The sequence below is a fragment of the Schistocerca nitens genome, chromosome 2 (assembly GCF_023898315.1).
Source record: "Schistocerca nitens isolate TAMUIC-IGC-003100 chromosome 2, iqSchNite1.1, whole genome shotgun sequence".
Taxonomy (NCBI): domain Eukaryota; kingdom Metazoa; phylum Arthropoda; class Insecta; order Orthoptera; family Acrididae; genus Schistocerca; species Schistocerca nitens.
Genome location: NC_064615.1, coordinates 779,131,778 through 779,275,956, shown reverse-complemented (window position 1 = coordinate 779,275,956; position 144,179 = coordinate 779,131,778). Strand labels below are relative to the sequence as shown.

The following is a 144,179-nucleotide window of genomic DNA, read 5'->3' as shown; positions in this document are numbered from 1 at the left end:
TGAGAAGAGTGGGAGGGAAATGACAGTTACTAGATGTAATAAAGAGTAGAAAAAGAAATTGGATTGGGAATATGTTAACAAAGAATGACGGACTGATAAAAACAGTTTTAGAAGGTTATGTAGAAGGGAAAAGGAAGCGAGGAAGGAAGAGATTCCAGATACTGGATGACATGATGGACTGTACAACATACAGCAGCCTTACGAAGGAAGCAATGGATCGAAGAAAATGGAGAGGCAAAGGACCTGCTAATATGGCAGATAACTGATGATGATGATAACCAAGAATGGAGACATATGCCCACAAACACGCAAAACATTTATTAAGTAACTTTGATTTTTCGAGGTGATAATTAAAGCTTTATGATTACCTAAATAGAAATCTCGTAGATTTGAGGCTTTTCCTTTGTATAGCGTGAATATTTCGTCAGTAGTAGGCGCATTGCTCATTCCTCTCTAACAGCGCCAATGGAGCTGGTGAGTCTTGCAACTACATCCGACACCTGGGTCAAAACAAAAACATGCTTCTAGACACAGCGGAGGGGCTTGAGATTATAGCCAACTTATTGGCACTAGGAAAGTGTTTGGCACCATATCTCTTCATCTCGTAGATGAAATATTGGTGATGTAAAGTAGGTTCGAGCCGGTTATCTCTTTATCGAATTCCATCGCACTAGCGTCCTTAAACGACGTCAGCTACAGAGACTATTTGAAAATACTGTAATACGCGGTTTGTCTCCTTTATGTTTCAGTTTTGTTTCACACATGAGCAAGGGACAGTTTGTATCGTCGTGGTAGACCAACGGCTCATTGTTCCCAATTTTCTACCTGATCTGTCTAGTAGCGATAAAAATATTACAATAGACGACTAAAAGTCTGCCGGCCGGAGTGGCCGAGCGGTTCTAGGCGCTACAGTTTGGAACCGCGCGACCACTACGGTCGCAGGTTCGAATCCTGCCGTGGGCATGGATGTGTGTAATGTCCTTAGGTTAGTTAGGTTGAAGTAGTTCTAAGTTCTAGGGGACTGATGACCACAGAAGTTAAGTCCCATAGTGGTCAGAGCCATTTTTGAACTAAAAGTCTGAATAGTAATCCCAGTCGCGGTCATAGTAGGAAAATAAATGAAAGGTGTACGATCTGAGAGAAGCGTGTAAATGTAACCTTTGACAGAAGCAGTTGCGTCCGTTCTTAACATTCGAGTACTGTGTATGTGCAATTCCGAGGCAGAGAACAGTTTCAAAACAGCGTGCTTTGTACACTGAGAGCTGCCTTTCTGCTCGTCACTGGCGATGAGAACGTCTGCATTCGTGCTTTGGTTGATTTTCATTCATTAGGAATGCTGCATTCTCGGCAGAATATTGGATACGCAAGTTGACATGAACTGAAAGAACACACCTCCACTAGGAAATCGTGCTACCTGCTGTCAGAGCCGGAATACTTCGTCTCAAATTACACAGTCAAGCCGGCAGTATCGTCCTGCATTGCATTATTCGCGAACAAAGGGACAGAGTTGTGTGAGCCATCTAATTTGTATTCCCGCTGATGTATAGCGCGCTTGACAAGTTGCTTGGGGAGACTCTTGACGTGGCGTCAGTTGCTACGAACGTGACACCGTACAAGGAAGTTATTTATTGAAATGAGACCGTGAAAAAGCATGAAACCTATAAGTGCCGTTTGAGCAACTTGCGTAAACTGTGAGAAGACGGCAGACGCAGAGAAAGTTGCGATAGTTAAGTTTCTTTAGTTCCTACCGCTCATGTACTATTGGAATTTAACTCTCTATCAAGAAAGTATAGTGTACCTTTTCCAAGCGACTTTCACAGAAAAAACGATCAGTGAGAGGGGCTGGTCTTTCTGCACAAGGAAAGCCGGCCGGAGTGGCCGAGCGGTTCTAGGCGCTCCACTCTGGAGCCGCGCGTCCGCTACGGTCTCAGGTTCGAATCCTGCCTCGGGCATGGATGTGTGTGATGTCCTTAGGTTAGTTAGGTTTAAGTAGTTCTAAGTTCTAGGGGGCTGATGACCACAGCAGTTAAGTCCCACAGTGCTCAGAGCCATTTGAACCATTTGCACAAGGAAATAGGAAATAGGAAAAAATGCCTTTTAGGCTGTGACAAATGCTTGTATAATCTCACTGTTCTTTGAAATACTTTTACGAATTTAGCTCCAAATTTTTTTAAAATTTCGAATTTTGATTCAGCTTTGTATCCGCATTAGCAAGAAGACACTGTACAGGTAAAAGCTTCAGTTTTTAGCAAATATATATGTCGTTAAGTGATATGTGTTATTTATAATCTGGAAATAGCTTGGGAAGAGATAAAGTCAAAATTCCATACAAACGCTGCTAGAAATGTGTAGAAATATGTGTTGGCCCCTCTGTTTTGAGACTGATCCAGGCAGACAGTGCGGCAATCATGTTTAGTCAGTTTTATTCACACTGTGATCGTAGTAGTAATGAAAAGAATCAAGGAACTCAACAAGAACTCTGAGTTTAAGGCTGAAGAAGCCCTTTAATGAGATCTCTCTTTAGGCCTGGCAGAACTGGTTTCGTCGTCTTAAAATAATGGTTCTACAATGAAAAGAAAGTGTAGTTTGAGAGACACATCAAATATAAGTGACTACGAGTACGGCCGAAGAAGAGATGGATCGATCTAGCTGTGCAAAATGGTTTTTCACCGCAACCATCTAACTGGAGTTGCTTCATTATGATGATGATGACGACGGTAATGACAACGTGTTGCACTTCATATGAATGTAGGGCATATGGTTTCATCGAATCGAACGTACGAGTTTGTGTTCATTATGTTCTGTTAGAAAATGAAATTTCAGATAAAAAATGATACAGGAGCTTCCAATATTGGCACAGTGGGATTCTTAACACCGTATCAATGTGCAGCTTCGAAAATATCTTCATGTAGTGAATAGTTATCATGTGTAACCAGACAATATACCAGTAATAACAACACGAAATCCGCATTTCTTCAGTTCATGTGGTTTCTTTCTTTGAATATTTCGCCCTTAGGAGGCTCTTGCAGGAGAACTTGGTTACATGTTGCAGTTGAAAACACACCATGAACACGACTCACGTAGCGTACACACCACTGGCAACTACTGATGTGTTCAGATCAACAGCTCCGTTCTCGGAGCTACTCACCCATTCGACATTTGTAGATGGAAGCAGTATGTGAAGTATCACGTCATCGGCTAACACCCACCTTGCGTGTAACATGCGCGCTGCCGCCATCCATGATTCTCCAGCTGGCTTCTCGAAAGAAATCACAACATGCAAACGGCTTTGTACGTTGTTCACCTGGAAAGTTCTGAAAATGTGTAAAAAGCTAAAAAATGTTACCTTTCACAGCCATGTTGGTGCTTCTTTCCTGTATAACCTTAGATATGGCACTAATCTTCTCAGAAAGTGAGTGCAAAATTGCCGGTTCGATTTCGATCATAAAAATCACCAAGTTTCTACTGTTGCGTAATAAGCATTGCACTAAGGGCAGCAATCAAATCACACACCTTAAAGTACACGTCCGTCCTCCAACAGCGAATAAAAATCAAAACTGCAGCTTCGCGACAATTAACCATGAAGATTTTTTTGTTCTCAATGGAAGAGGACTACTACGCTTCGAATTTTTTGCGTTTTGACGACACTGTCAATGAGATACATGATACAGAAGCTAAATCGGTCTGTTTGAAACAAACGACGAGAAGTGTTGTGTATCGTGGCCAAACACAGCGTGAGACTAGGGCCACAACTGTGCATTCTGAATTACTCTAGACGCCCCATGCGCAGACATCTTTGTTTATTATGTTGGTATTTTTTGTTTATGAATATGAGGAATTGCAGAAACGTTTGATTCTGTTGCTTCTATTTGCTGTGAGCAGGAGGCGAAGAGAATATCCTGCGTCCAACATAACTGGACCGCGCTGGTGGGAAGGAACCTCGGTCAAGAGTGGACGACTGGAATTCAGAAACCCATCCACACACCTTGCTTTATGTTTTCCGTGCCCTTCTGAATTCTCTAAATGCGAACGCCGGAGTCAATAAGGCCACGAACGCTTTCCTTCCTCGTCCTCGATCAATTCAAGCCTGTCTCAAATAGATAGAAATGGGTGCACATTCAACTCGACTAGTCCTTCTAAACGGAACATTATACTTCCAACCTAGAAAGGTTGAAACGGATTTCTAGAGGAAACAGGTACGTCATTCATGTAGAGAGGGCGACACAGTTTTTTGGGTGTAAGTAATGGATTGACCTAGAATTCCAACATAACTCTTTTTTACTCGTAATACTCCAAACTCAATGCAGCTAAAGAATCACAGCGTTAAATAGGAATGCTATGATTGCCACTTCGCTACATTGTTGTTTGATTTTCAAGAGACTGAACAAATATACTTCGACTAGAGATGGAATAGCAATACAAAGGTGTGTGTCATAAGAACCACACCCAAGATCCTCCCATTGCGTTGGAATGTAGCCTCAAATATGCAGTTGGATCGGGAAATATAAACGAATAACGGACGTAGTGTCAGGGTGCGTATGTGCTTGTGTTGTTTGCGTTCATACCAGGCAGCACAGTGGACAGCTGCGCTGAATTTGTGGCGAATATTCATGATGCTCCCAACATGTATCAGTGAAGAGAGGCATGCCAATCACTCTCAACGAAACAGAAATGGCAGAATTGGCGGAGGAAAAAATTAGGCTGCATTTTACGCCAAGTCATCTACTTGCGGTCGAGGAAGCGGGGATTTCATGCAGAGAGACTCTCATATTTTGCCCTTGCTGTTCCAGCTAACTTGTGGATGATACCTATAAACGTTCCTCGCCACAGGAGTGTACGCTACAGTACTAATAATTTTACCGAAACTAGGTTTCACTTTATTACATCAGGCTGTTCTGGTGCGAACAGAATCTCTACAACTTGAACTCTCAACGATAGAAGAGTTTTATACTCTGAAAATGCATTGTAACGTCATTGAAGAAACGCTGCCAAACTGAGATAAGGCTGTAACAACTATTTGAATAATGCTCATTTTCATTCGTGCTTAACATCGCTACTTACTGGTTATAAACACCTACTGTACATTTCAGTCTATCTGTATACGCTTGCTTCGAATTCTGACAGTATTTTGTTACGTAAGAGATGATTTCAGGATTGACATTCACCATAGGTGTGCGCACACGACACGACATGACATTCGCATTTTTCACTGCAGTGTTACTCATCTGCAGTTTTATTCCGATCTTGATGAAATTTTGTACACTTTACCTTCAAGAAGATTATTTTCTACATAACATTTCGAAATCTAACTTGAAACACGTATTTATGTAATACAGTATATAGAGGGGAAATGTTACGTATGTATGTAATACAGTATATAGATGGGAAAGTTTGTTACCAAAAATCCCGAGAAATACTTGACCAGTTAACTTCAAAGTTCTTGGCCGATTTACTTCAGATTTCTACATTCAGATGAAACAACGAAGAAAATTAATGAGAAATTAAATGCCTAAGAAACCAAATGATCGTGGTAAAGTGACTGTAATTCCTATCGCGAGAATAATTTACAGCGCCAATATCCGTCTTGAAGATAGGACCATCAGAAGTCACTAGATCACGGTAATAGCGAAAGCTCGAGAAGGTGACAGAAACGTGATTGCAAATTCGTATTTACTGAGTAGTTGCCGTGGTTACATACGCAGTGGAAGAAGGCTGGCCATCAAGATCCTGTTGCCCAACGTAATAGAGGCCACCATCATCCCGGGGTATGCCGCAGGTGAAGACGTATTCATCTCGCATTCCGTTGACACCCAGTGATTTAAATATGAACTTCGATTTAAAGCGATCGCTGTTTCGCATGCGTCTTGCATTCGCTATGAGTATCAACAAGGCACAGGGCCAATTATGTGGCAGATGATACACATCCCGGGAAACACTATGCACTGTGCCTATATAAATTTCACTTTTTTCGTGCTGTTTCTATACCACGCCCTTCATATCCCGTCATAATAGCCAGAGTTAGGCTATGAGATGGCACAGTGGTTTCTTCCGTGGTTTCCCTAAATGGCTCCAGGTAAATACCGGGATAGTTCCTCTGAAAGGCTACGGCCGGGTTCTTTCCCCATCCTTTCCGGATTCGAGCTTATACTTCGCCTTTAATGATCTCATAATCGACTGGATGGTAAACTCTAAATTGCTTCCTTCTTCCTTTTGATTTACGTTTCCATAAGTTTCCAGCAGTCGCGTTATCTAAAGGAGATGGTTGCTCTGAAGTGGCGAGGGTCGAGCATACATGCTCCACACTTAGTGACCTCGTCCGTCATGGGATGTTAGACTCTGGTCTGCCTATCGATGAGGTGCTGCGGTGGTAAGACATTGGACTCGTATTCGGGAGGGCGACGATTTCAATCCCCGTCCGACTAACAACATTCAGCTTTCCGGTAGTCATACATAATATTTCTAAAGTGAACATCCATCGTTTCGACACATACTAATTGTACAGGGAAGAATGAGGTATCGTTAAATAATTTTAATCGGCTTCTGACATTGCTCACTGATTTTGCACTGTAACTTACTGTTTGTGGATAACTTACTGTCTGTGGAAAACTTACTGTCTGTGGAAAACTTACTGTCTGTGGAAAACTTACTGTCTGTAGAAAACTTACTGTCTGTGGAAAACTTACTGTCTGTGGAAAACTTACTGTTTGTGAAAAACTTACTATTTGTGGAAAAACACAAGACAGACCTTTAACTATCTTAGGCAAAAGGACATTCATATTATTTTATTACGAATACCATTTATATGTTTTAAAGTACTTATTAACTGGATAATTTGTATACAGCATTGTCATAGATAATAACCATAGCAACTGCGGTAGTCCATTATCTCTGCGCGTCGTACAAGTTGAGTTTTGTTAACGAATATACTTTCGGAAACGAGAAGCATCCTGTAGAATTCTCACGTTCATTAGATCTTTCAGGATTTCCGCCACATAAACTTATACTAAAGAAAAACACTATTGTCATATTAATAAGAAACCTGAACGCTAAACAGGGCTTAGTCAATGGAGTACGCATGGTTGTTGCAAAACTCACTGAGCTTACAATTAATGCTCAGCTGATGGACGCCGGAAGAACTGTCGTAATACCACGGATAAAAGTAACAACATCTGATCCAAGCGTGTCTTTTCAGTCGAAAAGAAGACAGTTGCCTTTTAAAATTGCATTTGCGACCATTATAAACAATCCGCAGGGACAGACGCTTCAAAGAGCAGGGTTGTATTGACCACATGCCGTCCTTACTCAAGGACAATTGTACGTAACCTTTTCAAAAATGGTTCAAATGGTTCTGAGCTCTATGGGACTCAACTGCTGAGGTCATAAGTCCCCTAGAACTTAGAACTACTTAAACCTAACTAACCTAAGGACAACACACACATCCATGCCCGAGGCAGGATTCGAACCTGCGACCGTAGCGGTCGCGCGGTTCCAGACTGTAGCGCCAGAAACGCTCGGCCACCAGCGGCCGGCCCTTTTCAAGGGTACCTAAATCAACTAACAATCTTGTATCCCTTAAAGAAAATGAAAGGCGAAAAGTACACGAAGATTACAGTCTTACGTCAAATACCGTTTACAGCGTGGTATTGTAATGTTCTGTAAAGAATTTTGTTCAGAATTATGGAAATGTACACTCCTGGAAATTGAAATAAGAACACCGTGAATTCATTGTCCCAGGAAGGGGAAACTTGATTGACACATTCCTGGGGTCAGATACATCACATGATCACACTGACAGAACCACAGGCACATAGACACAGGCAACAGAGCATGCACAATGTCGGCACTAGTACAGTGTATATCCACCTTTCGCAGCAATGCAGGCTGCTATTCTCCCATGGAGACGATCGTAGAGATGCTGGATGTAGTCCTGTGGAACGGCTTGCCATGCCATTTCCACCTGGCGCCTCAGTTGGACCAGCGTTCGTGCTGGACGTGCAGACCGCGTGAGACGACGCTTCATCCAGTCCCAAACATGCTCAATGGGGGACAGATCCGGAGATCTTGCTGGCCAGGGTAGTTGACTTACACCTTCTAGAGCACGTTGGGTGGCACGGGATACATGCGGACGTGCATTGTCCTGTTGGAACAGCAAGTTCCCTTGCCGGTCTAGGAATGGTAGACCGATGGGTTCGATGACGGTTTGGATGTACCGTGCACTATTCAGTGTCCCCTCGACGATCACCAGTGGTGTACGGCCAGTGTAGGAGATCGCTCCCCACACCATGATGCCGGGTGTTGGCCCTGTGTGCCTCGGTCGTATGCAGTCCTGATTGTGGCGCTCACCTGCACGGCGCCAAACACGCATACGACCATCATTGGCACCAAGGCAGAAGCGACTCTCATCGCTGAAGACGACACGTCTCCATTCGTCCCTCCATTCACGCCTGTCGCGACACCACTGGAGGCGGGCTGCACGATGTTGGGGCGTGAGCGGAAGACGGCCTAACGGTGTGCGGGACCGTAGCCCAGCTTCATGGAGACGGTTGCGAATGGTCCTCGCCGATACCCCAGGAGCAACAGTGTCCCTAATTTGCTGGGAAGTGGCGGTGCGGTCCCCTACGGCACTGCGTAGGATCCTACGGTCTTGGCGTGCATCCGTGCGTCGCTGCGGTCCGGTCCCAGGTCGACGGGCACGTGCACCTTCCGCCGACCACTGGCGACAACATCGATGTACTGTGGAGACCTCACGCCCCACGTGTTGAGCAATTCGGCGGTACGTCCACCCGGCCTCCCGCATGCCCACTATACGCCCTCGCTCAAAGTCCGTCAACTGCACATACGGTTCACGTCCACGCTGTCGCGGCATGCTACCAGTGTTAAAGACTGCGATGGAGCTCCGTATGCCACGGCAAACTGGCTGACACTGACGGCGGCGGTGCACAAATGCTGCGCAGCTAGCGCCATTCGACGGCCAACACCGCGGTTCCTGGTGTGTCCGCTGTGCCGTGCGTGTGATCATTGCTTGTACAGCCCTCTCGCAGTGTCCGGAGCAAGTATGGTGGGTCTGACACACCGGTGTCAATGTGTTCTTTTTTCCATTTCCAGGAGTGTATATACAAAGATGTATCATAAATTCGTGAACATTGTTTCACGTCGTTGGGTTCAATTTTGAAGACGTTGTTTCTTCATTCCCACAAGCACCCGTATTTCATCGACTACACTTTTTCCAAATACTGTCATTATTTGAAACTATAAAAGTGCGGAAGTTTCGCACGGGTCCCCTGGTTTCCTTACATCGCTACCGCGAATGTCGAAATAGTTCCTCCGAAGGGGGTCAGCCGATATCCTAACGCCGTCCTCTCCCAGTCCGAGCATTGCTCCGCCTATTTTGACTTCGTGGACCAATATCGTCCTTTCTTGGAAATCTGCTCCCTTCGCAGAAGATTATGATTCAATGGTTATGATGATTACGGACCAATGTGAAATTGTAGTTTAGAGACGTCATGGGCGGCGGTATAGAATATAACTCGTAGAAAAAAACTGCTCCATTGTGATGTCTACGAACGTCAGATCACGTAGATGTAACAGTGGCCAAAAAAGTCCACCAGTTCTTTCGTAACGCTGCAGGTGCGGTGAACGGAAGGACACTGCATTAACTCTTCAGGGAGCTTTCTGGCTTTGGAGTGCTGGCGTTTAAGGAGCGCCGCGAATCCCGTAATCTCTGCAGATCCCGCGACTCGTTCGCCGTGCCGTCCACTGCGAGCGAGGGATCCGCCGAGTCGTTACGGACTCTGCTCACGGGCTGTCAGAACTCGACGCCGTAAGGGGCGGTAAATCGGGCTTCCGGCGCGCGGAGCCCGGGGCGCTGCCGCGACCGGACGGCCGCTAACTTCTGGGACCAAGTTGGAATCAGTTTATTTCGACTTCGGGGGCGCGAAATCCAATACGGTGTCAGAGGCGGCGATCGGCGGCGCGGCACGGAGCGGGCGGCACGCGACCGGCCGGCGCCACGCGGGGAGGGGCGGCCGCTTAATTAAAACGTCGCTCATCAGCTGCGCCGGAAGTGGCCTAACGGATGGCCGGCGGTCCAGCCGCGGCTATCGGCCGGACAGAAATACCGCGCCGCTACCTGCCGCAATAATAGTAGCCGCAGCAGCAGCAGCAGCAGCCGATAGCGGCGTGATGTATGCGCGGCGCCGCGCATGCGCACGGGCTCAGGCGCTCCTAGTCGCCGGCGGCCGCCAACGCACCCGCCCGCCACTGCCTCGTTAGGCACGCACCGCTGCGGTTCCGCTAGCGGCACACACTGGCCGCCAGCTGGGGCCGCTGCCGTGCCTCTTCCGCCCGCTCCGTCACACCCCACAGCTGCACGATACATGTAATAATAATACTGCCTTCGTCAGAAAAGTTCGAGGACAGGTTTTTAAAAAATAGAAAATTACCAAATAATGCTCCAAGTAATGATCCTAGCTCCTATCGAAGTAGTCCTCTTGGCTATCGATACACATTTGCTAATGTTTCCGGAGATCTTGGAAGCAAGCAGGGAAATTTTCAACTGTGATGCTTGTAAGCTCATTTGTCACAGACAGTTGGAGATTGCGAAATCTTGATGAAGCTTTCCTGTCAGTCGCCTTTTTACTAGGGGAAACAAAAATAGCAAGGCGAGAGGTCGGGTGAATATGCAGATGTGCGATGGCAATAACACCAACTTTCATCCCGAGCAATATTCTTTAACACAAATGTGGGATCACGTCTGGCTCCATCCAGTACTTCAGCAGAAATTCTTCGTCGTTCCTCTTTCTGTTAGCGTGTCAGGGACGAGTTTTGCATTAATTTCCCGTTTCCCTAAATCGTCGCGTAAACACATATCGCGATTCAAATTAAGTTCGTTTGATGTAGTACGCACAGTTACATGACGGCCTTCTTGCAGTAACCGCCATACACGCTCTTCGTTTCCATCGGTAAGTGCTGTAGAAGTGCGACCAGCTCTGGGGCCGTCTTGCACTGAATCTCCGCCCTCACGACACCTTTTGTGCCACTCGGAAACATGACTTCTTGAAGGCGCCTCGCCTGCTTGCGTAATCATTGTCCACGTTTAATTAGGGGTTCCCCCGAGCTTAATGCAGAACTTAGTGTTCACTCTTTGCTCACAATCAGCATCCTCTGTGTCACCGTAACTGATGCGCCAAGAACGAAAACAGTGTGTTGCTAAGCACAGCCCTGCCACCTAGTGTGTTTGAGTGGAAGCATGGCCAAAGTCATTTCAGGGACGCACACATACTAAGTAACATAAAAACATTTGTTTCTTTTTACTACTGCTAGCTCAGAAAGTAAAGAAAAACCCTTTCCTAGAACTTTCCTGACCAAGGGAGTATGTAAAAAAGGCAATGCCCTGACTCACTAACTGACACATCATTGCCCAGCCCAAACCGATAAGGATAGCAATTCGAAATTTGAAGAGGATGTTGAGCTTATACTCTGGGCGGCGCTTAAAAATAGATTTTTCGAAATTTCACCCCGATGAGGGTGAAATAGGGGATGAAAGGTTTTTGAAAAAGTCACTATGAAAGCAACTTTGAGGCTAGATCTACGAAAATAGGTATTTGGTTGTTGCTGCGATAATGGACTCTCGAGTCCGGTATGACCAGTGAGTAAGAAGTAAGTAAGTAAGTAAGGTCAGAAATAAAGAAATACATGTTTTAGCATTTCTGAAAATTTATTTCCTGTGGAGGCGAAGTAGTTAGTGGAAGTTTTTTAGAATAAATCATTATTAAGGAATCAGTAAAGTATTTTTAAAGCCATGTCTATGAAAATTTGTATTTTGTTCCTCGGTTAGAAAAAAAAATTTCAGTGTTTTTTTGGAAATTCAAGACCTCATGGAGGTAAACAGGGAATGAAATTTGTTATAGATGTATTTCGTTATATTGAAACATTTTTAAAGCTAAATATATGAAAATTTGTATTTGGCTACTAAAGAAACAGGGATGAAAATTTCTACGGAAATATCATCACCAGAACTCAGAATTCAGGATTAACAAAGACCTCTGACTCTAGCAATCAGAATCGCTTTTTGGTCAGAAATACATTCGGAAAAGACCATGCTTCTGTAGCCTTAATTAGCGCGAAAAGTATAGACGATGTTTGCAATTTTTGTACAACGTAAAACTTCGGTTAAAGAAAAGCAAAACAGACAAATCTCTCCAGAACATACAGTATACGCACGTAATAGAGCGGGCACTTAGATAATAATAATAATAATAATAATAATAATGTGCAAAGATTTGAAGAAGACTCAGTAACTGCTGAAATGTAGAAAGTGATAAGTGATACAACAGTCAAGAAGCAAATGGAGTCTTTCACAAAGTCTAGGAAGCGGAAGCTATACCAGAAAATTGCGAAACAGCATTAATGCACCCAACACACAAAAAGGAGATAAGACCTAGCCCATTAACAATAGAGGAATTTCGCTCCTCCTAGTGATTTATAAAATTCCGCCACCGGAGTGGCCGAGCGGTTCTAGGTGCTACAGTCTGGAACCGCGCGACCACTACGGTCACAGGTTCGAATCCTGCCTTGGGCATGGATGTGTGTGATGTCCTTAGGTTAGTTAAGTTTAAGTAGTTCTAAGTTCTAGGGGACTGATGACCTCAGATGTTAAGTCCCATAGTGCTCAGAGCCATTTGAACCATTTTTTGTATAAAATTCCGTCAAAAGAATTACAAAACAGGCTGGAAATCAAATGGATCATCAGTTAGGACGGTTTTCCTGTGTATAACATTTTTTAAATCTGAAATTTATGATCAGGTACAGAAAAATGAGATACAAAAGCGTCTATATAGCAGTCAGAGACTTTTTCAGAAATTGGCACTGTAACACAGCGATCTGTATTTTTGTTACAAATTTTAATATTCTCAGTCACCGCACAATCCAGTAGTAACTAGATAACTAGTTTAGGTTGACTAACATTCATTTTCACTTTATACTTGCACTGTAGGTGGTGTACGAGGCATCAGGCGGCATTAACCTGCTCTTGGTTATATACGCCAACAGACAAGCTCTGGTCGTATTTTGGATATACTGACAAGTTGTTCACAGTAACGGTCTTCTGTTGGTTAACACTGTCTGATGCCTCAGTTGTCCTCCGCAAAAGCTGCAGGGTGAGCGCGGTAGATTTCTATCCGCAGGTGACCCGGTTCGATTCCCAGCTCGGTCGGAGATTGTGTTATCCTTCGTACCGTCATAACTGACATGAAAATCGCTTGCATGGCATCACGTGACACGTAAAAGCGTACGTAGCTTCATACCAGGATACGGCTTGACCGTAATGAATATTCTGAATTATCTTACTGCAGTATCGTATCTTTTCGCCACTGCTCAGATGGCTATATGGACACGCAAAGGCAATAAATTTTTTTAAAAATCTCGTTTGCCAGATAAAGGGGAAAGTATGCTCTGAAGATGGTCGTTGAAAAACGAAGTCTCTTACCTAATTACTATTAGACTGTATCACAATCAGGACTGTTAAAATTTATAAGCTGCCACAGAAGACAAAGGAAATTTCACTCGAATGGAACGCATAATGCATGGTTACCATATGGACATCTACAAAAACAACAAGGGTAATCGAGTGCAATTGCATTGTCAGGCGACGCTGAGCGAATTAGATTAGTAATGGGTCAGTAAAGTTAGTAATCGAGTTCTGCTGTTTTGGCTGCAAAACAACACGATAGCAGATGTCTAGAGGGTATGAAATGCTGACTGGCAATGGCAAAAAGAGCGTTCCAGGAAAAGAGAGATGTGTTAACATTTGGTAAATTTAAATGGTAATAAATATTTATTTGTAATGTAGTATTATAAGGAAGTGAGACATGAATGGTAAACAGTAGGAACAAGAAGAGAATAGGAGCTTTTGAAATTTGGTTTTACAGAAGTGTACTGAAAATCAGATAAATAGATTGAATAACAAATTGAATCGAATCAGGGAAAAAAGAGCTTAATGAAATAATTCGACTAAATGAAGGGATACTTCGATAATATATATATAAGGCATCAGGTAATAGTCGAATTGGTAATGAAGAGATGTGTGGTGGCTAAAAAGTTTGCAGGGAGAAAAAGTTCTGAACACAGTGAGAAGATTTAGTTGCGTTTAAATTTCTGAGAGTGTGCAGATATGAAAATAAGTGCACCAGATAGACCAGCAGAGTCTGAGAACTGAAGATGATGATGATTAATAATAATAATGTTAGCAGCACCTGGAGCCTATAACTTAAGGTCGTTTAAAAGTTGTGGCATTACACACGGTGCTATGGTTGTTCCAAAATATTGGTAGTTTAATTGGAAGACTGAAGTACGTGATGTTATATCACAAATTACAGCCAAATTATGCGTTTCAAGATTGTAAGTCATTATTGAATTTGTGAAATGCGCAGTTAAATACGTCTTTTGTAAGTATATTCTTTGTATACTGGATGAGGCAGAACTGTTCCAAATAGCTGGAGAGAACCGCTACAAAGATAGCCAAACGTCGGCTTTGAAACAGTTTTTAGTGTTTCATAGTGACGTAAGCTAATGTCCAAAACGATTTTATTCGAATCGACGGTGGCCCTGAAAGTCTATAGACTTGAACCGTTATTATTAGGTCGTAACGGTGCTGCTCAATCACAAACTCGTAAAATGTCAAAGAATATGCGTCAGAAACGATTTAATGTGTAACTACCACTGGAAACTAGTTCTGGGAAAGACAGATACCAGACTAACAGTCACTGGAAGAATCGGAAGCAACTGTAATTCTTCTGCGAAGGAGACCGTTCACAAAACACTCATTCGATCAGTTCTTGAGTCTTATTCATTGATCTCGTGGCCATTGCCAATGTGGGTCAACAGAGAAGATGTAAACAGCTGTGTTCGACATGGCTTCTACACGAAGAACGAGTGCACCACAAAAAATACCCAATAAATGCACTGTGTTTCTTCTCAATTCCATGATAGTACCGCAGTCGTAATATGATGTTCGATACGACAACATTGTTGGCGCATTTTTGTTGCTGATAGAAAAAATACGTGACGCGTGAATACTGATCGGTCGCGTACCCCTGCATACTCTGATCAAAAGACACAGCGAGGCTGTACACTGCACTCGACTCGCGAACTGACCTTCCACCGGTGCCATGCTGGCAACCGCTTGGGCTGCTGGCGCGGCTAAAGCAATTTCAGAAATACACTTCCACTGTTCTATCCACACTAGACCTTGGTTCACTTCCTACATCGTTGACTAATCAGAATTTGATCAGATGAAAATTAGAATTGGCGTGTACATAATGAAAAGTACGTGTACTGTAGAGCTTTGATAGAGCCAACAAAGTGATATTATTATTACATTTTTTTAGTGGGGCGGATCTTTCCTGTGGACGATGAACACTTCCAGCAACATCGATCTTCCATTTCTTCACGCCTGGTTTTTGCTGGTTTCCTTGAAAAACACCCTGTGAAAACCTTTCATCGTGAATTAAATCTCTGAAACAGGGACGATGAAATTCGCTAAAATCGCATTGCCAGAGTGATTGAATAGATAAGCCTAGGGCCGACTCCCCCCGTTCTTGTTCTCTGTGAGTCTTTCGCGTCCGTCAGATTCTTGAAATGGGATAAATGGCGAAGAAGGTGGCTGATGATAACTTTCCTTTCTGCTCTTCTCAGCACTCCTTGCTCGTGCGGCTCTCCCCGTCGGAGGTTCGAGTCTCCAATGACCATTTCAAGGGCAGTTTAACAGGCTGATGTTCGTAATAATCACCTACGTAACACGGGTTGTTATTTCATGGAATCTGTACAAACAAAAGTCAGCTTTATAATGTATTTTAATGTATTTGAAGAGTTCAGGAAACATTACACGCGAACAGTGCTGAGAGTAGGTGACTAACAATCACGTGAAATGATCTGTACGAGTTAGAACCACGTGGCAGTTGTGGAAACAGCGAAACACGCAACGCCGGACAAGCCGTTGCCGGGAGAGACGGAGTACCCTGCCAGGCCACATATCTGTCGTCCCAGTTCCACCGCTCGCCACCAACAGCGCCCGCCTTTCATTCACAACGTAAATCTCTCCGGAGCGCCGACTTAACTGCAGCTGATTCTCAGGCGCGAGCTCCCGTGTGGTCTTAATTCTCCGCAACTTGACGAAGGGGCGTACTTGTAGACACGATAAACTAATGAGCCAACTTTGCACTCGCGACGTATCGAGTAACGTGGCGACCGACTCCCAGGCCCTTACTACCAAGTTTCACTGCCGTTGTAAGCTTCCGTGTACCAGTCCCCGGTAGGTGTTTCTTGCATCAGCGACTGTCGTCCCGAGTTTTCCAGCGCCAAAGTAATAGATGGACCGGATGCCTTATCCTCGTTTGCCATCGCCCTGCGTTAGCAACTTCTGGCCCAGTTCGCTAAGTAAGCTACTTCCGCCTTCGTCTTTATATAACACGGTTTGCAACTTTGTAATCTACCGCGATGAGCTCTCTTGTGCATTCAGCGTAACGGCTTTCCCGTACCCACTCACATTTTCTTTTTCTTTTTAGTCATTCCCATTCCGTTTCAGCACATCTTGTTCACAGTCATAACGGTTCTTCGTTTCGTTTCTCATACTTCGCAGAAATGAGCGGATCCAGTTATGGACCGCCATACTTAACGCACTGTGCTCTACCGGGAGGGGTGAGGTTCAAGTCCCCCATTCTGCGGCCTTGATTTAGGTTGCCCTAATCTCTTGAGGTAAAGACGGAGCTGGTTTCTTAAACAAATCGACGGTCGATTTCCTTTCGCATATTCGCTTCGTCTCAAACGAGCGTCACTTCGTCAAATTTTAAGTTCTGATCTTCCTACTTTCAGTCCTGTGCGATTTGGAATTAAGATTTAATCGACGTATGGGGATACACTGAAAAAATATTAACGTCCTCTGGCACCACGGCCTGGTGGTAAGTCTTTCAATTGGACTTCTGCGACTTACTTGTCCTGGAAACCAATTGCACCCATTTTTTTCCGGAATGGTAACCCATCCAGGTATTAGCCGGGCCCAGAGTTATTTCACTTCGGTGGTCGGGCGGGAAAAGGTGTGACCAACGTGGCAAAAGCCGTTGGCTGGGGATACACTGAAAAAGAGGATCTGTAACTAATGTCTACCAGTTTGCGAAAATTCTTGCTGAAAGTTGAGCTACGCAAAACTATAACGGGCGATCAAAAAATTTCCGTTCGAAAGCCCTACAGGCCAGAATCGAACTGTCACTCAGGCAAAATCGCCGTGAGAATTGAGACAATCATCTCACCAGTGCACTAGGCTGAAGATACTCTTGTAAAAACCGTGTCCTGCGTGCTGCGCATCCTCGTCCGACAGAAATCGTCGAGCCTTCAAGGCATTTTTTAAGGAACCGAAGGCGTGAAAATCGCAAGAGGAGATATCAGGACTACAGCGCCTGTGCTCGAGTCTCATAATTGTCCTTAAAGGATGAAGCTGGTCTCGTAGATCGACCGGAGTCTTGTATGTAACTGCGACCAGCACGAAACTTGTCGAACCATTACACAGCGGTGGCTTCGGACAGACTTGCTGCCCCACAGATTCTCCATTTTCATATGGATGTGTACCGTTGTTCGACTTTCGCCCCCAAGAAAAGAATAACAGCAGGTTGGTCTTTAGTACGCATTTGGTAGTAACGTCACGGCAGTCCAGATTTCTGCATTTACCGTACGCTCGTCGGAAAGACACGAATGCCACACTAATCCGTTGCCTACAAGTGGGTGCTCATATACCCGCATCGGAGTTGCGCTGGGTTGCATATGCTTTGTAGCAACGCAACAAACGGAAACTTTTTGATCGCCCCTTACACATTCATAAAATTGCTGTGGCCCCATGTTATGAATAAGGCACAGGCGAAACAAATTTTCCACCAAGCGGTTTTTAAACTCTGAAGGTCTTAATAAGTGAAGTCTAGAAATCATCTGATCTTCTCAACCTGCAACGTATGAAGTATTTAGAATGAGTGTCTCCTCGTCACAGACATGTTGTTGTTGTTGTGGTCTTCAGTCCTGAGACTGGTTTGATGCAGCTCTCCATGCTACTCTATCCTGTGCAAGCTTCTTCATCTCCCAGTACCTACTGCAACCTACATCCTTCTGAATCTGCTTAGTGTATTGATCTCTTGGTCTCCCTCTACGATTTTTACCCTCCACGCTGCCCTCCAATGCTAAATTTGTGATCCCTTGATGCCTCAAAACATGTCCTACCAACCGAGCCCTTCTTCTAGCTTCTAGTCAAGTTGTGCCACAAACTTCTCTTCTCCCCAATCCTATTCAATACCTCCTCATTAGTTACGTGATCTACCCACCTTATCTTCAGCATTCTTCTGTAGCACCACATTTCGAAAGCTTCTATTCTCTTCTTGTCCAAACTGGTTATCGTCCATGTTTCACTTCCATACATGGCTACACTCCATACAAATACTTTCAGAAACGACTCCCTGACACTTAAATCTAAACTCGATGTTAACATATTTCTCTTCTTCAGAAACGATTTCCTTGCCATTGCCAGTCTACATTTTATATCCTCTCTACTTCGACCATCATCAGTTATTTTGCTCCCTAAATAGCAAAACTCCTTTACTACTTTAAGTGTCTCATTTCCTAATCTAATCCCCTCAGCATCACCCGATTTAATTTGACTACATTCCATTATCCTCGTTTTGCTTTTGTTGATGTTCATCTTATATCCTCCTTTCAAGACACTGTCCATTCCGTTCAACTGCTCTTCCAAGTCCATTGCTGTCTCTGACAAAATTACAATGTCATCAGCGAACCTAAAAGTTTTTACTTCTTCTCCATGAATTTTAATACCTACTCCGAATTTTTCTTTTGTTTCCTGTACTGCTTGCTCAATATACAGATTGAATAACATCGGGGAGAGGCTACAACCCTGTCTCACTCCTTTCCCAACCACTGCTTCCCTTTCATGCCCCTCGACTCTTATAACTGCCATCTGGTTTCTGTACAAATTGTAAATAGCCTTTCGCTCCCTGTATTTTACCCCTGCCACCTTCAGAACTTGAAAGAGACTATTCCAGTTAACGTTGTCAAAAGCTTTCTCTAAGTCTACAAATGCTAGAAACGTAGGTTTGTCTTTTCTTAATCTTTCTTCTAAGATAAGTCGTAAGGTTAGTATTGCCTCACGAGTTCCAACATTTCTACGGAATCCAAACTGATCTTCCCCGAGGTCCGCTTCTACCAGTTTTTCCATTCGTCTGTAAAGAATTCGCGTTAGTATTTTGCAGCTGTGACTAATTCGCGTTAGTATTTTGCAGCTGTGACTGATAGTTCGGTAATTTTCACATCTGTCAACACCTGCTTTCTTTGGGATTGGAATTATTATATTCTTCTTGAAGTCTGAGGGTATTTCGCCTGTCTCATACATCTTGCTCACCAGATGGTAGAGTTTTGTCATGACTGGCTCTCCCAAGGCCATCAGTAGTTATAATGAAATGTTGTCTATTCCCGGGGCCTTGTTTCGACTCAGGTCTTTCAGTGCTCTGTCAAACTCTTCACTCAGTATCTTATCTCCCATTTCGTCTTCGTCTACATCCTCTTCCATTTCCATAATATTGTCCTCAAGTACATCGCCCTTGTATAAACCCTGTATATACTCCTTCCACCTTTCTGCCTTCCCTTCTTTGCTTAGAACTGGGTTGCCATCTGAGCTCTTGATATTCATACAAGTGGTTCTCTTCTCTCCAAAGGTCTCTTTAATTTTCCTGTAGGCAGTATCTATCTTACCCCTAGTGAGACAAGCCTCTATATCCTTACATTTGTCCTCTAGCCATCCCTGCTTAGCCATTTTGCACTTCCTGTCGATCTCATTTTTGAGACGTTTGTATTCCTTTTTGCCTGCTTCATTCACTGAATTTTTATATTTTCTCTTTTCATCAATTAAATTCAATATTTCTTCTGTTACCCAAGGATTTCTATTAGCTCTCGCCTTTTTACCTACTTGATCGTCTGCTGCCTTCACTACTTCATCCCTCAGAGCTACCCATTCTTCTTCTGCTGTATTTCTTTCCCCCATTCCTGTCAATTGTTCCCTTATGCTCTCCCTGAAACTCTGTACAACCTCTGGTTCTTTCAGTTTATCCAGGTCCCATCTCCTTAAATTCCCACCTTTTTGCAGTTTCTTCAGTTTCAATCTGCAGTTCATAACCAATAGATTGTGGTCAGAATCCACATCTGCCCCTGGAAATGTCTTACAATTTAAAACCTGGTTCCTAAATCTCTGTCTTACCATTAGTATCTCCAGGATTCTTCCAGGTATACAACCTTCTTTTATGATTCTTGAACCAAGTGTTAGCTATGATTAAGTTATGCTCTGTGCAAAATTCTACAAGGCGGCTTCCTTAAAACACGGTAACAAGTGTAAACGATAAGTGTACATTCGACCAGTCAGTTGTGACCAGACGTTGTTAGTCACAAATAAAAGTGGAGCAACGTCTGATCCTGGTGTTCTAGGCATTCTCCAGAATGCTTTGAAGAAGAGAACAGTTTCCGCAACGTGTGGCCCGCACACTTCGACTCCTGAAGAAAAACCACGCGTGGACGCCTTCCGCGACTTGATTGAAATGCAAAATGCTGACAGCTCTCTGTGGGAAAAAATCGTTACGAGTGACAAGACTTGGCATAATCAGTCCGAACACACCACAGAAAGACAAAGTGGAGCAATTCACATGAAGGATCAGTGCTTTGACGCAGTAACCAACGTTCAAACCAGTGCGACGCCCCGATTGAACATTTCAAAGAAGAATTGTTCCGAGAGTTTCGCATAGCTGTGGGAACATTGTTGGCGTTATGCTTATTTGGTGGGGGGCGTGTAGAACATATGAAACATAAAACCATAATCGTAGCATGTTTTTGTTTTATTAATCTAGTCTCGCAGCGTTTTCGACTGGTGGGATATATGTACAGCTGTGAAAAAGAGGTATTGCAATCTACAAAAGAAATAGTTGTACAAGGGTCGTTCCAAAAATAATGCCACCTGTTTTTTGCGGTGAATTCGGATGTCCGCGCCAGGTGTCACTGGTGTAGTGCTGTTGTTTGAACCTTACTCTCATATTCGCAGGTTTTCCGTTGTTCAGCGGTAGTTGGCACCAGCAGAGTAGTGTTCCAAAGTAGAATCTGATACGGACGCGCATATAAAACAGCGATGTGTGATTGAATTCCTCACAGCTGAAGAAATTGCGCTGCTGGAAATCCATCGACGCCTGCTAAAGGTGTATGGAGACAATAAAATACACGGAATAGTGTGAGACGATGGGTACGGAATTTTTAAGGAGGCGAAAGTGTGTGCGTGACAAGTCATGGCCCAATCGACCCCGCACAGCTACCATTTCTCGCAATGAAGAGCGTCTTGATCAGCTCATCCGTCCTTATCGTCGGATAACGACCAGAGAATTGTGTGCGAAGCTTAGTGTCGCCTGTAATGCCTTGGAAAGAAGGTTGGAACATCTTGGTAAATCGTAGAGTCTGTGCGAGATAGGTCCTGCGGATGCTTACAAATGGTTCAAATGGCTCTGAGCACTATGGGACTTAACTTCTGAGGTCATCAGTCTGCTAGAACCTAGAACTACTTAAACCTAACTAACCTAAGGACGTCACACACATCCATGCCCGAGGCAGGATTCGAACCAGTCACCGTAGCGGTCGCACGGTTCCAGACTGTAGCGCCTAGAACCGCTCGGCCCCTCCGCCGGTGGATGCTTACAGAAGAACAAAAATCTTATCGAATGGAAATTTGTCGGGTCCTGCTGGACCAATATGAAGTTGAAGGTGATAGTTTTGTGAATAGCATCGTGACCGGAGATGAGACGTGGCGTCACCACTACGAACCGGACTCCACAGTTTATGGAATGGCGACATGCGAATTTTCCGTCAAAGAACAAATTCAAGACACAACCGTCTGCAGGAAAAATGCTGTGCTCAATCTTCTGGGACAGCCGGGTGTGGTTCTTTTGGATATCCTGGAGCCTGGAGAAACTATCAATCCAGCGCACTACAAGACGACACTGACTAAGCTGAAAGCCTCAGTTTCCAGGGTGAGACCAGACAAGAAGACTAACTTTCACCTGCAACATGGTAACGCTAGGCCCCGCACCAGTTTTGCGACCACGCAACTCATTACAAAATTCGGCTGGACTGTCTTAGCAAATCCACCGTGCAGTCCCGATTTAGCGCCTTCAGATTTCCATCCCTTTGGGGCTCCGAAAGATGGACTACGTGACGAACAAGTTGGAAGACTCGGGTGCTGTTGTCAAATATGTAAGGAAACGGTTAGCATCAGCTGGTTCCAATTTTTAAAAGTGCACCGTGCAGGCTCTGCGTCATCGTTGGCAAAAGTGCGTAACGAATTTTGTTAACTATGTGGAAAAATTACAGTCTGTACCTGAAATATTCCTCTATTTAGCTGTGCTGTTGTGATTTATGTATCTCCTTTACTTTCCGGGAGTAAAACTAGGAGGCATTACTTTCGGAACGACCATCATTAATGGTAGAGCTAGGTAGATTCAATTTATTGCTGAATTACAAGTTGCCTAGGTAAAATAGATATGAATATGTATTCCATAAAAGATTACAAATGTGAAACATAGGGAGGAAGGGGGGAGGGAGATTAAGTCAATCAGGGGATGATCTTAGCCTGCACATCGAAGAAGAAGAAGAAGAAGAAGAAGAAGAAGGAGAAGAAAAAGAAACAGAAACAGTTGGAAAGTCGGTATGTATTAAATATAGAAACAAGTGGTAAGGCGGCTCGATAAAGAAGTTTTTTTGGAAGATAGTATGTGATTGTGTTCCAAGGTATGGAAGACAACGGTATTTGGCTGTGAAGAAGAGCGTTTCGGTCTCGCGTTATAAGAGTGTGCGGCAGTCCGCGGTTCGGCTCCCTACAGAGTCAGCTAGCAGACGCAGCCGCTAATGAGGCGGGCTTTGGTTGCGCTGGCCTCCGTTAATTACGCTGCACTCTGTGCCCTGCAACCGCCGGACCCCCAAACTTGGCGAGAAATCTCGCCGCTGAACTTATTACACGGCAGCGCAGCGCAGCGCGGATTATTTACGGGCGCGTGTTCTAAACGCGCCTCTTCCTAGAGTTTACTTTCCCGTGGCAGCCACAGAGGCCTTTATAACGCCGCCGCGGGCTGATTTAAGATTCAGAAGCGCTGCAGCGAGTGTGTGCCAGCCCCAGCCGCGCCACTGTACCTGCAGCCTGTCCCGAAAGTCAGCGACAGAACTTCGCAAATGGACTCCTCGAAGAGAAGAGAAGAGAAGAGAAGAGATTAACAGGCGATGGGAAGTTAGTAATTATAAAGCGATAAGAGCATTTGTATTGGAATAAAATGAAAGACATAACGGTACCTTTCCTGCACAAGTAAATATGTTGCGAATCATAGTGGTGAGCTGATTACCTCGGTGACGCTGTATAAACTCGTTTTCATTTACAGTTCTTATGGAATAACGTGGTATTATTTCAAGCGGTGCGCCTTCACACGTTACACTGTTTGATGCAGTGCGAACAGTATAACGTAGCAGTCAGACGCGAGCGTTAAGAGACGAGAACTGTGACCGCCGGAGCGGAGAGAAGTGGTGTAGGGGAACCAGCCTCGGCTGCCTTCTGCAGTGATACAGCCGTGATATGTGCTTCAGCGTCGGCAGAACTGACATGTTATCATACGGTTCGTCGATTCCTTCTGGTGTCGTGATAGTCGTACTCAGACCGCGTGATGAGCCAGGATTAGTCTCTCATGTCATTTCAGTAGAAGGAAAGAAAATAACGAATAAATCACAACCGAAAGCAAAGTGGAAGTACACAAAGCGTTTGGTAACAGCCACTGTGCGGTTACTTGCGGATGTTGGTAGTGTCGTAAACTTGTTAGTTCAGGCCCCACTTCTAGCGGCATGTGACGCGTCGTAGTTCACTTACAACTGCCACCTTAAAAGCGTCTGCTTAATACACTGACGGAAAGAAATATGGCAGCACCAAAAATTAATTAATGTAGGGTAATGAAATTTTGGGAATACATTTGTGTAGCTGATATATTTAAGTGGTTAACATTGCAAGATCATAGGTATTTTCAGTTCCATCCGCCATCAAGACACGTTCCGGCCATTACTTAACTTGTCAAAGTATATGCGCCACACTATTATACAATTTTTGTGTTGACTTTTGGATATCCGACGGTAGCGTGGTCTAGATCCTTAACAGCGACAACTTCAAATAACTGTTTCCGTTGCATCACCGTCACAGACAGATACATAGTTCCTCTCCATTTTTCTTGATTCGCACTACATCTAATATTCTGTCGAGTTCAGCGGCAAAATATGGCTGTACAAATCTTACAATGAATATAATCAATCCAATCTTAAAGTTACTGCCAGAATTTTATTGACAAGGAAATGTTGTCAGGCAAATAGGGAATTTAACTAATAATACTGTGCTGTAATTGCTATAAAATTAGTTTACATTCGTAGAAAAAATTATAAATAAGACCAATGCATAAATAACAATGACTGTCTGGTCAGTGGGCTCCAGAACTCGACCGCACATGATGTTGAAGTTCATATTCTTGGACACTTGCAGAGGTTCTCTCGCGAAAAACGCAGCAGGTCGTGTTATTAGTTGAAAGCATAAAAAAAAAAACAGGGTTCCAGGTGTTTCATGGTTCAAAGCACCGTGATACGAAATCGAGCCTGCCTCACGAAGCAGGTAGCAATAATGATGTGTCCAACATTATTCTGCTGTATTACATCAGTGTACTTGTCTGTGCTTCATGAAGGATTATTTCTTTTTTATCTGTAAAGAAGGATAGATTTCACGTCGTTGCACACAGGACACAAGTTTGGATACAGTAGATTCCTTCTTAATATTCCCAGATTTATAAAATATTCACGTCGTGATCACAGCTCGAGATGTATGTCACTGGAAGGAATACGTTTGTATGTGAGTCCTCTGAATGTTGAGAGAAATGCTTTTCGTAATGTGCCACAGTGGGTGAGAGTTGTATATGGAAGACGGCAATTTCAAGCCATTCAGATTTATGGCCTTCGGTGGTGTCCCTAAATAGCTTAAGGCAAATGCTCAGACGGTCCTTTGAAAAGGGCACGGGTGATTTTACTTTCTAGTCTTTCCCAATCCGAGCTTGTGCTCCTGTTTCTAATGACAGTGTCATGACGTTGAACCTTGTCTTCCTTTCCTTTTGTCTAAAGTATCGAGGGTTTGGGTCGCCGTGTCGTTCTTAGGTGAATCACGGTTTATCTATCTGCTGTTACTGATTTGGTTGGCTTCAACCGATATTGGTTCTTTCCGTCTATTTATGCTTATTGTACAAGACCCTGAGTACAACGTGATGTCCACGGGCCGCTGTACCACTTCCGCCAACAGCATGTTAGAACGACATGACCCCTCTTTATGCAGCATTTTTCATCAGCATGAACCGGTGATGTCCGTAGGTTAGTTAGGTTTAAGTAGTTCTAAGTTATAGGGGACTGATGACCTCAGATGTTTAGTCCCATAGTGCTTAGAGCCATTTGAACCATCTAATCCAAGTGTTCAAGACATTCTCCAGAATGTTTTGAAGAAGAGAAAAGTTTCTACAGCGTTTGTTCCGCACACCTTGACTCCCGACCAAAAACAACGGCGCATGGATGCCTGCTGTGACATGATTGAAATGCAAAATGCGGGCAGTTGTTTCTGCAAACAAGCATCATGTGTGACGCGACTTTGTGTTATCAGTACTAACCTATCGCTAAACGACAAAGTGCAGAAACTCTTGCGAAGACTCAATGCTTTGACGACGTAACCGACATCCTCGCGAATGTGGCGCACGATTTGAGCATCATCCCAAAGAGATAGTTTTATGGTAGCTTCACGTGGTTTTATTGACGTAATGTGCGTTGTATTCAACTGAGGGGAGACTGTTTAGAATAGTTGAAGCATTAAAACTACCATTTTAACTTCTATGTTTTTTTAGTAGTCCAGTCTCTTGGACTGAAGGGGGTATTCGTTTGTGTTGAGGGGGAGAAAGACTTATGACCACAGCAGTTGAGTCCCATAGTGCTCAGAGCCATTTTGAGGGGGAGAAGGGGGCAGGAATAATCATTATGTGGTGTTGTAGTTCTTCTTATTTCCCTGCTTGCTAAGAAAATTGGAAGAGGAATTTTGCCTTATGCAAGACACGTTTTCCTTTCATGTGAAACAGAGAATGTGCAAAGGAAGGGAAGGGATGGGTGGGAATTCTTTACTTCCAGTCGCACAGTGCATAGTGGTAATGCAATGGCGAAAGTTGAAAATTTGTGTTGGACCGGGACTCGAACCCGGATTTACCACTTCTGATGAGCGGCTACTTTAACTGCTTCGGCCATCCGGACACGGTCCGTGACCGACTAAATTTCCAACTTAACGCACGCTGCAATGCAGCGTCCCTCGTCCGTTAACCCCTATTCGTAAATAATTAATTTCCGAAGGTCTCCTGACGATGTTAGTGCATCTGCACTGAATTAAACGCCAGGGAGTCGTCGCGCTCTTACAGAAATGTACACTGAGGTGAGAAAAGTGATGGTGTACCTCCTAATATCGTGTCGGACCTCCTTTTTCCCGGCGTAGTGCGGCAGCTCTACGTGGCAAGGACTCAACAGTCTTTGGATATTGAGCCATGCTGCCTCTATAGCTGTTCATAATTGTGAAAATATTGCCGGTGCAGCATTTTGTGCGCGAACTGACCTCTCGATTACGTCCCATAAATTTTAGAATGGATTCATGTCGGGCGATCGGGGTACCCACATCGATCGCTCGAACTGTCGAGAATGTTCCTCAAACCAGTCACGAGCAATTGTGAACCGGTGACATGGCGCATTGTCATTCAGAACAATTTCCTCGTTGTTTGGGAAAATGTAGTCCATAAGTGACAGCAGATGTTCTTCCAGTAGTCGAACATAACCATTTCCAGTCAATGTCCCATGTAAATACAGCCCACACCATTATGGAGCCGCCACCAGCCTGCACAGGGCCTCGTTGACAACTTGAGTCCATGGCTTTGTGGGGTCTGCGCCACGCTCGAACCCTACCATCAGCTCTTACCTGCTAAAATCGAGGCTCATCTGACCAGACCACAATTTTGCAGTCGTCTAGGTCCAACCGATATGGTCACGACCCCAGGAGAGGCGTTGCAGGTGATGTGCCATGCCAGATGTCGCAGCACTGTCGTAACGGATACGTTCGTCGTACGTCCCACATTGATTTCTGCTGTTACCTCACGCATTGTTGCTCGTCTGTTTGCACTGACAACTCTACGCAAACGCAGGTGCTCTCGGTCGCTAAGTGAAAGCAGTCAGCCACTTCGTTGTGCGTGGTGAGAGGTAATGCCTGAAAATTGATATTCTCGGTACACACTTGACACTGTGGATTTCAAAAACTGAATTCCCTATCAATTTCCGAAACGGTATGTCCGATGCGTCTAGCTCCAACTACCATTCCGCGTTCAAAGTCGGACAGAGCAGACACCACTCATACACATACAGTACAATACTACGCCGCGTACGTGTGGCCTATTGCGGCGCTTTCTGGGTCTGTAATGTAGTAGCGCGGCTGTCCAGTAATTGCGGCGCCACGCCACTCGCAAGCGCGTGCCACCCGCTGCGAGACTTAATTGGCCGGCGCGGCGCCGTATCTCGCTCCGCGGCCGACTGAGCCACGGCCAGGCCGCCCGCTGGCCGTGATGGCAGGGCTGCCTCTGCCTCTGCCTCCCTTCGTTTCTCACCAGCGTTCTCCTCCCGTGGCTATATCTGGATACGCGCCCACGTTTACGGAGCAACTGCGTAGTCATGATTATGGCTTTCGCGTGTTGCATTTTGTGGAACTGCAATCTCATCCCACCACGACAGTGGACAGTAATCGGAAATATCTATCAGAAGCAACAGACGGGAAATACAGAGGCGTATTTGTGAGATCGAGCATCTGTGTTTTCACATAAGGCTGTAGACTTTTGCAATCGATGCCGGTGGTGTCGGAAAAACAGGCAGTTCTCACCACACTGGCAGCAAGGCCATATCGAGGCAGTGGCGCAGCCAATTTCAAACCCGGATTAACTTATGTAAGGAAAATTTTGCTAATAAATGGCTACGGCGCAGAATCAGAAGACAGAGCGCTGAAGCGGAAGAAATAACCTTCAAGAAGGGACTATGACAGGTCGTGTGTCTGCCATGTACAAAGAGCGTAACGCATTGGAAAACCGCCAACGGAAGGGCTTAGAGACATTCTTTTTCAACGAACGTAAGATACATTAAGAGCGACGAAAGATCAAATGGAATTGCTAGAGACTGCTGCAGTATACGAAATTAGGCACAAATATAATAAACTGTATGTAGGGGGCAAAGACAGGAATTGAAGAGAGAAACGTAGATGCAAGGAAGGTAACTGTGAAAACACCATGGCCGGGCGGGATTAGCCGAGCGGTCTAGGGCGCTGCAGTCATGGACTGTGCAGCTGACCCCGGCGGAGGTTCGAGTTCTCCCTCGGGCATGGGTGTGTGTGTTTGTCCTTAGGATAATTTAGGTTAAGTAGTGTCTAAGCTTAGAGACTGATGACCTTAGCAGTTAAGTCCCATAAGATTTCACACACATTTGAACATTTTTGAAAACACCATGGGTAACAGAAGAAATACTGCAGTTGATCGACGAAAGAAGGAAGTACAAAAATGTTCAGGGAAACTCAAGAATTCAGAAATACACGTCACTTAGGAGTGAAATAAATCAGAAGTACAGGGAAGCTAAGGCGAAATGGCGACATGATAAATGTGAAGAAGCGAATGTGAATGACTGTCGGAAGGACTGACTCAGTTTATAAAAAAGTGAAAATAATCTACGGTGAAATTAAAAATAAGGATGGTAACATTAAGAGTGCACCCGGAGTTCCACTTTTAAAGGCAGAGAGCGGATATGTGGAAAAAGTACATTCAGGGCATCTGTGAGAGGAAGGATCTGACGACGTGACAGTAGAAGAAACGAGGGTCGATAGGGAAGAAATTAGGGGATCCAGTGTTAGAATAAGGATCTAAAACAGCGTTGGAAAACTTAAAGGTCAAATAAGGCAGAAGCGATAGATAAGATTCCGTCGCAATTTTTGAAATCGTCAGGTGAAGTGGCAACAGAACGAATGTTCACGTTAGTGTTTAGAATGTATGAGACTCTCGATATACCATCAGGCTTTCGGAAAAACATCATCCAAGCAATTCCGAAGATCGCAAGAGCTGACAAGTGCGAGAATTATCGCACAGTCATTTTAACAGCACATGCATCCAAGATGCCAACAAGAGTAATAGAAGAATGCAAAAGAAAATTGAAGATCTGTTAGATGACCATCAGTTTGGCTTTCGGATAGGTAAAGGCACCTGAGAGGCAATTCTGACGTTGCGGTTGATAATACTGAACAAAAATCAAGACATGCTCATAGCATTTGTCGACCTGGAAAAAGCGTTCGACAGTCTCAAATGGTGCAAGATGTTCGAAATTCTGGGAAAAATAGGGATAAGAAATAGGGAAAGATGGGCAATGTACAATATGTACAAAAACCGAGAGGGAACATCAAGAGTGGAAGACCAAGAACGAAGTGCACGGATTAAAAAGGGTATAAGACGGGCATGTAGCCTTATCGCCCCTACCGTTCAACCTATACTTCAAAGAAGCAATGACGGAAAAAAAGAAAGATTCAAGAGTGGAATGAAATTCAAGGTGAAAAGATACCAGTGCTAAGATTCACCGACGACACTGCTATCAATGAAAGTGAAGAAGACTTGCAGGATCTGTTGAGTTGCATGAACAGTCTAGTAAGTACAGAATATGGATCGAGAATAAATCGAAGAAAGACGAAAGTAATGAGAAGTAGCGGAAATGAGAACAGCGAGATTGATGAGCACAAAGTAGATGAAGTTAAGGAATTCTGCTACCTAGACAACGAAGTAACCCATGACGGACGGAGCAAGGAGGACATAAAAAGCAGACTAACACTGGCAAAACGAGAATACCTGGCCAAGAGTTCTAATATCAAATATAGGTCCTAATATGAGGAAGAAATGTCTGAGAACGTATGCTTATAGCACAGCGTTGTATGGTAGTGGGACACAGACAGTGAGAAAACCAGAACAGAGGAGAATGGAAGTATTTGAGATGTAGCGCGAAAGAAGTAAGTTGAAAATTAGTTGGACTGATAAGCTAAGGAAAGAGGAGATTCTTCGCAGAATCGGAGAGGAAAGGAATGTGTGAGAAACACTGACAAGGGGAAGGGACAGGATGGTACGACGTCTGTTAAGACCTCAGGGAATGACTTCCACGGTACTAGAGGGAGCTGTAGAGGGCAAAAACTGTAGAGGAAGACAGAGATTGGAATACGTCCTGGAAATAATTGAGGAAATAAGTTGCAGTTGCTGCCGTGAGATGAAGAGGTTGGCACAGGAGAAGGGTTCGTGACACGTCGCATCAAACCAATAAGAGGCAGGTTGTGCAAATAGAGAGCAAGTAACCCAGCAAGTCAGCCGTAGTTTAAGGTAGTGGTCAGGATATAGACGTTTCTAGTGTTCACGTTGTAGTAAAAGCGCTGTATCATGTGAAAGAAAATGCGGAAGCAGTCTAAATCACTGAACAGCTGAACAGTTGCAACCGTGACGGACTTTAAACTAACGGCGGCATGGGTACCTTTGGCAGCGCACGAGGCCATTGCAGACCAATTCTGCTCACGGAAACCTCTCTCAGAAGGCGAATTAGGATTAGAGGTGCGAGGCAGCTCAGAGAGCCGGCCTCAGTGGTCTCGACGTTTGGTCGCTCCCTCGGAACCCATACTTGGACGAGGTTTCTCTTCTCCAAAGCCACCGGGGACCAATTGCCATCGGTCTTTGGACTTTTATCGATAGAATCCGGAATCACCCTTTGACGTAGAAAATTGATGACATGAAAGAATACAACGAAAATCATGTCGATGAAGATGGTGGTGGTGACTGTGATGCTCACCCGGTAGCTGAGTATTACATTGCGATACAAATAAAATGTGTATTATCCCAACAAGGTACCATACCTATTTCAGAAGGGGCTGTTGAAGCTTCTGCTTCAGAATTTTAATTTTACTTCAATCTGCGCGAAGGAAGATGGTGAATAAATTATACTTCGATCTGTCGTTAAGCTGACTAGGTCGCGTAAAAAGTCATACAGCGGGTAAAGGATTACTTTATTGATCACAAAGTGCTGCGTTTCGGAATTATTTCATCTTCAGAGGTCCAAGTGCAAGGTAGCACAAGGACAAGAGCGTGACCAGATGTGTTCGTAACACGAGATGACAGACTACTACTACTAGTACTACTACCACTACTACTAGACTGTCATCTGATGTTATGAACACATGTGGTAACGCTGTTGTCCTTGTGCTACCTTTGCATCTGGACGTTTGAAGACTGCAATAATTCCGAAAAGCATCACTTTGTGATCAGTCAAGTCATTCTTCACCTGCTGTATGACTTTTTATGCGACCTAACCGGCTTAACGACAGATCTACGCAGAATTACTAGATCGATCGCTAGCCCCCAGCGTGACTTTGTCACACCTTTATTACGGTGAGTAAACTTCTCGTTCCCTCTGTTTGTGCTCTCCGCTGAAAAACTTCAGCTCACATCCCTAGATTTTTTTCTTTTTTTTTGCGTGCTTGCTGCGCTATCCCACATTTTGGCTACCTTTCTCTGTTCTCCTGTTCTTCTCTCTCTCTCTCTCTCTCTCGCTCTCTCTCTCTCTCTCAACACACACACACACACACACACACACACACAGAGAGAGAGAGAGAGCGAGAGAGAGAGAGGGGGGGGGAGAGAGGTTATTTTGGGTGGGATTATTTTGCGAGGGGGGAGGGTGAGAAGCCCGGTGCTCGACAATGATTCAGCGAACGAAGCAGTGCATCTCCTAAACAGGAGCGCTCCCAATTCAACAGCGGTGAACCGAAATAATTGACGGCGGCCGTAGAAAAACCTGGGCAGTAAACAAGGGCGCGCAGGACGGGGTTGAGAAGACGGGCTGTCGCGGCGTTTAATTAAGCATCGCGGCCCCCGGCAGGTGGCGTATCGCCCGACCTGATAATGAGTGAACGCCCGGCCGCTGCTCCGTGCAGTGCTCACCGCCCCGCCCCGCCCCTCCCTGCAAACGTAATTTTCGCCGGCGGTCAGCCGCGCGTCTCCCGGGCTCGCCGGCCCTTGCGTATTTTTTTTTTTTTTCTATTTCTCTTCCGTAATCTGTTTTCGGTCAAAGCTGCGCTCGGAAGCATTTTTTCAGCGCCAGCTCGCAGACTGCTTGATGCGCGTAAAGGATGGGAGGGCGCTGCGGGCAGAGGGGCGGGTGGGCGAAAAAGACGGAAATGAGAATTCTTCGCCGTCAAGTACTTGATGAATTAATTTCTGTCTCGGTCGCCAAATGGCGAGATTAAATTACTCTGTGACATAAAGCGTGAGGGTTGCCTAAACGACAGAATATACCCGCTGTGCACCACCGAATGTCTTATCCAATTACTACGTCGTTATGTGTACGTCTTTTGTCATTCCGACTTTCACGACAAAAGAAATTATCACTGCAGCCTCCATCGATAGTATAAAAGTACCACCTTCCTGCTGTTTTACTGTAAATGGTCCACAAAATTTTAAGATGAAGTCGTATTGCATGGCTGACTGCGAGACCCCCCAAAGTAGGTCCAGTCGCTCAACTGGATTTTCTTCGCCCACAGGGGCATCGTTCCTTTGCGAAGTGCGAGAGTGTAGAGCATATATTCAGTGTAATTGACTGTAACGGGTTCTTGTATACTGTGGCGTCACGATGATGAAAAAAGTGGAGAAGGAGTAAATGGGGTTCGGCACATTGCCTATTCGTCTTAAATACTACCAAGAAGGCCGCCGAGCTAAACCACCTCTTTCGATGGTCGTGTTACCACCGACAGTGACATATACACTAACTCCGTAGAATTTAACCCACCTATTTCATCCTAATTCCATATCACTCCCCCCCCTCCCACTTTCTCTATTAGGCATATTCACACACCCCTCATTCCATATTTCAACAACATACCAACATTCTATGAATTGTGCTTTTAGTACCTTACATTTCATGCATCCTGTCTCGTCTACTACATACAATATTTTAACGACGAACTTTAGGAATAATTTCTGTACCATGTTCGTATAGAACACATAGAACCACTTTGTATTAAGATTCGACAGATGGTTGTGTTCTGTCACGGTTATAATAGTTCTACACTGCACCGATGTACGATTGTTTCTCATTTAAATCAGTATATGGTGTACGGTGCTCCTTTCGACATGATGTCATATTTTTCGTGTTATAAACACATTGTTTACACATTTTGTACTCACAGACAACACTGTTCTTCCAAAGGTGTAGTTTCAGATGTATTCACAGATAACGCAATTATTCCAAATATATTTGTTTCTGTCTACCTATGATCTTTCCGTAATCGTGGATTACGCCACATAGACTTCCAACCAATGCTATTCATCTTTGACTATCAGTCAACCAGTAACTTCCGTAGTATGTTTTCAGACCATGTTCATTGCACATATAACAATTCTATTGATGTTCCTTCTGTGGCTCAGTTTTTTATGGCTGGAAAACATGTTTGCTACCTGTCTGCCATACATTTCGGTAATTTTATATTTATTTACACGCTGGGACACTCATTTCAGTAGATCCTTACGACGACTTAACGAAGGCTAATTACACCCAAATGTAAGTAGTACTTTTTCGACAATTATTAATGTGACACTGAAATTATGCGCTGATGTTTCTCACTTTCTGTGCGTTTATAAAAAAAAAAAAAAAAAAAAAAAAAAAAATTCTGCGGTGTAAGGCCGAAACAATGATAGTAATATAAAATAAATCAGTTTGTACAGTCAAATGGCAATAATATCATTCAAACATTAACCGAGGACGTTGGCGCATAGCGTGGTGGTCCTCACCTAGCTAGCCAAGAACTGGCGACGAAAATTTCTTCGCCAAGCACAATTAGGAACGGCTACCTAAGACTCAAGCATCGCACCACATACGTTCGTTAGCGACCTCAGACGCGGAGGCGCATTTGATAATTTTTACAAAAGCCTTTCGTAAAGGAGCAAACAAGGAAGATTATACAGGGTGATTCAAAAAGAATACCACAACTTTAGGAATTTAAAACTCTGCAACGACAAAAGGCAGAGCTAAGCACTATCTGTCGGCGAATTAAGGGAGCTATAAAGTTTCATTTAGTTGTACATTTGTTCGCTTGAGGCGCTGTTGACTAGGCTCAAATGGAAACAGATGAATCTTTCGTTTCAACGATTGTGTTTAGTCATGAAGCAACTTTCCACACTAACGGGAAAGTCAACCGTCACAATGTCTGTATATGGGGCACTGAGAATCCGCGGGAAACAACTCAGTATGAACGTGACTCGCCTAAGGTGAACGTTTTCTGTGCCATTTCAGCCAATAAAGTTTTTGGTCCCTTTTTCTTCGAAGGTGCTACTGTAACTGGACTACAGTATCTGGAGATGTTAGAGAATTGGCTGTTCCCTCAGCTCGAACAAGAAGCACAACAATTCATATTTCAGCAGGATGGAGCGCCACCACATTGGCACTTATCTGTCCGTAACTACCCGAACGTCAACTACCCGAGGCGATGGATCGGCCGCCAGGCAGCCCGTGACAGAGCACTTCATCACTGGCCTCCAAGAAGCCCTGATCTTACCCCGTGCGATTTTTTCTTATGGGGGTATGTTAAGGATATGGTGTTTCGGCCACCTCTCCCAGCCACCATTGATGGTTTGAAACGAGAAATAACAGCAGCTATCCAAACTGTTACGCCTGATACGCTACAGAGAGTGTGGAACGAGTTGGAGTATCGCGTTGATATTGCTCGAGTGTCTGGAGGGGGCCATATTGAACATCTCTGAACTTGTTTTTGAGTGAAAAAAAACCTTTTTAAATACTCTTTGTAATGATGTATAACAGAAGGTTATATTATGTTTCTTTCATTAAATACACATTTTTAAAGTTGTGGTATTCTTTTTGAATCACCCTGTAGTTCAACGTCCAGCCTACAGCGAGGCCATTAGAGACAGAGCACAAGCTCTGATTGCGAAAGGACGGGGGAAGAAATCGGCCTTGCACTTTTCAAAGGAATCATCCTAGCATTTGAATGGAGTGATTTAGGGAAGTCACGGAAAACCTAAATCTGGATGGCCAGATGGGAATATGATCTGTCGCCATTCCGAATGCGAGTCCAGTGTGCCAACCAATGCTCCGCCTCGCTCAGTTTATCATGAAGATCGTTGCTAATTTGGATTGGCGTAACTTTTGGAACGTCATTGATTTCGTACCTCTCTCTGCGCCACTAGATAGCACTGACGTTAAACACTGTTCAACTTACGATCGTCACGAATAAGACTTATATGTATGTCTACGTTTTGTACTCAAGAATTATTTTATATTTATCTGTTCTAAAACTACACCGCGTTCGACTACTTTTATAATTTTTCGAAAATATCAAACGATCTCAAGCGTTTTTGAAGCCTTTTACTTGTGGGCAACAAGCTGAACCCTTACATTTTCATTTCGACGCTACTACTATACTGTGCGAGGGCTGTTCGGAAAGTAAGATCAGATTGGTCGTGAAGTGGAGACGACAGTGAAAAATCCACATGTGTTCGGCGGTGTCTCTAGTATGCCTGTCGATCTCATCACGTCGCTCTTTTCAGTTCTGAGCATACAGTGAACACACAGAGATGCCTGGAACAATCGTGTCTCCCGACAAATGTGAGTGCCTGGTGAGAGGTTTCTGTCACGCGTTTCCTCCGTCTTGACAATTCTCGGCCGCACAATGCAGGAACAGTGAGGGCGCCCCTGCAGCGATTTCAGTGGAAAGTGTTTGATCACCCACCATACAGCCCGGATCTGGCTCTCTCTGATTTTCATCTGTGCTCACATGAACCACTGGCTATGAAGATAATACCTTGGCACAGACAACGAACAGCAGACCAGTGGAGAGAGTGGCGGAAAGCTCGGGCGGCTGCCTGCCGTGACGGGGGTATTGGAAAGCTGGTAGAACGCTGCGGCTGATGTCTAGGTCGGAACGGCGACTATCTAGGGAAGTAAATGAAAGCTGTAGCAAATAAAATATTTTTGATTTTCACTGGTGATTTCCATTTCGCGACCGATCGGACATTACTTTCCGAATAGTCTTCGTATATAGGGGCCATAGCTAAGGACGCCTTACTTCGGAATGAAATAAAATGTGAATTACTGAGATATTTCATGACAAATAATAACGTGATGAACCACGCTGCAACGTCCAGTGTCGTGCGTAAAGTCGTGATTCCTTATAACTTGTCACACAGCCCGACAGTAGGTAGAAGCCTTCTTCTCGTGTGGTCCATGTAAAGAATAGAAAAAATTTCTAGGACTGTCAGCTAAAAAATAACCCTGTTTGCGTCTGTACCGTACAAAAGCACCATTAACAATGTTAGGCAGTTAACGACAATCTACGTAAAATGGAATGAGTTCCCGTGAGCAGAATGCGATTTAGAAATACACAGGTGTCCAGAAAAGTGTAGACACTCTCTGATAGCTAATATCTTTAGAACAAAACGTAATATCGTTGCCATTTTGCGCGTTAGGGTATTCAATCGTTTTCCCAACAAATCTCGGCGCGCGTGTTCCAGCAGATGACAGTGCAGCAACGAATGAAGTAAGATTGTCGTTTGAGCAACGCAAGGCCGAATTGAAGTGGTACTGGAAGTACGAAATAATGATGGAGGTACAACGGCAATAGCGTAATGTGTGCGGAACTCAGCCACCAACACGTACAATAATTTATCATATTCGGGATAAATTTGAAGCCGACGATACTGTTCAGGATGCGCATAGGGAAAGGTCTGCCCGACAAAAAACAACATCAAGTCCAGCTTCCAGCGCTGCTGTGTTATAACGTTTTACTGGGTCACCTCAAAAATCTGTGAAGCAGGGTGCACGAGGAAGAAGGGTAAGCCGATCAAATGTACGACGAATTCCGAAGGCTGCAAAGTGCAAAGTTTACATTCCAAGATTGCTGTACTCTATGAACGAGGACGACCCGGATCGAACGATGGAGTGGTTTGAGGGCATGCTTCGCGAGGACGAACGGTTCGCAGACATGGTTATCTGGTATGCCGAGGCGCAATTTAAACTGAACGGTACTGTAAATCGCCACACCTGCGTGTTTTGTGCACCTGAAAACCTGACATTCACGTGGACAAACATGTTGATCTATCGGGTGTTAATGTGTGGTGTGGCCTGTCATCGCACGGTTTGATTGGCCCATTCTTCTTTGAAGGTACCGAGGTGTACCTTCATATGCTGGAAACATCGATTTTATCTGCCATACAAGAGGTGTTTGGAAATCGAATATTTTACCTACAACAAGACGGCGCTGCGCCTCAGTACCACAGAGATGTCAGAGCCTACTTGGATGGAAATCTACCTAGACGATGGAGAGGTCGAAGACGAGCTGTTGAGTATTCACACGGTCTCTAGACCCTACACCTCTTGACTTCTACTTATGGGGGACCCTAAAAAATGAAATTTATGTAGAGAAGCCAACTGCACTGAACAGACAGGGACTGTCCCGCACTTGGGAGGGTGATTGTAAAGTTTCGTACTAAATTAGCGGAAGGAATCGCTAGGGAGTCCAGGGCGGTGTCAGGAAGAAAGGGCTGCTATTCCTCCACAGGCATTCAGACACCTCATCGAAAGTGTCCGCAGCAGAGTTCAAGCCGTCATAAAGGCGAAGGGTGGACACAATCCATATTAATGTCCTCTTGTTGGTGCGTGGGTAATTTTCATCGGATAATGTACGTTGTATTATAACTGATGCATGTGATGCAAAAATAAATTCACGGACGGCATAGTGGAATTGTAGAGAATCGGAAAGGCAAAGTTATCTGACAATGTGCTCATTCTTATTATACAGGAATGGGATTGGATTGTGTATGTCTTCTTTCTTGAGCTCTCAAAATACGCACTTCTTAAACCAGTTTACTGTATTAGTATTATAGTAGCTTCAGGTGTTTCCGGACTGCTTAATACGGCATCGTCCTTGAAGTGGTATCGTTTATTTGTTCATTGTTGTTAAACTCTGGTAAGCAACTGTTTGTTGCTTGTACCATTTGCTCATTTTGAATCTGTGAATAATGATTAGTAATTCCTTCGTCTTTTTGCTCGGTGGGCTTTCTGTGATGGTTCAGCAGTTCCAAACCTTTTAATGTTCAGAATGACTGCGTTGATAAAAACACCATTCGTAATCGATAATCTGATGCCATTATGTTATTTTGCGGGGAAGTCAACCCAAATTTTTATCGGCTGTTTCTAAGTATTCAACTGATTTTTTTTAACTTCCTTTCATTTAGTCCTTGTGTTACATAATTTCGAGGTAAAATATGGACCCTGTAGATGCTCACTTTCGCGGACCGAGCCTTCACAGCAAATTATAAACCTTTGTGGATAGAAGCAGCTGGGTCCGTATTCATTTGCAGTGCACTGCTTCGCACGGCACACATTTTCACAGCATCTGGCTGTTGCGAAATGAGATAAAGGCTTGCAGCGTCGTCGCTTTGTTTCACACGCCGTGTGCTGACGCCAGATGAGGATTTAGTCGTTCCACACTCGCAACAGAAAAACAGAGTCGCCCTGGTTGTATGGGCGCGAGAACTGTTCCCAATATTGGGGATTTAATTACAAACGTTAGATTCCAACTACTTCTCTGAAACATGCGTTGTGTTCGTACTTTTCTGTAACGTCTGATTTTTCCCCTTCTGTACAGAGGAGGAGTAGTTTCGCAGCAGATGTGATGGTATGACATTGTTTGAATTCGCGCGTCACAGTATTCAGTGTGGAAAAATATCAAGTGTCATAGTAATGGCGCAGGTTTTGCAATGTTTCGTTCAAATTAGCAGTCACTGTAATAGATGCAATCCATAATTGGTGATTTAGGACATTTCATATTAAGTTAGAATGAATTTAGTACCAGCTATTAGTGCCAAAGGGTAACAAGTATGACATGGAAGATTTTGTGTATGTTGACAGGTACACTACCAACCCACTTTACTGGAACCCACTTGGTACCATTGAAAGCATTTAACAACGGGACCGCACCTATTAACCATCACCGATTTTGTCCGAATTTGTTGTACACCCAGGTCTTGGCCTCAAATGAAAATGACGGTAGTGGGAGCTCTAGATGGCCAAACGTTTAGGGGAAAAAAAAAACATTTTTGGCGCGGGTTAGGCGAGGCGTAACCCATTCATGTTAGGGTACTTTCCAGGCAGCGTTTGGCGCTGACGAAAGAATATAGAATGATAATTTGAAGGTAGTAGGGTCCATTTCCTGAGCGGAAACTTTTTTTCATTTTCAGTTTTTACGTTACTTAACACTACAAATAAACCGAGATAATGTTTAATAGAATATATTTGATGTGATTGAACTGTACGTGCTGGTGAACAAATTTCTTTTGTTAACGGACTAGTGGGAAGGAATGACGAATATACAACGAGACTTTCAAGACGAAGGATTGCCATCGTGTAGTAAGTATTAAAGTGATTTCTCTCACTCCCCCCCCCCCCCGCACACGCACACACACACACACACACACACACACACACACACACACACACACACCGAATGCACATCGCTAGTGCAACCTTGCGATGTCTGTTTTTGTCGTTAGCTAAAGAATTTGATCAGGAAACATCAAACCTGCCTTTATCTCGTCGAGAAGGAAGAAGAAATCACATCCCCAGAAGACTACATGAAAATGCATTCCACTGTAAATCGAAAGCTTTCCTCACCGATATTTGGCGAAACGATGTGTTACGCGTAGTTTATTGCCAAACTGTGCAACGGGGAGCACTTTTTATCTTTGTAAACCAAGTTTGATTAAAAATTTTAAAACGGTCATCTGATTGTAAAAATGCGGCGTCGAAGACGTGTGAAAGATGCCGAAACAGTTACTGCTATCCCTATTTTTACGATGAGTAGTATCCCAGCAAGTGTAAATCATTAACAGTAAAATAATAAAAGTACCTAATTTTATATACGAAGTTATCGTGTACATCTTAAATCCGTTCCTCGAAATTTGTTTGCAATCCCAAAATTTTCTTTGCCTTTCCTTTACATGCCTTGTATGAAGATACTATCAATTACGACGTATCGAGCCTTATCTCGGTTTATTTGCAGTGTAAGTAACGTACAAATTGGAAACAAGAAAAGGATTTCGCATAGGGACTCGATCCCCTACCCTCGGTTTATCATTCTGTACTCGTCCTACTCAACCAACTGCTTACTGGAAACAGCACTGATAAAATGGGTAATGCTTCGTCTGACCCACGCCAAAAATGCTACCTCTTTATTCATTAAAAAAAAAAAGAAGTTTGGTCATCTGGAGCTACCACTTCTCTCATTTCCGCTTCTGGCCGAGACGTGCATATAACATAAATTTGGACGAGGGTGACGAGTAGACGCGGACCCCTTGTAACTCGTAGATTTTCGGTTTCCTTTGGATTACATACCCACAGAACTTAAAGAAAAAATAGTTGTGTCCTGTTTATGTTGTTGTTCATTTTCTATAGTGGAAATGAAATGAAGTTTGTCAAGTTCGGAAAAAGATAAAATAGGTACGGACTGCATCGTCGACGCTTAAGAAGGAAGAAAGAGGGTGGTGCATGAGTGACACGGACGTTTCTGGCGCAGAGAATCGAACTGAGGAAGGTGAAAAGAGAAGCTATGTGGCGAATGGAACACACTTGTCGGCGGAGCAAGGAGCGAATGCAGTACATGACTAACTGGGAGTAAAGGACGACGACAAGGCGTTATAAAATTGGCCGATACCAGAAGATATCATCTATTTGACGAGTAGAAAGAATAATACTGCCGACGACTTAAAAAAAAAGTTGTTGAATAGTTCAGTTTAGGATACGACTACAGAAGTCTTGTAGAAATTGTTGAAAAGTTCTCATTATGTATATGAATGAAGCGCAGTGCGCTATCTTAGCGAGTCTCGTTGCGGTGGTAGTTGATATACAACAGTGTGGATCTCACAGTGAGGGGCGATTGCCTTTCGCCAAGGAGCGGCTGATGAAGGGCTCAGGGCGCCTATTGCCGTCCAAAGGGCAGGGGCCACGTTTTATTGCCTGCCGCAGGGACGACATTTTCTCTGCCCTGCGGAACCTGCTTACACACTCACTGCCACGCGAATGCCAACACACACTGGTCCTAAATATGAAAGAGCCCTTCAGCTGCGTAATAGTATTTCATGGTTTTAATTACTGTTCGATAACCATTTGTGGTGTCAGTTTCTAACTTTGCTGCAGATTTCCCTACTCTAATTTTCAGTTACACTATAACAGGGCCGTGCCTTTAAACTAAATGAGTAAACAACTGGACTCATTTAAGCAAGAGCACTTAGGGTATATTGCCACGCGTTCTTATAAAAGATTGAAAATACTAAAATGTACCGATGTTTCAGCGTAGTTGTAGCTGTCTTCCGCAGAGCGAAGACAGGATAGCTGGGGAGTGAGTGCATCAACTGGATTTGTGTTTTTACTTATATATTGGGGCTGCCAGGAATCGACTGCGATATTCTGCTTTGACGCCATTTCCGTTTTTTGGACCAGTTTTGTGGCATTATTAACGGAATACTAATTCAGTTGGCCCAGTGAGTAGTAGGAACTTGAATTTTCCATGTTCCATAAACAAAACAATGTCATTTGACGAGAGTACTGGTGCTGAAAATTTAAGTGTTGTCATGTGGGTTCATGTAACTTTTACCATTCTAGAGCTATAGAAACCTGGTTAACGTCTTTCTTTTTTTTTTTTTTAATTGTCTGCAAACGGTTGGCTGACTGTTAAATATTATATACATGAGAAGAAAGTGTTTGCACGGGACTGGGCAGGCGAAGCGTCCTCGTTTGTGTGTCGCGGACGGCGGAATGCGCGGACACGACACGACACGGCGCGGTGCGGCGGTGACTGTCCGGCGGGTATGCGGCGCGGCCGCTGCGGCGCCATTTCCATAGCGGGCCGCTTTATCGGGACTGCCGCCATAAAAGATCCCTTTTTATGGCTGATCGCCTGCTTGGCTTTCCGGCGCCGACGAGGCGGCCAGCGTCACTCTGTTGCGGCCGGGCGCCGGCCAGTCGCCTGGCTTACGGGCGTAGAGAGTACATACACTCTGCAGCGCCGATTCACTCTCGCGCTCAGCACGTTGCCGTACAGTATCTCAAAACACAGTCGAGTCACATATTGTTGAACACGACAGCAACACTATCTGGAAGTGATTTATTCAGGCAAGTAAGTCTCTCAGGGTATCCGAAACCACGTTATCTGCAGCACCTCCGACATCTCTTGAGGAATGAGTGAGTGGCGGAACATTCACACTGTCACTACGAAGCTCGAGATACTCTCCCAGATGTTTCATTCGGTTAAAATCCTGTTAACTGTTGCACAACACATAGTATATTTCGTGCTGCCAGAAACATTTATAAGGTGTTCCCGGGCAGCGTCAGAGGCAGACCAGAACGGGTCAATAGCTAGGCGGAATACCAGAGAAATAAAACTACCTGTGCTCCAGAGCACGGATGCTGTTGCGACATCTTGAATGGGCTGAGTGCTCGAGTCAGCAGCGTAGCAGAACGACGTCACGGTGACGAAAGGAAATCGTCACAGTGGTGAATGCGCAGTGTGTTACAAGAAAGCCTAAGTTGGACGCGAGAGTAACTGTTCAGTAAACTGACACGGCTGAATGAGCTTCTAGAAACTGACTTTGTGAAGAAATTATGAAGCAACCGAGAAAGCTGACCAAATGAAAAGAGCAATGTGAATGATGATATTGCTACTTCACTGTAGCAGAGCACACGGACCTGGCCTGCGTAACTACCATTTCTGGCAGAGTTCTGCACAGTTGGCAGCCGTCCTGTCGAGGGGGGAGGACTGTGTCGGTCGAGCCGCTGCTCTTCCAGTCGCCTTCTCTGGAGCAGCAAGCCGGGAGGGCTTTGGTCACTGTGAACTGACACGCTAGTTACCGAGTCAAGACTGATGGTGAGCTGTGGCTGTCATATCGTGGCAGTCCTCCTGAAGGCCTAACCAGCTGGGCCAGGGAGCAAATCGTCGTCCGCCATCGTTTGCGCATGCCACAGATGCTGCTCATCTCCGTGCCTTGAGCAGACTTCGATGGCGCAAATCTTTTACTCCTGACTGGTGACCACAAGACTTCTATGCACTACTTTAAGTAATCTGAGTAGAAATGGTAGACGTCTTCCTAGTGTGCAGTCTACGATAGGGTCGTGGGAACCCTGGCCATCTTCTCTTGGAAGATGTTTGGCGCCTCGAGGAACACAAACGGTGTCGTGTGCTAACTCCGTGGAACAATGGCCTCGTCACGATATTCCTGTTGGCTCTGCCACTGTCGCTGCGTGTATGGGCCGCACCTGGCCAGCACATACCAGGTGGGCGCTTACGGCTTGTGCTCCCACTTCAACATCAATACATCAACTGTTGTGTCTTTTGGAAAATAAATGATTAATAATGTAGTAGTGTTTTAATAACGCCTTTGGGCTTCAGACAAGCACTTCCAAGTTAGCGTATCCACGTACCGTGAATGATCAGCCATTGTCTTCTTACCTCGACCTGACGTCAAACCACCACCCACTGTAGCAGCCTACCACCAGTGCGCTACGTAATGGCGAAGGAAGAGCCGTGGCTGTTAAAGTGGACTTCACATGGCCATTTTGCGCCTCTACAACAACCAATTACGTAACGCGATTCTGTAAACCCCTCTCTGACAACCGCCTCAGTCACGCCGCAGCTCTATAGACGACTGCTGCTTTCATTCACATACCGTTGATACCATCAGCAGCCTTTTGCACTTTGCGATTGAAAGCTGGCAGCAAGCTTTTCTCTCGTCGTAGTAAGTAAGAAAGTAACAAAGAAAGTACTTCGAAATTTTGTTCTCTCCGGAAAAGAAAATTTTCCATATGTCTGTGAGTCTTATTTCTAAAGGTAGATTCGTAACCATATCGGTGGTGCTTCAGAGTGGATTGGTGATCACATCGAATGCCAAGAAAACGTTCTCCCATTGACGCCAGAGTATTTATTCCTCGTCAGCCAGTCAGCGAAGTCCGCTGAACTGTCATAACTTGACTGGTCAAAAGTCACAGGAAGTGTCGTCACACTTTGACAATGTCCTTTATTTGAATCCCCTGCATCCGTGATCTAGGATAGCCTCTTTGATTAGTAATCGAAACGTCCTATGCCTCGTGTTTGATGCCCGGTGTTGCTAAAATTTTGAATAAAAGTCATCAGCAGTGGCGGCTGAAGTTATCCGGCATACAGAGCCATCCTCATTCTGCCAACGGCTTTGTCAGTGGTGGCGGAGGAATGCACAGAGGTTCAGGGCACCCACTTGCTCTTTGGATAGGCAACTGCCCCTGAAAGGCGGAAGAATCAGTCATGATCAATAGCGTGAGAATGCAGTATGCAACGGAGACCACTACATTCAAGACACACAAGAAGCATCCACAGTACATGGGGCTTTTTAACTGAAACAAAGTCATGATAATCTCCCGATAGGCATAAGATACCAGTTTAGTCTCCCATTTGGGTCTCCGTGATGCGAGGTGAGTGGGGGGGGGGGGGGATGAAGTAACGATGAGCAAAAGATTAAAGAATGAACGGAAGGGTAACATTCTGTGAGACGGAGTGTGGAATGTTAGAAGTTTGAACGTGTCAGTCAGGTCAGAGTAGACCCATACTCAGGGAACGAGCGTAGGCGAACAGATGCAGGAATTCTGCGTCACTGTTCTTGGCAAGGTCCTAGTGTCGACGTTTGCCATTGCCTTTCTCCGACCTGTTATGAAGCGTCGAGTCTGTGTCTGTGTCGTGTGGATGACTATGATGAATGCTTGTACAACGTAGTGTTGGATTTGTGTTGTTATTGATGAAGGGGAAACCGAATGCCGGCACGTAGCATCAGCAAGGCAGCCGATCTTAACGGCTCCATCCGACAGATGGATCCCCGTCAACAGTATCACATGCCCTCACTTCATGAGACAAACGTGGTAGGGAAGCTCGAAAATTGGAAAATAGAAATACAAAGGCTCAATCTAGATAAGGTAGGGGACAGTGAAGTAAAATGGAAAGAAGATGTGGATTTCTGATTAGGAGAATATAGAGTAATATTAGCAGCGACAGAGAATGATATAACGAGAGTAGGATTCGTTATGAATAGGAAGGTAGGAAAGAGATCGAATTGCTGTGAACAGTTTAGTGGTAGGAATATTCTCAAGAGATTCGACAGAAGACCAACATCAACAACAGTAATTCAGCATACGGACCGACGTCATAAGCAGAAGCATAAGATGAAGACATTGAAGAAGTATATGAGGACATTGTAACTTAGTATGTAAAGGGAGGTGATAATCTTGTAATTGTGGGGGATTGCAGTGCGGTACTGGGGAAAGGAATTGATGAACGAGTTACGGGAGAATGTGGGCTTGGTTGGAAGAGTGAGAGAGGAAGAAGACTAATTCAGTTCCGAAATGAATTTCAACTAGTGATAGCAAATATACTATTCAGAAATCACAAGAGGATAAGGTATAGTTGGAAAATACCCAAAGATGTGGGAAGATTCCAGCTGGATTACAGGAGAGTCAGATAGAGATTATAAAATCAGATATTGGATTGTAAGACGTACCCAGAAACAGATAAAGACTTCGAGCACAATTTAATAATGAATAGGCTTAAGTTTAAGAGAATCGTCGGAAGAATCAATGGTAAAGTAGTGATATTGGAAGAATCAGTGTTGAAGTAGTGGGATACTGAAGAATGATGAGATGCATTTGAAATTGTCTAATCCAGTAGATACTCCGATAGTGAATACCACAGTAGGAAGTTCAGTTGAAGAGCGGTGTTGATCTCTGAAAAGGGCAATCAGAGAAGTTGAACGGGAACGTAACGGCGAAGGAACCTTGAATAACTGAAGCGATAGAGGTTGTGCTAAAAGATACGTTACAACTTCAGTGTCATATAACTCTGTTTGTAATTAATTTATGTTTGTAATTAATTTAGAGAAAAAAGTGAAGTTTGTCTGATCCACCAACTCAAAAAGATTTTTCTGGTTCTTTAATCATAGTCTACCTGCACGTACAATATCTAGCCGATCTTCCAAATCGTCCAAACCAGTTCTAACATGTTAATATCATCTGTCTCGACAGCTGCCATTATTTTTACTTTGTCACCTGGTTTGATTATCTGTAACAATTTCAGTCTGTGTGGAAACAGATGGAGATGCTTTAGGAATATCCAGTGCACTGTAGTGTGAGGGATTCACAGTTCTTTTGATGCCTTATGCACTGGCCTCTGTGGTGAACGCTGGAAAACCAGTTGAATTCTCTCCGTATCTTTGTCACTAGTTCTTGGCCTGCGTACATGGTGCTTCAAATACACACTCCCTGTTTGCATGAATTTCCTGTGCCAATTTCTTCTGGATGGCCGGGACACTGTGCCTTTTTCTGTGTGTGCAGACCGCATTCTTCGATGCATTTATGGTGCTTCTACCACCATGGAACAACTTTTTTTTTTAAATTTATGTTCCTTTTGCCACTTGGGAAGGCATTGATTCTTTACCTTATATAAAAAAGTTCTTGGTGCATCAGACAAACTTTTTTTTTCCTAAGTTAATTACAAGTCAAGATATACGAGAACCTTTTGAGCCACCCTGTACTTCAACTGATGGATTGTAGAAGGAAGTCCAAAAATATTCAGCGAAATACAAGAATACGGCAATATAAGTCACTCAAGAATTACGTAAACAACAAGTGCAGGGAAGCCAAGGCGAAATGACTGCAGGAAAAATGTGAAGAAATAGAAAAAGAAGTGGTCGTCGAAAGGATAGACTCAATATGGAAAATCCAAAACAGCTTTCCATGAAGTTAAAAGCAATGTTGGTAACATTAAGAGTGTAACAATGGGAATTCCACTGTTAAATGCAGAGGAGAGTGCGGATCGTTGGAAAGAAATCTTTGAAGGCCTGCGTTATGGGGAGGACGTGTCTGATGAGGTGATGGAAGAGGAAGCAGGACAAGGAAGACATAGGCGGGCCAGTATTGCAGTCAGAATTTAAAAAAGCTCTGGAATACTTGAGATCAAATGAAGCAGAAGGGATATATAACGTTTCATCGGAATTTCTAGCTTCTAAAATCATTGGGGGAAGTGACAACCAAACGACTATTCACATTGGTGTGTAGGATCTATGAGACTGGTGACGTGTCTTCAGACTACAGCAGAAATATCATCCACACAATCCCGAAGACAGCAAGGAAAGAAAAGTGTGCAAACTGCTGCACAGTCAGCTTAATTTCTCATTCGTCCAAGCTGCTACAAAAATAATATATAGAAAAAACTGAATAGAAAATGGAGGATCTGTTAGACGACGGTCCATTTGGCTTTAGGATAGGTAAAGATAGCACAGAGGCAGTTCTGGCGTCGCGCTTGGTAATGAAAGCCAGACTGAAGAAAAATCAAGACACATTCAAGTATTTGTCGACCTGGAAGAAGCTTTTGACTGTGTAAAATGCTGCAAAATGTTCCAAATTGTGAGAAGAATAGGATTAAGACACAGGAAAAGACGTGTAATAAACATTATGTACAAGAACAAAACGGAGCTATAGGAATGGAATACTGAGAATGGCGTGCACGGATTAAAAAGAGTGTTAGACGTGGATGGGATCTTTCGCCCCTATTGTTCGATTTATACATCGAGGAAGAAATGTCAGAAATAAAAGAAAGGTTCAAGATTGGGATTGAAATTCAAGGTGAAAGGATATGAGTGACGAGATTTGTTGATGACACTACCGTCCTCGGTGAAAGTGAAAAAGTATTACAGGGAGTAAACCAAACAAAGGCGAAGGTAGTGAGGATAGCAAAAATGATACCAAAATTGGGTACCGCGAAGTAGACGTCAAGAAATTATGCTAGGTTGGATGCAAAAAACACAAGACGGAGCAATGGGGGCATAAAAAGCCGATAGTAGAGGCAAAGAGAACATTGCTGACCTAAAGAGAGACATCGGCCCTAATTTGAGGAAGAAATTCGTAAGAAAGTACGTGTAGAGTGCAGAAATGTATGGTGGTGACTCATGGACTGTGAAAAATAGGAAAAGAATTGAATTGAAATGTTTGAAATGTGATGTTATTGAAGAATGCTAAAAGTTAGGTTGACTGATAAGGTGAGGAATGAAAACGTTCTCCACATAATCTGTGAAGGAAGGAACATATGGAAAACACTGACAAGAAGGGACGGGATGCGAGGAAATGTGTTGACGTCAGCGAACAACTTCGGTGGTACCAGAGCGGCTGCAGGCGTAAGAACTTAGGGGATGGCAGAGATTTGAACACATCCAACAAGTAATTGAGCATGTAGGGTTTAAGTACTACTCTGAGGTGAAGAGGTTGGCACAAGAGAGGAAACTGTGGCTGGCTGGTTCAAACCAGTCAGAAGATTGATAACAAAAAAGAAGGCCGGTGTATATCACGTTAAGAGTCACGCATTCCAGACATTACCTGTAGGTTGGTTCTCGAATATGTGATTCGAGTTGGTCTTGAGTGGTATATGTGTTGCTGAAGATGAAAATTGAACGTCCCAATTGTGTATTATTGCTAAAGATTTTTACCGGACAGTGAGTTGCTACTCTCGGTAATCTTATTATTTGTTTGGATTGTCTTTCTTTCTTATATGACCGTGAACTACGGTTACACCGGGTCGTAAAACACAAATTATTTGTCAGCGTTGGTTTTCAATTTCTAAATTATTTTCATTACTGGGATACAGGTTCAAATCATTCTTAGAAGTCAGGAATGTATCGTTACTGAAACAGATGTAAGCTTCCGAGGCAATCGAAGTGAGTAATATATATTTCCCTATTATATTACTTGTCACGGGAACACATATATTATCTTGAAGATCTTATTGACTCCATTCATTGGCATCAATTATCTTCTTCGTCGTAATCTCACTGAATTAAGAGAAATTCGTAATATTTTTGTAATTGTAGTAGATTCCAGTAAGTAACCTTCAACTGCCATAAGAAAGGTTGAAAACAATACTCGGTGAATGATGTGAATGCTTTGTTATTCATGCACCGAAACTCTTTAACCTCAGGTATCTGCCTATTTCTGTCACGCAAAAGCTGCCCATGTATTCTCAAGGGCTGCTAACAGATAAGTGTCTATTTTCAAAGAGGCATACGCTGCAACAGCTCTATATTTATTGAATAAGAGAAAAATAAATAACTAAATCGTCTTCGTCTTCTCCATCTTTTTCTTCACTTCAATGATGAGCCCCCATGCCTGTTCGAGTCACTCTAGTTAATAACGAAAGGCTGGCACAATTTCGCAGATTCCAGCTAATGCCAGATGGGTTGGGGTAACTCGACTATGACAGACACCCCAGAGACGCCTTCGCAGCTCTGCCAGCAAAATCTTACTCATACGTCCACGCCGTCATCCCTGAGCAGTGCACTCCGTATACGGGGGCGTTCAATAAGTAATGCAGCACATTTTTTTCTGAAAGCAGGTTGATTTTATTCAGTATTCCACTACACCATTTTATTCTCCACTGTTTTGGCTACAATCCCATGATCTCCGTTCAATGCGAAAGGCTTACGCAACATTACTGGGAGGGCCTGATGCCCGCATGGTATCACTCTACAGGCCTTGCCGCATCAATATGATGCCCGCCGTCCACGTAATGCTTCCCGCGGAGTGCATCCTTCATTGGAAGCTGGAAGGAGCGAGATGCGGGCTGCAGGGTGGAGAGATAGATCAGTCCAGTGCTGTTTTATGAGCTCCTCTCGGCTGCGCAGGCTTGTGTGAGGCTTTGCGTTTTCGTGGAGAAGTTCGTTTCCATTTTTGAGGGGACCATCACGCTAAAGTCGTTTCGTTAATTTCCTGAGAGTAGCCCAATACACGTCAGAACTGATCGTCGCACCTTGAGGGAGGACATCGACTCATCGTGCTTTCGTTCACTGTCAGGTATTTGTAGACATTATGCAAGCGCCAGTGAATATCTGCGGTGGTCTGGTTTTCCACCAAAAGACACTCAATGACAGCTCTCAGCGTGGAATCACCTCCATTACAGACGCTATTTTTAAGCCTAAGTATGGTGCCACCACCTATTCGAACATTATGAAGCGATAGGAGCTGAAGCGGGAATATTCTACGATGTCCTATAACGATTTCTGAATTTTTTCAATCGGAACTGGTCGAGAGAAAAATGTGTTGCGTTACTTGTTGAACGCCCCTCGTAGAACGCAGGTAACAGGAAAGGGTGAAGTTCTAGTTCCTGGTGCCTTAAAACTAGGACACCCTCGCTATACGAGACAAAACAAATGGTTCAAATGGCTCTGAGCACTATGGGACTCAACTTCTGAGGTCGTCAGTCCCCTAGGACTTAGAACTAGTTAAATCTAACTAACCTAAGGACATCACACACATTAATGCCCGAGGCAGGGTTCGAACCTGCGACCGTAGTGGTCTCGCGGTTCCAGACTGCAGCGCCTATAACCGCTCGGCCACACCGGCCGGCTGAGACAAAACAGAAGCAAACTGGAGGTCGTGAGGCCCAAGGTGCAGGTCCAACACCTGAATACTTAGCTAGGGATTTCTGATCTTTCGTAAATCAGAAGTGTCATTCAAAGCCGGATTAAATAACTTAACTTACAGAAATCAAAGTAGATGTGTACATAACGTTATTACATCCTCCCACTTGTGATGGATTAGGTGGAAAGGCAGCCGTTCCAAATTTAATCTCATGTACAAACCAACCCACAACCTCGTGATGTGCAATGTATCTAGGTTAGGTTAGTGTTTTTTAACGTCCCGTCGACAACGAGGTCATTAGAGACGTAGCGCAAGCTCGGGTAGGGAAGGATGGGGAAGGAAATCGGCCGTGCCCTTTCAAAGGAACCATCCCGGCATTTGCCTGAAACGATTTAGGGAAATCACGGAAAACCTAAATCAGGATGGCTGGAGACGGGATTGAACCGTCGTCCTCCCGAATGCGAGTCCAGTGTGCTAACCACTGCGCCACCTCGCTCGGTATAATGTATCCAGAAAACAGCGGTCAACAGTCTGCGGCACAACTAAATCACGATCGCTTTGCTCACAGCGTTTTAAGGCTAACCTTTACGAGCAAGCTCAAGACAGAAAAGTTTCATGATGCGTTTGTTTGCGTACCAAAATTTCAATTTTAGCGGTAAAATCAAAGTGTAATTTCTCACTGTCGTTAGTTACCTGAATCTGTCTGGCTACACAGGATGCAGCGGTTACCAAACGATGAGCAGTCCTTGTTCGCACACTTGGTTGCAGGCTATAGGCGACATACGCAGATTGTAAACGGAAAAGGAATGATAGGAAGAAAAATAAGAGCAAATGAAAAATTCAGTACGATGATGAAAATGACGACTCAAAGTATCAGAAATAAAAAATAAATTTAAACCAATTAATTGAATAAAATGAAAGTATTTTGATTACATTTAGAAAAATGAAAAAAATGCTCTACATTTGACGATATTAGAGCCTTCAACATTCTGCACGTCAGGTTTATACACTGACCACTACACTATGCCATTACAATGCGAAAGGCTGTTGTCTTTATGAGTCTGGGATCTCAGTCGCAGTGATTATTTGACAGCCTTCAAATATTCGGCTTCATGCAACATCGTGTGAAGCTTTTCTGATGTAAGCCGATCTCTTTGATTATAATAAGTGTAAATGACGCTGAATCGCGTCTTGTATGGAAGGCTCGAGTAGTGTTTGGTTAGTGCAGTGTGTATTTCGATGGCATCGTAAAGGAAGCCGGCCGAGGAACTGGAAGTGAACTAATTGTTGTGGCAGTTTGGCAACGGCGAACGGTTCAGGCGTGACGTTGAGCGCTCTGATTGGAGGAAACCAACTACAACGCATGGGTGTAAACTATCAAGTAATTTTAGTCAGACTATACACTGATCAGCGACAACATTATGACCATCTACCTACTAGCCGGTATGTCCTCCATTGGCACGGATAACAGCGGCGACGCGTCGTGGCATGGAAGCAATGAGGCCTTGGTCGGTCACGGGAGGGACTTTGCACACACACACAGAACTCTGACGCCACGTTCAATCACATACCAGATGTGTTCGATCGGTTTCAGATCTGGCGAGCTAAGGTGCCAGCACATCAATTGGAACTCGCTACTGTGTCCCTCGAACCACTCCACATGTCTGTGTTTTTACGTCATTTGGGTGCGCCGCATAGAGCCTTTAATTTCCCCAGTGGCGAGTGACACGAAGTTCACGAGGAAAGATTCTCGGACAGAGGAGCTACTCGTAGTGTTGGTAGGAGCCGTGGGCGGCGGGCACCAGAGCCCGGTGACTGCTGGGAGTTGACTTTGGGCTGACAACGCGGTGCACACACGGCGCTCCCTTCCCCTCCGTCCCCCCGGCAGCTGGTCCTGCCCCACGGTCACACAACTTCCCGCTCCGCTGCTCCTTCCGCCAGCCGCTTCTTTTTATCCGCTCCCTCTGGAAGACGAGCCGGCAACTCGAGAGTACTAAGTTAAATTGCGGACTGAAGGAAACTTTTAAACTTGCCTCTTAATCCAGGATGCGATTTGTAGGCGCCCGTCTGTCGAGGATAAGCGTAGTTTCTAGACGACGACGACTCTGCGCAGTCCCCAGCTAAAGCATCCTAGCACCGAATCGAAGTGATGGTAGCGCGGTGCGTGGCGTTAACCATTAGGAAACGTGTTACCGCCGCTCTCCACACCTGTCTATCCTGTGCAAACCTCTTCGTCTCTGCATAACTACGGCAACCCACGTGCACTTGAACCTCCTTACTGTAGCCAGCTTTTCTACCTCTGCAATTTTTAAGCCCCACACTACCCGCCACCACTGAAATGACAATTCTTTGCTGTCTCAACAAGACTCATATCAATCAATTGTTTTGTTAGTCAAATTATACCACAGATTTCACTTCTCCTTTATTGGATTTTGTAACGCTTCAACTAGTTATACATTTTACCCATCTACTCTTCAGCGTTTTTCTGTTGGACACATTTCAAAAGCTTCTGTCCTCTTCTTGTCAGTATTGTTTATCATCCATTCTTCACTTCCATCCCAACATACTTACATTTATATTGGATGTTAAAAATATTCTCCTTTACAGAAAAGCTTTCCTTGCTATTGCGAGTCTGCATTTTATACGCTCTTTACATCTGCCATTGTCATTTATTTTGCTTCCCACATTCAAAACTCATCAACTACTTTTATTACCTCATTTCTTAATCCAATTCCCACGGTATCGCCGACTAAATCCAATTACCTTTGTTTTGTTTTTGTTGATATTCATCTTTTACCTCTTTTCAAGAAGCTATCCACTCCATTCAACTGATCTTCCATGCCCTTTCCTGTATTTCACAGAATTTCAATGCCATCGGCAAGCCTTAGTTTTTTTTAACACGCACATATGCGGAAAATGGCAATTACAGTGCTATATTTCGTAAAGAGAATGACCACAAGGAAAGCTGCAAGCTTTCAACCAGTTTCCCTCATCAGAGAAAGCTATTTCGCTTACAGGTGGTGTATTAGCACGCCGAATTGGCACCCCTAGAAGAAGCATTGCTAAGTAAGGGGAAACACGTTTGCGTGCACAAGTTAAATAAAAAACTTAACGTGCAAAAGACGTTTTTTTTTCTTTTGAACTACATTTTTTGCTTCTTCTCTCTCAACTTTAATTTTATTTCCAAATTTCTTTTTGGTTACCTTTGATGCTCGCTCAGCGCACAGGTTTTATATCTCGGGAATAGGCCAGAATCTTGTCTCACTACATTCTCAACTATTGTTCCCCTTTAATGTTCTAACAACTGTCTGTCTCGTTTCTGTACAAGTTTCTAAACAGCCTTTCGTACTTTGTATTTAAGCCCTGCTAGCTTCAAAAAGTGTATTCCAATCAACATTATCAAAATATGTATTGGAATCTACAAATGTTATAAAAGTAGATTTGCCGTTCTTCATTCGCTCTTCTAACATGTCTGCTGTACTTCATCTCGCTCTTTTCGCAATCGAGTTCGTGCTTGTTTATGGCTTTATATCTTCCACGGAACCGTGCAGAGTGTCTGGTAGTTAATCGTAGTTTAAACTGGCACTAATAAAAATTAACCAGGTGTAATAAGTAGATAGCCAGCAATTACCAGTAACATTTTTCTAGGTGGATGCCAGTAAGTTTTGGTTCTGTGACAAAAAGTGTGAGACTACAAATGTAAAGCTCGAGCTTTTAAACCTCCTTTCAGTCACCCGTGGGTTCTTTTACCTCTGGTATGATATGAGTATGTATAAACTGCAAAATTGCGCATTTGTTGGGAGTCCGCGCTAGACTGTCGGTCCCCCTATGATTGGCTGGGGAAGAATCGTCCCTAGTGAAGCACAAACCCTGTGACAGCTTTACTTCACCACTAAGTTTACATTGTTACCCAAGCTGTTTCACACTTAGCGCAATGAACTCGTCAAATACCGAAGAAATTTTGGAGTAGCCGGATTGCGTCCTTAATTGCTGGTATACAGGAAACTAGATGTACTTAGTCGTTGTATACTGCACAAGAAAGCGCGTATGTATCTTAACTAGGCTGTTGAGCTTCACGAAATTACTTTTTACTGAAATACTGGTCACACGTTTTTAGCCAACGTAATACTACTATTGCCACAGTTACGGTGTATTAGCCCAACTAACCCGCTGACATAGTCCCAAAGGGTGCAGGCTTCGCCATGGGGATGTGGGGCTTTTGTACCATATATTGCTGCACCGTAAAATAACTCAGACACACACAGTACCCAATACTAATTTTATATGTAAATTTACTTACCTTACAAGTGCGCACGTAAATCCGTGGTTCAGTAACATAAAAATATTTTTAAGTACTGTCCGTGGTTAGCTATCTATTATTGGCCCTGATGAGATGATTCATCGGCTTCAGACGACTGTCACCATTCTCTGGTTAGCCACACACTCTGTATCGCTGTTGGCGGAATCATCTGTCATCGTCTCTGTTACATTCATGTCGCTTACTCAGCCTTCGCTTGCGCCACTTCGTGGATAGGCGGACACTACCCGCGGCGATTCACGCTGACTTGGGGAAGTCCCCAAGGGTGGGATTGTTTTTTAAAACCACCTATACGGTGTTGTTTGTTAGGGTACCAGGTATCACACCGTGCTGCCATTCAGCCTGGTGGACCTCTGTTTACATATAATTAACAAAAAAGAAGTCCAGAATTTATGATCCATTTAAAACTGCGAAGTAGTTTGGCATTTAAGTTATTTGCCTGGTATCTGAAGGATCTGGGCTCGAATCCTGTCGGTTGCAAACTCCTTTCTTTTAATGTTTTTGCATTTTTCTTTAAAAGATTCCGAACATTATTTTTAACCAGTTAATTGGTTTAAACATGTTTTCATTTCTGGTCTTTTGTCGAATCATTTTAATTATCATATTAACTTTTTTATTTGTGTTCATTTTATTCTTTTTTCATTTGAAATCTTTATCCATTTCATCTGAAATATTTTAATTTATGTACCGTAATTTTTAAACTTTGAAAATACCGGTCTGTCGCTTAGAAAACAAAAGACGAAATAATCTACTTATTATGGCTGTGTAGTGGCTCAAAAACGTATTTTTCGTTGCGTGTTTTGATGGTAACCGTCATATCGCAGTGCCTTCTAGGGTTGTCCACTCCGTTTGTATAACGGAAGGCCACGTCCTGTCATATTTTCTCTGACATGAACAATGCAGACATGATTACTGCTTTCCGACGAAGTCCCCGGGAATTCCTCTGGCAAACAGTCAATCCACGTTTGTACTTTCCTGGGTTAAAGATCACAATATGTTATTTCTCTTGGGTACTACCGGTACAACTGTAACTTCGAGCTGCTGCTTCGCTTGCGTGGCATTTATATGTGAAGCTCCCAGGAACACATATAGCATCTCCACGGCCACCCTGTGAAGAAATATTACACTTCTAGTTTGCTGGAAATGCAATCACTACAGCGTCTTATTTACATTTGGGAATAACTCCAACTATATTCTGTATTCTAACTGCCCTGCCATAATATCAAATTTCTTCTCTTAAATCCCCTTTCCCCAAAACATCTCTTATGTTTTCAAAACGTTTTTCCCGTAGCCAGTTCAAATGTTCAAATGGCTCTGAGCACTATGCGACTTAACTTCTGAGGTCATCAGTCGCCTATAACTTAGAACTAATTAAACCTAACTAACCTAAGGACATCACACACATCCATGCCCGAGGCAGGATTCGAACCTGCGACCGTAGCGGTCGCTCGGCATCAGACTGCAGCGCCTAGAACCACACGGCCACTCCGGCCGGCTCCGTAGCCAGTGCTTAGCTGATTAAAGTACAGTCAGTACATCTAATAACCAGAGGTCTATATTCGCTACCAGTGAGTCACTCGAGAAAGTTGTGTATTCTACTATACGTCAGAGTGAAATATTCTGTTACACTTATCTGATGGCCTTGGGCGGCTTACTGACCGCGAGGCTGTGCGTCCAAAACTAAATTAGACACATTTTGAGGGACTGAATATGTGAAATTTCGCCATGTAAACTGGGTTCGGTGTATTTGCAACATTTTCATGAATGCAACAATGTTAAACTGTAACTGACCCTGACTTGAAGTACTTCGAGCGACCTAAATATATTAAATCGTCTCACATCATCAGTGCAATGTCGGCGAGATCCTCCACTTGTGTACGTTTTATCAGTAGTGCTGTATCGACAATATATCAACACTGGTCCTGTGTATGCAGCTACTTACGATACACGTTTCGTTTTGTTCAGTTAAAACATCGCCAATGATACATATTTTTCGTGTGTTTCTTACTTTTAATGCGAATGTGATATCTGCATTCACGTTTCACTTGTATTTTACCCTTTGTCAGTGTAGTTGTAAATGACGGAAAGAAAAAAACTGAGACCATATCCAGCGAACAGTGATACACAACAAAGGTGACATTCAAAGGCAATATTTTTCGGACAGCCAATAACACAGTTCATAGGCAGACGCTGAGCGGAAGGGAGTGAGGGGCAGAACTGTTACGCATTCCCCACCCACCACACTCCCGCAGCCATTCTTCTCAGATGTGTTCTGCAGATGAATAGAAATTAAAGCTGCGAATGGAAAAGCATTTAAAATTCGTAGAATTGATAGAGACACAGACGTTTTCGCCGTAATATTTTTGAGAAGCCTGACGTGTTGTTACAATGAGTGGTACGAAAAATACAGATTCATTTTGCGGCTATAAAGAGCAACTTTTGAACAATCCAAATATAACTTTTCGTGTGGATGTTTTATCGTGAACTGATATACGTCTGCCGAGTATGTCTTCAAACTGCCGGCCGAAGTGGCCGTGCGGTTAAAGGCGCTGCAGTCTGGAACCGCAAGACCGCTACGGTCGCAGGTTCGAATCGTGCCTCGGGCATGGATGTTTGTGATGTCCTTAGGTTAGTTAGGTTTAACTAGTTCTAAGTTCTAGGGGACTAATGACCTCAGCAGTTGAGTCCCATAGTGCTCAGAGCCATTTGAATTTGTCTTCAAATTTCTTTTACCTTAAATAATTTGTGTATTTCTTTTATTCTTATCGCACTGGAATCATCGCGTAAGGAAGATGAAAGACGAGCGTAAGCTAAGAAGATGGGTATTTTGTTGTGCAAACCAATCGCTCTGGTGTTGAAACGCTTGTACTCAAACGGTGAAGCGATATTTTAATGAAATACATCAAGTGCGTCAAAAATGCTTCACATGTCGGATCCAGTACCCTGAATGTACCATAAGCGAGGTCAATATTTGGTTTATGGGAGACCAACGTGATACCCATGACAGCTTGTCGCTTTAATTTCTTACATTCGTATGTATCGGAACGCAATTGAGACGCCGGAGCAGCGGAGTTGCATAGTAGTGGAACGGGAAACACTAGGAGTATGTAATACTCTCCTCCGGAGTAGACAACGCTGGCTCAACATAAACCGTGTGCTGTCGTCAGCAGCATACGTATCGAACTGTCTCCTGCACTGAAGTATTCCACCAGTCATACGCCGGCCGGAGTGGCCGAGTGGTTCTAGGCGCTACAGTCTGGAACCGCACGACCGCTACGGTCGCAGGTTCGAATCCTGCCTCGGGCATGGATGTGTGTGATGTCCTTAGGTTAGTTAGGTTTAAGTAGTTCTAAGTTCTAGGGGACCCATGACCTCAGAAGTTAAGTCCCATAGTACTCAGAGCCATTTGAACCATTTTTGAACCAGTCATAAAGCCAGCTAGAATTTAAACGGAAATCGTAGTCAGAAGCCCAGCCAGATTATTGACGTCCTTCTCGCGTTTCTAATCATGGTGGTACCTAAATAACATCAAAAGTTTACGAGTACATAATAAAATCATTGACAGGTATGAAGTCACAACGTCAATTGAATTGATTCTGCTTTATTTCTCTACCCCACGTCCGTGACATTAATGCTACCAAGTTTGCCACCGTACGGTAATTAGTTTTCGTCTTACAACGTGTTAAATAGGGAAAATTTAATTATAACCACCCGGTAAATTTTCGCTTGTATGCTTTCAGGTTTTGCAAGTGCAGGTAGTGCATCTCGGTTTTGAACAAGGGAAAGCCGAGACGTCTTGGTGGGCTGAGGAGGCGCTGACAGTAGAGCTAGTGGCCAGGCGGTCGGGCGCGCGGGGTGTCGGCCGGGACAGCGCGGCGACACGGAACGCCACTCCCAGCAAGCCTTGCGCCACCTGCCGGATCTCGCGGGGGCTGCCCGCACCCCGGCCGCGGTCTCGCTCCTCTGACTGCCTAATGCCGTGGCGGCGGTCGCCAGTACCTGCCCGTCAAGTGTGGACGGTGCAGATAGTCGTCACACCAACACACTTCCCAGGTTGAAGCTCTGTTCCTTGGCTTGAGGAAGGCCTTCGTTACAGTTCACCGCAGTCGTTTAGTCAATAAAATACGAGTGTACCTAGTACGGACAAGATTTATGACTGGACACACCACTTGCTTGCAGACAGAATTCAATACATTGTTCGTAACGGAACTAAATGGGAAGGTAATTTGCTGAGTACGCCAAGGAAGAGTGATTGGACCGTTACTGTTTAACGTATGTATAGGTGATCGAGTGGAACTCCATGAGGCTGTTCGTAGATGATACAGTAGTCTCTACGACAGTAGCAACACCAGAAGTCTACCGAATTCCAGGAAGACCTGCAATGGGTTGATAATTAGTGCAGACATTTGCAGTTGACCGTGAACTTAAATAAAAGCAACGTACCGTGCATAAATAGCCAAAGAAACATGTGGTATTTTCCAGAGATCGCTGAACTACGCCAGAGTCGGCTTCGCGAATCGATACCACAGACATTAGCGAGGGCTCGCTGTAACGCGCAACAACCAATGGGAGGCACTCGCTCTCAGCATAGCAGCGCCTTCATGCTGAGGTCAATATAGTGTCGAGCTTGGAAGAGCTCATCCCAATTCGTGACGTCATCTGAAGGAGTCGACAACATAGTGAAGGACGAACGACTTCAGATGAACTTGACTTGTACTGTTGTACGTGTCGAACTGGCGCACCTCAAGAGAACAGTTTGTTACGTAGTGCATCGGGTTCAGTTTCATGGTCAATGACAGTTGTAAATTATCCAGTACTATTGTGAGAAAGAAGTGTGAAAGTTAAGCAAATCTTTTATTCGTTAATGTAATAAACTGAACTAATATTTCGTGAGTTCTAGTTCGATCGCCACCTGACTGAGCAATCAAAGAACGCACAGTTATGGCCAGACGAAAGTGGTTTTACCAGGTCGCAATTAAACCCAGTACTATTCATTTACATTATTGGTGATAAATCACTACGAACAATAACTGCCACAAAAAATAAGTGGGCGATCAAAAAGTGTTTCCGTTCGGCGGCCGTGCAGTCCAGAATCGCTACGCCAATCAGACCAAAATCGCTGTGAGCACTGAGACAATCATCCCGCTGACGCACCAGACTGAAGATACCCGTTTGGTAGAACACCGTGTCCTGCTGCGTGGAGGAGTCCGTGACTGCCTGCTGCACTCCCTCGTCCGACAGGTATTTTTTAAGGAGCTGAAGGTATGATAATCGCATGGGCAGAGATCAGGACTATAGGGCGGGTGCTAGACTCTCCCCGTTGAGTTGGCGTAACTCTGCATTACGGCATTTGCGATATGAGGAAGTGCATTATCATGAAGCAGCAGCAGTATCCCATGGCAAAGTTTTTCACAACGGTGCCCTTTACACATTCTTCATTCTCCGATGGATCTCTACCGGTGTTCGTCCTTCGGCAGCCAAAAAAAAGAGTAACAGTTATTTGGTAATAACGTCACCATACTTCACCTTTCAGCTGCATTTACCGTACGCACGTCGAAAAGACACGAATGCCACACTAATCCCTTGCCTGCATGTCGTTGCTTATACACCCGTGCGTAAGCGCTGCGACGACTCCCTCAGAAGGAAACTTTTTGATCGCCCCTTATATCTTGGAATAGCCACCGGAGTGACCTAAAGTGGATGACCACATAAAACAAATTCTATGTAACGTGGATGTCAGTATGAGTCACATAGGAAGGATCTTAAAGAAATTTCATGCGTCCATGAGTATGAAATATCTAAAGCTGATCATCTGATGACTGTTGCAATGACATCCCAGCCGGTTCCTGTTAAGTTTTGGAATATATTATTCCGAGTTTTGATGTTAGATAAGACCGAACTGGCTTGAATGACCTCTCGTTTGATCCGAAGAGTGCTTTTCAGGACCCTCAAGTTCGTACGATTGCATCTTCAGTATCAATTTAGCAACTTAATGTATAAGGCGTAAGCAGAGGATAGAGTGATTTTTTTTTACCGTTGATGAATTAATAGAAAAGATAGAGAAGATCCACCGGAGAGTGACGCGTTTCGTCCCGTGATCGTTTAGTCGGCGCGACAGCGCTACGGAGCTGCTCAAGAGACCCCAGTGGCAGGCACTTTAACAGGGGCGTTGTGCATCACGGAGAGGTGTGCTGTTGAAATTGAGAGAGAGGACGTCCCGGGAAGGGTCGGGAAACATATTAGTACTTCTTCCCACATGCATCTCGCGAAAAGACAGCAACGAGAAAATCAGAGAAATATGGAGCTCTAGCAACAGTAATAATTCTACCCACGGGTCATTTGGGGATGGAACAGGTAAGGGGGGACCAGTTAGTGGTACCAGAAGTTCCCTCCGCCACAAAGCGTAAGGTGGCTTGCAGAGCACATGTGTCGATGCACTGAGCAACTTCTGGAGCTCTACACATTCTGTGGCTTGAACTGCACTTCTTGCACAGGCTACATTTCAAAAACATCTACATCTGTTCTCCACAAACCACCTTATGGTGCGTGTTGGAGGATACTTCTGGTTACCGCAATCATTTCCTCCCCTCCTGCTCCATTCGCGGATGGTGCACGGGGAAAACGACTGTCGTTACGTCTTCGTGTTTCATTTTCTCTGATTTTCCGCGTCGTGGTTGATTCGAGAGACATATGTGGATGGTTGTAATATGGTTCCCGAATCTACTTGGAAAGCACGCTCTCAGAATTTCAACATTACATATTTCAGTGATGTACAACGATTCTCTTGTAGCGTCTGCCACTGCAGGTCGTTTAGCACTGCGCAAAGCTCTTGTTCTTACTAAACTAACCCTTGATGAGACGCATTGTTCTTTTGAGGCTTTATATGTCCTCTGTTAATCCTATCTGGGAATGGTTCCATACTGACGAGTAATCCGTGGATCGAGTGTTTTATAGGCCACTATTTGCTAAAAGAATTACAGATCCTTCGTATTTTTCCAAACTATCTCAGCCTGAAACTTCTTTTCGTGCAACTGATTTTATGTGGTCGCTCCGGACTATGGTTTTGTAGCCAATAGTGTAATTGAGTAGTAACTGGTGTTTCCGCCTATTTACGGACAGTACGGTAAAAGTATTTTTAAGTTCACGGTCAACTGCCACACGTTGCACAAATCGTCGAACCTCTACAGTATTCTGGCGATGCAACTGTCCTACATACAGTGGCGTTGTCCTCGAACGACCCCACAGAGCTTATGACGTTTGCTGTGACATAATTTACACACAAATCGTGGCCACCAACGTTCCTGTAACACTGAATTGTGGTACTGCCGAAGTTGCCTTTAGGTCTTACGATCTCCCCTCCTCTTTTTCAAGAGCTGACACATTTTGATCAGAAGTATACGCCGGGAAAGTCTGCATTCACACATTTTGTCTCGAATCCGGTCACAAATCTAGTCCGACAACCCTTAAGCTCATTTTAGTTCACTAAGCTACAATGTGGAAATGTGTCAGAAGTTTTCCATACGACAAGGAAAGTGGCATTAACGATTTTGTTTGCGAAGCTCATGTTAGTCATTATAAATGTTTTTGTTTTCCAAATACTTCGTAATATTCGTGTATTCCTTTAGTCAGTGCACAGAAGGTGGCGGAGGACACTGTAATTTAGTGTTAATTACTGTCTTTCTTGTGCCATTCTCGTATGGAGCTCTTATTCTCGTGATTGCTACACGAGGTATACGATGGAGGCAGAAGATTTGTTGTCCAGACTGCCTTGTTATACCGAGTCTCTAAATTTTCCCAACAGAAAAAGAGTCTCCTTTCTTTCTAATATTTAAGGGTCCTTGGTCATTTATGTTACATTTTCGTATGAATCATAACTACGTATTACGATCGTACAACTGCGTCTCTGAATTCCTTCGACCTCTGCTACCAAAACAGCTAGTTAATGGCTGCATACAGCGTATCAATATAACAGGTCGTACTAGCGTCTTTTGTGTGCTTTCGAGTGCCGATACATGACAGTTTCCCACAATTTCCTACATAAAGATATAAATTTTACATTATCTTTACCTACTACATACTAATTTAAGATGTTCATCCCGTTTCGAGTGACTTCACGAGATTACTCGTCGGCATTTAAACAACGTGACAGGCACCAGAGGGTTACAACTAATGATGTAATCTGATAAAACAGGGTACTTTCTCTTGTTTGTGGGTATTATGTTATTTTTATCCTCATCTAAAGTGAACTTCGATTTTCTACAGAAGTGGAGAAAATGTTGAAGTCTTTTTGCATTCCGTTATAATCACCAAGCGGCGACCCTTTCGTGAGTCAACAGCATTATCAACGAACTTGTCACCGTTGCTGCAACATTTCGTCTGAGACACAGGAGAGCTTCCTCTGCTCCCTCGTCCCCCACCCTTCGTCCGTTCACCCTCCTCCCCGCTGCACGTACATGGTTTCTCGTTAGACAGGCTGGGCGTACAAATATATCTGCAAATCTTTTTAAGTGGCCAGGACTGTTTGTTCTTGCCTATGTTCTGCTTGAGGATGTGTTTACTGCTGTTCTTCTGTTAGCTGCTTGTTGCCTTTTTTTCCTCACTTGACAATAGTGTGAAAGAATTTCATTTAACGGAATTTTTTCAGAACGCAACGTGAGGACAGAACTGCCAACTGTGTGCCCAATTCGTAAAATGTTTCCTAAATATTATCATAATTAAGGTACTTTCACAGGTTTGTTAAGATGTCGCATATTAGTGCTCGAACGTAAGTACGTAGCGCTACTAATGAAATGAGACATAAGATCAGCCAGTTACTGTAGCTGTAGTGGAGGAGGCATTGTCCTAAAATTACAGAATGCTATTAGCCATTCAGGTAAAACTTGCTGTTCTCCATTACTCGACCAAAAACTGACTTTTAGCATATTTTTCTATTGCGCTACCTTTTTGAAAGTTGTCTGCACCTATTCCAGAAAAGAGAAGGCTTCACGTAGATCTACATTTAGGTCACAGTCACAAGCGTTTATAATTCTTTGTCACATCGCAGTTATGTAAGAAGTTTCCGCTCGTTCATAATCTTTTTCGGTCGTGTCTCACAACATGAAATTTATAGTACGTAGATCTTTCACTTCATAAATGTTCATCATTGTTCCAAGATTATCGTGTGAAGTTAAATGCACTGACATTGGCGTACTTGCTGTATTTCTCTTCGTCTTTATCGCAAACCAAAAATACCGCTCAACTTAGTTCTTCACTGTTTCCAGAAATATACGTATCACCGGTGGTTTTCAGGTCTATTAACTATTTTACTTTGCTTTCACCCTCTGGAAGAAGTATATAATGAACGTTCTGAAAATAGGCGTTGGTAACAACGAAATTAACTTCGTCTGCAGGCAAACGAAGCTAGTTACCAGGTATAGCTTACGGAACTTGCCGAAAGCTTCAAAGTTTTTGCAGTTTTACTACGCTGATCTTATACCCTTGTCACACAGTAAAGAACAAAGGCATTTTGGGGGATGTTTCTCTCGTAAATGGACATATAATTATTTTGCTACGCTGGCAGGAAATGGTATTCGTTTTCTTCGTTGCACACGTAGAAGTGGGCGCCCATACCAAGCCACCGTCATGACAACTGAAGATACTCGTTTTCGATGTGAGGTAATACCAAATGATGTAGCTCTATGTTGGTGAATACCGAACCGATGTCAGATAAAATTCCTGATAAACTCAAACTGAACATTTGGTGTGAGTTTCAGAACTGCTCAGTATCAGTAAGCATTTTATAACTGCGAAATTGGAGTCCTAAATTTTGAAAAGATGAAGGGTACAGAAGATGAACTGCAGTGGTAACACCAAGCCAGATGCGGTTTGTCTTGTGCGCGGCAGTGAAATTGAATTAGCGATGTTGGTTATGTCGTTATCGGCATGTAAACCGCAGAGGCTGTCGACGAAAGCGTATCACGCACCGCAAAATATCTGTCCTGAGGTGAGGTGACTGTCAGCTTGAAACGAGGCTGAGTGAATTCGTGCGCCAAGCTTTGGGACGCGAACTGGAACTGACGCGTAGTTTCAGTTGCAGATGAAGCATCATCTTCTTCTCTTGTTACGACAACAGAGCACAATGAAAACAAATTAATTACGTTTTGTTAGATTAGAGCTTATTCTTGTGGGGACTTTGGCACTGAATGCATATATGACCTATTTTTTTTCCTATCACGCACAGTTTCGACACATTGTGACTTCGCTGTAAACAAGAAAATTAGTAAAACACGTTTAATTTTAATGAAAAATATTTTTGTTTTCATTAATCACTAGTTTTATGAAGTGTAAACAGGAAAACTTCTGTTCATTATTTATAAATCAAAATCTCAAAAATATGGATGCTTCACAGCATTGATGTATTTATTCAACTGGTTTTCGGTTTACTAGGACGTCACCCACATCTATGTCTATTCTTCGCATCACAGCGACGTGCATGGCAGAGGTACCTCATATCAGTTACAAGGTCTTCTTCCCCTCCCATTCACGCGTGGAACGTGGAAAGAATGAGCGTTAAAACGCCTATCGTCATCAAAGAGGATACGCTACTAGAGTACAACGTTGAAAAAAGATAGTACACATGTAGAATGTTAGACTGAAGCAATAGACCTTCTTCCAGTTTTACTTCAGACAGATGAGGAAACTTTTCACAGAATACTTGAAATTTTCTGCATTTTTGAGTAAGGCTTTCAGAAACTGTTTCACCGGCAAAACTCAATGTACTCGTATAGAGGCAGTAATAGAAATTTATTTGTATCCACGAGTTTCTTGCACATAAAGAAGGTGAACTAAAAAACTTGTCATATTAGTTACGATATGTACTAAGCACTGCGACTCCAGCCATTGAACTTTGAACTCTACCTTATTATTATTATTTGAAGAAGTATATGAAATAAATATAATTAAAATCGCTAAAAATGAGCTGTTACTTACTGAGTGCTAATCGTAAAATTTTTGTTAAATGGTACGGCTCTTTCTGTTATCATATTGGGAAACAGCACACTCAAAACGCAAGAATAAGACGCTTTGGCCGGCCGGTGTGGCCGTGCGGTTCTAGGCGCTTCAGTCTGGAACCGCGTGACCGCTACGGTCGCATGTTCGAATCCTGCCTCGGGCATGGATGTGTGTGAAGTCCTTAGGTGACTTAGGTTTAAGTAGTTCTAAGTTCCAGGGGACTGATGACCACAGATGTTAAGTCCCATAGTGCTCAGAGCCATTTGAACCAATAAGACGCTTTAATTTGTTATCGTTTTCCTGTACAACGGGAGACTAAGGAGTCTGCGTCTGATTGTCAACTTGTACTAGAATTGGCAGAGTTCGTATCAGGCTAGATTTTATGGTACTGGAACGAATGGTCACAGAGATGTTTAGTTTATAGCAGTGTTTCGCACAAGTTCTGTAAAATCCGAACTGTTGATACCTCGGACGAAAATATCCGATATATACACAGATTAAGCTTCCAGATAGGAATACAACAATATATTGCAGATCTGTACATGGAAGATTATATAATAGCCAATTTTAACTAGAGCAGATGTGCGCGACCGGCCCACCCTACAATATCCCACCCGGAAAAGAATCTTTAGTACGTGGGAAAAACGAAAAGTACTCACTGCCATTTACCTTCGCACAATTCGTATGTTGCTGTAAAGTAACGCTGTTACTGTGCTCTTTATCTCCATCATCTCCTGCGATCTGGACGGCACCGCACCTGTTTATCTCGAGACAGTAAACAAAACAGACATTAAAATCTTTCAAAACTACAGGAAAACCTAACGCCATCGAGTTCAGTTTTAACTGAAGATTGGAAACTGAAAAACTTCCTCACCAATTGCTTACATGATTCTGACTGATGTAGAGCGTGTGCTTAACTGTATATCTAACTCGCAGGCGTAAAACTGCCAAGTTTTCTTACATCTCCATCGGAGTTTTGTTCTTTTAAATAGCAGCTGAATCTTACGGATAAAATAATCGCCAAATGTACTTTTTTACGAGGGAGTATTTTCAAATTAAACCAAGAAGGTCCAAATTCTAATTTCAAAGTATCTACAAAACAGAAAAACGTAATGGCATTCCGAGTAAAATAAAAAGTGTGGTCAGAAATAGTGATGGACAATAAAATAGTTCAGCAAGTTAAGTCATTTTAAGCCCACGCAGATAGCCGTGCGGTCTAACGCACTGCTTTCCGGGCGGGCAGGCGTGCCGGTCCCCGGCACGAATCTGCCCGGCGGATTAGTGTCGAGGTCCGGTGTGCCGGCCAGTCTGTGGATGGTTTTTAACGCGGATTTCCATCTGCCTCGGAGAATGCGGGCTGGTTCCCCTTATTCCGCCTTAGTTAACCTATGTCGGCGATTACTGCGCAAACCTGCGCGGCCCCTCCCGCTGGAGGTTCGAGTCCTCCCTCGGGCATGGGTGTGCGTGTTGTTCTTAGCGTAAGTTGCTTTAGGTAGTGTGTAAGTCTAGGGACCTGGGGTTACACTCGTCTGGTGTGAGACGTTCCCAGGGAGGGGGGGGAGGGGGGGGCGAACCGCACAATAACCCTGGGTTCGGTGTGGGGCGGCGGTGGGGTGAGTGGACTGCTGTAGCCTGTTGTGGGGTTCTGAACCACTCTGAGGGCTACTGCGGGGACGTAGCCTCTCCCTGGTTTCTAGGTCCCCAGTTCAATAAAATACAAGTCATTTTAACTACCTGGGCTGCGGCTTTTCTTTTGTTCATGATGAAGATGTAAACAATACGACAGCAAAATTTCGGGGTGACTGTAGAACAATAGAAAGAACATTAAACAAAAAGTAGAGTGAAGAAACGCAATTGAAATTCTATAAAACACTAGCCGTTTCATTGCTACTTCGTGAATCTGTGGGGTGGATAGCAAACAATTAAGGCATTAATCGAATAGTGTCATCAGAAATGAAATTCCTCAGATCAGTTAAAAAATGCAAACTAGAAGATAAATTAAGAAACGGAGAACTACAAGTGAGCTTAAAATATTTACAATAACAGAAAAAATCGACACTTACAGGAAGAAATGGAAGGAACATGTAAACAAAAGGCAACAAGGCCGGTATCCTAAAAATGTTTTGCAATTTATACTCGAAGAGATAAGGACGTGGGTTGGCCCAGGAAGCGATGGAGGCGGAAGGCGGAAAAGGTTCCTCGAACCTAATCCATGAATGTAAATGATGTTGATGATGGTGGTGATGTGATGATGATGATGATGATGATATGCTTTTTGTCCTGTCTACAATATTTGACTGCTAATTGTTGTTCTCCGACTTTTCTTTTTCTATAAAGTAATTTATTGTATATGCATGTTTCAGTTAATTTGGTTTAATGTCTACTCGCTGACAAACTGTTGGAAAGGGCAGAGGCAGTAGCCTAATTTCTTTCTAAAAGAGATATTGTCACCACTCGACCGTATCTTAATACTCAGTTGGAGCTCACGAGTGGATAGTCGCATTAGTTCTTACGGCTATGGAAGTTGGCTAAATGTTCTCGGAGACCAGTAACAGTCTATGGCAGACATTCCCTTCAAGTCTATATTTCTCGGCAGCAATGTCAAGTGCCACGGAACTAGAAGAATCAATTCCCGCGTTTTGCAAACTACATGCATTTGAAGTTTTCGCTAAATTTGTCACGTTGTGTGGTGCTTAACGGACTAGTCTTCCCAGAGATTTTGGATTTTAGTGGCGCCTTATATTTGCAAATAATATTATGTCCTATCATTCGAATTATTATGAATGGCTGCAAACAACCATCTTACGAGACAAAAAAAGATTAACTTAGACGGCTGATACTCAACACTCAGCACATTACTGTGGTTACAGGGAACTCGATTATCAACATTCATCACTTGACTATTTGACGTTGAGAAATTTTATATTGTAACTCTGCACGTAGTTTCCGACCCTTCAGCAGTCATCAATTTTTGAAGTTGGTTACTAAAAACAGAGCTCTGTTGAAGCCGATGTACCTCAGTTTCGTGAACATCTACTATAATGTGTCACACTAAAGTATTTTATTGCAGCTTGTGTTGAAAATTGTGTTTAAATTATTGATAGTGGTTTGTATTCTGCATCTGATGTTTCCGCAAGTGTCAAACCTGTGCACTATTCGTACGACCTGTAGAAATGTTCTTTCGTTATTTATCTTCCTTCATTGGTGTATTTTATCCTCTAAATATTACTAGCGTTAACTGGAATTTATACTTCGTAATGCTGACCTTTCAAAAATACGTTACATACTCCAGATTTTGGCCAAGTCCAGCTGCTGTGCTCACTTGATGCCAGAATAATGCCATAGTTGCACCTAAAAGTTACAGAATTTTTAATGAACTAAAAATAAATTTCATAACTTAGATAACTGAGACAACTCTTTGCTAGTGGCGAAACCGTTCCCAAATATAGAATATTCCGTACATTGGTAGTACTGAATAGCGATTAGAATAGTCACGTTTGTATTCTTTGCACTACACTCTTTTAGAACAATTGAAAAGTGTCCGTCTGGTCATCTATTTACAAAAATGTACGCCCACGATACTAGGGTTCCGGAGATGTCTCGCAGACGCTCCCTAAATACATTGCCTAAACGAAAGTATATCCTTGGTCATGGTCTGCATATTTACATTGTGTGGAAAAGTAAAAAGTTCTATGGTCTGTGGAAGTTGTTTCGATCAGTAAGTACAAATACGTCGCGTAGGTAAAAATTACACCGTCACAATGAAGATACGTGACTGAAATGATACAAATTAGTAGGATTATAGAACTGCGAATTACCTCTGGCAATAGATGTGGCGTAAAGCCCACACGTGCTGCAGCCAGAGCATTCAACACATTTCATGGAAGCAAAGAGGGCCTGTATAAATTTCTGGGTAATCGCCATCGACGCTTTTTGTATGAGAACCCACAAAATATTAACAGCGACTGTTGGCGAACGGTGACGAGGAAGCCACCGTGCAGCCGTATCTCACATGTATGAGGTGGATGACATCTCAGGCAAGTATTCACTGCGGAAGCTGTACTATCCGTCATTATTCGATGAAAGCGCGTGCACGTACCTCGCCACATTTGTCGAAGTATTGTGTTGCTGAAGTGTGTCATGAAGGAGCTGTATGTACCTATGACTATAAAATCTCTCTGATATAGCGGTTGCTTTCAAATTGCCCTCAGAGCGAGACGAGAAATCACTTGTTACCTTCTGCGACGTCCCAAACCATCACACGTGGTTTTGCCCATTCTTCCGTTGAACTATGCAAACAGCTAAATTGCAATGTCCACGGTAGGGCTTACCGTGTATGTTGGACTCGTCCGAAAATACTACATTTTGCCACCTCGCATCCCAGGGACGTCTTTCACTTGACCATGGCGTCTGTGGTTTCTGATCGGTGGAAACCGTAGCAGTGACTTGCGTGTCACATGTGCAGTCCGCATTGAGTGACGCAGAGCCGTTGACAGAAACAGTCATGTAGACCAGATCGTTGTGGTGGTGATGGAGTCGTCATTTTCTTGCGTGCTGCTACCAATACGTCCTCTGAAACCACTTGACATAAGGACCATGGTGTCGCGTTTTATTGGGTCTGGAGTGCTTGAAGCAACGGGGGTCGATTGACAAGTTGATGGTCGGAGTTCCCGAGACGAAAATATCGATGAGGTCTGGAGATGGCGGTCTGCCATTCTGACTGGCGCCACGTGCGTGCAGTGGGATAGCGGGCAGTGAAGCGCGGCCACCGCCATGCTGTGGTAGTGGAGCAGCGGCGGCGGCGGCGGCGGCGGCGGCGGCGGCCTCTGATCTGCCGCCTCTGTGCTTCTGATGGGAGAAGCTGTCTTCACACCGGCGGCACGTACTCAGAAATGCTAGCCGTTAAACACCATAGCCGACAGGTCGACACCTGACCCAAAAACGTATTTTTAGGTATTTATGAAAATCGTACGCTGTAGAACAACACACGCAGTCTAATATAAACCACTGAGATAAGCATTGCATTAATTATCTATGTATAGTGATACATATTTTGGTTGCAAATTCTGTCTGAATATCATTTCTTCACTGTCTCTGTAATACGACATGAAATTGATGTTGTGTCATTGTTAATTATGGTTGTCGTAGTCATTCGTAATGGGATTCGTCAGGCCTTGCCCAACTTCGGCACAAAGCCGTCGTCGCATGGAGGTTTTCAAGGGAACGCAAGTAATTTTGGCGCTGGAAATCATTTCCATGCAATTCTTGGAGTTACTGTACGTGATAAGGAAGGAATTGGTGTCGTGTTAGAATGCGATCTACACTGGTTTTAGGAATGGCAGTCTCCTATGAAGATGTCGTGTGCTCGCATGTGGATTCATTCCATTGGAAGCTAGAACAGTAACTTCAGCGACTTGGTCTGTGCGAGTTCTACGACTATTCCATCACCTTGTGTTGAAACATACATCGGGAATATGCGTGCTTGTCCGGACATCGCTTTCTATACAGTTCCTTAGTAGTATGACGCCTACGTTAAACCACAATACTGTAATGAGTGCGCTGTCAAGGGGACGTTAAACTTATAAATTTTTTGTCCTCCAACCGCAATAAAACAAAAATAATCATTATTTTTTTCGTGATGGACTGCCGTGAGCAGCTCTATACTAGTTGTACCCGTATTGTAAATAAGAAAACATTATTGCAGTTATTATTCTGCTTAGATTGTCCATAGAAAAGTAGCATTTGTACCTTGTCTTCGCTGGTGCACATGGGACTCGCACAGACTTACAACAGAAGACGATTGACTGAATGACTGATGTGCGTTTTCCTCGCATTTCCATTTGTTTTCTATCAACTCCAGAAACTGAACGAGTAACTTTACCCCAGCTACGTGCACTGTGTGCTAGTACAGGAAAGTCAAAGTCAGTTTTGTATTACGTTTTTAATAATTTCGTGTGTACGTAAATAATACACAGTGATATGTTTTTGTACAGGTCTTCAAGAGAGGAAGTGCATTGCCAAATTAAAAAAAGTAAATAAATAAAAGGTGCTGTTTAAACAAGACGTACTGCTGCTCATATCTTCGAAACGAACAAAGTTACAAGGAAGGCAATAATCGTAGTTAATGTCCCCCTTGTAAATGAACAAAATTTGCTCGGTACATTTCTTATTTTGCTTCTGGGCAAAAGGTTATTTTGAGTGGTCAAGACAAAAGGGACACTCTGCATAAGGTAGACATTTCGTAACCACGTAGCTATAACACCCGTGCTTATGTTGGCTGTGTCGTTTTTTATGGGTGAAGTTTGTTTATGAATACTCTCTTACAATCTGATAGGAGTTGGTATTTTTCGATCAGCATGAGTTGTTTTACAGATGGATATTGTTCGAGCACTCCAGGAAGGTTCGGGTAGATCGTTGGTCGAACCAGGTGAATTGGTAGAAGTATCATGATATCCACCGGATGTTGATAGTTTTCTGGTTGCTGTCAACCTTAGCTAGCAGACAACATTATGTTTGGGGCGACTGCGCCTGCGAAACCGGAAGTGACGCTTGGTGTTAACGATCGCTGCGTGACTGTGGTGTAATTGAGTTTGAAGTAATCTTCATATCCGAATCTCTTTTTCAAGACACTATCCATTCCGTTCAGTTCATCTTCCAACCCATTTGCGTCTCTGACGGGACTACAGAGTCATCAGCAAACAAAGTTTTTATTTCTTGTTGACGGCCGCTGTGGCCGAGCCGTTCTAGGCGCTTCATTCCGGAACCGCGCTGCTGCTCCGGCCGCAGGTTCATATCCTGCCTCGGGCATGGATGTGTGTGATGTCCTTAGGTTAGTTAGGTTTAAGTAGTTCTAATTCTAGGGGACTGATGACCTCAGATGTTAAGTCCCATAGTGATTAGAGCCATTATTTCTTGTTCCTGAACCAGAATTCCCTTTCCACATTTCGCCTTGGATTCCTTTGTTTGCCGGCCTCGGTGGTCTCGCGGTTCTAGGCGCGCAGTCCGGAACCGTGCGACTGCTACGGTCGCAGGTTCGAATCCTGCCTCGGGCATGGATGTGTGTGATGTCCTTAGGTTAGTTAGGTTTAAGTAGTTCTAAGTTCTAGGGGACTAATAACCACAGCAGTTGAGTCCCATAGTGCTCAGAGCCATTCCTTTGTTTATTCCTCAATATACAAATTGAACAATGTTCTGCTGTCTGGCTACGGTACTATATAACGTGTGTGCGTTCGTTATCGAGGTTATCAGCGACCGTACTAAAATAATTAGAAAAGAACGTGATTTAAACTTCTAAAGCATTAAAAATAGGAAATGTTCCACTCCCTCCCTCTTAGTCCCACTCACGTCCATTCGCACAATCACGCAACCGCTAAGGTACTGTAAATTCGGTCAGATGTTCCAATTTTTCTGTTACAACGTGGCTAATACAAGCAGGCACTAAAATAACGACGCAGACATGTGTGGCTGGTTGATCACTAACAAAAAACATGAATTAGCTAGTCACTCAGATAAGATATTAAAAATCTTCTCCCTAATATCTTAAAGAGCAAGTCAAGCATTTCACAGGGTCTTAGAAGTCTTTAACACATTTATCTCATTGTCAGCTAAAGTAGTGGGCAAATCTACAGATAAATTAACCGCTGCCCTCTTGTCTGAATGTAAAATATAGTCAACTAAAATGTATCGTACTATGATCAGTACACGACAAGCCCGCTAGCTCCCCATACTGGCGCGGCCTCTCGCTGGTACATCAAGCCATGCGTCGCAGGAATGTGCACTACACGAAGACGTGTGAGAGGAGCCTCATCTCGACTATGTTGGTGGAAGGAGGTACGCCATGTCCGAGTTGTTGACTTTCTTTTCTTTATCATTATTTCATCCCTCGCGTCCCATATGAGCGGTAAAATCAACCCACTCTCCAACCAAAAGATTTATGTGTATACAAGATGAAAAACAAATAAAATTTGAAATATTTACACATGCTTTTGTAAAAGGAACTTTTAGGGTTTTGTATAAAGGAAACTTTATTTTCTCCATTTTTGTGAAATCGTAACAAATTAAAGCTAAAAGATTAAATAGAAAACAATAAGAATAAATTAAAAAGACGTTGCAACAAAAGTTGATCTTAAAAGTGGAGTACTGCACTTCAGCAAAAGATGAACTTACCAAATTGTTCTTTGAAAAAAAAAATAGTTGTGAAGGAGATAAGTTGGACGTTTGGTAGGGTAGGGTAGTGTAGTGTTGGGTCTAAATATAGAGGTCTGATGGGCAGTATCGAAATTACTACTCCATTCATTCATGTTTCTTCGACATCCAGTCCAGGAGACGGAGGGAGTAGTAGTTTGACATGTGAGTAGGACAATAATACGTAGTAGAAAAGGGGTGGGGAATGATTGGGGGTAGGGTAAAGGAGGAAGATGGGGATCGGGAGTGAAAGGGAAGGGGAGGGCCCGGATGAAGTGTAATACGAGGGCAGTTCAATAAGTAATGCAACACATTTTTTTTCTGAAACAGGGGTTGTTTTATTCAGCATTGAAATACACCAGGTTATTCCCCAATCTTTTAGCTACACAACACTATTTTTCAACGTAATCTCCATTCAATGCTACGGCCTTACGCCACCTTGAAATGAGGGCCTGTATGCCTGCACGGTACCATTCCACTGGCCGATGTCGGAGCCAACGTCGTACTGCATCAATAACTTCTTCATCATCCGCGTAGTGCCTCCCACGGATTGCGTCCTTCATTGGGCCAAACATATGGAAATCCGATGGTGCGAGATCGGGGCTGTAGGGTGCATGAGGAAGAACAGTCCACTGAAGTTTTGTGAGCTCCTCTCGGGTGCGAAGACTTGTGTGAGGTCTTGCATTGTCATGAAGAAGGAGAAGTTCGTTCAGATTTTTGTGCCTACGAACACGCTGAAGTCGTTTCTTCAATTTCTGAAGAGTAGCACAATACACTTCAGAGTTGATCGTTTGACCATGGGGAAGGACATCGAACAGAATAACCCCTTCAGCGTCCCAGAAGACTGTAACCATGACTTTACCGGCTGAGGGTATGGCTTTAAACTTTTTCTTGGTAGGGGAGTGGGTGTGGCGCCACTCCATTGATTGCCGTTTTGTTTCAGGTTCGATGTGATGAACCCATGTTTCATCGCCTGTAACAATCTTTGACAAGAAATTGTCACCCTCAGCCACATGACGAGCAAGCAATTCCGCACAGATGGTTCTCCTTTGCGCTTTATGGTGTTCGGTTAGACAACGAGGGACCCAGCGGGAACAAACCTTTGAATATCCCAACTGGTGAACAATTGTGACAGCACTACCAACAGAGATGTCAAGTTGAGCACTGAGTTGTTTGATGGTGATCCGTCGATCATCTCGAACGAGTGTGTTCGCACGCTCCGCCATTGCAGGAGTCACAGCTGTGCACGGCCGGCCCGCACGCGGGAGATCAGACAGTCTTGCTTGACCTTGCGGCGATGATGACACACGCTTTGCCCAACGACTCACCGTGCTTTTGTCCACTGCCAGATCACCGTAGACATTCTGCAAGCGCCTATGAATATCTGAGATGCCCTGGTTTTCCGCCAAAAGAAACTCGATCACTGCCCGTTGTTTGCAACTCACATCCGTTACAGACGCCATTTTAACAGCTCCGTACAGCGCTGCCTCCTGTCGGAAGTCAATGAAACTATACGAGACGAAGCGGGAATGTTTGAAAATATTCCACAAGAAATTTCCGGGTTTTTCAACCAAAATTGGCCGAGAAAAAAAGTGTGTTGCATTACTTATTGAACTGCCCTCGTAGGTAGCGTGGGATTATAGTCAGTATGATGGGTAAATATCTGGACGGATTTCACTGTCTGGGGGAGGAAGAGGGTTGAAGTTGCGTAGGATGTGTTGTTGACTTTACTTACCTTGTCTTATTGTCTGTAAGTTCCGTTGTAGACACGAGCTTATCGCCCCCTGTACTTTATTCCAGTTACCATAGGTATTCGTTTATGTAGGCTTCGTTCACACGGGTTGTGTCTCTCATGACGAAGCACGCCAGTAGCGGTTTCCATCGTGGTTCGTGCATGTTCAGAAAAGAGGGGGTACATCGCACAGAACGTCCTCCACATTGTGATTGGCGACCGCAGAACTGTCCAGCGGCCGTTTTCGGCTATAACTTGCGTGCAAACCAGACATTTCGTTTACGAAAATGGGCACGTGAAAAATTGCTAAGTTAAATTCACTAAAACGCACATTCCTTCCCTTGTACGTGCTATCCATGTAGTTCCGCCTGCATTACACACAAATAAAAACGCCTATTTGCGTGCGATTCAAATTTACAGTAGTTTTTTTACTTAAGATCAAAATTATTTCACCACACTCACTGTGTAGTAAAACCTTCAGATCACTTTATTAGATCAGCGCATGTGTTCAGCAACAGAATTTTTAGAACATGTGAAATACAAGACTTCAGAGTTCAAATAATTCAAATGGCTCTAAGCACTATGGGACTTAACATCTGAGGTCATCAGTCCCCTAGACTTACAACTACTTAAACCTAACTAACCTAAGGACATCGCACACATCGATGCCCGAGGCAGGATTCGAACCTGCGACCGTAGCAGCAGCGCGGTTCCGGACTGAAGCACCTAGAACCGCTCGGTCGCAGCGGCCGGCTAGACTTCAGAGTGCTGAATCCTTTACTGCAGATAGTGGAAGCGATCTTATAGACAAAGGCACAAATTCTTTTATATGTGCTTGTGTGACCAAACTTGGAAATCACAGTCCTCGCCTACACCACTACACTATAGTTAACAGATGTTACTTAATGCGTGGTTGAACAAAAATGTAGATGCCAGCCAAGTCTGGAGGTTGCCGTATTTGACCACGAGTGGCACCTGTACAAAGCCCTGTATACATTGCATTTGTCAGTCGCGATGAGAACGCTATTCTGCGTAGTTGTGAGTGCGTTATGTCGGAGCTAAGTGAATTCGAACGTGGGCCAATTGTTGTTTCTCAAATGATTGTTGGTTCTCATATGGTGGGTGCTTCCGTAACCAATGTTGTTGTTGGAATTAGATTTTCACTCTGCAGCGGAGTGTGCGCTGATATGAAACTTCCTGGCAGATTAAAACTGTGTGCCCGACCGAGATTCGAACTCGGGACCTTTGCCTTTCGCGGGCAAGTGCTCTACCAGGAGAGCTTCTGTAAAGTTTGGAAGGTAGGAGACGAGGTACTGGCAGAAGTAAAGCTGTGAGTACCGGGCGTGAGTCGTGCTTCGGTAGCTCAGTTGGTAGAGCACTTGCCCGCGAAAGGCAAAGGTCCCGAGTTCGAATCTCGGTCGGGCACACAGTTTTAATCTGCCAGGAAGTTTCAATGTTGTTGTTGTTGTGGTCTTCAGTCCTGAGACTGGTTTGATGCAGCTCTCCATGCTACTCTATCCTGTGCAAGCTTCTTCATCTCCCAGTACCTACTGCAACCTACATCCTTCTGAATCTGCTTAGTGTATTCATCTCTTGGTCTCCCTCTACGATTTTTACCCTCCACGCTGCCCTCCAATGCTAAATTTGTAATCCCTTGATGCCTCAAAACGTGTCCTACCAACCGATCCCTTCTTCTAGTCAAGTTGTGCCACAAACTTCTCTTCTCCCCAATCAACGAAGCCTAAATTTATCGTGTTTCAAGAGGCAACGTATCGAAGACTTATACCACACACAGGGAAAGTGGTAAAATGGCTCAAATGGCTCTGAGCACTATGGGACTTAACATCTGTGGTAATCAGTCCCCTAGAACTTAGAACTACTTAAACCTAACTAACCTAAGGACAGCACACACGTACATGCCCGAGGCAGGATTCGAACCTGCGACCGTAGCGGTCACGTGGTTCCAGACTGAAGCGCCTAGACCGCACGGCCACACCGGCAGGCTAAAGTGGTAAAACATCATTCGCTAAGCTCCAGTGCGGAGAAAGTGTGTGTTGCTAGATCGTGACAGACGGGCATTGAAAAGGACTGTAACGAAAAATAAGAGAACGACAGCTACAAAAGTAACCGGAGAACTGAATTTCGCAGTCGCGAACACTGGTAGCACCAGAATAACACCAAGGGTGCTCAATGAGCAGCGAACTGGAGGGCGAGCAGGAACCCACAAACCCTGTACTAGGGAGCAATGGAAGAAAATAATTTGGTCGAATGATTCATATTACACACAATTTCCTTCTTCTGGCCGGATTTATGTCCGAAGAGTGAAACATGGCGGTGGTAAGGTGATGATTTGGGCAGCTTCCATCGTGGTGTTACATTGGATCCCATGATTACCCTGCAATGTCGCGTTACTGCCAACGATGATGTGACCATTTTGGCTGATCAGGTCTGTCCCATGGCACAGTGCTTGTCGCCCGAAGGTGATGCTGTGTTCCAAGTCACATCGTCCAGGACTGGTTTTGTGAACCACACTCACGAGTTCTTCATACAGGGTTATTCTAAATGATGGATCCATGGATGTATTCAACTACAAATCCAAAATGAACAAGCTTTACACCAATTAAAAGAGGAAGTTTCAAAGTTTTTGGCCGGCGGCGTTGCGGGGGGGGGGGGGGGGGGGGCGGTTATTCCGTTTCACTCTTAGTTGTTAGTGAGATGGCGACTGTGGAGAAAAGTTAGTCGCAAATTGCAGTGCAGTGGGCATTTCGTACCAAATTCGATATTCAACCACCAACTCGCAAAAGCATTAGCAGTTGGTTTAAGCAATTTAAACAGACTGGGAGTGTGTGCAAAGGAAACAGTACAGGTCGACCGCGTTTGTCAGAGTATGATATCCGACGGATTCAAGAAACTCTTGTGCGCAGTCCGAGGAATTCTAGCCAGTGCAGAACTTGGACTACCCCAGCGAACTGTATGGAAAGTTCTGAGACGGCGTTTGCTGTACAAGCCCTAGCGATTACAACTAATGCAGGCTGTCAACTAATTAATTATAAATTATTGAAAATTATTAAATTGATATCAAACATTATGAAAAAACTTTGAAACTTCCTCTTTTCATTGGTATAAAGCTTGTTCATTTTGGATCAGCCGTTTAGAATAACCGTGTATTATTAAGTCTTTATGGTTTACTTTGGAGATAAGTGTGCCTAATCGCTATTCACCTCCATCATAGTTACCTGAATTTGTCACTATTTCGCAGGAAAACTGGTCACTGTTTTACAGGAAGAATGATTACAAAATTCTCTTGAAAACCTCGCAGGAGCTGCATCTTTGAGAGATCCTCACCGTTACGGTGCTTTGGAACAGCATATATTCGTCGCACGAAAGTTACAACACAAAAGCCATCAAATACAGTCTTCAGTTGCAAACGACCTAATCCAATATGTCGCCTCCAAAGCCTCGATTTTGACATAGAGCGCGATCTTGTATCTCATTTGGCCACGTTTCACTTGACGAAGCAAAAATCTGATGCATCTGATTCTGCGATACGCGCTTGGGAATAATCCGCAACGTTACTTTCACGTCCTTTGTGCAAGTTTCGTGTACTTGCTAGAGTTGTATGATGAAAATGTAAAGCTGCAGAGCTGGTCCGATTCAAAGTGCTTCGTTATTGTGAGACTCCTGTCGGGCGTGGGCGACGGCGCGGCTTGCAGAAGAGAGCAGCAGCAGCAGCAGCTGCTGCTGGCCCTGGGGACAGCCGACCTGCACAGAAGGCACCAGTAATTGCGGCCCTAATCCTTCTGTGCCCTCTCTCCCATTTCCCGTCCCGTCCTGTCCTATCCGGGCATCGACTCGCATTACCAGCTGTTGCTAAGAGGCTTAAAAGCCGATGAATTCCGTAGCATCGCAATTTCGCGTCCAGCGCGTCTTCTAAAATATTTATGCCGACTGCTGACATGTGAATCTGCGTCTCGTCCCCACTCAAACGCTGCTTGTGCCGCACAGAGTAACAGAAAGAGAGACACTGACAGAAAGAGGGACACTGTGAAAAAGGGGGAATTAAGCTATAGTTTTTGGCAAGGAAGGAATGAGCTGTCTCAGAATTATCATGGATTAAAATCTTAATCGTTTACGTGAGATTACGGTAAAGTTTGAATATTGTTAATGTTTATTCTGATTTATATACTTTGGGAAGTCCAGTGTACGTAACAGTAAATTGAAAGTTATTTGCCTTGTGACAGGGCATCCGCAACTGTCAGCATAAATTTTTATTGAATCACAGCATAGAAAATGAAATCTACATAATCGTTTGCAGTCATGGTATAACGATCGTCCTGTCAATTCTGGCCGGCCTGCTCCACTTGCCGACAATGTAACGATACATTTCAAATTGGCTCTGAGCACTATGGGACTTAACATCTGAGGTCATCAGTCCCCTAGAACTTAGAACTACTTAAACCTAACTATCCTAAGGACATCACACATCCATGCCTGAGGCAGGATTCGAACCTGCGACCGCAGCGGTCGCGCGGTTCCAGACTGAAGCGCCTAGAAGCGCTCGGTCACTCAAGCCGGCCATACGTTTCAGAATTATTGTACGGACCTCGCCATCCAGTTTCATCCCTCCTGTAAAGCGATACATTATAACTGGCTTGAGTGGTAACAGACATCTTGGATTAATACTTGCTGGACTTGGTTTGAATGTATGGTGCAAAGTCGAGTGCTTGTTGACGCCGCGGTCAACGGTGGAGGAGGCGGAAGAGAGGAGAGACATAGAATTGAGCCTGCTCTTTCACCATAACGGGAGCTGCGCTCGCCGACTGGCTGTGATGAAGTGCTTATCGTGAGATTCTGCAAAAGCGGTATGAAAGCTGAAACGCTGAAGCAGTGTTTAAGAAAAATTCAGCACTGATATTATAAAAGACTGTCGGCATGACGTCATCAACTTGCAGTAAGAGCAATGAATGAATGCTTTTGCGGAACATACAACGAATATGCCAACTAAATAGCCATCATAATATTTTAATTTTGTCCTGGTTTACATCCAGCCTCTGTTAAGTTGAAAGTAAATACTTAACTCTGTTGAATGAGAATTAACAATAATCTCAACGGCAGTAATCTTGACGAGATTAGGTAGAACGTTATGTCAGTACTATTACACGTAAATTTTGCTCAATCCGGAAGTCAAATACAAAGCAGCAGTTCTATACAAACAGATTTACTCTAGAAAGTCACAAAACTAGCCAGACGCATTATTCTGAAGTTTCGGTTCGCAATTTACTAGTCTAAGGAACGAATGTGTACTTGTAGACATGGACAAACAGGTATCGGTGCATAAGGGAACACCTTGATGCACACGTAAAACTTCAGTGGCGGCTAGAAGGGACACTTCTGAAGTATCTTCTGCGTTGCTAATAGGAAGGGAGAATGTGGGATAACGAAAGCAGAGGTGTCCCTGCGGCGAAAAATGTGTGTTAATTTACCATCATTCCTGGGTGATTTTGTAAACTGTTCCACTGATTCGTCGGGGTGGCCAGCGCGAGAGAAGTGCCATTCTTGCAGTTACACACAAGTCACAGCACACTGCAATAGTGACATTAAGTGTACCATTGCATGTTGTAAGAAACGCGACATGGAAGTAAAGGGTCCTAAATGAGGTATTTATTTAGAACATTAACTAACTTTCTGAGCAAGAATTTCAGTATTAAATTAGCGACACCAGCTAAACTGTGGTGAGGCTGACAACGGAACTAGTGAGGCTGCTGTAGTTTTTCTTCGCCATACGAGTACAATATTATTGTGTCTTGTCTTCTGGATGAGCATAGTGACGTTCCGTTTAGAAAACTGTGGAAAAGCGCCGGGCCGACTGTACACGCCCTACAATTACTCGACTTGGCGCCATGCATCCAAAACAAGTCCAGCAAGATGTCTGTTACCACTCAAACTAGTTTTAATGTATGGCTTTACGAAAGGGTTGAAACTGGTTGGCATTGTAATTCTGAAATTAACATTGTCAGCAAGCGGAGTAGGTGGACCAGAAATGGCACAACAATCAATATGTCAAAGAACGGAAAAAAATTACGTAGATTTCATATTCAGGCAAACCAAATGGTTTAAGACAAAAAATCTGTGTTCCTCGTTCAATCTACGATTGTACGTGTTTCACAACTGTTACATTCTGCTTCCTGAGAAAGAGAGAGAGAAGGATCGAGCAAAGGTTAAGAGTTTAAAATTTCTTACTCTGATTTGAGATGGAGGAAAACATTTTAAGAAGCCGCTCCTCGTTATAGTTCTAGATCGGGACATCTTAAACATGTCTTGACTTGATGTTTGTCTTACATGTTTTACAATATATGAAACGTGCAAGCATATAGTGTAGGTAGGTATGACAACTATGTGATAGTTGTTGTTTGCACTGTGAGTGAAGGAGTATGAAACGAAAGGAAAGTAGAAAGGATACGAAACTTCTTGCCGGGTACATAGTCTGAGCTTTCCGTAAGTACGAACAGGTAGTTACGGTAACGTTCCTATTTTATGCACTTTTCAACCTCGAGATTAACTTTTGCAGTTATTCCACAACACACTGTAAAGAGGTGCACGATTCAGTTACAGTATTTTTATGAAGGATGATATTCACAAAAAACTCAAGGAATATCAAAATCATATCCATCCGTTAACTGAAGACAAGATTCCTACAGCAATGAAAAGCGAGGGGTTGGGTTGTTTTGGGGAAGCAGACCAGACAGCGAGGTCATCGGTCTCATCGGGTTAGGGAAGGACGGGGAAGGAATTCGGCCGTGCCCTTTGAAAGGAACCATCCCGGCATTTGCCTGGAGCGATTTAGGGAAATCACGGAAAACCTAAATCAGGATGGCCGGACGCGGGATTGAACCGTCGTCCTCCCGAATGCGAGTCCAGTGTCTAACCACTGCGCCACCTCGCTCGGTAAAAGCGAGGAAGGCTGCGTTATATGATGGAACTTATCGTGCGTTTATTAAGAATTTACGCCTTCAGGCTGGGAGGAGGCTAATACAATTCCACTCACACAGTCTGTGAGCTACAACAAACCCGCAACAGTTTAAAATGGCTCACACACAAAATCCTAAAACCAGGGAAACTTAGCAGTAACACAACAAGCTACTGTTCAACTGTATCGTTCAGTATATGCTGTAAATCATCAGAAAAAAATTATTTACAGCAGAGTATATACGTACAACAGCCGACAGCATAGCATCTCCGGTGCAGCATAAATCCAGATGAAATGGAAGTAGCTGTAGGCCGGTCACAGCTCTGAATTCGTTTATTGAAATAGACGTTGAAAGAGGCTTGAAAATGTGTATCACTTTTGTTGATTTAATTGCAACTTACGATAGTGTATAGCTAGATAGACTACAGCTCAAGCTAAAACGAATCAATACGCTGTAGTCGGATGTACGCATTATTAGTGAACGTCCAGTAAAAGGATTTCAAGGGGATTGGAACGACCTCAGAACGGCCTCTTCAGAGGATATTCAGTGGTTAAGTTTCTTGGACGCACTGGTCTGATGGCACCATGAGACAAATATATTCTGGTACTTGTTTTGCATCTCATTTTTCTTTTTAAATTTCTCATTTTTGTCTGTAATTTTACCATGCGTGAAACTGTCAAATAAATAGAATGTAGTCCTTCCTCCTGTTTCACTTTGATTCCACTGTAAAAATTCTTCGAGTCTGAGTGTACTATCGAACTGACTGAGCTCAGTAACGGGACCCTGCAACAACAAAATTCAAAGACCCAGGAGAGCAGCGCCGCGTTAGCGTATTCTGGTATGCACGCTCACGTTACATCCATACGTAGTGCTGCGCCTAAGGGAGAAGAGAGTGCTCAAGCTAATGAGGTCTGGGACTGAAAAATGTATGGAATCACTTCAGTGGACAAGTGCGCCAACAGGACAAACATGGATATGGCGGGCCGTGCACTAGAGATCCTGTTTCGGAAATTTCCACAGGATGATCCGTCTCTTCCAAGCAAGTGTCGTTAGGGACTCTACAGAGACAAGAAACCTGAAACATACTATTCAAATTTGCAGTTGACATTCAACTTTCCAGTTCCACAAGCACTTCTCAAACTACGCAGGAACCGGCGGAGGAGGAGGAGGAGGAGGAGGAGGGAGCGCGGTAAGCGGGGGAAAAAAAAGAAAGAAAAATGTGTGTGTGTGTGTGTGTGTGTGTGTATGAGAGAGAGAGAGAGAGAGAGAGAGAGAGAGTGTGTGTGTGAGTGTGAGTGAGTGACAGAAAGAGAGACAGAGAGGGGGGGGGGGGGCAGTACGTCTGCCCACTATAATGATAGATCGTACTGGTAAAAATAAATGTCATGTGACTAGGGCCTCCCATCGCGTCGGGTAGACCGTTCGCCGGGTGCAAGTCTTTCGATTTGACGCCACTTCGGCGACTTGCGCTTCGATGGGGATGAAGCGATGATGATCAGAACAACACAACACCCAGTCCGTGGGCGGAGAAAATCTCCGACCCAGCCGGGAATCGAACCCGGACTCTTAGGATTGCCATTCTGTCGCGCTGACCACTCTGCTACCGGGGACGGACATCGTATTGGTTATGAACAGTGATACTTTCGCCGTAATAACACATGTACATTCAGCGAGAGTAAGATTCACTTCGGCGTGGTGCAGTTTCTTGCCGCTAAACCTTATAGTGATTCGTTATTGAAAGTAGAATTTACGAGCTCTTGAAATCTGTACCACCTTTCCTGTCGCCTTGTAAGAAATGAGTTCGTTTTGCCGAAGACTGAGTTATAAGGTGTTGAGGCGACACAAAAAAATAATCAGCGCGTCTGTACCAAAAAATCTTGTACTCCTGAGCCTCATATGTCCTGATTTTAATTTAGACGACTTCGAATCAGTTGTGGAAATATTCCTTTATAACAGATAAAATAAAATATTCTTCCCGTAGGCTAAGCACTTGACGGTGTTAAACGTGTTGGTAATGCTTATATTTTAGTGAAAATTCGATTAAAACCGGTGGTCAAAGTCCAAACCAAGATCAGGAGCCCCACATCGTCAACGCCGTTAGATTTGTTTTCAGTCTAGCAAGACAGTAAATACTTTTCGCCAAAGGACCGCCACGACTACATATTTCCCTATCATCGCTGCTGCGATGCAAGTTATCAAACTTTGCTGACGCGTGCTGCCGGAACGCACTTCAGTTTTGTGGACTTGCGTTGTTAACATGTGGGATTGCGCTAGCAATGGACGAAGTAAGTGCTGTGTCGACTCTTCCATTTGAGAGTAGTATGTGTGAAGGCGGGCTCCCAGACATTCCATTGCTGAGAAATCTGTATTACACGTACATTCGCGTCTTTTTTATGTTAAACATATCTCGTATTTGACCTTTACGGTGATGAACAACTGAACGATGGTCAACACAGTACTTTTGCCGTAACACTCGAGTACATTATCTGCCACACTTCGCAAATGCTCTGCGCTGCGCAGAAACAACAGGGAATTGAACAGTGTAACTACAGTCATGATATGCGCAGTGCAAAGAAGGTGTACAGTATCCAGTATAGGAACGAATCCTGCACACAGTAATAATTACGTCATCCACTCCAGTCTATTCCGCTGATTTATTCACCTGAGTCTGTTCTCCAATGCTCGATGAGCTTTCCTAAGTTTTTGAAAGCTTTTCCCATTAAAAACTCTATGTCTCCTTGTCATGAATGAAAATTGATTAAACACATTACTTGTACGTTTTCTTTTTCAAAAACGCGAAAAAATTAGTTATGAACACCCTGTTTAGATTAGCAATACTATAACTGTTTTATTTAGTAAACACAGTCGTGGTCGCGTTAAGTCGTTGCTTTTTATTTGAGGATGACCGGTTTCGATCTATTACAGAGATCATCGTCAGATCTACATTCGTTGGTGATACTAGAGTTCTCAGCGCCAGCACGGACGGGCCCGCAGGGATTCCTACTATCAGCAAGGAATGAACATCTGATGATCGAAAACGGTCATCCACATATAAAAAGTGACAACTTGTAGGCGACCGCGACTTTGTTTACTAAATAAATTACAATATTATTAGAATGCTGTTTCCTGAAACAATGTTCCAAAAATTTTAAATACATTAACTGCAGGCCGTTTTTAGTCTTTATTTTGCGTGTTCATCCAGTCTTGTTTCCAACGACTGCCTTTAACTGTCTCCAACTTCATTATTCATATGTTATATCTCATTTTCGATATGTTCATTAAACAATTTTTGCACAGTATTGTAACCGACGTTCAGAAATACTTTCCATCTTTCTCTGTTCAATTGGTTCATCCATTGTTGGAATTCCTCTGGGCTAGGGACAAACGTAGTACAATCAACAAGATGAAGGTCGTTTTGATACGTTCTATTAATATGAGTTCCTCTTCCTATTTCCGAGTCTAAAAAACTTAATACTTCCTCTAGAGTTAACAAGAATAATTTTGGTGATGTGGAATCTTCTTACCTGATTGCTGTTCTGAACTTACCACTATTCTGATGAAACTTATAGCATTCCCATTCAGAATTAGGTTGAATGAATAAGTTAGCAAGAATTTTGTTAAAATTATTGAAAGGTTGTCTCAAAGTCTTTGGGTAGCAAACTGAGCGCTAATAATGAATTATTAATACACACTGCTCCGTTCCGTAATTTCGACTTTTGTGCTATAGCCACCTCGTTCCTGTGGATGATCTGTATCTACTGTCTTTTTCTTTGAACTTGTATATAACAAAGGTAAAATATCTTGTACGCTACGGAAATAAGGCTGATATAACTGTATGTCGTGCCTATCCCCTTTCTTGTGAAAGAGAGAAAATCCAGAGATGTTACGTTTCTGAGAAATTATTTTATCCCAGCATTCTGTAAATACTTTTTAGTTTCATTTGTATAGCTTCTCCTACAACTTCAATCAGTTCTATAAAAATACCATCATCTCCAGCCCCATGTCCTTTCTTCGTACCTCGAATGACCCTGTCCTCCTCATGTGACATCGCATCCTGAACATTATAATTTTCATTAACAACTATCTGAGGTTCTGATTCATCACGTGTTGCCATTTATATACCCGTCAGTCCGACCATTTTTATAAGTATCTTATAACAATTTAGTTCCTGGCAAATAGACACTATTGGTGATTTATTTGGGTACGATTTATTGTAGCACTGACTGGTTTTCGAGCCACTGCAGGCTCATCTTCATATGGAGGTGTTTCAGGAACGTAATATCGTGGACCAAGTGTAGCTAGACGCTGTGGTGGTGGGGCTGGCGAAAATGACGGAAATGTAGTAATTGGTGACGAAACGTTATGGAGCGGAAATGATGTTACGAAGAACCTACCTAAAACGTAACAACGTTTTCGTTTCATAAACGTTTCGTTACAGAGTACTAAATTTCGGTCATTTCCTCCAGCAACATCACCACAGCGTCGGGCTACACTTGGTCCACTATATAATGTTCCTGTAACATCTCCATCTGGTGATGAGCGTACAATGGCTCGACGACTAGTTAATGCTCCAGTAAATCGTATCTCAAACCCAAAAAAGCGACTGGTTACGTAATTACACCCAGTCATCACCAATTTAAATCACAGTGTCAGTTCGTCATCCATAATGGATATACTGAAAATAGGTACTACACTACTGGCCATTAAAATTGCTACACCACGAAGATGACGTGCTACAGACGTGAAATTTAACCGACAGGAAGAAGATGCTGTGATATGCGAATAATTAGCTTTTCAGAGCATTCACACAAGGTGGCGACACCTACAACGTGCTGACATGAGGAAAGTTTCCAACCGATTTCTCATACACAAACAGCAGTTGACCGGCGTTGCCTGGTGAAACGTTGTTGTGATGCCTCGTGTAAGGAGGAGAAATGTGTACCATCACGTTTCCGACTTTGATAAAGGTCGGATTGTAGCCTATCGCGATTGCGGTTTACTGTATCGCGACATTGCTGCTCGCGTTCGTCGAGATCCAATGACTGTTGCCGGAATATGGAATCGGTGGGTTCAGGAGGGTAATACGGAACGCCGTGCTGGATCCCAACGGCCTCGTATCACTAGCAGTCGAGATGACAGGCATCTTATCCGCATAGCTGTAACGGATCGTGCAGCCACGTCTCGATCCCTGAGTCAACACATGGGGACATTTGCAAGACAACAACCATCTGCACGAACAGTTCGACGAGGTTTGCAGCAGCATGGACTATCAGCCCGGAGACCATGGCTGCGGTTACCCTTGACGCTGTATCACAGTCAGGAGCGCCTGTGATGGTGTACTCAACGACGTACCTGGGTGCACGAATGGCAAAACGTCATTTTTTCGGATGAATCCAGGTTCTGTTTACAGCATCATGATGGTCCCATGTGTTTGGCGACATCGCGATGAACGCACATTGGAAGCGTGTATTCGTCATCGCCATACTGGCGTATCACCCGGCGTGATGGTATGGGGTGCCATTGGTTACACGTCTCGGTCATCTCCTGTTCGCATTGACGGCACTTTGAACAGTGGACGTTACATTTCAAATGTGTTACGACCCGTGGCTGTACCCTTCATTCGATCCCTGCGAAATCCTACATTTCAGCAGGATAATGCACGACCGCATGGTGCAGGTCGTGTACGGGCCTTTCTGGATACAGAAAATGTTCGACTGCTCCCCTGGCCAGCACATTCTTCAGATCTCTCACCAATTGAAAACGTCTGGTCAATGGTGGCCGAGCAACTGGCTCGTCAGAATACGCCAGTCACTACTCTTGATGAACTGTGGTATCGTGTTGAAGCTGCATGTACACGCCATCCAAGCTCTGTTTGAGTCAATGCCCAGGCGTGTGAAGGCTGTTATTACGGCCAGAGGTGGTTGTTCTGGGTACTGATTTCTCAGGATCTATGCACCCAAATTGCGTGAAAATGTAATCACATGTCAGTTCTAGTATAATATATTTGTCCAATGAATACCCGTTTATCATCTGCATTTCTTCTTGGTGTAGCAATTTTAATGGCCAGTAGTGTATATTTTGAGGCGCACCTTACACATTTTTGAAGCTACGTAGCTACCGGAGTATCTGTATGCGCCGCATGGTTCACCTTGGCGCACGCTGTGCTCCAGTAGCCCGCGACCGGCGGAAGTGGCCCGTGATAACAGGTGGAGCGGCGCCATCAATCGCGGCAGTTTCGCCGGCGGCTCACCCGGCCTTGCTCTGATAACGCCGCCGCTGCCGCCAGCGCCCTCGCCCGGTTCAATGGAGGGGGCTCGCGGCAGCCCTTTGTGGCCGCACGTTGCCGATTGCCCCAATTTGCGACCAACATGTGCTGTCCCGTCCCAACTCTCCCCAAGTGGTTTCAATTCGGACCACGTGCGCCCTCCGTTATGAGCTGCATATAAAAGATAGCCGCGCCCACAATGGCGCATTCATTACGGAGTACGTGTCGCGTCGCATTGTATCCGCTGCGAGCAAAAGCGGCCGCGCCACAATGAGGCCTCGCCAGCGACGATGACACCGGCGCCGACGTCGGCTCGCACACCCGCTCCTCTTGCGGCACCGTATGGGACTACCGACTGGCGCTTGCTCCCGAGTTCCCGAGCAGTTTGTTCTGTATCGCTGACGTGCTGTCGCATCCACCAATACCGATTGTTAAACTTCGTCGACTGTACGTATAACCATCATTTCGTTACCATTATATATAATTATGTTTACCGTATAGAAAAAGTCATCAAAGTATCAAAACGAATTACAAAATGAGTTAGACACTATATCTGCATTGTGAGAAAAGTGGCAATTACGGGGTTTCAAATAATAAATGAAATAATGTTGTGACCCTCAACTACGTACCTCCAGACACAGAGTTGAAATATTAAAAGTTTTGGCTGGTTTCGTTGTCCAGGGGCTGGTAAATAAATTCTGCGTGTACTATTTTAACGACTTTAATGCTGGGTACGATAGCAGAAGTACCTTTAAGAATGCCCTTTATTACTGTAAAACATTTATTGGTGTCGATGGTCCAGCAATTAAATAAAAGTTGAATAACAGGGAAACAATAGATTCCTACTTCACGTAATTAGTTATGAACAACAACAACATAGCTCGCGAGATACTCACTTCTAAACGCATACTACGTCTTCACTGCAGAAGCCACGGAAATCTCAGAAGTACACAAGTCGCCACAACGAAAAATTTCTATTTCCCGCGACCACGCGCAAACTGCTCCACTCTCCACGTAATTCCTGCGACCGACCGTTGCGCCGCACTGTTCAGAACTCTCCTGTCCTCTCCCTAAACGATGCTCCTGCCCCACTTAGATATAGTCCCTCCACGTGTCGTTTTTGGAACGATCGCTGTGATTGGCTACAGCGCTCCCACCCTGTCTCCAAGACAACGCACACTCACAAACATAATGAAACACATTCGAAATACTGTATTTACATTTAAATAACTTGAAATTAAATAAATATTCCTACAGCTGGACCATAAACACGCTCTAACACACATTATAAAATACAGAAACAAATTAAATAAACATATATCAAAGGAATAGAACAGAAGTAAGCCAGTAGTCTAATGTCTATGTGCTTTCTAAAACACAGTAAATAATTGACCAATTTCTTCATAAATAGTATATATCGGATATAAACAAAGACATAGAAGAATAAATATACTTATAAGCATGCTGCTACCGTTTTTTCGTGTAACTATGGAATACTTATGGCCGGCCGCGATCGATAGTAATCGGCCACTTTGACCTCCAATAACTCATGTACTATTCCAATTACATAACTGTAATTTGTACCAATTTAGGTTTACACTAATAGCTTTCTAAAGACATGTCGATTGATAAAATCGGATGAACCGTCTAGATTTTAGAAATTCGTTGCTGAGTGTTACTTGTATAATTTATCACCAGATACTGAACTCTAAACTAATAAAGATATTGAAAATCTGATTACACCATCAGAATCGCCGTGCAAATAATGGTTCAAATGGCTCTGAGCTCTATGGGACTTAACATCTGAGGTCATCAGTCCCCTAGAACTTAGAACTACTTAAACCTAACTAACCTAAGGACACCACACACATCCATGCCCGAGACAGGATTCGAACCTGCGACCGTAGCAGTCGCGCGGGTCTGGACTGAAGCGGCCAGAACCGCTCGCCCACTGTGGCCGGCCAAATAATGGTAATGTACATGTTTCTTTTTAAGGTATCATGATTCCTCTGGCTGTTATTAATTTCTACATGACCTGTGAAATGTCTGCCATGACGGTTTCACAAAGTCCGGCATCTTTGGCACTCTCGGCATACAAGTCTGTTTCATCGACAGAGCATCACCAAGGAATTCCCAGCCACGTGGTCGGCCTGGACCCCGGCTAACGTTCGGCACGCATCACGCTGCCAGCCTGCCGAGTGGCCTGTGCGGCCACGCTAACTCCGAACTCCAATATCTTCAAGGCGCCACAACTCGCCCGTTACCTCACACAATTGACCCTGAACAATAAAAAAAATGCTAGGCCCTTCATATGAATACTAAAAGAATTCCGTTAAATTTCGGTTACACGATAAATCTCACAAATCTAAAGCCGTCAGCTAATCTACATACCTAGATATTACAAATACCAGCAACTTACATTAGAACCATCACGTAGAATATTTTGTGGCGAAGGAGAACCAAAGACTGCGTTTTATTGGCAGAACGCGTTTTTGTTTTTAAGTCGTCGGTCTTCTGGCTGGTTTGATGCGACCCGTTACGAATTTCTGTCCTGTGCCTACCTCTTTATCTCTGAGTATGATTTGCAATCTATGTCCTCAGTAATTGCTGGATGTATTCCAATCTTTGTCTCCCTCTACAGTTTTTGCCCTTTACAGCTCCCTCTAGTACCATGGAAGTCATTCCGTGATGGCTTAACAGATGTCTTATCATCCTGTCCCTTCTCCTCGTCAGTGTTTTCCACATATTCCTTTCCTCTCCGATTCCGCGCAGAACCTTCTCATTCCTTACCTTATCAGTCCATATAATTTTCAACATTCAACTGTAGCACCACATCTCAAATCCTTTGATTATTTCTGTTCCACCGTCCATGTTTCACTGCCTGTGAGTTAACTAGCATTTCGCTCTCATTTAAGTATATGGCCGAAAGAAATAGCCTTGCAGGAATTGTGACTCGAACCCTGTCGTTCAGGACCGTGTGCCACAAAGAGCGCAGATTCGCCACGATATGGGGAAATTCACAGGCGTCTATTGTGCTGAATGAGGCCAGGCTTATCACGCCTAAGCGCTGTAGTGTGCCAGTGAGAGAGACGAGAACGTACGTCCTTGGGAAACCCTGTAGGAGCTGTTTGTGCCCAGTAAGGCTTAGCAGTGTTAAACATGGCGGACCTAAGATCGTCCATAAAGGAAAACATATATGAAAACTATTTAATTCTGTAGTAATTCAGGGAATGAAGCAACAGTAATTTTGATCTACTATCTTTCTTAAGTTTTCATGGTGATCCGAATAAAACTTGAATATTGATCATATCTATAATAGTTTAGGATTTACTGTTAAAGTGGAATTAACACGCTTTGTAACAAAGACCTGAATGCTAAAATCTGAACGCTTTGGTCGATCTTAACGATCGGCATTTCGCATAAGAGCTCATCATTAAAATGACACATGTTGTAAATATCAATTCTGTAACTTTATTTGTTTAAAAGATGTAGTAAATTTAAGTTATCAGTAATTTCGTTAAGCATCAGATCATCATTTCCTCCACACAAAACACATTGAACGATGACAGCATGACACCTTATTGAATCATTAGGTAATATAATATTTGTTGTAAACTTTAGTGCATAATACTTACTTTTGTTCTTTATTTATTTATCAGAAAGCACATTGCTGCAAGGCTACTGGCCGTGACATTCGAAGTCAAGAAGGAAATTGTATTGGTTTTATGTAAAAGAATTTAACGTTTATTATTTATTTAGAACGTGAAAGTGGTCAAGCTGTGATTATTTAAATATGTTAAAATGTAAAATAATGTAGAATAAGCTTTAGCCTATCAGATGGACGGCCTTTGGGAAGGGAACTGCACTAGTCGGTTGAGCGACGATGTTCGGCACGCGGGAGACGCCGCCGGAGAGGGTAGAGGGAGAATTCTGGTCTAGACACGAAAGGGACAGTTCGGATTGAGACGCGAAAGCGGACGGCTGGTCTTTAGGTAGCTAGGAGGTGAAACGGCTTAGAAAATTTCGCGTTGTGTAATATCGCGGGACTAAGTGTCTGAGCGGTGAGCAGGCCGCGCGCCTGGTGTGAGCTCTAACTTTTCGTGTAAATATCGAGGAGGAGTATCGGACTTCTGTTTCGCGATGAGATTCTTCATGATGGAACTGCGTCAAATGGATATGCGCTCGAGTGTAATAGTAATTCTAAATACGACGACTTTCGCTATAAGTTTGCTTTCTGAATAAACATTATTCTAACCAAATAGCAACTGTGTGGACTACATCATTTATGGGTCGTTAATTTAGCTCCCAATATTATTATTACTGTTATTATAAGTTATATTAATTCTGTATGTTTCATACAATCTCGCATACTTGCCATCAGCCAGACAGTTGAACCAAAGGGTCACAAGTGTCTAATTTAGGCGTGTAATGCGACACGCGCTGTTCAACCCCTAGACGAGTTTGCGCCAAGACATTTCGACGAAGAGGAACCGCATGTGAGTCCGAACATCTTTGGGATGTTAGCTCGCATGCCATACAATGCTGTGCTCAAAAAGTACGTTCTAATACATTTCTTCCTCAAATTAAGGCCTATGTTTGACACTAGTAGACTTGTCTTGGCCAGAATTGCCGTTTTTGCCAGTGCTAGTCTGCTTTTTTATGTCCTCGTTTCTCCATCCGTCATGGGCTATTTTGCTACCTAGGTAGCAGAATCCCTTAATTTAATATATTTCGTGATCACCAATCCTGATGGTAAGTTTCGCGCTGTTTACATTTCTGCTGGGTCTCATTACTTTCATGTTTCTTCGATTTAAGCTTAGAAGTTTAAAAAAATTAAAATAAAATGAAAAATAAAAAATAATCCACGACAGAAATTTCTACGTTACGTCTGCCCGTCCTCTTCTGCAGTGCGAATTGTAGAGTAATGACGTATATTTAGATCTAAATTTCCGCGGCGACTTATTGACATCTGTTTCGGTTTCTTTGTCTGACGACTGTTCCATTGATAGTTTGACGTTAGGCCAGCATGAAGTGAGGAAATCATGAACGAATTACCCTCCATTGCTCCATTGCAACTGGTTAAAACTAAGTTTGATGTAGCGACCATTTATCGCAGTAAATTCAGAAACTGCGTAGAGTGAACAAAACCACCTTTTCATGCTACTATCTGTACGTTTTATGCCTAAGGCACGTTTCGCATTTTTATTAAAAGGTGTGTTTAATGGACCTTTGCAAATAGCAAGTGATTTTACGTTTGATAAAAACATTAATTCTTGTTGTTGTTACTGTTATCGCTATTTCATCGTCGTCCTCATTCCGAGGGTTGGTTTGATGCAACTCTCTATCCTATTGTATGCTGTCCAAGCGTCTTCATCTTTCATAACTGCAGCAACCTACACCCGTTTGAACCTGCTTATTGTATTCAAGCCTTCGTCCTTTTTTCAAATTTTTACCCTCACACTTCCTTCCATTATCAAACTGACAATTCCGCGATGCCTCAGGATGTGTCCTATCAGTCGGTCCCTTCTTTTAGTCGAGTTGTGCCACAAATTTCTTTTTTTTTCTCCAATTCGATTCAGTACCTCTTCGTTAGTTATTCCGTCTACCCATAAAATTTTCAGCATTCTTCTGTAGCAACACATTTCGAAAGCTTGTATTCTCCTCTTGTCTCAAATGCTTACCGTTTCCCTTCCATACAACGCAGCACTCCATACAAATGCTTTCATAAAATGCTTCCTAACACTTAAATTTATATTCTATATTAAAAAAATTCTACATTCCTTGCTATTGCCAGTCTGCATTCTGTCTTCTCTACTTCTGCCATCGTCAGTTATTTTGCTGCCCAAATAGCAAAAGTCGTCAACAACTTTGTGTTTCATTTCCTAATCTAATTCTACCCGCATTACCTGATTTAACTGGACTACTATACATTAACACTGTTTTGCTTTTGTTGATAGCCATCTTACAACCTCTTTTCAAGACACTGTGAAATCCATTCAAGGAAAAAAAAAAAAAACTTTCAACTAGTATTCCAAGTTCGTTAACGTTCCTGACGGAATAGCAGTCTCACCGGTAAACCGCAGTGTTCTTTTTCCTTCTCTCTGAACTTTAATTTCCTTATTCTTGCTACCTTCTGAATTTTAGGGAGTGTATTCCAGGCAGTATTGTCAAAAGCTTTCTATAATTCTACAAATGCTATAAATGCAGGTTTGCCGTTGTTCAGTCTATCTTCTGAAATAAGTCGTAGTGTGAGTGTGGCATTGCGTGTTCCATTGCGTGACCTATTTTATGGCTTCCACTTCCTCCAGACGTTGGTGCCCAGTCAAAATAGGCATAATTTGACAAACTCGCTGAAATCAAACTGTGTTAATCGCTCTTGAAATAAAAAACTTGTGCTGACTGAAGCACTTTGTTTTCGCTACCGATGTGCGATATGTGAAACACGATGAAAATAAAAATTAAATAACAACTTGACAAACGGTGTACACTTTCCAAGTGTGCATTATAAAGAGCTCGACTTTAAGAGATGTGACAAAAGTCATGAGATACCTCCTAATATCGTGTCGGACTGCTTTTTCCGGTGTACTGTAGCAGCTCGACGTGGCGTGGACTCAACAAGTTGTTGGAAGTCCCCTGCACAGATACTGAGCCATGCTGCCTCTATAGCCGTCCATAATTGCGAAAGAGTTCCCGGTGCAGGATTTTGTGTACGAACTGACCTCTCAATTACGTCCCATAAATGTTTGATGGGATTCATGTCGGGCGATCTGTGTGGCCAAATACGAACAATTGTGGCCTGGTGACTTGGCTCATTCCCAACTCTAAAAATTCCATTATTGTTTTGAAACATGAAGTCCATGAATGGCTGGAAATGGTCTCCAGGTAGCCGAACATAAACATTTCCGGTCAATGTACGGTTCAGTTGGATCAGAGGACCCAGTCCATACCATGTAAAAACAGCCACAGCATTATGGAGAGATCACCAGTTTGCACAGTGCTTTGCTGACTGCTTGGGTCCGTGGCTATGTGGGGTCTGCGCTACACCGTCAGCTCTTATCAACTGAAATCGGGATTCACCCGACCAGGTCACGGTTTTCCAGTCGTCTAGGGTGCACTCGCAACCGATATGGTCACCGGCCCAGGATATGCCTTGTAGGCGATGTCGTTTTGTTAGCAAAGGCACTCGCGTCGGCCGTCTGCTGTGACAGTTCCAACGCCAGATTTCGCCAGACTTTCGTAACGGATACGTTAGTCGTACGTGTTACATTAATTTATTCGTTTATGTTACGCAGTGTCGCTTGCTGTTAGCACTGACAACCTTACGCAAACGCCGATGTTCTTGATTGTTAAGTGAAGACCGTCAGCCAATGCGTTGTCCTTGGTGAGATATTATGGCTGAAATTTGGTATTCGCGATACACATCTGACACTGTGGATCTCAGAATAATGAATTCCCTAACGATTTCCGAAATGCAATGTCCCATGCGTCTAGCGTCTAGGCCCAACTACTATTGCGCCTTCGATGTCTGTTAATTGTCGTCGTGCGGCAGTAATCACGTCGGAGAGCTATTCGCATGTGTCACGTAAATACAAATTACAGCTGCGCCAACGCACTGCCCTTTAATACCTTGTGTAAGCGATGCTGTATCTGTATATATCGCTAACCCTATGACTTACATTGCCTTAGAGTATATGGATACTCCAGGTTAGGAGAGGCGAGCTGCTAGCGAGCGGAAGCAGGATCGTATTCTTGCAGAAAGGAAATTTGTCACTCTGAACTACACTATATTCTATATAGTTTAGTCAGGTAATTTAAATGCGAATACGACTGGCTTTTCATAGTGAGCCTTTCGTTCTATAGCGAGTTGTGAAACCTCCCGATGGTTTAATATGCACCAGATTTGAAACGTGTTCTTGCAAACAGTTGTAATCTTCAGCAAGTTTCTACAAGATATTTATCTCATGTAAATATTCCGTACATAACTCACTAGCAATTGCATTGAGAAAGTAGCTTTTTTATGCTTCGTATTTTGTGATTGTCGATTCCTCATTCTTTACATCAGTATACTTTCATAGCAATTGTTGAATTTTTTCACGTTACAAAAGATTGCGGATATTGTTCATTATTTTTTAACCGTAATTTCTTTTTCTGTTACAGGTAGGCAACCCCTTGAACGTGTAACAAATTCAGCTCCGGAGCATTACTCCTGAGGACCAGCTCACAGCAGTACTAGACTGAAGTTCACAAGTCCGTGACAGTGAACACGTTTCATTTCTCCATATCTTCTAGCGAAACGGTAAGAACTATTTTCAAGGATCATCTGTCTCTGCTTTTCAGAATTTAGCGTACCCTAGCGAGCGAATTTGCTCAGCAGTTAAACCCGTGGAGCATTATTACGGAGAAGCCGCATTGAAATTCCGTTCTGGGAATCGTGATGTTGGATTACCGTGCTTTGCTCAAATGAATTCTTTTGAGGGGCGGAAATCCTTCGTACACAGCGTTCCACTTTATTCCTTCCGTAATCACTGTCAAACTGAGGTAGTATTAGTTGTCTAATCGCCTCGCTTTCGATTGAGCGTCAAGCTCAGACCTCCACTGCAGAGCTTCGTGCTTACTCCAGATGGAATTTTCCACGGATGCGATCTCTCCATACAAACGCTTTAATTGGATACGACCGCTTCTACAACTGTTAATTAGCTTAACGAGTGTTTTCAGTCTAAAAGCGGACTCGAATGCCATTCCTTAGGCGACTTGTTTTCGGTGCGTCTTAACTTTCCGAACGACCATTTCTGTTGTGTTCCTTCGTGATACATTACCCGCACAAAAACACAAACACGATGTAGTCCGCGTGCTTCCCCTGACCCTCCTTCCCAAATGCGTGCTTCAGGTAGAAACAAAATACAGGAGAGTTGAAAAAGAAAAGACTGTTGTATTCTGGAAGAAAATTTTTATTTCGGTACCGATATCGTGTTTTAATATCCTCTCTCTCTCTTGAAACAACTTATGCCTGTGTAGCTTTGCTGACATTCTTTAGGATTACTTAGACTCGGTAGAGCTATTACAATATTCAGTCAACTGTTGTTTAGGTTAGACACGCGCTAATTCATTGTCGTAGAAATATCGACCGCTGTTTGTTAGTACAGCTGCATGCGACACGTTTTTCCGATAGCCGGCCGCGGTGGTTTCGCGGTTCTAGGCACGCAGTCCGGAACCGTGCGACTGCTGCGTTCGCAGGTTCGAATCCTGCCTCGGGCATGGATGTGTGTGATGTCCTTAGGTTAGTTAGGTTTAAGTGGTTCTAAGTTCTAGGGGACCGATGACCACAGCAGTTGATCCCATAGTGCTCAGAGCCATTTGAACCATTTTTTTTCCCGATAAATCGTACTGAAAGTGCACAGTGATGCTTTGCGTACCCAAATTTCATATTTTTTGTGTCTTAACAAAAGAGTTCAATTTTAAATGCGAACATTTTATGTTAGGCTTTACCGTTACTATTATTGACATTAAATGAAACAACAAGTTTACTGTTACCAGTCACCGTTTTATTTATCACCACGACGCGTATCAGAGGTTTAAACCTCCATCATCGGGTGGATTTACATTAGTTAGTATGACGTTTGTGTGTGTGCTGTGTTACGATTTTTTGGATGAACTTGTGGCCCTGTCTAGTGGAGAAACAAGACACTATTTCAGAACATTGTTTTGGGTTTTTTCTGACAAAAAATTAAGCTGATATCTAACGGTAAACATAAAATAAGTAAAATAGAATACCTCCAGTGGTCACAGGTTACTTTCTAACACATTGTATACAAATATGGCGTCTGGAATCTGCTGGGTGCAAGGTTCGTATATAGTTCAAATGGCTCTGTATACAAATATGGCGTCTGGAATCTTCTGGGTGCAAGGTTCGTATATAGTTCAAATGGCTCTGTATACAAATATGGCGTCTGGAATCTGCTGGGTGCAAGGTTCGTATATAGTTCAAATGGCTCTGAGCACTATGCGACTTAACTTCTGAGGTCATCAGTCGCCTAGAACTTACAACTAATTAAACCTAACTAACCTAAGGACATCACACACATCCATGCCCGGGGCAGGATTCGAACGTGCGACCGTAGCGGTCGCTCGGCTCCATACTGTAGCGCCCAGAACCGCACGGCCACTCCGGCCGGCAAGGTTCGTATAGCAGAAGAGAAGACATTAACGCAAAGTACAAAGAATATACATCGACACATTATTACAGAATAATTTTAAGGGAATTGGAGGTGTTTGTTTTGAGGTGTCGAATTCAGGTGGCATATAAATCCGCTTTTGATAAGTTAAAACAGCTTAAACTTCATACTCGTTTATACAGTCAGGTGAAATGTTACAGACTTTAAGTACAATAATCATATTGGCTACAGCGGCGAAATTATACATAAATAATAATATTTGATTGGGATTAATAGACAGATATGAAGGCTGGAGGCAGAAGGAGAATAAGAGAGAGAGAGAGAACATGTGTGTGTGTGTGTGTGTGTGTGTGTGTGTGTGTGTGTGTGTGTGTATGTGTGTGTGTGTGTGTGTGTGTGAGAGAGAGAGAGAGAGAGAGAGAGAGAGAGAGAGAGAGAGAGAGAGAGAGCAAGGATGGAAAGAGTGATTGTATGAGAGTAGACTTTACATGGCAAGGGGTTTTAAGATTACATGTTACATATATTAGCTGCCTAAAGGTTGCGGTAATACATTGGTTAATGCTTTAATATATGCAGATAGATGTACAATATGTGCCAGTAGTTGATGTACATATAGTTTCAAGCTGACAAGGGGTACAAGCTGTTGGTGTGATGAATTATCTGTAAATGAGGTCAATCTCTTGTACTCTTGGCGGCTGTCATGGTAACATGACTAATTATTTATGGTAAATATTAAGGTGTGTGTGTGTGTGTGTGTGTGTGTGTGTGTGTGTGTGTGTGTGTGCGCTGTTAAGGCAGTTGCTGCAAACAGAGATGATACTATTGTAAATATTGGCATTTAAGATGGGTTCAGTTTTTTTGTACATGATCAATAGAGCTATCCAACTACCACTCTCTGAAGACAAATGTGAGCAAGAAATTGAAATAATAAAACAAACAGCTATTGAAAATGGTTATAACAGCTCCATAGTAGTCACCCTAAAACACACTATAATGGCAAAGCAATCACCACACAGAAAACAAAAGGAAAATAACATCTTCCATACAATCCCCTTTCTAGGTAACATTTCATATCAGATTGCCAATGTCTTCAAACGAAAGGGCATAAGCGTATCCTTTACAACAGACAACAAGGTTGGACAGAAGTTACCCCACAACATCGGCACACGAAACCCATTTCATCACACAGGTGTTTACAAAATTGTATGTTTTGACTGTGACTGCTTCTACATAGGCCAGACGGGCAGATCATTTGAGATTAGATTCACGGAACACATGGCAGCACTAAAAAACAAAAAATACCATACATCTGCAATAGCCACTCACCTGCATGAAACAAAACACCATGTTAACAACACAAGTATCAGCACCCTATACATCCAACCAAAAGGCAGAAAACTAGACATCCTTGAAACACTCCAAATATACAAACATCAAACAAAACAACCTGAAGCCATCTTAAATGACAAAAACGGCAATATTTACAATAGTATCATCTCTGTTTTCAGCAGCTGCCTACATCATTAAAAATGCACACACACACACACACACACACACACACACACACACACACACACCTTAATACTTACCATAAATATTTAATCATGTTGCCATGACAGCCGCCAAGAGTACAAGAGATTGACCTCATTTACAGATAATTCATCACACCAACAGCTTGTACCCCTTGTCAGGTTGAAACTATATGTACATCAACCATTGGCACAAATTGTACATCCATCTGCATATCTTAAAAGCATTAACCAATGTATTACCGCAGCCTTTAGGCAGCTAGTATATGTAACATGTAATCTTAAAACCCCTTGCCATGTAAAGTCTACTCTCATACAATCACTCTTTCCACTCTCTCTCTCTCTCTCTCTCTCTCTCTCTCTCTCTCTCTCACTCTCTCTCTTATTCTCCTTCTGCCTCCAGCCTTCATATCTGTCTATTAATCCCAATCAAATATTATATTTATGTATAATTTTGCCGCTGTAGCCAATATGATTATTGTACTTCAAGTCTGTAACATTTCACCTGATTGTATAAACAAGTATGAAGTTTAAACTCTTTTTAACTTGTCAGAGTCGGATATATATGCCCCCTGAAGTACACACACATGTATTCGACACCTCAAAACAAACACCTCCAGCCGGACGGAGTGGTCGTGCGGTTCTAGGCGCTACGGACTGGAGCCGAGCGACCGCTCCGGTGGCAGGTTCGAATCCTACCTCGGGCATGGATGTGTGTGATGTCCTTAGGTTAGTTAGGTTTAATTAGTTCTAAGTTCTAGGCGACTGATGACCTCAGAAGTTAAGTCGCATAGTGCTCAGAGCCAAACACCTCCAAGTCCTTTAAAAATTATTCTGTAATAATGTATATTCTTTGTACTTTGCGTTAATGTCTTTTCTTCTGCTATACGAACCTTGCACCCAGCAGATTCCAGACGACATATTTGTTTACAAATATGACAGTATACATGTGATGCGCTAAACAGCGAAAGTAACCTGTGACCACTGGATGTACTCTATTTTACTTATTTTATGTTTACCGTTAGATATCAGCTTAATTTTTTGTCAGAAGAAACCCAAAACCATGTTCTGAAATAGTGTCTTGTTTCTCCACTTGACAGGGCCACAAGTTCCTCCAAAAAATCGTAACACAACACACACACAAATGTAATACTAACTAATGTAAATCCACCCGATGATGGAGGTTTAAACCTTTGAAACGCATCGTGGTGATAAATAAAACGGTGACTGGTAACAGTAAACTTGTTTCATTTAAACAACTTAATATTTTCTAGATAGCTACGTCCAGTATTCCGTCAAGAAATGCTTCCATTTCTTATGATGAAACACCTTTACATTAGTGCCATTGTAAATGCTTTGTTAATGTAGTCGCTTTCTCGGTCTTTTCTGATGCTTACACGTTTTTTACGTTGATAGTTTCTCCAATAATGTCGCCCGAAAAAAAAATGCGAATTCCGTTGTTGCCTGAGCACTTTGAGAAGGCGTGAATTCCTATTGTGCTGGTACAGGAACTAGATAAGATTACCACCACGATAAACCTGTTTTTTTCTTCATGCAACAGACTGCACGTTTCAGCCATTTTCTTCTTCGTCGCTGACTAGATTCACTGGAGCCTACGTCACTGCACGTGGGCAGAATTACTTCTTGTTCAGTCTCATCAGGAGACTTTCCTCCGTCTTCGATAAACACCGTAACCACTTCTCAATATCACCACCACTTCTACGCTTTCTGCCAGCCATCTTGATACAAATAAAATCTGCGCGGAAAGGACAAAAGCATGTTGCTTATTATTGCATATAGTCGGTACATTATGATACAATCTACTGGACTGCCTGCAAGAGAAAACCAGGAAAAGAGAAGAAAGCGCAAAATCGGTATATTGAACGGGAACTGACACTGGAGTGGAAAAGTTTTATAAACATCGCACTGCATATTAGTATGTGGTTACGGATTGTAATCCGTTTTTCTACTGTGGGATAGTGGGTTACGAGGAGTTGGTGTGCACACCAGAGTGCCTTCCGTCTACACACATGAGAATCCCTGGCGGCGACCGGCGCGTGTGTCGATACCGGCTGGTGGGCACGTGGGTTTGTGGCAGTGTGGGGCAGTTCGCCGTCTCCCTCTTCTCTCCTCCCTGCCCCCCCCCCCCCCCCTCACCCTCCAGACCCTTCTTCACGGCCTGGGCTCCCCGCTGACGGGATCGGCCCGGCGCGCCGTGACGTGTGTTCCGCGGGGCGCGTAAAAATTTGACGAGCCGCGGCGCCCCTGTTGACAGCCGCCGTCTGCGCCGCTGCCTCCGCCTCCGCTCCCTCCTGTCTGGGCCCCACTACCTTACCTCGAGCCCTCAACAAACCTAGCAACAACACCGCTCCGGTGAGTGCTGTACACCACAGTTCGTCTCTTCCGTGTGCCTAACTACATCTACAGGTACACTCCGCAAACCACTGCACAGGGCGTGATGTTGGCTACCTTATAACACTTCTTCCCGTCTCACTACATTTAAAATGTTCAATAGCAATCGCAAATTTGGTCAACGCCACTGGGAACGATTATAATGTGAACAGGAAAAATCTTGTGCAGCCATGATCGTTTGATATTTTTAGTTTATTTCACAGTGACCAGATTAGACGGAATCTTGCTGTCATCATCTGATGTACAACGTACCAAAAGTAAATCCAATACAGCCGGCCGGAGTGGCCGAGCGGTTCTAGGCGCTACAGTTTGGAACCGCGCGACCGCTACGGTCGCAGATACGAATCCTGCCTCGGGCATGGATGTGTGTGATGTCCTTAGGTTAGTTAGGTTTAAGTTGTTTTAAGTTCTAGGGGACTGATGACCTCAGAAGTTAAGTCCCATAGTGCTCAGAGACATTTGAACCATTAAATCCAATACAAAGAAAATTTGTACAAACCCAGATATCACTATTCAGTAGATACTGTAAGCATTAGTTTCCATACCTCTGGAAAATTCTTATTAAAATGCATACATGCCACCAATAAAGTGAGAACACTTACCATTAATAGGAAACGACGCGACGTTGGCTTATCAAACGTATAAAAAAGAAGAAATTCCATGTCGCTGTTCTCAATCTTCCCTTCTTCGCCTGTATATAACTTGACAGTTTGTTCGGCCCCAAACTAAATCATTTTCATGCAGGTTGCATATGTTCGTTCATGTAACGGAGCGCTCTGCCGTAGGGTGCTTGTCCGCTCACTTTTTCCTATGATATGCTGTACGTTCTGTTTGTACACCTCCACTCCTGGGCACACAAATGGTGCAATGGAAATTTTATATGTTCTTTTTTATACGTTTGATAAGCCAAGGTCGTGTCGTTTCCTGTGAATGGTAAATGTTCTCACTTTATTGGTGGCATGCAAGCATTTTAATAAGAATTTTTCCGAGGTATGTAACCTAACGCTTAGGTACTTACTATCACCGATATCTGGATTTGCACACAGTAATAAACGTTCTTTGTAATTGCTTTAGTTTTGGTACGTTGTAGATAAGATGATGACAGCATGATTCCGTGTGATTTCCCAATTTCAACGTAACAATACTTCGATTCCTACTCTTCATTGTCTTTACGGTAGTTTAGTTCTGGTTTTCTCCATTGTGGAATGTTTTCCATGAAATATTAATTAGTCTCACGTGAGATAGCTGTACGAACAAGTACTATTTCGTATCATGCATGCTCCGTTGTTGATATTAAACACTGAGCCACTAAACTTCCAAAACATTTCTTCCATAAATTCTCATTACATTACTTGCCCTTGAATTCCTTAATTTTGACACGTCCTTTTATCACACTTCCACTTCTTACCTTACCTCGACATTTACGTCAGTTTTAATAATCACAGTATTCCCCCCCCCCCCCCCTACCTTCGCGCCACGCTTCAAAAGTCGATCGTCAGCTTCTACCGTCCGGCTCATACCGACTACCTCAAACACATGCGCGCTCAGCTCGAAGCTCCCACGTGTGTCGAGCGAAATCCGTCTCCCGAAGAATTTGGCACCCTTTCTTGAATTTGAGTGCGGCTTGTATGAATGATGTTGGTGAAATGCTCTTTAAATATTGGAAATGCGGGTCCCAGTTCACAACAATTAAAAACCCATGCGGACATCGTGAACGTTCATGGAAGTGAGATTAAAGGAAAGTATGTACACAAAAAAAGGTTCTGAAAAGTCTGGAACAGCTAGTTGTTGATTTAAATGGAAATTTTTTTCTGCCAGGTATGTTAAGTAAATATAAACGTCAAGGTGGACCAACAGGTTTGATATGGTTCTACGAAGAAGAAAAGGCGAATAAGAAAGGCCGGTGATGACCTCGTAATGAGTAGGCACACCAGGCAGGATATCTCCCCAATTCCCTCTTGTAATAATATGCAGCATTTTCTCTGCAACTACACATTCATATTGCTGTTAAATCGCGTAATTAGCATTTATTCTGAATACAATAAATGTGTTTAAAAACAATGCTACATTGACATTCATGGTTTATTGTAAACAGGCAGTAACAGAATTTTGTGCGTGTTTTTTCAGCTGTCATTTCCCCTGCTATTTTAAAAATGTTTGTTTCATGAAGCTTTTTATGTTCGCAACCACTGGCATTGTCCTGTACGCGACTGCGAATACTGATAATTTAAACGTATGACACGAGTGTTACATATTGCTCGAAACCTGCCAGCTTTTAGCATCGTAACTTAAGTCTTCTAGATTGTACCTTGTATTTGTACTTGCTCTCTGTTAGTGTATCATTTGCTCAGAATGGTAGAGGGCTTTCGAATTCTGCTTGTGGAAGGGCTGTCAGTAAAAAGGTCTTCATGTCGTTTTCTAAATCATTTAGTGTGATAAAGTTTGTCAAAGAGTAATAAAGAAGAACTGATACTGTCCATTTATTTCCGTATTGCTAGTTTTGCTTATAAATTACGATTTGTTGAAATTTTGTCCCACAGTGTAGTCTCATGTAATTATTTGCATTCTTTCCCAGTATTGAAAGTTGTACAATTAATTTTTGACTTTAAGATTATCTATGCTTTAGTTTGAAAAAAGATTTCTGTAAACAGTAAATGTGAAGTATATTCATGGCTTTTGAAAATAATGTCGTGTTGCATGAGTCACTGTTGTGGCTGTTCATACAGACTGAATAACTTATTCTGAACCACTGAAACTCTTGTTACGGCCTTAGTCCTTATCAGACACAGAATTCAGTATTATGTTGCTAGGTTCGTGGTGTATATGGCTTTATATGACTTTCTGCTGCCTCAAAGTAAAATTATCATTCCTTACGTGCAACTAAAAAGAATCAGAGAATTTTTACCTTTAACTAGTTAACCATTTCAGCAGACACTAATTTTCTATCTGTACAGGACAGGCTAAAATGGAGTGGACATGAGAAACACTGTACGCTTAGTACTTGTTACTTCTGCAAGCAGCTCATGCTAGTCCCAAGTCTGCAGTGTTTGAAGAAACTAATGTCATGGTCGTGTCTGTTACGAACTAGTTAGGTGGTCAAATGATACCATTTTACTGTTGCTAAACGTCAACGCAGCTGGATATATATTGTCACCTGCGAGCAATAAGGTTGATAGTCCACAGCTCGTGGTCGTGCGGTAGCGTTCTCGCTTCCCACGCCCGGGTTCCCGGGTTCGATTCCCGGCGGGGTCAGGGATTTTCTCTGCCTCGTGATGACTGGGTGTTGTGTGAGGTCCTTAGGTTAGTTAGGTTTAAGTAGTTCTAAGTTCTAGGGGACTGATGACCATAGATGTTAAGTCCCATAGTGCTCAGAGCCATTTGAACCATTTTTAAGGTTGATATGGACGGATCTTGACATGCTATTCTTCCAATAATTTCCTTTCTTGGAGTGCAAATTCACTTTTGTGAAACTACACGACACGGCATTTAGTGGTTTCAAAGGCATTTGGTACATACCAGTGGCTTAGTTAGGGCCATCAACAGTAGAATAAGTGACTTGTCACAACAAAATTTCTGAATATTATTCAGCTATAATGTATCTGCTCAAGGGCTTTCAACAATGTGTCTGATGACGTGAAATATTGGTGTTTATTATAGCCTGGGAGTTTGTTGCGAAAGGATGAACCTCACTATCTCGAAGGGGTTGGTGTCTGCAAGATGGCTGATGTCATGGCGTTCTCATGTAGCGTAACGGGCAGCTCGCGTGCTTGCCGGACAAGGAAGTGAGCCAAGCCGCATCGGATCCATGTGGAGGACCGACGACCGTGGGCTCTACTGACCAGCATGGACGTGGTTTTTTAGGCGGTTGTCCACGTTCGCTTAGAGAAATGATCGGCCGGGCCGCACATTCCGCCTCGGAGAATGCGATACATAAACAGTTACCATACTACAAGACGCAGAACGAATTTACACGATTCACTGGCAGATGGCGCACATACGACTTCACTCTTTTAGGTTTCGTTGACGACTGTGGTGCCGTAAAAGACACTCAGCAGAATCCTGGAAAGAGCAGACGTGGCACTAGGAGGCATAAACTCGAGGGAAAAGAAAGAAACTGTTAACTAAGACTAGTCTATTACATCAATAAATGTATCAGTAGCACCTGTGAACCAGTTTCCTGTGCGACATGTGCCAGTAGTATTGGTTCATTTTCTGCTTTGTCGAGGAATAACACCTACTGCAGAAACAACTTCACTGTGCAGTAGAAGACTACCCTTACGCTATAAACACTTAATAGTCCGTATCAGATAGGTATAAAGCTATGTTTTCAAGCGTACGCCACTAAGCGAGATGGCGCAGTGGCTGGACTCCTATTCGGGAAGACGACGGCTCAAATCCCCTACAGCTGTCCACAATTAGGTTTTTCCGTGATTTCCCAGAACGCTTAAGACAAGGGACTCCTTCGAAAGGGCGCGGCCGTTTTAATTCCCCATTCTTCTTGAACCCGAGCTTGTGCCCTGCCTCCAGTGACTTGGTCGTCGACTGGACATTACAGCCGAATCTCCCTTTCATGTTAAGTCTATCCTGTTTCATGGTACTTCTTAGTTTAACGTGTTCTTTGTTTCACAGCTGCATTCGATTTAGGTGTTCGTTGCGAGATCCGGTGTATAAGGCACAATTAATCAAGGTTTTATTAGATTCTCAGGAGAAAATTGTGATATCTTTCCATATGCAACCTTAGGATATTTTTATTTACATGGCTGTTGTAGAGATTTGAAATTTCATTCTCAAAAGTTTCTTTAGAGAAAATCATTGATAAACCGTGTGAGAATGTTTAATACCTCCGAACCGGCCATATGAATAAAAATACGATGATGGTGGCGTGTGGAAAACTCCTTAAATACCTTCTATAATTACTTATACGCTACATAATACAGGCAAGTTTTAAATTTAGTGATTATACTGTCTCGAAAACTTGCGATCCATAACGGATGTAAAGTGATACTCGACCATTGCCGTGGAGTTGTAGTGGACAGTTATTACTGACCTTTGCTTCACAAAGTGCGACTATGCTAACAGGGATACCCGCTTCCCTTGAATGGACGTGCCAATTTGATATTATCAGTCGTTATTAGCATAACTATTGCACGCATAACTCAGACGGTGACGCAACTACGGCTCCCAGCTGCAACGCAGCGGATACGCAATATTCTACACATATCGCTCTGGTCGTCCCTTTATAGCTGTTCTACAGCCGATTCTTTCCCCATCTTTGTCAGAAATAAACAAACTCCGTTACTAATGTCGCTAATACGTCCCAATGAGTGAGGTGGTAAAGTGCGCATCACACTGGGAGGACTGGTGTTCAGACACTAATTTAGGTTTTGCGTTGGTCGCTTGAAGCCTTGTGCGCCCTAGGCTCCGATCATTGTCCAACAGAACTCGTACTCCATCTGTAATGAAATTATGATGTTGCCTATTCAAAAGTTACATGGAAAGATCTGTTTGAAGGGTACCTCCAGATTTAGACAGAAGTGTGTTCTTTAGTTGTAGTGCTTTCACTCTGCTGATGTCATATACAGGGCAGTTAATTTAACACTTTGCGGAAAGACTCGGACAAAAATGTACTGTCAGTCTGTTTACATGGAACGAAATAAAATACGGAATTATTGCAATAAACGAATTTCAGGCATGAAGACTTTCTGTGAGATCTTGCCTCCTTCTGTACGCCATCCCATAAAGCCACGTTTGTGATGAGTAACGTGCTAATACGTTGTGGAGCTAATTAAGCAACAAAAAACTAGAAAAGGCGTTGAGTTGGATCTGTCGCTGATTCACGGCGAGAATTGTCAAAGTTATCTTCCGAAAGTGATTTCTGCCATTTTCGTGACTGTTTATAAAGCAGCGTTGGCACAACGTTTAATAGACAAAGTTTACCACTCTCCTGTGAGCAGTGAAATAAGAGTGCGTAGTGTTTCTCTGTCTCCGTTTCTTATCTTTTTGTGAGTGTTGGAGGAGTGTGACAATTTTCACTAGCATCTTTCTTTTCCACGATCGCTCTGCCACCAACAAAAAACCAATCTTTTCCGCTGATGATGAAGTATGTGGAATACGGTACTACATGACGCAGGCTGTATCTAACGCCATTGATAGAGCACTGATTGCTCATGTTAGCTGGAAGACGTAGGCCTGTTCAGGGGCGGAATCGAGTACTTCATGGAATCGAAAGCTCTGTTATGGAAAATTAAAAGGAATCTCTTCACATTCGAGAACCAAGAGGTAGTTGGATGACACTTGATGCACGCGGCCGTAAACGGTCTCAGATGTGTGTGTATCTAACGTGTCAGTGTCCAGACGGCCTGATTTACTGCGCCTCGTAAGCACTTGGTGTCGCCATTCTGAAGTTAGGTTTTTGAATAACTGTTTACTTTTTGTGTAAAAATAGAAATAACACTTTTTAGATTAGCGTGTTTTCTTCTCCGTGAAGAATTTATTACGCAGTTATAAGGTAACAGTACGGCACAAAAAACAGGCAGACTTTTTGAAAACCAAAGGATTACTCTTAGCGAAATTACGTGTGATTGAATATTCTTTTTCAAATACCTGTTTCCATGCGACGTCCTTTTCAGGGTCCCGTACCTCAGCCAGTAAAAAAGGAACCCTGATGGGATCAGTTTGTTGTCTGTCCGTCCGACTGACTATCTGTCTGACTGTTGAAAACTCCTTTTCTCAGGAACGGGTAGACGTTTCAAGTTGAATATGTAGCTTACTAAGGCCTGCGGTCCCGCGGTGGTGTAAAAAATAGAAGCTTGTTTGCAGTCAAAAGATATCGTATTTGTGTAAATATTTTTGATACTCTCAAACTCACTCACAAAAACCTGTAGAATGCTTCCAGTTGGTCTAGAGTCATGATATTTGCCAAGTAGTAGTGAAGGAAAAATCTGAAGTTTTTAATTTGTAATTATATCACACGAAAAAATATTTCTTTTGTCATTTCTTATCCGACGTCAATCTTGAAATTAAAACAATCAGTAGTTCTGCATTCAGGCTGACTGGGTCGCAATGGTAAAAGTCAGAGTTCAGGCAAGGAATAACTTCATTGCCCATATGACGCGTTTCGGAATGTATCCATCGTCAGGTATTTAGGAGCGATTGCTGCACGTAGATGCGGCGATTCAAGTTGTATCTGAAGCAAACATTCGAACGCTAGTCTGTTGTTTCACATCTAAGGTGAAACGCCATACTATGTGCAGCAATCCTCCTGCATATCTGCTGATAGATAAATTCCGAAACGGTTCATATGAGCAACAAAGTCCATCCTTGCGTGATGTTGGACCCAGTTAGCATAAATGCAGAACTATTGATTATTACAATAATGGTCGCCTGCCTCCTGCAATGACTTTGTTAGGTCTATGCTATCGCAATTCAAACGTTCTCGAAAATCTTGGAATCCCAGGGACCGATACCTTGCCAGCATGAACGTGGATAACAGTAAAAAATTGTATAGATTCTCGATTCCCGGAATGGATGAACAGTCTACACACATAATTAACTGAGCGCTTAAAAAATTGTTGAATTGGTTGCCAAATGAAACGCAACTAGTTAAAAAACCAATGACTTTATTTCACGCGTTTCAGGAGACACCCATCGTAAGATAGTCTGGAAACCAAAATACGGAAAACAGTAAATATACAAAGATATAGAGAGCAACATGGCAAGAGTACAAGCATTACGAACTTGGTCGTGTTGAGAACTGACATACACACCATGATCATCTAGGTATTCAAATGCATAAAGACAAGTTGTGACTGATACAGCTGTGATGGCGGACTGATTTCAAAACTACATCGTGCTTTCTAGGTAGACAATTTACGCCACCAGAGGGCGGTGAAGCATACATAGATTGTGCCGCATAGCGGCCAAAACAGAATGATAAATTTTAATTTATTTACATATAATTGTGAAATATAAAACACAAATTTCAGAAAGGTATACAAAGCAAGAAAGTTAAACATCCCGTAAAACAGTTTTTTACATCGGTATAAAATGTCATCAATAAAACAGTCATATAAAATAATACGCGTAAGGCATACAAACCAGTTGTAGAAAATGAAAATTATGCACCAATGACATATTGACAAAAAGTGTGAACCATACTACATAGTGCCGGCCGCGGTGGCCGTGCGGTTCTGGCGCTGCAGTCTGGAACCGCGGGACTGCTACGGTCGCAGGTTCGAATCCTGCCTCGGGCATGGGTGTGTGTGATGTCTTTAGGTTAGTTAGGTTTAAGTAGTTCTAAGTTCTAGGGGACTTATGACCTAAGATGTTGAGTCCCATAGTGCTCAGAGCCATTTGAACCATACTACATAGTAACATACAATGAAACGTATGAAATTTCAAAGTTAGAAAAACAATAAAAAAGCAGTCGGGCATACGACACTAATAAAAGCAGTCACAGGATCAGGTAATGGAGCTAGTACTACTGAAATCAAGATAAAGGTGAAATATATAAAATAATTATAAGAAAGCCCCAAGTATACAAAGCATTATGGAGAGCGTAGTAATGCTTTGGGCTTTATATCACAATTTGAATACATAATTAAGTTTCCACGGAACCCTCAGTGCGTCAGTCCTACTCCCACCTAGCCAATTTTTTACATAACAAGTGTGCAAACGAAAGCCCGAATTCCCGTAGCACGAGTCTGCTGGAAACAGATGCACACCCGGAGAGAACTTTTACTTCCACAAGCAACGGCTATTGTTCTGATACAGACTGCAGCCGACGCGAGCCGATCGGCAGCGTGTAACGGCAGTTGTTCCCGGGCGTGGTACTGGAATACTCGACGTCAGCTTCGGATACTCGGATAGCGCGACGTAGTGGGCCGGTGGCTCACCCCGTGTGGCAGGCTGGCGCCCCTCGAGTGGCAGGGCCTCGCCGACATCCGTCGCTGTGTATATTTAGGCTGATCATCTGGGCCGGGCCACGTCTGCGTTCGCTAATGGGACCAGACGCGGCCGCTCCGGGCTGGCCAATCCTCGCTGCCGGCGGCGTCCTTTATTTGTACTCAGCTGCTCGTGCGGCGTGCACACTTCACTTAAATTTTGTGCTAACAACACTTCGCTAACGAGATTAGAGCTGTCATCATTCCAGGGGCAGAAGACTACTAATGAGTACGCGAAAAGCATGAGAAACGGAGAAGACCCACAGGGAGCGTCTCACATGTAGTGTTAACCCTTTGAAACATAAGGCTTCAGAACCACTACTTTTCCAGAATCTTACCCTTGTTTCGGATTATATTTCTTTGCGAAATGTAGATTTATATTTTAATGTGAAGATACGGGTTTCGCGGTGCAAGAACATTACTTTAAAATAAAAACCGGACAAGTGCGAGCAGTATTCGCGCTCTCAGTGTTCCGTACAAATTAAATTGTATATGTAGATGATGAAGATGATGGTGGTGATGATGATGGTAGTAACAATAATTTTGTGTGGCTCAGTGTCCTGGTCCAAGTCTTTCTATTGGTCGCCACTTGTGCGACTTGCGCCGGCCGGGGTGGCCGAGCGGTTCTAGGCGCTACAGTGTGGAACCGCACCACCGCTACGGTCACAGGTTCGAATCCTGCCTCGGACTTGCATATGTGTGATGTCCTTAGCTTAGTTAGGTTTAAGTAGTTCTAAGTTGTAGGGGACTGATGACCTAAGGTCCATGGTGCTCAGAGCCATTTGAACCATTTTGTGTGACTTGCGTGTCCGTAACCTACGTCAGTTACCGACCCAGGGAAACAGGACCGGCAGTTTAACGTGGATTCTGAACCAAATGTTGTTTCTGATGACTCCTCACATCGTTGAGAGGTGAAGGCTAGACGTACGCTTTACCGCTAAACCAGCGACATGTATGTGGATAGTCCATCCATAGGTTTTGACAAGTGAGTTTGCGAGTATGAAAATATGCTATATATATCGCCGTATCTTTCGACCGCTTTGACTTAGAAGTTTTAAATTATTTACACCGCGAAGGGACCGCAGACCTTAGTATTTGACATAAAATTCAATTTGATGACTATCCATTTCTGGGAAAAGGTGGTCTTAACACGTGAACAGGCAGGCAGACGGACAATAAAGGGCAAACAATTTTTTTTATGTGACATAATTAACAATTTTTGGCGCTGAGCACTATGGGATTGAACAGCTAAGGTCATCAGTCCCCTAGAACTGAGAACTACTTAAACCTAACTAACCTAAGGACAGCCGGCCGCGGTGGTCTAGCGGTTCTAGGCGCTCAGTCAGGAACCGCGCTACTGCTACGGTCACAGGTTCGAATCCTGCCGCGGGCATGGATGTGTGTGATGTCCTTAGGTTAGTTAGGTTTAAGTAGTTCTAAGTTCTAGGGGACTTATGACCACAGCTGTTGAGTCCCATAGTGCTCAGAGCCATTTGAACCATTTGAACCTAAGGACATCACAAACATCCATGCCCGAGGCAGGATTCGAACCTGCGACCGTAGCGGTCGCGCGGTTCCAGACTGAAGCGCCTAGAACCGCTTGGCCACACAGGCCGGCAACAATTTTTGGGTTTTTCCCTTTACTTGTACTGTGAAACCTAGCCTCTTGTCCAATTTTGTGATTCTAGTACGGGAAGTACCCTACAGGTCTTGATGAATGAGTTTGCGAGTATTGAAAATATGACATAAATGGCCGGGTATATTTAGTTACATTTAATGTTCCACAACGCCAAGTGATCGTAGACCTTAGTAAGTGATACAAATTTTACCTTCGTACCTACACCCGTGCCTGAGGAAAAGAGGTCTAACTGTCGGACAGACAGACAGACAGACGGACAATAAAGTCATCCTATAAGGTTTACATTTTTACCAATTCACGAGCGTTCCGTTTTTACTTATTCACGTATGGAACATTAAAAGTTTTAGTTGTTTCCAGACTATTATTACCGTGCGGAAAGGGAATAAAATAAATCAAGATACAGCTCTTGTATTAGTATTATCCGCGCGTATTGCGAAATACTTCTGTTCCATATACGACAGGTGATATTTCCTATTGAAGTGTGTAAAAGCGACACATGTACAATTTACTCTGCCTGCGACCGCGTGGTATGCCGTGGAGGGTAGGTGGCGTACCAGTGTCGTTTTCCTCCTACCTGTTTCATCGGATGGGATGTGGATTTAGAGGCTTCGGGTACTCTTCTGTATCGATCAGAACACTGTCTCTTCAGTGTGTCAGTTACTGCTGATTCCATTGTCCAACAATTGCCTGGATCTATTAAAAAGTTCCGTAACGCCGTGAAGCGCTATGAAAATTGCAACTCACTCCTAACTCTGGCATTTGCAAGAGCTGTACTATCTCATCAACTGTATTGGGGCACCTATTAACGGACATTAATTTGAGGTGTTCGCCGTTATGAGGGCGTGACCTCTGACGGGTACACGTTCAATGAGCTCTCTGGTTGTCTGTGGCTGAGTGGCATGTAGTGAAGTCATCCCGAACGTACTCAATTGTGTTCTTCTGGGTGGATCTCTGTGCAGGGCATTCTATTTCAGGAATGTAACTGTCCACACATCATTATCTTACAAACGCTGCTTTACGACAGGGTGCATACATCATTTCAGAACTGTTCCTGTACTATACACAGAATGCAATCCTTTACCATGTATCCACATCATTGTGCATTTAGTGTTCTCTTAAGCGCAATAAGAGAACTACTCCCTAACCACGAACAAAGGCTCTATACCGTACACTACCATCTCCGTACATCACTATTGGCAGTACAGAGGATGGCAGGTATCGTTCTTGAGGCATTCGCGAACCTCAAACCATTTCATCGAGTTGCCACAGGGTGTAATGTGATTCATCCCTCCAAATCACACGTTTCCAGTCATCTACTGTCCAGCGACGCTAAGCATCGCTTACAGAAATGTGTTGCTTATGAGCTGCTCGACCATCGTACCCCATCCTTTTTAATTGCATACGCACAGTAAGGACGCAAAATTCAACACAGCTATATACTGTAATTTTACTCCAGAACTTGTTCAAAATGGTGTACATGTAGATAAAGACAGTGACGTGCTCGGCGTCTGAAAAGAACTAATCGACGGTTTTTTGTGGGGCTCTTGTGCTCCCTACTTTACTGCATAACTCTGAAATGAAGCAATTTAAGATAAAACTTTATTTTGTTTTTATGCGTATATTACATTGACGAAGTATTATATATATCACATAAGCCAAAACATAAAGACCACTGCTTAATACCGTGTTTGTCCGCCTTTCGATCGAAATACATAACTGATTCTTCGTATCTGGGATCCGACAGTTTGTTGGTAGGTTTGTGGAGGTATGTGGCTTTAGAAGTCTACGCACAGGTCATGTAATACGAGTAAACAACGGGCCGCTGATTTGCGTACGTGATGATAGCGCGCGATAGCGACCCAGATAGATTCAGTACGTTTTATAACAGGCGAATTTTGTCCCCGAGACATCAACACGAGTTCACTGTAAAGCTCCTCAAACCACTGTAGCATGGTTGTGGTTCCAAGACAGATGACATCGCCGTCGGCGAGGACATCAAGCATGAAGGAATGCAGGTTGTTCGCAGTTGTCAGCGTGTCTTCGATTACCACCACAGGTCCCTTTCAAGACCAGCAGAATGTGTTCCATAGCATAATACTGCTACCGCCAGCCTGCATCCACTGCGCGTTGCACGTTTCGACCTGCCGTTCACCTCGATGACGGCGTTTGTAGAGACGACCATCGACCAATCTAGCAACAATCTGATTTACTCAAAGAGCCAACTCGTTTCCATTGTTCGACGGTCGAATCCCGATGGTTCCATGCCCACTGCAACCGTAACTGACAATGTCTGGGTCAATATGTGAACACGTAGGGGTGGTCTGCTGTGGAGCTCCATGTTCAACTATGTACGATGAACGGTGCGTTCCGAAACACTTGGGCGTGCACCAGCATTGTGCTCTTTCAGCTGAGATGCCACAGATCACAGGGCAGACCCACGTTCTGTGAAGAGTAATAGACATCCAACTGCTTAGCGCTTAGTTTCACTGTCCTTCTACTTCTTGCCGTAGATTCTCGCGACAGTAGCACGTGAACATTCGACCAGCTTCGCCGTTTTCGAGATACTCGTTCACATACTCTGCGTAATAATAATCTGCCTTTGTAAAAATCCCTTATCTCTGTGGATTTCCCCATTAGCAGACCATATCTTCGGAAGGGTGATTCCCTGTCCATGTCTGCTCCGCTTATATGCTTTTGTTGCCGCGTCTCGTAGGGGGACATCCTATGATACCACACTCAACAACTCGCCATCCCACCTCGTGCGTGGGTGGGGTGGGGGGGGGCTACTTTGAGATCTTCAGTGTGTACCCCGTTTCTTATTGTAGATTACAATTCTACGGCAAAATCTATATGCGGTCTGTCTGAAGCATTTTCTACGTTTCGGCACAGGTGGCGCTGTAATCGGATGAATAGAAACGGGCACACAAACGTAATTTAGGACATGGTACTCAATGGCCCTTGAATATCGAATGGGGCCCCACCTCCATGCTGCGAGGCTAGGACAGATCAGTATCTTATAACTTTTGATTGGAAACCCCATTCGCAAAGTTGTTTTCCTCCGACATATCGAATAGGGGACTATTCGACGGCCACTGTGGCAGTGGCTCGAGGAGAACGCTACTCTACTTTTCCAATTACACTTAGTGATCCGCTTTTTAAATGACAGTTTACAACAGAGCAGCATACCTGCGGAAATGTCAGCACAGACGGTTCTGATGCGGTCAGCCACGTCTTCACGGCCTGTTGGCACTTGCTGGTACACCTTATCTTTTAAATATCCCCACAGAAAGAAATCCGGCGACCTAGCGGGCCAATTATTAGGGGCACCTCTGCCGATCCACCGACCTGTGTAAACATTATCCAAAACCTCCCGGGCTTCAATCGCGTAATGCGCTGGGCAACTGTCGAGCTGAAGCCACAGTCGTCGAACATCCAGGGCAATATCCTGTAGTAGTACCGGTAGTTCCTGTTCCAAAAAACGTTCGATATTTGCGTCCGTTCAAAGTGCCGTCCATAAAATACGGACCACTGAGTATGTTCCACGTGATGCCACACTATACGTTAACCGACGAAGGACGTTGATGGTCAGTTTTCCGGAACCAGTTGTGATTGTCTACACTCCAGTAATGCGTGTTATGCCGGTTAACGCTACCATGGTTTGTGAATGTAGACTCATCTGAAAATAGTACCTCGGCAAAGAACGTGGGTGTTGTTTACACTTGTTGACGTGCCCCGTGACACTACCTGGCTATGGAAATCGACGCCGTGAAGTTCTTTATACGGTGACACATAGTATGGATGATACTTATGACGATGCAGTATTGTGACAGTATTAGCCACGGACATACAGGAATCGCGGTGTAATTGTCGGGCGCTCATCCGTGGGTCGTGGTGCACTGCCGCTAGTACAGTTATTTCATTAGCTTCTCCTGCAACACGTTTGCTTTTGCCAGTCTGCATGCTGCCATCAGACATAAAGGCGTTCACATCCTTGTAAAAGAACGAACGAGAGCGAGCTTTATCTGGAGAATGCTCGGCATACAAGGCTACAACAGCCTCAAGATTTCTGTTCCGTTCTCCGTGAATCAGGATAATTTGAATTTTTCTTCTACGGTTCTGTCCTCCAAAAGATAAGTGGATGTACAGACAATCAAAACAGCGGAAATATTGTATCTGTTCTACGTCTTCACGATACGTGAGCTTAGGTCGCAGTGTACTGCTTGATCTGATACGTCGTGGTTCGCTACACGGCTGCGGTGACGACATGTCGGAGGAATACGACTTTGTGAATGGAGTTTCCAATTAGAAGTTGTTGAAATACAGGCCTGTCTAATCCTCGCAGCATGGAGATGGGGTCCCGCGTGCCATTGGATGTTCGAGGGCCATCTGTAGTGAAACGAAGAAAATGCTTCAGAAAATACGAATGTCAATTTTGCCGTAGAATCGTAACCTGCAATAAAAAATGGGGATTCCCATCGAAGATTTCAAAGTTGACCGCCACGACCTACACGCATGGCGTCGAGTGAGACAAACAAATCGGAATTACAACTTTTTTTTTATCAGATGTGCAGTTTTCGAGATATTTCAATGACTTGAGTTAAAATGACATGGTGCTTGCTGATGCCGGTGTTTCGAGGGGCGTTGTGCAAAGAGAGAAACGTCGCCCGTCGACTTCGCTGGCCACTCTTTCATGGGAGATCATTCAGCCGTTTTTGCGAGTTTCCGAAGCTGGAGGGAAACCGTCGAGAGCGAGAGTGTGGGAGTCGGCGTGGCGAGTAACCTGCGCGGCTGACAAATGGAGCGGCCGCGCCGCACAAAGGCGGCCGTCACTGCTGGGCTGTCGCAGACGCAGACGGGGCCGTACCACGCTGCCCTGCCCAGCCCTGCCAGCTTATTTTTACTGCCCGCGCTGTCTGCGGCGGCCGCCGTAACACAGTTATTTCACGTCGCCTTTGACAAACAGCGGGTCAGAATTTGATTCAGCCCTGCAGCTTCGAAGGAATGAAGAAGTGCCTTATTGACAGTTCGTTACACACAAGGATATGCGGAAATGCTTTTCACTCACCTGTCCTCTGTAGGTGCTACACAGCTAACACAAACAGTGACCTGCTTGACTAAGTTAGTCCCAGCTCCAGCACTCGCAAAAATAAATGGTGTATGCCATTGTTAGCAGGCAAGTCAGCGAGCAGCCATCAAACGTTTCTACATTCACTACCATTTGTTAACTGTCCTGTCCTTAACGGGAGATAGTACAGACACTGAGCAGGAGTTCAAATCCCCGGCCAGCCATCCACATTTAGGTTTCTTGTGTCTTCTTTTCCTAAATAACCTAAGGCAGATGTCAGGATGGCTCCTTTCAGAAGAACACGGCGGATTTCCTTGCACATCCTTGTCTGAGCCGAACATGGACTTACCTCTGATGACATCACCATCGACAGCACGTTAATCTTAATCTTTTTTTTCCTGGCATTTTCAAAGTAACCATACTGGCATTTACTTTTACCACACACACACACACACACACACACACACAATGGTTCAAATGGCTCTGAGCACTATGCGACTTAACTTCTAAGGTCATCAGTCGCCTAGAACTTAGAACTACTTAAACCTAACTAATCTAAGGACATCACACACATCCATGCCCGAGGCAGGATTCGAACCTGATACCGTAGCGGTCGCGCGGTTCCAGACTGTAGCGTCTAGAACCGCTCGGCCACCCCGGCCGGCCACACACACACACAAACACACACACACACACACACTTCGCTCTACAATGTCACATAACCCTTTGAGACCTGAATGATTTCTGGAGGAAGGAACATTTTTCTTCGTGCGATAATGCTCTCAGGTGATTTTTTAATGATTTTAGAGGCAAGATTTATACAAAAATATATACCAGTTTTCAAAATATACTTTGTACACTCGGCTTAATTTTATGGACTAAAATAACTAGTTATTAAATATTCTGTATTGTAGTTAATAAAATGATCATTCAATAATTAACATGCCAAGTAGCAATAACTGTATTCAGTTCTACAACGGAATATAGCGAACCAATCATATCCGTGCATTCTGGTGGTCACGAGCTGCTGCTACAGTCACTTGCTGATATTTTCATAGTGACGCCCAACTGTTGGCAGCAAATCGCGCATCATAAAAAGGCTGAACATTCGCAAAGGTGTACCTCAGGTTTCCTTTGGGGAAAAATACTTCTATTGCAGTTAAGACCCGGTAAAAGTTAATGACCGAACTAGGTGGCGCAGTGGTTAGCACACAGGACTAGCATTCGGGAGGAATAGGGTTGAAACCCGCGTCCGGTCATCCAGAATTACGTTTCCCCTGATTTCCATAAATGAATCCAGGCAAATTCCTGGTGGGTTCCTTTGAGAGGGCACGGCCGATTTCTTTCCCCATCCTTGACACCATCCGACCTTGTGCTCCGTCTGTAATGACCTCGATGTTAACGTGGCGTTAAACGCAATCTTCCCTTCTTCCTTTTAAAGTTAATGTACGTAATTGTAAACAGAAGGTCAGGAAGGGCTAATGTTCAAGATTGACTATATAGAAACTTTTTGTTTCTTGCTTCATTGGATTTCGGGGTGTGTCCATACAACATCTCAACAGCCGAATGTCAATTATGACGATAGGACCGTAAGGACAACACAACACCCAGTCGAACGGAGAAAATCGCTGACCCTGCCGGTAATCGAAGCCGGTGCCCTTCACCTAGCAATCCGCCTCACTGACCGCGCAGCTACCAAGGCGGACTCACAGAAACGTTGGGAAATCCATAAACAGGCGAAGAGCATCATTTAGTATAAGTTACCCAGTATGTACCACTGTTGGGAGCCTTCTATTTAAGTCTGGTGTTGCTCGCAACAGACGAAAGTTGTCAGTGGTATTTCGCAGTATTTGATCTCTTTGTCTAGTAGCTTTATTCTAAACTTCATTCTTTATCATAGTTGACGGGTCTTTCTGTGTGTGTGTTCGCTTCATTTAGGTTCAACATTAGAAACGTTCCGCACCTAAAAGAATTTTCCACTTCTTTCACTGTCGTATTCATTCTCCGTCATTTGCCTCGACGGGCCTGGTGGTATAGTGCTAAAGCGCCGGACTGGAAACCGATATGCGCGGGATCAAATCCCGACGGTACCATGGAAATTTTCAGTTTACGTTTAATCAAGCTTTCAGTGATGGGAAGAGTCACCAGCAACGACACGTTGTTAGGGTCTACTTTAACCTGTAGGTGCCCTTTCCTCGATTGTTTTAACTAGGGACCATTAGGGACACGAATTGAAAGACTTGCACCCTGTCATTGAGCCACAAGCAATAATTACTATCCTTTGGCTCACTTCTTGCAAAGATTGCTACTGATGTGTAATACCGCATGCACGTTTTGACAGTCAACTGTATAATAATTCTCAGGTAAGATACCTTCATGGCGCCATAAATGTCAGTCACCATGACGGTAGGAATCCGTCAGCGCTATCTTTCTCATTAATTTTGTTCTGTTAGTATTCGTACTTTCACTGCCGTTTGTGGCGGATGTGGGGCAATTTACTTAGACAGTCCTGTGAAGCCACCTAAAACCTACACTCATTGTGATCGAGGAGATTGAGCAACGATCATTAATCCGCCACAAAGCTTTCAGCCCAGTCTGATATTCGTAAGCCACAGCATGCCCACTTATGTCGTATTCATAGCTCTACATCCATTCTCGATATGACTTTTTGTCATTGAATTTAGCACCATTCTTAATTTGGCGCAACAGCACCACAAGATCAGTAACTGCACATGGGAATGTTTTTGACGTGGTCAGTGAAATCCCCGCGCATATCCGACTGGGAAACTGCGAAGTTTTACATTAGTGGGACGGATGCTACCAACGCTTTGTCAGATGTCCTGTAGAGAGAACGTTGACTGCCTCGTCAACAGCCTCGGTTCCAAAATTGATGCCCTGTTAGTTGCCGGGGGCGTGGTGCCGGTGGCCACGACGCGGGAGTGTAGGTGGTTTTATCTGGGCGCCGTTAAACGCTTGTTGCAGGTCGTTAGGACGCTGTAAATACGCCGTTGCCCGCCTATCGGCGCCATTATCACAATAATCATTGGCGGAACACTAGCAGCTTATTAACGCCCGGCTTGTTGAACAAGAACATTTCTTGTCCGGCTGCAGAGGGCAACTGACGCGCGCTTGCTTCTTTTTCCACTTCTCTCTGTGTTAACGATGTAATGAAACGACGTAGCAGTGTTAATTGGTTACTAATTCGGCGCAATTTGCGAGCTAAAAACAATGCTAACGCGGCGATCATTACGACGTGGTTGTACAGGAGCAAAGTGCCCCAAGCTCACATCTGGCGTGCCAATTCGCACCCTGCACAGGGATGGCTCTCTCTGTCGATTGTGTACAGGTCTGTGTAATCCATCTCATTACAAACTTAGTATTTCACGTGATGTATTTATTGCAGCAACGCCGAGCATAAGTAATCTTCCCAACGTCTGGAAAAATTTCAAGTTCTTGCACCGACTTGTGATACAAGTGATGTAAACATCATGTGTAATACGAAAGAAGTGACTTACAACACATTCGTTCGACCGATTCTTGAGGTTTGTCCTCCGCGTGCAACTATTACCAGATGGGATTAAGACAGGAAATAGAGTAGATGTGTAAAGAATAGCGGCATGTGTCATTACCAATTCGTAGTGCCAGGAACAAATCGTTTTATTCTGTGGCCAGTTTCTGTAGCTTTTTTGCTAGTTTTTTAGTTCGTTATTTTTGCCATATCTTGTTGTTTTTCAGTGTTGTGTTGAAAATGAAACAATACCTATCAATTACAGTTAATCAACATCACATTTATGTATGTTAGTGAAAAAAGAATCGTTTGTGTTAAATCCATTAAGTCCAGTCAGTTATAGTAAAAATAACTCTGCCACTATACACTACTGAAAGTTGTTCGGAACGAAGCATTTCATAACTTCAAAGTTATTTTCTGCGACATGGTAGCACCAGTTCGTCAGCACATGGCTCTATCGTAAATACAGCCGTCCACACTCTGCATTTGGAAAGGGAAGACGAGCTACCTTCAATACAGCACGAGACATGTGATAGTAACCAAAATTTTAATTGTCATGAAAGTTTGTTTTTCCGCAACATTATGAAAGGATTTGTATCCTTTCGTGATATACGGTACACAACTTACGTGATGGGAGCGATTTAATGGAAATAATTTTTTCTTAGGCCAATATCGCCAAATATTATTTATTTCACGATGGCCGGTTTCGGCAGAAGATTGCTGTCATCATGTGATCTTCGTAAATTTAACGTGCATACATATTAGTCACGTAGCGGTATCACATTCCACTCACAGTGTAGCGTAAGCAGATCGGTGTGTCAGTAATAAGGAGATGAAAATATGCAATACATATAGCACCAAATTTCATTGCTGAAGTGAAGTACCTTAGCTGCAAAATGTAACGTCGTTAACCGACATCATAAAGGTAGGAACTGACAAACAAATGTGCTTACTCTGTGTTATGAGTGGAATATAGTGCCGGTATGTAATTAATAGGTATGCACTTTAAATTTACGAAGATCACGCGATGACAGCAAGTTTCTGTCGAAACTGGCCATCTTGAAATAAATTTGTTGCGATCTTGGCCTCAGAAGAAATTCCTTTCCATTGCTATATCTTTACGGAAGATAACTGTCATTGCAGGTATATATAAGACACTTTACGATGTCAGCGTTAATACAGGTCATCTTCATCATCCTGCGGTTGAAACAAGAAGCTAGGGATGAGAACACAGGCCTGCATGGATCTATGGCCATAAAAATTCTTAGCCTATTTTGAAAGAGGAATCGAGACCGTTCCCGTGTTTCCTTAACCTCTGCTTGAAGTATTTGCTTTTTCATTTTTCTCCATATCTTGCTGATTTCATCACTATGATTACTTTTTCACAATTATGCAACAATCTTCAAACACTCTTAACTCGAAACAGAGGTAACAGTTTTATCCGGCTGCCATTTTAATATTATAAATCTAATTTCAACATTGAGTAACAGTAAGATTAATGGTATTTTTCCACGGGAACGGGGAAAATGCCAAACTTCTTGACATTTCGTAATTACCGCCGTTTTGTTGTATGAAATTTCCCGCCCCCTACTAGTTAGTTTAATAAGCGCGCAAGCGATGGGAAAAAGCTTAGCAAACACCAGTGGCAGACGCTACAGGCAATGCATTCTGGATAGGGAGAGAGAACTACTGTTAGAATACGGAGAGCTATGTATTTCTTCCACCCTAATATGTCGCGAAAAATGACCAAAACTGGAGACTCTTACGCGCCATTCCCGGATGGATAAGAAAAGGAGGAAATTATACTTGTATCCTTCTCCATACATCGTAAGACGACTTGCACGCTATAGAAATAAATGTAATTATAGGCTGTAGTCCTGTTCGTCAAAGCATTTGACGAAGGTGAGATGTAATGCTCTCGATGACTGTGTTCAAATAACACCTGAGTTCTGGATATGTGGATGGAATTGGAGGAATGCCAACTTTGTCCTTGAAACCCCATGGTAACAGATCCCACCCTGAAAGGTGCGGCGAGCGAGGTTGTCTGTTATTAGAAGGTGGACACGCGACCAGTCGATCCATGTGGCAGATTCTGTTCTTTTCTGTGGTTTGGAGAAAATGTGGAAACCTGAGCCTGTGTGGTTACACGGGTACTAGACTAACAGCCTCTCCTTCGTCGTACGAGAGCTGTGTCTGCCCTTGTGCCGTCGGAATAATCAGCCAACTGTAGAAATGTCGCATACACACCGAGGGCGCTATTTTTTAAATAACACACTAATTTTTGTATTATTCTCGAAGCATCAAGTTTGCCAAGATCATTAGCAATCCTTTTTGTTGCTATGACCGGTTACGACAATTCCACGCTGTCATCATCGGATCTTGTAACTTTATTAGCTGAGGCTTTCAGTGTTGTAACAAACATGAACATCTAATAAAGTTACAAGATCCGACGACGACAGTGTAGTTCTTTCAAAACTGGTCGAAGTAATAAAAAGAGTTGCTAGCGATCTTGGCAAACTTGATTCTTCAAGAATACTATAATATTCAGATCGCAACGACTGACGCAATGTCAAACATATATCGTACTTTTTGTTTCATTTAGATAATTCCTCCTAGAAGATTGAAGATTCTGACGCTTGTCATAATAATGTTGGTGGGTTAGTCGTTAACCGTGTCTCGTAGAAAGTTCATCGTGTGAAGCCAACACCGACTCAAAGGAAGGCCTCGGCGCTTGTTGGTGACGTCACGTCAGCTAGGCACGGCGAACGCCAGGTCTGTTGCAGGGAAAAACGCCTGGGCGTGCTTATCACTATAAATCTCTTATTTTTGGACAAAATGTTTGGTATTGTTTTGGATTCTGCAGTTTTATTTAGATGAAAGATTTTCTAACTATCGTAAAGCTACAAACGAAGATCATAGTTCTGTATTACTGAATCAAACGTAGATCAATATGAGAAGACGCTTTGCCCCATTGCAAGCTTCGGAAATTTTACATTCGCGTAACTATATTTACTTGATCCATTTTGCTATCGAAACTTACCCCAACCCCCTTCCAATGAACTCGTTTCTTTTATTTATGTATTTCGTTTGACATCGTCACTGGAAATGTGAACTAATTTACATCCGTAAATGTCCAACTGTTGCCAGTCATTAGATTACAGTCGTTTTCAACGAAAGGAATTCTAAACAGGAAACAAAATAGCTTCATACATCGAAAATACTGCTGAGCTTAACTTTTTTAACATGCACATTAGAAAAGATAAATATTCCCCTCTTGCAACTGAAAGGAGAAACTTTATAAGATAAAAAAATTTAATTTGACAAAACAAGTATCTCTCTTTTGCCTCTTCTTCTGTCCCCCACCCCCTCCCCCAACGTGTACAATCGCAAGATATTTCATTAACATTCAGTGCTCCTCACCCCATAGTCAACCAAGATACCTAAAGAAGAGCACCAATATGTTCACAGTTTCTTGTAAAAGCAACCCAGTACAAACGTAACGTCCTCAGATTTACAAATAAGGTAAAGAAGCACGAATTCTGTTGCTGCTGGACCATGAAGTTGTTTTTTTATGTCAATCCTTAAAACAGGTCGAAATTTAAGTTCAGCAGTACACTATTTGTTAAGAAGTGTAATGAATTGCACAGTTAATTGATTGCAGAAATCTCTCAGAACAATGCGTGTTGGTCAACTACCGTCAATAGTTTCACATTTTCCTGTGTCAGGGAGGGAGACACCACCATTATGAGTATGCCTACAACAGACCTGGCGTTCGCCGTGCCTAGCTGACGTGACGTCACGAACAACCGCCGAGGCCTTCCTTTGAGTCGGTGTTGGTGAAGCGCACCGACGAGAATTATTGTCTAGTTTTTCATTCGTCTATTTCACTCTCGCTAAACGGAAATTGTAAAATGTGTTTATTTGATGTAAACGAAAGAGAACTCTTTAATACAAGAAAATAAATGAAAAGCTTCTTGACATCCGTAAAAACTAATTAGAATAGATACACAGTCGAAGAGCACAAACAATGAGCTAACTCACTACATATGTGCTCTTAGTAGTAAACGGCATTGATCAGCATTCAGTATCCGTTTCTAAGCAGTAAAAATAACGTTAACATGGTATTGTACTCCATAATAGCCGGCCGCGGTGGTCTGGCGGTTCTAGGCGCGCAGTCCGGAACCGTGCGACTGCTACGGTCGCAGGTTCGAATCCTGCCTCGGGCATGGATGTGTGTGATGTCCTTAGGTTAGTTAGGTTTAAGTAGTTCTAAGTTCTAGGGGACTGATGACCACAGCAGTTGAGTCCCATAGTGCTCAGAGCCATTTGAACCATTTTTTGAACTCCATAATAACAATGCTGGAAAAATATTGTGCTGTCCATAGAGATTAACTGATTGACTGCTGATGATTTTTTTACTCCTTAATCACAGAAACATTTGACAGTGTCTTTTCAAAGTATCAGTACACTTGTCGCAGCGCACACTTTAGAAAAAACGGCCTTCTGTCAATGGATATCAAGTATTTGCCTATTTCCTTTATTTTTTTTTTTTACGACAGAATTACAGAAGCATTTCACAATACCGTGTAAATTGTGGAACGCTTTTGTGGTTGTGTCATAACAAATAAACCAAAATAGAATCATTTTGTACAACATTAGGTAAATAGCGGGGGAAATAAGTATGTAATAATTTTTCTGGTGTCGCTTGGTGGCTCAGTGGTAAAAAGGAAGTGGTAAGATGCCAGACTACAAATTTAAAGGTTTGTCGATGCCCGTCAGGCCTAGAACTTTGATCTTTCACCTATCTGGCAGTGTTTGTTAACGTGAAAAATGCCAAGATGCACCGTGGTTCGAAATCCCCGTTAGACTGTAAGTTCTCTTATAGCTGGCTGGGTAAGTCAGTTCAGAGGTCGGAGGAAGGCAACGGCACACCTCCAATACGATAGTGCCCGGTAAAGCACTGTATCGTTCAAAACAATCCTTGGATTGATGACTGCTTTACTTTTTTACTTTACCAGTAATTTTAGAGCCTGAACTGTTGAACGAGTCCTGAATATCGGTCAGGTTACAGGGCTGCACGCCCTTAAAGTTATTTGAACAAGTTCTGACACGTTTTGACGTCTATTGTTTGTTACAAACTGATATTTATTTTGGCGAAGTTATTTGTACTATATTTACACATATGTTTACAAATATGTAACGTTTGTCTATACAGTAAAGGTAGACTCTTCGAAAAATTTTAAGATGTTATCATATTTTTCGAAAGTGATCGTTCACTACTTGTCCTTGTTTGCGTATGTTCAAGTCCGCGGTAGCTTTAAATCTGTCAAAATCCTGTTTGTGAGGGACTACACCGGTTTGTAAGTAGTTAAATAATTCAGCCGAGTTGTTTTTATCTATACTGTCAAAAGAGCAATTGATAACCTTTGAACATTTGTTTGTAGCGATACAAGAAACTAAAAAAACGAAGAAAAATGTTCTGCCGCGTTGCAGATCGCCATACGCAGTGCTCATACTATGGAAACCACCTCATTATAATTGTCAAAACGGTTGAGCCGCTAATTTACATTAACAGCCACACTGTGTACGTTACACCCAGCGCCCCTCCTGTCTGTGGTTCTGTAATGTATAACTCATGCTTCGGAACTAATTCACATTAGCCTGACATTCAGCGTACCAGATATGTTGAGATTCGCTAATCCGGTTGTTAAGATGAAAGCAGAAGCAATATTCCATTGTTCTTACAAAAAAAAAAAAAAAAAAATGGCTCTGAGTACTATGGGACTTAACATCTGTGGTCATCAGTCCCCTAGAACTTAGAACTACTTAAACCTAACTAACCTAAGGACATCACACACATCCATGCCCGAGGCAGGATTCGAACCTGCGACCGTAGCAGTCCCGCGGTTCCGGACTGAGCGCCTAGAACCGCGAGACCACCGCGGCCGGCTATTGGTCTAAAGGGCACCGACAAAGCTTGAACTGTTATGCCGACCGTTGTCCTTCTTAGAAGTGGTTTGAGAATGTTGCATCAGGGGAACTATGAGGGTCGACGAATCGTAATGGCACTAAAATAACGGGCAGTATTACAAATGCAACATACGGAACTGGACGACGACATTTAAGGCATTCAGTGGCTCAAGCGGAATTGGTCAACCTGTCACCAAGCATGTGCGCTTCTTGGTGGTTAGCGACGAAGTAGCCAGTCAGGAAATATGATAGAAGCGACTCGTGGGGGACGCACTTCCAAGATCGTTTGACTGCAAACGATTTCCTCTCCATTCCAGGTTTGCAAAGCAGCGAAGCATCTGGAGCGCTGTTCATGTTCCATCCTTGTTCAGAATTTTTCTGGAACTTGCCCAGCCGTGCAGTGTCATCACGTTTTCATGTGCAGATCAGACGCTCGACATCAATATCTAGTATATTTGACCCTGATGGGTCCAAAATCTGGCGAACAGTGTCATCCAGAAGTAAACTGTTGTGTTTCAAATATGAGGTCCTGTAACGGGAGTGGTATTAGCTTTCTTCCGAGGCGAATCTGCAACGTATTTTTTCCCCTCACTGCTTTCATCTGATTAAACAGGCTAACCGCTATACCCTTTTCCGTTTAGGTACTGGACATTCGCGTTAGCATCGTAATGAACATTTAGTTCCTGGATTCCTTCTTTTCGCTCTTTCATAGCTTACTTATTGGCCACTCTACGTGTGTGAATTGACGATGACCGACTAGAAGTTGAAAGTACCAAGAGTTCACGGACAAATAACAATGTATAACAATTAAAACAATTAAATAAAGGAAGTTCACGAAACAAGAAATTTAATTTACGTTTTATTTATTTATTTTTCTTTGTTATTGATACCTTGAAATGAAGGAGCTTTTTCTTGTTGATTTTTCTTTGTTAATTCGTGTTGACAAGTAATTTTTTAACAAAAGTAGTAACGCGAGGAAGTAAGCAATACTGTAGCATCATAAATGAGTTGAGGAAATTGCTTGGAATTTTGAGATAGATACCTCAAAAGAATTCCTCGCTCGTGTTGCCAGCCGGATGAGTTCGTCAAATGGCGCCACGTTTCGATGAGTATGAGTCCATCGACTTCTGGACAGAAAATGAGATTGGCATTCATCGACATGTTGCGCCATTTTGATGAACTCACGCGCCTGTAAACGTGAGAACTTTATAGTAAATTACAGACGTGTTCCGTCACTGAGCAATTTCCTACTTCGGGAACTCAGACCGCAAGTATAGTTGTGCCCTACACCTAACATGCGTAACTCGTGTTCGCTTTTCAAGTGCACGTGAGAATCAGTCCTGCTAATTTGTGAATTGAAAGTGTTCGTATGTTGTGTCACGTCTGGAAATATTTACAGAACATTTCTCATGATTTTCTTTGAAATTTCTTAGCGATCTCGTAGCCGTAATGTAATCGCCCCACGGAAAATTACCCTCTACCACGCAATAATTAATAATGGTCAATCAAATCATCCACATTTATTTACGTTTGAAAAGTATCTGATCAGATTTTCTAGTAATATATGCGCCGACAGCTCGTCGACGCCAAGGTATTTTTCTAGTACGTTTATTCTTTGGAATAAGAGAGATAGAGATATGTATGCTCCATGGTTATTATAGAGGGTTAAGGCAACAGCTTCGGAAGTATCGGTTGGAAGATTGTCGGGTTGCTAAAAGAGACATATTTACGCTTCCTCTCGCTAAAACGAGCTATTAACGTTTGTGCCACTAGCGTGATAGATAAAGAGAAAGAAAAAACTGTAAAAAACAAATTACATAAGACTTGGAATCCACAGAAAACGGAACATGTACTGGAGATGGATTGAATATACAATTTTCCTCAGAAATAAGGTTTGTGACGATTTTATTCTAGAGTGAATGACGAATGAGTTCTCTGTCTGAATCATTGATGATTGTCTTGGCCCTGTAATTAGTGGGGAAGTTTCAGCTGTGACGAAGAGAGCCTGCAATCTCCGAGTTTTTATAAATCGTCCAAAAAGGCTTCGTCCACATCTGAAATTCTAAATCTGTCGTAAACTGAACGAATTGTTCAAACGATCGATTTTCCCAACTGAATGCAGCGCTTAATAATAATAACAAATGTAGAGAACTTTTCTAGCAAGCCAGCCGCTGAATATTAAGACGAAGGGCTCCACCAGAGATTCTACTAGGCTGATTTCACGTAAATAATATATTTAAACTGTACACAGATAAAGGACAGAGAGAGAGAGAGCGAATGAAATTCGAGAAATTACTCAGAATCCTCCATTAGCATAATTGTTTGTCTGTCTTTTCACGGATCAGCCTAAACATAAAACCGAAGGCCCTGACTTTATTGTACCGATTTATGTGTGAGAGTGAAGGAGTAATAAAGGCGACAGATACACCTCTGTACAGACAAAACATTACACCAAGTTAGCGGCAAGTTGCATTCACATACTTTCATCATTTACAGTAGTAGAATTCATTATAGTAAGATAGCGTTCATTCTTATAGAGACACACAATTACATAAGCAGGACTGTCGCTTGATTATGAGGAAATTGTGAATTCCGATTGGTGGTTGAGACATTGTACAGCCACTGAATAACACAAACCGTCATCTTGGCGTACACAGAAAAGGCTAGCCAGTATGGAAATCACATGCTATTGATAACTAGAGCGATCTTACGGTGTCATTCGCTGACCAGCAACACATTGCACCGTAAGATTGTAAAATGTTAGCTCGATAGCAAATATCTATGGTAAATACAGTTGTGTAAGTTGCCACGCGTACACAAGTCAGGTGGATCACTCAAACTGTTCGTCGCTTCCGCAGGACAAGTACGTATTCATTTCACTTCAGCCGTGTCATATTCTGTTTGCTGTCCTTTTGCAATATGAACGATGTTTAGCTTAGAACCGTGAATTAAGCCTCCCACTCGAGTGCATAGACTAATCGTAAATCGCCTTCTGACAGTAGAATGCGTTCGCGCTGTCGAGGAACATCAGTCGAAAAACAGATGTCCAGTGTGTAGCAGATTTCCAGTATGTAGTATGCATCTGCCAGGCACGTGTCGTTTTTTCAGCGGCTGCTGTCTTCCTCGAGTGGAGTCATGTTGCAGCTCGCAGTGCGGTACTTTCCGGGGAACCGGAGTCGGCCGTGTTGGGTTTACTTCACCGCGACCCGAGCTGCTCGCAACGACGGCGAGTAATTACACCCGTCCCAGGAGCCAAGGGCCGCAGGCTAGCGAGCAGACCAAGCCGTCAAACGTATATTTCTTTCAGCTCTCCAGTGGTCTCGTTTACTTCAAGTGGCGCCGGATTTCCGACATAGGGAACGTATTACGAGGGAGCGCGTTTCAATTTCTTACCAGCCAACTACAGTTATTTTTCCACAGTTTCTCTAAATCCCCTTAAAAGGATAATGAGATCATTACTTCAACAAGGTCGGCACGGATTTATTGTTATGTTTGTATACTGAGCTAATGTTTGTGCATAAATACCCAATATCGAGAAACAAGAATCTAGATCATTTCGTATTAATTCATTCCGTTCCTGTCGGTGTCAGTGTTCCTGTCATAGCAAATTTCAAAAATGCACCGACGAAAGAAAACTGCAACACCAAGAAGGAGTTGTGCGACATAAACGAAAGTTGGAAGGTCTGAAATACTCTGTAATGCTCACGAGCATTATTTACCTTCGAGATTGGACTTCGTGAGTTTAGTCAAGAATGTCTTTAAGGCAACAAAGACGTCATTGTCAGCACCGCGCTGGGCTTTAAAGAGGTCGCGTAATAGGGCTACGAGAAGCTGTATGTTCCTTCTGGGATATTGCAGGAAGACTTGGCAGGAATATAGCCACTGCAAATGACTGCTGGCAGCCGTGGTCACGAGAATGTACTATAGTCACAAGAAGACCGGGCTCCGGATGGACGGACACATGCGACTCGTACTGCAACTGCAGCAGCAATTTGAGCAGTAGTTGCCACCACAGTGACACAGCAGGCTGTTACTAGTCGGTTTGTTGGTTACGAGGAGGCCAGTTTGAGGGCCTGCAACCAACGTGTCTGTGTGCTAAACACATTGAATCTACACGTGGAGTTATGGTCTGGGTGCGATTTCGTAAGACGGCTGGAGCACTCTCGTGGTTATTCCACGCATCCTGACTGTAAATTTGTACGTCAACCTGTTGTCTTGTCATTCATGAACATGGTAGAGCACTTGCCCGCGAAAGGCAAAGGTCCGGAGTTCGAGTCTCGGTCCGGCACACAGTTTTAATCTGCCAGGAAATTTCATTCATGAACATCATTCCAGGGGGTTTCTCCAACAACCCAAAATGCTCTACAGAGTATCGACAAGTTCCTTGGCCTGCTCGGTCATCAAATCTGTCTGCGGTCGAGCACATATGGCCACCGTCGGACGACTACTCCGTCACCCACAACCAGAATTAATTGTTCCTATACTGACCGACCAAGTGCGACAGGCATGGAACTCCATCCCAAAAACTGATATCCGGTACCTGTACAACACTATGCATGCGTTTGCATGCTTGCCTGTGATTTGCAATGTTAATCACTTAAATACATTATCTAGATAAATGTTTTCCAGAAATTTCAGTACTCTACATTAATTATTTTTAACGTTCCGATTTTTTTGCGTCCATTCATTGTCACAATGTTTACGGCAAATGCAGTTTTGACAGGGAGAGTCATTTATATGATATCATCATACTAAGAAACGTAAGTGTATCCAGGTGGATTGAAGAACCAGGATTCGCATACTTCTGTCCAAATATAGAAACATGAGGTATGTGGTATGTTCCCATTGAAACTAACAGCTTTATGGCCGAGGTTTTAGCAATGAGACACACTCATATACGCACTACACAACATCAGCAATATTTTGATAACAACAGATTTGCGGAGTGCCAACGGGAAACTAGAACATCAGTCGTGGAGCTTGAAGACATGCTATTATAAGTATCTTTGTTGTATACAGGAATTCATTCACCAATCAATCAACACAAAATAGTGAACTTCTCTAGGTGAAAGGGAACTGTGGTACATAGAAAATTAAATAGTTGTTCATTGATAAAGACTGGTATCACGCAAAAGACACCTTTCTTTGTACATCTACTTTATTGAGAGACTTTATACCTGCTGTGTCGAAAGTGGCATTTGGTAGTGGTACCAGTCCTGGGAAACCTTTCAGATAACAAGAGAATGAAACTGTGCAAGAATTCAACCGCTGGTTCGTAAAAGAGCATGGTATTCAAACTTCCGTGACGTCATATAATATAGATAATACGGATGATAAATGGAAACTGGTACATCTCTACGGCATCAAAATTTTAATCTGTTTATATCGTGAAGGTCATCCTTCAGAACTCGCAGGCATAAATCACCTTCTGCTCGCATGTTATTCATACGCTAGTTTCAAACTGGAAATTCAGCTATCGTCAGGTATCACTAACATTGCCCAACAGCCAAAAATCTGTGTCCACGTCGCGAGATACTTTCAAGAGACGGACATTCCAAGACGCGAAGACATCGAGCCACAGCAACCACTTTACGTGATTGAATCCACAGGTGCATACCAGTCAACTGATGCCACGAGAAGAAACAACTACGAGTTGCTGGTGTCTCTGGGAGCCGTATGTTTAAACCGAGATTTAAGGCACAAATCATTTGAAATTTTTAGTTTATGCTACATAAGATTTATTTTTACAATATTTGAGTGTTGTTTAAATGTTGCTTGTTTATTGTATTGCGCTAAATAAAGCCTCCAGCATTTTAGTATCTATTTTTTTATGTAGTGCACATAAACTGACTATTAGAAAACTGGATTTCACATTCTAAAAATGTGTACTGTCTCTTCTGCTGGAAGTAAATTTCAACATGAAACTAAATTTCTGCACTTAAATTTGCATATAAAAATTCCACTCAGTAGGTACGAAAAGAAAGTTTGCAAAACTGACATTCAGTGCTTTGATCTACATTTTTCTTATCACCTTCAGAACATATTTGATTTTAATTAACACTTTAATTATTTTATTGGAGTAACAGACAGATCCCCATGACAATTGTGCTGAAGTTGTTCTTGCTCTGGAAGATGCTTTTGTTCGATAATATATCTGTTATCACTGAGCGTTGTAAAATGGTCGTCTTCTTCGTCTATTTCTTGATGTTGATCTATATGCCTGACACCTTCCTCCGTCCATCGACTAACAGTTTCATCAAACAGGGTTGCCACAAGTTCTGGAAGTCAGGGAATATCAGGGAGTTTCGAACGTGTCAGGGAAATCAGGAAAATTTGAAAAAAGCACTGGAAAAATCTTGTTTTTTTCTCTCAATAAATGAAATGGTTTGTTTACTGAGATGTTATGCATCGTCGCTGGGTGGGCGCAGCTGAGTGCGTGCGCCACTTCCTACTCCCTCAGTTTTACTGCTTTTCCCCTTCCTACCAGCCGCCCTGGGTAGCCGCACGGTCTAGGGGGGCCTTGTCATGGTTCTCGTGGCTTCCTCCGTCGGAGGTACGAGTCGTCCCTCGGGCATAGGTGTGTGCCATGTCCTTACCGTAAGTTACTTCAAGTTAGATTAATTAGTGTGTAAGCTAAGGAACCGATGACCTCAGCAGTTTGGTCCCATACGATCTTACCACAAATTTCCAAATTTCCTTCCTACCATTCCCGTCAGTACTCGCCACTAGCCTAGCAGCTGCCGACGAGAGACAAGGAGGCGTGAGGAGTGGTTTGTGTGGTCTGATTCTCAGAGACTGTTGACGGCGGTCATGTGTGCATGAGTTGTGTGTGAGTGGTTGTGTGAATGTCTGTACACTCTCGTTTTCTGACAAAGGCTGTTACTGAAAATTTAGTGTGAGAGTGTGATTGTCTTTTCTGCATGGCGGTCTTCGCCTCAGCGATCATCTTTACGGTGAGTTGCTATATATTCTCATTAATATTGATTCTCAGAGTATTTGCGTAAGTTATCTGTTGCATGGATTGATCACCGCAGTCTCTTTTCGTCAACACGGTATCTGTGACACGTGAATAGCTGGCCACATGAGTGGACTTCCAACGATGGTCCAAAACCGCAGGCCGTTTCTGCGGTTTTCTGTAATGGATCGGACCTGCCGATCTGAAACCATTCGGTTCCCACTAATGTGCAGGCTATGCCCATCGAATCTAGTCCCAGCGGTCTGCCCGCAGGTCGGGCCTGTTTGTGTGTGGCGTAATGCGGCGGATTTTCGTGGTTTATCCAAGGACCCAGGACTGCGGTGCTCCTCGGCAGGCCAGAGCCCTCGGACGATGCATTTAAGAAATTGCGACTGTCTCACCGCAAGTACATTGTAGCGGTGTTTTATATTCATTTTATTTATTCCAGTACATTTTGGCACTTCGAAAATAATATGTATAGTAGAAAGTATCGACGATAAGAAGAAGAAAATTGTGGCAGTCGCTGGCGGTTTGTACGCTATGTATTCATATATTTCTCGAAAGAAAAATCACGCAATACCTGTAAAATAACACAGTGACAATAACGAACATAGTAGAACCAACATTTTATTGGTAGTCGCCTATAGTGTTGGTTTACGTAACTCTTCTCTGCCGTATACACTTCTTTTAAGAGGCCTACCTGTTTCTGAGGTTATTTGTGAAATCAGTGAAGGTATTTTAAAGCTGTCTTTCGTTTTATTGAAACACATACACCATTTGGCTTGCATTCTTCTTCTAAAAACAGTTCGTTACAAAAGATGTTGATGCTAGTACTTAAGAGTTTTGCTCACACGGGGAAGAAGTACATTAGTCTTTACATTTTTTTTGTCAACTTACGACTTTACTTACCCTTGAGACCTCAAAATTTGTCAAGGCAAAATGCTAAAACGTTTCTGGAAATAAGGAAAATATCAGTGAATTTCACTTGGGGAAACTTGTGGCAACCATGTCAAAGCTGTTAAGGCTTTCGTGGCCACTTGTTGGCTTCTGTCTCGGTTTCTTCGGCCGACGTTTGTTTGATGATTTTTGCGACGTTTCACCAGCGCGAGTGGCTGGCATTATCATAGCTTCACCCTCCATTGCTGGTGGTGGACTGGAGTCGAGCTCACGGCCGCATATTATACGTAGAGGGTGCGCCAACGATCAAGGTGAACTGATTCTGGATTCCCGTGCTGCAGCGAACACCGTTGCAGATACCAAGAAAAGAACCGTACCGTAAATGAGCAGGGAAAAGTCCTTGATACGTTAGAAAAATCCTGAAACAAAAGTAGGCCGAAGAACCCGAGACAGAAGTCAGCAGGTAGTTTGGCAGTCTCATCACTTTGAAACTGACACGTTCCTGTGAACGCATTTGCACTATACCATACTGAAGAAATCAGGCACGTAGTACGCGAGGCGCAGTCTAGGTGATCCTCATACCTCATGTGTCAGTAACAAACAAAGAAGGCGATAACGCAACCGACAGCAAAATATTTTTTTGGGGTTGGAGCCATGAATGACCTTGGAAAGTGAGATAGAACATCTTCCCGCGGTCTTGAGAGGCCATACTTCGTGAGTTACGGACAAATAACTAGCCCAGTAATGATAAGAAAGTTCGTATACTTGCGGTATTTAGAGTAACAATATGCAGTGCCCAAGACAGGAGCCGTACGCACGTTCCCCCCTTAACGAGGAAGAAACGCTACCCTGTGGCCTCGATAGAGAGTGGCCTAACTGCTCGTTCGCCAGAGTGTAAGAGTGACGTGTTTACTAAAATGGCATTAATGTCTGATGCAGCGCACTGGCGTAATTTTTTATTTTCTGCCTCAGTACTGGTCTCAACGTACGCGCTGTACGGTGTAACTGTGGAAACGTGTTGAGGTTGTGACGACCAGCAGGGGGGAAGCCAAGACGGCGGTGACAGCTGCTACGTGGCCTTTGTGTCGGCGGGTGGGACCAAAGCAAACAGGCGCGTTCCGGGACAGCCGTCGTGAGGAGACCACATCAAGGGCCGGCGCGGGCTGGCAGGCCTCGCGACGTGAGGCAGGCGACGTGCGACGTGCGGCTGCCGCGGCGCGCACGTCACCAGCTCCATTCCACACAGTTGGGGCGAACAGCAAAAGAGACCTGTTGTTTCTGAGCACTGCACCTAACCTAGCACTCACAACATAGTAGGCCCGTGTTTTCAGCTCTCTCTCGATAAATCCTAGAATAGTTCTTGACTGGCTTAGCTTTAACTTTACCTGTGCTTGTAAATAATGCTAATTTCCATCAGGATTCGTATTTAACGTCACACTATTGGTTCTTCTGGTAATATCCAAGAATCGGTACACTTCGAAATTGCAGACCCATTTCGATATTTATCGAACGGTCGATTCTCAACATGGCTGACGAGACACACGACAAAAGACGAACGTATTTAAACAGGAAGATACAACTTGATATTGAACATCACGACATACCTCGAGAACCAGCCACTGCATTGTGTACAGTTTTATTTAATTAATGGAAGCGGAATGGGAAAGCTACAACTTACATTTCCTACGAATGTGTCATGATATACGCATATGTGGTTACGCAGAAACCTGAGAGTACAGGTCGAATTACTGCGACTGAAGCGATCAGTAATCATATTTGTCAAAAACATTTGTCGCGATGTCCGATAACAAACTTCTAAGCATGTTATCGTCTCGGTCTATCTGCAACTCCCCCCTTCAAAATACTTTAACGAAGCAGAACTGTTACACCCAGATAGTGACTGGTTCTCGATGTACGTTGTGATGTTCAATAACAGACATCTAACAATATCACATCTTCATCTACGAGAAATAAAATGAAGCTTGTACTTACGCAGCTAGCAAATCCTGCATCTCAACATCAGCTATCGAGAGATAGACTGCGCACACTACCATTAGTCATAACAATATAACAGACTTCTCTGCAAAATTCATAGTACTCACAGAAGCTACTCACTGAAGTGTCTGAATCAGCCGCAGTCGCCTCCAAAATACAGTGTTTTATCCAACACGCAAAAAAAAAGTTCAAATGTGTGTGTGAAATCTTATGGGACTTAACTGCGAAGGTCATCAGTCCCTGAGCTTACACATTACTTAACCTAAATTATCCTAAGGACAAACACACACACCCATGCCCGAGGGAGGACTTGAACCTCCGCCGGGACCAGCCGTACATTCCATGACTGCAGCGCCCCAAACCGCTCGGCTAATCCCGCGCGGCAACACGCAAAAAACTATGATGCTTTGCTGAATATTTAATTTGGCACCTTCAGAGCACTTGTTGTTATTTATGCTAATTCTTTTGCACATGAGCTGACAAGGATAATTAAGTTTGATATCTCTCTTGCACAGGGTAACTGAATTTGCGGCGCCACAGAGCGCACAGTTTCTCGCATCGCACTAGGAAGCAGTCGATATTCCCAACAAAATTCCAAATATTTCGTTGTGCCACTCAAACGTGGAATCAAAGCCTTCCACGTAAGAGAATTTGACACATTCATCACGCAGGCCTTTCCTGATACATGTACCTCCATCACGTAACACTTTACTGCTCTCAGCCGACGTTCAACCGTCAAAGTATAAAACAGTATCCGTATTTCCAGCTCCGAGGCTCGACAGAGTCGAAGGTTCGATATATATCCCTCACATATCCTGTCTCTTGTCAACTATCGAGAGTCGACAGTTCAACATATATCGAAATGGGTATGCAACTTCGATGTGCACCGATTCTGGGGAATTAATATCCTTCTGATTTAGGGAAACCACGAAGGACCTACATCTGTATAAATATTAGCGCCGGTCGTCCCGAATGCTATTCTAGACCGCAGGGAGGCAACGAACACTCTGCCCTACTACGACCATACCTAGTAAAGCATAGTTGTGTTCCAACTGATCTTCAGGTTGATGACTGGTTTTCTGTACATATACATAAATGATATGACTGACAGGATGAGCAACAATCTGCAACTATTTGAGGAAGACGGTTTGGTGTACGGGAATGTGTCGTCGTTGAGTGACTGTCGGAGGATACAACATGACGTAGACGAAATTTCTAGCTTGTGTGATAAATGGTAGCTTTCTCTAAATGTAGAAGAAAGTAAGTTAATGCAGATGAGTAGGTAAAACAATCCGGTAAAGTTCGAAAACAGCATTAGCTGTGTGTTGCTGTGCAAAGTCACGTCGATTAAATATCTGGATGTAAGAACAACAGAAGGCAGTGCGGATGAGCGACTTCTGTTTATCGGGAGAATTTTAGGAAATTGTGAGTCATTTATGAAGGAGACGGCGAATAGAATCTAATGCAACCCAAAAAATGGTTCAAATGGCTCTGAGCACTATGCGACTTAACTTCTGAGGTCATCAGTCGCCTAGAAATTAGAACTACTTAAACCTAACTAACCTAAGGACATCACACACATGCATGCCCGAGGCAAGATTCGAACCTGCGACCGTAGCGGTCGCGCGGTTCCAGACTGTAGCGCCTAGAACCGCTCGGCCACACCGGCCGGCCTATTACGACCCAATATTGAGTACAGTTCAAGTGTTAGAGAGCCCCTCGACGTTGGATTAAAAGGAAGACGTCGGAGCACATCACATGCCGGCTGCTAGATTTGTCATCGGTAGGATCGGTCAACACGCGAATATTGCGCAGATGCTTCGGGACCTCAAATGGGAACACTTAGAGGGAAGACGATTTTCTTTTCGCGGAACCCTACTGAGAAAATTTAGACAACCGCCGTTTGAAGTTGACTATAGAACTAGTCTACTTCCGCCAACGTACATTTAGCGCAAGGACCACGTAGATAAGAGAAGTTGGGGGTTGTATAGATGCTTATAGGCAGTCGTTTCTCCCTCGCTCTGTTTGCGAGTGCAACAGGAAAGGAAATGACTAATAATGGCAGAAGGTGCCCTCCGCCATGTGCCGTGCCCTGACCTGCGAGAGTGTATGTGCATGTAAAACGCACTTTCTTCATTCTGGTCCATATTCTTCTTTTGTGCTCTTCAGCTGGCTATTATTCTCGTTTCTGCTACATTTCATCATTTTTCTTGCACATTACATTGGCTTGTTTAAACAGTGCGTCTCAACGAAATTTGTGTGTATGACAGCGTATGACAGCGTTCGTTTATTTACCGGTGATACAGAGCGCGCCGCGGTTAAGAGATTTTCAGTAAGCTCCTGGAGGAAATGTACGCCGAAATTAACACTACACACAACGGAAACAATGGAAACGTTTCTATAGTCTGCAGTAACTTTACCTTCTGTCAGTAGCTTTGCCTTTTTTCCCTTCATAACTTTTACTTTGTCTCTGTCACTCTTCGGGGGATCCTTTATAGTTTCAAAACAAGATACTGGCATGTTTCTCTAAAAAATAAATAGAAAAGTCACGATACAATCACAGTCTCTCTTAATTTCGCCCACACGACCCTTGGTTTTCCTAGTTTCCGTGTTTATATAATAACTGCGTTTAGCGTCTCGTCCTTGTCTTACATCGCACCTTCGTGTGTCAAAAGTGCTTCGCGATCCCCCGTAATCACTGTCGCTGCAGTTCGCGGCTCCGTGCGCCAACTTGTTTGATGGTGTTCTTAATCAGTTTCTCTCAAGTTGGACGCCGGCTATCGGAATAAATGGCTTTTCCCAAATAACTTTTTTTCTATCAAGCTCACACAGACATCGTGCGCCATCGATAAGTCCTTAAATTGTCTCTCTTCTTTCATGACACTATCACTCTTCGACACAACTGTCTGCGTGCGCATTATTGTATTTTCCGCAATTTTTGTATTTTATGGTATATCATATTAGACGGTATACATGCGTTATTTTCATCTGCAGACAACCATTCAGAAGACGTGCTTCTTTGATAACAGTGAGTATAATAACAGTACCTGTCATATCGGAGATCTAATGTTGGCTGTAGTGCAGATAGTTCGCTAACTGAACACAGTATGAGCTCCGGGAAAATGATCGTTCTCTGTGACAGAACTGAAATCGCGTTTGTTCTAATGGATAAAATTTACACTGAGGTGACAAAAGTCGTGGGACACCCCCTAATACCGTGTCGGACCTCCTTTTGGCCGGCGTAGTGCACCAGCTCGACGTGGCACGGACTCAGAAAGTCGCTGGAAGTCCCCTGCAGAAATATTGAGCCACGCTGCGTATATAGCCGTCCATAATTGCGAAAGTGTTGCAGGTGCAGTATTTTGTGCACGAGCTGATCTCTCGATTATGTCGCATGAATCTTCGATGGGATTCATGTCGGGCGATCTGTGTGGCCAAATAACTTTTCTTAGTCGTCCACAAAATTCTTCAAACGGATTGGGAACAGTTGTGGTCGGGTGACATGGCGCATTGTCATCCAGAAAATTCCATCGTTGTTTGGGAACGTGAATGGCTGCACCCGGTCTCCAAGTAGCCGAACATAATCAGGATCCAGTCCATTCCACGTAAACAAAGCCCACACCATTATGGAGCCACCACCAGCTTACACAGTGCCTTGTTAACAAATTGTATCCATGGTTTCGTGGGATGTGCGCCACTACCAACTGGAATCGGGGCTCATCTGATCAGGCCACGGTTTTCCAGTAGTCTAGGGTCCAATCTATAAGGTCACGAGCCCAGGAGAGGCGCTGTTAGCAAAGGAACGCGGGTCGATCGTCTGCTGGTGTAGCACATTAACTCCAAATTTCGCCGTACTGTCCTAACGGATACGTTTGCCGGAAGTTCCACATTGATTTTTTCGGTTATTTCACGCAGTGTTGCTTGTCTGTTAACACTGAGAATTTTACGCAAATGCCACTGTTCTCGGTCGTTAAGAGAAAACCGTCGGCCACTCCGTTGTCCGTGGTGAGAGAATGGCTGAAATTGGGTATTTTCGGGACGTTCTTGACACTGTGGATCTCGGAATATTGAATCCCCTAACGATTTCTTAAATGGGCTGACCTATGCGTCCAGCCCTAACTACCATTTCGCGTTGAAAGTCTGTTAATTCCCGTCGATCGGCCATAATCGCGTCGGAAACTCTTTCACTTGAATCATCTGAGTACAAGTGACAGCTCCGCCAATGCATTGCCATTTTTTGCCTTATGTACGTGATCCTACCCCATCTGTATCCGTGGATATCGCTATCCCATTACTTTTATCACGTCAGTGTAGGCCGAGCGAGTTGTCACAGTGATAAAAGAAGTGGACTCGCATTAGAGGTAACCTGGCGTTCAAATTCACGATCAGCCATCAAGACGTAGTTTTTCGTAATTCTCATAAGTCGCTTAAGATGAAGTCTGGGATGGTTCTTTTTATGAGGCCAAGGCCGAATTCCTTTACTATTTTTGGCTAATCAGAGCTTTTACTCCAATGAGCTCGTCGTTGATGGGACGTGGAACCCTAAGCAGCCCTAATCAACACATACTCCCCGGGTGACCGGTATGTCCAGGAGCACGTGCAGGAGATGACGAATCACCTTGTAGAAATGTTGTGCCAAGAGGACACGAAAACTGCCTGTCTAGCTAAGGAATAGTCAGTACTGATTTTTGTCGTCAGTGGTGTTTAGCACATTGGTAATGAAAGAAGTGGAAGCATAGAAGTAGTTTATATCATTTATCGGTAAGTAAACACTTGGATCGCTTCTAGTAGTGTGGTGTTTGGAGCTCTCGGAGCTGTTGTAATAGCATCGTGCGTACGACGCAATGTAACAGATGCACAGCCTGACAAGTAAGTGTAGCTTATTGTTAAATTTTACATTTTTCCCAAGGAAATTTGAGGAGTTGTTGTTGAAACTGTGGCTTTAATCTCTGGAGATTGCTACGCATGCTGGATGAAGGCGACTAGATTCGTCGATATTAACTTGGGAAACCAGCGACAAGAGCTGAAGTCGTGCAACTGCCAGTAATTCGTTAAGGTTCCTCTTTTCCCTCTGGACTGATAATGCAATAAAATGGTTTCAGTAATTTGCTAATCCTACACATAGATAAGGGAAATCTTTAACTGACGCGAGAGAGGGGTGCTACCACAGCAGTAATTGAATATGTCTCTATTTTGATTATGACCGAAGGATGATGCGCAATCTAGAGGTCCCCTCGTTCACTGCCGCTGCTAATCATGTTCGGTGTCACTAATTAATTATTTGAGTTACTAATAACTACGAAACTCCCTGGAGCGCATGAATGAAGTAAATGTAGTTTTTCAGTCCGGAAACTGGTTTGATGTTGATTCCTATTCCAGTGTTTCTTGTGCAAGTCTCATCTTCTTCGTATGACTACTGCAGCCTACATCCATATGAAATTGATTACTGTATTTATTCGTTAGTCTCCCTCTATAATACCCCCCTCTCGCAATTCCTCCACCACCAAGTCGATGATCTTCGGTGCTTCGGGACGTGTTCCATCAACCGATCTCTTTCACTCAAGTTGTGCCACAGCTTTCTTTTTTCCTCATTTCGATTCAGTATCTCCTCTTTAGTTATTCTATCTACTCATCTAATCTCTAGCTTTCTTCTGTAATACCACATTTGAAACGCTTCTGATCTCTTCTGTCTAAACTGTTTATCGTTTACGTTTCACTTTCGTATGTTGTTGTTGTGGTCTTCAGTCCTGAGACTGATTTGATGCAGCTCTCCATGCTACTCTATCCTGTGCAAGCTTCTTCATCTCCCAGTACCTACTGCAACCTACATCCTTCTGAATCTGCTTAGTGTATTGATCTCTTGGTCTCCCTCTACGATTTTTACCCTCCACGCT

The 144,179-nt window shown here is 43.5% G+C and overlaps 1 protein-coding gene across 1 annotated transcript; it reads right to left on the bottom strand.

Moving 5' to 3' along the window:
• Window positions 1–52,508: 52,508 nt before the first annotated feature.
• On the bottom strand, window positions 52,509–140,805 carry LOC126235325 (uncharacterized). The gene is made up of 6 exons (XM_049944048.1): window positions 140,706–140,805; window positions 118,689–118,808; window positions 89,085–89,372; window positions 70,774–70,917; window positions 58,884–59,062; window positions 52,509–52,709 (listed from the first exon to the last, which is right to left on the bottom strand). Exons 1-6 carry the CDS (start codon window positions 140,803–140,805, stop codon window positions 52,509–52,511), a joined length of 1,032 nt encoding a protein of 343 aa, XP_049800005.1.
• Between the last annotated feature and the right edge of the window lie 3,374 nt (window positions 140,806–144,179).

Bases quoted from the DNA above. Each gene is read 5' to 3' on its own strand.
- LOC126235325 (XM_049944048.1), bottom strand. From the start codon at position 140,805: ATGCCAGTATCTTGTTTTGAAACTATAAAGGATCCCCCGAAGAGTGAC. The intron at 118,809-140,705 runs GTAAAGTTACTG...CGGCCGCCGCAG, and splicing joins GGCAAAGCTACTGACAGAAG to ACAGCGCGGGCAGTAAAAAT. The intron at 52,710-58,883 runs GTCAGCGCCTCC...CTCGTCTTCCAG, and splicing joins GCCTGGCCACTAGCTCTACT to AGGGAGCGGATAAAAAGAAG.